This window comes from Achroia grisella, unplaced genomic scaffold, assembly GCF_030625045.1.
Source record: "Achroia grisella isolate CSIRO2021 unplaced genomic scaffold, CSIRO_AGI_Agris_v1 utg729, whole genome shotgun sequence".
In the NCBI taxonomy this organism is placed as follows: domain Eukaryota; kingdom Metazoa; phylum Arthropoda; class Insecta; order Lepidoptera; family Pyralidae; genus Achroia; species Achroia grisella.
The window spans coordinates 550,419-694,597 of record NW_026713004.1 but is presented as its reverse complement, the minus strand read 5'-3'; the positions used below and the strand labels follow the sequence as shown (position 1 = coordinate 694,597).

Sequence of the window (144,179 nt, the reverse complement as noted above, 5' to 3'; positions counted from 1 at the left end):
AGCATACATAGGGACGGACATACAGCGACAGAAATGATGATTATTTAGTCTGATTAGTGTTCTCACAGTAGTATGACTTTTACCGTTGATATATTATAAATGTATAACGTTTGAACTAATAAAGTATGTTTTACATTACGTATACTCAATATTCGCTTAAAAATGTACAATTATTATTATAAATAATATATACAACATTAAACGTATGTAAGATATCGTAAAATGTTGTCTCGAAATTATGCTTATTTGTCAGTTATAAAATTATATTACAATTAAACATAAAAACTGATTAGTATAAAGCAAATTTCATAAATAGGTCATCTTTTAAAACATGGTGGTATAAAAAAAACGTTTTTTGCAGAAATATTTATTCAATCGAATAGTTCATAAATGTATAAATTCTGTTATATAGTAAAATTTGTCTATCAGTGTTTTTTGTTAACTTTTCAATCGCAGCGTAACAGTACACAATTGTGAAATGTCCCTTACATAATTCATCGTTATTTATGGAGAAGAATTGATTACACATTCTTTATAAGTACACATGTGCGTGGCCGTAGTGAAAAGTTCAGCCATTCTAATATTATAAATGTGAAAATGCGACCATCTGTGTGATTGGTACCTTTTTGAACTGCAGCGTAATAGTGCAGAATTGTAAAATATCTGTAATTGATTGTACTTTAAGGAGAAGAATAAATCATACATTCTTTATTAGAATATACGTGCCTAGTTGGACGAAAATTTCATCCAATATAATATTATGAATATGAAAACACGTCTGGTGTCACAGGCGTCCATAGGCTATGATAACCATTGTGAATTGAACACACATTTTTTTATTAGTAAGTACATACGTATGTAGCCAGGCCGAAAGGTTTCTCCATTCTAATATTATAAATACCAAACGATACATACGAAAATATACATAAAAAACGTCTATTAGTGTATTTAGTACCTTTTCAGCTGCATAACACAATAACACAATTGTGAAATGTCTTTTACATAATTGTATTTTATGAAGAAGAATTGATCACACATTCTTTCTTAGTACAGACGTACGTAGCCGGACCGAAAAGTCCATCCATTCTAATATTATAAATACGAAAATGCTACTATTAGTATGTTTAGTACGTTTTCAATCGCAGCGTAGCAGTGCACAATTGTGAAATGCCTCTTACCACTTTATACCAACGCCCTTCCCTCGCCTTTGAAATTCAGTACTTAGTAGAGATGTTTAGAATTGCGTTGGGGGATTGAATTTCACGTGTTAGGTTTTGTTACGTCGTGTTGTAGATTCTCAACCGCATAATGTGAAGTCACATTAATGGCTTTGCCTACGGTTTCGCTTTATGGAATATAAAGATTTAATCTCTTAGATAAATTTATTGTATTTATGTAATTAGAATATTAAACCAGTTGACAGCCTTACGTATGTATTTACAAAAATATATTAATATATTTGAGTATTTCTGTCAGTGCTCTAACAGAAATGTGCTCTACTTATCTTGGACCTAGATGACGCTATATAAATTATACTAGGTTATTATTATCAGAGTGTAATTGGATGATTTCTTCTCTCTTTCCTTATTAATAAACACCAACGAACCCGGACTGAACAGCTTGTTATAAATGTCATAGAGTATTTGCCTATTAAACTATTTGTTAACTTTTACGACTAAATGGCTGAACAGATTTAAATAAAGATAGATGTATAATGTAGCACTAGGAAGACGTATGGTATCTTTTATTTAAAAAAAGCAAACGTAATCGCTGATAATAGCTGATATTTAATAAGAACATCAAATATTAAAATAACATCATATATATAACTTCGTCGTTACCTTTACAATATTTATAATAAATCATATGCATATATATATATATATATATTAATTTCGTGCACAGAATTTTAATATAAAATATTGAATACTTTGCATAAAACTGGGCAATCAATCTCGTAGTTCAGAGTAAGTGCATTTAAACGAAAGCAGATGCATCGAACTGTGATAAATGATACGTAGCTATATATGTAATGCAGTTTGACACTCTCTACAGACTATAGACGACCCTATTAATATTAAATATAAGTTATAATCTATACATATAAATAAAATTGTTCGCAATATTGAAATAACCGTTTTTTACTACATGCATATGAATATAAATACGGTACTTACACCAAAATAACATTTTTTTACAATATTAGCTGTTTGTCTGTCTGTAATCTCTAAAATGGCTGAACTTAGGAGTAACTTAAGCTACTTTTATTTTAGAAGAAGAAAAAATTTTAGAAAAATAAAGTTAAATTCCACGCTCGTACGCGTCGTGCGTGCTGTACACTGTAGTATTTTATATATATGTATATAATGTTTTTCTTACTTTTTTTTTCTGTGTATGTAATATAGAGTTTATTATTATTATTAATAATAATTATATATGCTTCGTCTAACATATATCTAAAAACAATAAATATATTTATTATTTTTAAATAAATATACTTTAAAGCTGATGAAATGGGTAAAATCTTCAGTACATATCACCATGCGCGTAACTTCCTTTTATTAGGCCCTGAATCCTACTAATATTTTAAACACAAAAGTTTATGAGTGTCGTCATGGATAGATGGATGGATGGATGTTTGTTACTCTTTCACGCAAAAACCACTGAACAGATTTGATAAAACTTTACAGTAATATAGCGTATATATCAGAGTAACATTTAGGCTATAATTTTCGTACGAGTGAAATAAATTTCTATGTAAATTTCTATGTATAATATCTTCTATTTCGTATACATAAAAAACCTCATCTTCAATATTTTATATCGTTATTTATTAAAATTACAAGTAGAATAAAGTTTCCAACAGTTAGATTGCGAATACGTACTAAGAAAAAAAAATTGTGAGTTTAAAAAAAAAATTTTTTTTAAGAAGGAGTAACACGATTTTGTCTTGGTAGAACGTCATCCAAACTTCGAATCCAAAAGTACAGACATATAATACTAAACTCACTCACCTTTGCTCAGGAACTTCCCAATGTCTAGTATATATGTAATTTTGGCCACTTAACTACTCTAGATTTATGAAAAACAATTATATTAATTAAATATGTTCTAGTTTAAAATAATGATTTGGAGCGTTCTTCTCGTAGGAGTTCGAATTTTAAATTGAATTCTTTTTTCAAGAATTTATTTTATTGGTGGCCAGTATTTCTAACCGCCCTTTTGTAGTAGCAAATATTATGTTATCTGTGGTTCTAGTAAGCGACCTGGTGATGCAACCGTTATAAAAAAGTGTCTGAAATGTAGCACACCTCTATAATAATATTATAATTGCAAATATTTCTCTGCCTGTCAGTCTGTTTGTTACCTATTCATTAATTAACTGCTTAACGGATCAGTTGAATGAAATTTGCCATAAAGGTATATTTATGCAATAAGAATACAGGCTATATTTTATCTCCATAAAATAATACAAAGTCATGGGTTACAGCTAATATTAAATAATTATGCTAATTAAAAAATATTGTGCTTGGATATAAAATTTATATTGTGTTTAAATATTATACTTTCTTAACAATCATTATAAGAAAATCAGTTACAGTATATAAATAAAAAAAAATCAATTTTTTGCTGTAGTAATTAGCAAAACAATAAAAAACATAAATAAACGCCTCGTGTTTTTAGCAAGAAGTGAATTCAGACCACGATCATTGAATTCCAAAACGGGAAACAATTTGCAATCAGACGTTCCTTTCGCGAATAAATTAAAAGTTGCCAGTACTAAATTAGAGGTTTGGAATAATTGAGATTGTTACTAGCAAGGTGGAAGGACCGGCGGTAAATCGTGCTCGGAAAATAAATTGACGTTTAGTATTGTTCTTGTTTCTCGTTTTTTTTTTAAGAAACAATAAATTTATTGTCCAGAAAAAGTTTTTTTTTTAATTTGCAAGTGAATGTGAGATGAAGGTTTAGCAATAAGAAAGAGAAAAGGTAGAAGTTATGCTGAACTATAAAATTTAGAAAGTCGAGAAATAAAAAATACGATACTAAGTAAGAAATAATAATTAAGTTTATTCTGAAAAACAGAATAATATGAGTAATTATTTCTTATAGACGATATTATTTGACGAATATGATATTTTTCTTGTATTATTTTCAATCTTTAGTGAATGTAGTGACCAAAAAGATATGTATAGTTTTTTCATTTCATTGTGAATAAAATTTAACGTATAAATATTACAGTTATGATAAATTAAGTTGTAACTTATAAATACTATTTTAATAAGTATATGATTGATTGATGGATTGATTAAAGAAAAAAAAAGAGAAAATCAAATAAATCATGACGGCCTTGATGCTCTACCACTTTACTTCAGATGTTCGTGGGTTCGATTCCTCGCATAGTGCAAACATTTGGACCATGAGTATGGTTGTTTGTATCGGTGTAGATGTTTTCTATGTATATTATGTATCTATTCACAAAAAAAATATCTTTGTATTGATATCAGTTGTTTAGTACCCATAACACAAGTTATATATACTATTTATAATTTTAACTTAAAAACACCATCTTGTGTATTTCTTCATTATTAAGTCCTGTCAATGAATGTTTCAATAGGCTATATCGTACCTTGCGCAGAGAGGGCGCTAAATATTATTTAGTAGAATGTGGTACAGCGCCCTCTATTGCGGGGTAGAATACATGTTAACAAATATTACAACTTGGAGTAAAGGCTCCAAGTTGAATTTCAAGCTGAAGAGTTTTGTTTATGTTGAAATCCAATAGATGGCGTTGATCACTATTTTATATATAAAAATTCTTATTGTTTTAATCGGCATCAGAAATAATTCCGATAATTGTGTTATACAAATTACCTTCATGGTACGTTCTGAATATAAATGTATTTTATATTCAGAACGTACCATGAAGGTAATTTGTATAAATATAAAAGTATTCAATTTTTTATTTGTATCTAATTTCTATGTAGGTAGAGGTATAATATGTTTTTGGGTATTTTGATTAATACATAATTGTTATAGTGCTCGTTAATCAAAATAAAGTAAAAATATTAGGGGAAAAACACTGAGTTAAAACTAATTTAAATAAAATGATCAAGTTACTTGAAACACCATCCTGATCATCTGGATGAATGGCGGTCTTCCACCGTGCGGTTTTCTAGAAACTTTTTCCCTCGCACAACCACATTATGGAATCACCTTCCAGCAATGGTATTTCCGAACCGATACGATATTGAAACCTTCAAGAAAAGAGCTTATTCCTTTTTAAAAGGCCGACAACGTACTTGCAATTCCCCTGGTGTTGCGGGTGCTCATGGGCGGCGGTAATCACTTACCATCAGGTGAGCCGCACGCTCGTTTGTCCCCTGTGTTATAAAAAAAAAAAAACAAATTGACATATTTTATTTTAATAACAAGCTTTTCAATTTATATTGTACATTAGCCGAACCCACAAACATTATTTTGTCTTATAAATGGATATTGTAAATTTCTGGTTGTATATACTTTTTAATGCTGAATAATACAAAAAATTGACAAAACATTTTTTTAGCATAGACTACGCTTGTCATTAAAGTTATTGAAAATATTTTCCGTTCTATTCTCAGCTAATGTTCACACAAAATTTTATAACAATCGATCAAGCCATTTCATAGGAGTATTATTAGTTTCACAATTATTAGTTGTGACAAGTGAATTTTATATATTAGATTTATATTGAATTTAAATATGCACAGTGTGCGTACCTGTTTTTCGTTGTTGATTTATTCTGATATTCGGTCCAATGAATTTTTTTATGCCCTAGTTAGTTCAACTAGCTCTACTGTACCATGGATGACATAGTTTCCTACCCATGATTGATTCTTTTGTACCTAATACCTGTATTTAGAGAACTGGAAACTAAAGCGTTGCTATATTTTGGTACATTCAGTTTCATAAAATGACTAAACTGTTAACAATATATTGGCGAAAAATTGAAATTATTTAATAATATTTAAATTTATTATATATAATTTAAAAAGATAATATTAACATGTTGGTGTCTAACTTAAGTTCTACATTGACATTTAAGTTTATGAAATTATTGTAAACAGCTAATACATCTTCAAAAGTTAATAATAAAATAAATACTTAAGATAAATTAACAAAGTATATTTCTTATCAGAATACGAAAATATATTTTTTATCTAATTACAATGACAAACGAGCTGATATCCCCACTGATGGTAAACAGTTCACACGTATGTACATCAACAGCAATACGAACTATTCATATTGCTGTTACATACTCGTAATACCAGTCGTACGTTGCCATTCTGAAGTATCAGGCAGGAGTTGGCTTTCAGCCGTTCCATAAATCCTTTCGCGGGTTTTGAGTGTCACCTGCACTCATCCTCCGATCGTCAGCTGAAGCGACCAACAGTATTAGAGTAGTCCAAAAAAACATTCCGGACTAATAAGATGTTATGCCTCTATCCTGTAATTTTAATACCTAATCTGTACCGACAACTAATACATCTTACAAAACAACCTGCTTTGGTTATGTAATATGCTGAATGTAAGATAATGATGTCTTAATTGTTTTATACGATTAAGTGTAATATAAATGTTAGAATAATTATATTTCTAATTTACTCTTACAGCTGTGTTTCTTCCCATAAAATTATTGCAACGTCATATAACTTTTTTTGTTTAACAATATAGGTACTTACCTTCTTAGTAAGTAGAAGAGTTACCGTTAACTTATTATGTCCCTATTAAAAAGTAAACCATTAATTTTAATATAATTACAGCAATTAATTATGTTAGGAATTTGGCAAAGTTTCATTAATTTAAATACCTAAAGTCCGACATAGATTAAAATAGCGGGCGAATTCAACAACTTAGTGGAAAACTTCGGTTAAGACAGGCTTTGATGGCGCAGCTAACAATTAACAACGACTTACAATAAAATATATAACAGAAACTGTATCATAAACGAAAAACCATTAAACCACAGCATAGCATTCCCGAATAAACTTCTAGTGGTTATAATATGGCTCAAGTGACGAGTTAAATGCGTTTTGCTTTCACCTATTTAGGAATAGAGGGTGTGATCCGAATCTATTACTAACTTGACGAGTTTTTACTATGTTTATGGGAATAGTCCCATAGTGCTCATCATGCTAGTCTACGTTATGTATCTAACATGACGGCCTCGATTGACTAGCGGTTTAGCACACCGCTTCACTTCCGATGATCGCGGGTTCGATTCCTCGCACGGTACAAATATTTCTATTCATTAGTGTGATGATCTAGGTATTTTCTATATATGTAGGTACATATTTACAAAAAATATATCTAGATGGAGTGTGTGAATTGTGGACATTATTATTAGTATTGTTTAATACTGACTTGGTAACTTTTAGTCAAATAGTGCAAGTTAACGCTAGCCTAGTTCTGCTCTATTACTATTAAACCTCAATAGAGAACAGTCAAATTTGGGTGCTTAAATATATCCTATAGAACAGTACATATATCTTAACACAAGCTCTGCTTATATTGGGACTAGATGTATGGATTATTATTCAAAAGAGGGCTCTTCCTATGTCTCACTTTGTTATCAGATATATGAATTTTGGAACTGTGAGCGAAGGATTTTATACATATGTGTCTTCTAAATTCATAACACTGACAAAGTTATAATAAGCACGTGGGTACTTATAAATTGGATTAGTCCAAGCTCGGGCTGTTTCCTGCAAAGTCGGTAATCGATACCTGAAATTCCTCTAACCTTGCAAGTGATGGGCAGCTGTAATCTCTTATCTGGGTATAAAAATATAAGAATATATATATTTATTGGGTTGTTTTGGCTATAGTTAGGTGCGTGGATCTGTAGCACAGTGACCTACATAGATCTATTGTGCTTCATAGGAGCGATGTCGTTTATGCACGAGTGGGCTACAACCAGATAGGATGTGTAGTGGCGTTTCCTCTTCAGTTTGACAAAATCTGCAGATTTTTGTTTTGCATAGGCCTAGGTTTGCCATATGTTTGTTCAATTTGCAGTGTCCTGTGAGGGCTCTAGTCATGATGCATGTTGTTTTTACTCAATAGCAATAGTCTATTGGAGTATTTGTTCGAGTAGCCCGATATTAGGGCTTTTGAATATACTAATCCTCGCATTCCTGGCTGTGGGTAGTGTATATAACTTGAAAATGTCTTGGGAATTGTAGATAATATAAAAATAAATCCTGTCGTCGTCTGTCACTTAACCTCCTTATATTCACACTTGCACAACACAGCTAAACCGGATTCCTCGGTCTAAGCTGGCCCAAATCGGCCCAACTATTTGAAAGCCACCCCTTTGATCGAGTTTTCGATTGCAGCATTCCATGGTTAATAATATATACAACTGTTAGTATTATAGTTTACGACGAATAGTTTGATTTCGTAGTTTGTTTTATTAATTAATATTAAATTTATGATATATCAGATGTATGGGAAATCAAGTATCGTTGTCTCGCAGACGCATATGTTGATTCAAGATAACCCCGCAGGTAGGTGGAGCGACGACATACGTAGTGTTGCGGGTAAGAACTGGGAGAGAAGGACTGAAGATCGTGCTTGTGATCGTGGGGTGCCTTCCGAGAGGGCTATGTCCAGTAGTGGACTCCAGTGGGCTGATGATGCTGATAATGTTGATGATTCAAGACAAACCATTTTCTTAAAATGAACATTAGCATATCTATTCTTTTCGAGACAAATTTCCAGCCTCTACTCTTACTTCCTTACTTCCGGAAACCAATGTAATTATTCTGAAGAATTGGTTACAATTACTTGATTCATTCATTCTTCATTAACCAGCTAGGTATACCATTAATGTAACTAACTTCTTCATCATCCTTAAACATACTATAACATACGTATTATATTTATCAAATAAACAATATTAATAAAAAACACACATGAAATTGTTTCTAAAATTACCAAGTATAAAAACTACAAAATTTTATATACCCCATATTGGGGCAAATGAACTAAAACTGTAACATTATTATTATAAATATTTCCTTTTGTAAATATCATAAGTTATTACGATGTGTTGAATGAAACCATCAAGAAGGCAAAGGCCATTTCGATAATTGGTTAAGGAGTTCACTGAATTAGATCCCTCTTTGATGGTCACGCGATCGTATAGCGGCCTACGTACTAGGTATGGGCAATATTGCATATAGACAGTATCGACTCGTAGTACTGTTTTTTATTTTAATATGAATATGGAATGCACCTGCCTGTTCTAACGGTATACGCTGGCGGGGCACCAGTAGATGATTAGATGAATATAAAGTCAGGTCACATTCACCAGGAATTTATCGTCATGGTTTTCAGGGGAAACAGCGTGGAGGTCAATCTGACATGGTACATTTCTAACAATGTGGTCAATAGTCCACATTACTAACAATCACATTCCCCTCTCGCAGTACTGGTTGGTTGATCTATTATTGAATCGCATCTATATGTATTACTTTTGAATCGCAGATATTGAAAGTGTATTTTCAGTACGTATTGGCATTGGCAATATTGAAATTTACGATGCTGCTAAACAATACAGATACGAAATATGCGTTTCTGATATTAAGCTGTATTAGATATTGTTGATAGGCTGTTGCTGATATCCATATATGCGGGTCACTTACAAATATTAATACGACAGCCTGCCAGCGACGTCAAATATGTGGTCTATGTACCGCTCAATATCCAGATATTGGGTAATAGCGAAATATACAGATTTTTTATTGATTGTTATATTATAAAATTTACATAGCCCATCACTAGTCAGTATGGCTATTTTTTCTTTTATCGTTTCTAGGAAAGCATTAATAGCGTACAATTTCGTCTGCAAATAATCGATAATTTGTAAATCGAATTGTCAATCAAACAATCGATTTTATATACCCAAGTTTCTTTCTTTGACAGTTATAGTAATTTATCACTCGTTTACTTATAAAATAGTGATATATACTAAAAAGGTCCGACCAAATTGATAAATAGTTACGGAATAGAAACGAAAGAATAAAGAAATAAACACAAGGGCTTTTCGTTTCTTATATTTTTTTTTATTAAGTTATTTCATAGAATGTCTTCATGTATTGGATATTAAGCTAGTTCGAATTTTAATTACTAGCCTTGATACAGAATATACACCGGACGAGTTTATTACTCATAGGAAAGCTGACAGTGTACTCGACGCAAACTATATTTTTGTGAACATGTCAAATTAAGTTTTTATCATTTTTAGTCATTATTATTTCACTCAATTATCTGTCAATCATTAAATAATTTAATAAAAATTAAATCTAACATAGTCTCTTAAAATTATTTTTTATTAGCATCATTAATCTACGTTAAAACATAAATTTAAACTTTATCTTTAAACACAATATGCAATTAGGTGAATAACTGCAGATATAGATGAAATAAAGGTATTCATGCACTATATTTGCCTTAGATATCGTGACTTCTGTTATTTAAAGGTAAAGTAAGTTATTTGATATATTTGAACAAACACATCCGTTAAATATTGCGTGACATTATGTCATAACAAATTAGATCAAGGTTTTTAAAATATATTTGAGTTTTTACCGTACTTTGGTTATGGACGTCTCATAAGGAAGAAGTTTAGTTTTGTTCAGTTAAGTCAATTATCTTTTATACCGTAAGGCATAGGAGAGCACACATCCACAAACAGATATACCTACTGACACACTGAACAAACTTATATATATATCTATGTATACATATATGTTATTTTCTAAATATTATTACTATTATTATTCTGCCTATATTATTACCTCTAATATATTATTCTATGCTATTCATGCGCCACCTACCACTTTTGTTGTTTTGTCTCTACCTAAAGGTTGTCTGCAAGAGAGTGCTTGTTTGCGATAAGACCACCTCTTGTACATCAATATCTCTTATCTGAATATCTCTTGTTTACTATGCTTGGTGCAATGAAGAGTTTATAAATAAATAAACACACATAAGCAAGCTACAGTGCCGTATAGTTTTAAACTAACATGATTCATAAGGCATGAGTAGATCATTTAGAAAAATAAAAAACTGTTACTTTATATATCTCTTTTCAGATACTATTTATTATTTTGTATCTTCTTATATAGTGACAGGAAGAAAATGTTCAAGTTAATATGCTGTTACAAAAATGGATGATGGTAATTTTTTATTTATTGGATGTTAATGGAATGGTCCATCTGCCTGCGCTAATGGTTTACGCTGGCGGATTACCAATACAAGATGCTAGGATGAGCATAAGGTCAGATCAGTTAGCACATCGTGATAAATTCACCAGCAATTTATTATAATGGTTTCCAGGGGAACCGTGGGGGGCTCAATCTGACATGGTCCATGGCTAACAGAGGAGTCATCAGTTCCCATTACTGGCAATCCTCTTTCTAACTAGATGGCAATATTATAAGTGATGTTTTCGTCGAGTTCCTTAATAATAACTGATATTTTTTTTTAAGGTTGGTATAAGAAATTATCCTATTCATGTACAAGAAAATTCTTAAAAGTATTATCCATTCTCATACCATATCCGGCTTAATAACTCAGTTAGCTCCACTTTAACTAATCACAATAATCTACTTAAGACAGACCACACGCCTAATGGCGGACCGGGGCCTTTTAATGAAATAAATTTTCAAGGTTTATTTTTACAAAATGATTGAATGGTTTGAGTAACAAAATATTTTATAAATATGATTCTACTTTTTATCACCGTGCTATAGAACGAACATTAGGTCTACATCGTCGTCGTTGAAGTACCACAGATTGGCGTTAAGCGATTCGCGTTATTTTTAGTACGCACTGCCAAAGAGTAGACCTTATTTCCGGCTTTCGTGTTCCCGGAGAAATACAATCGTGGACTCCTCAACTCTACAGTAAATAAATTTCGCAGATCTCGCCATAATTTTCCACCACATGATGTAAGATCAAGCGCAAATAATTTTATAATAATTAAATTATATAAGTATTATTTTATAATTACTATCAAGTCAATCATAAAGGAAAAAAGAACAGAATCGTTTTGTATTCAAATGAGTCAGTATCTCACAAAAGTGACAGATATCTCTCATTACGATTGAAACAAGTAAAAATTAAGTTATTTAAAGAAAGAAAAAAGTATATATTTACTTAATTTTTACTATAAGTACTATAGTAAATTTAGGTTTATTAAAATTAAAAAAAAAAATACATTTATACTTTTTTATACATATAAGTATATAGAAACAAATGCAACATTTGTATTTAATATCTTTGTTCAATATATATCAACCCAGATGAGTGAGTATTAACTGAAAAAAATACAAAATGTTACTGAAATCCAAATTGAAACCCATTATTGGTACGGTGGTATAAATTAACGGCACGCAATAAATTCTTACTAAGTACTTAATTAAAACGAAGTGAGAAGGCAACGAAATACAATTTATTTGGTACTCAACGTAGGCTGATTCACAATATGTAAATTATTATGGCAAGAATATAATTTATTATTATATAATCGTTGAGCCTAAAAAAGGTGTGGTTGCGTGATGCTCGGGTTGTTTCAGGTCAGGCTTGTGTGATAGGCGGTAGCGAGAAGTTATAAAACCTTTTTCTTGGTTGTATATAATTATACACGTCATAGATGATGGCCTCGGTGGTTTAGTGGTTTAGCACACCGCTTTACTTGCGATGGTCGCGGGTTCGATTCCTCGCAGGGTACAAAATTTGTTTTTATGAGTACGATTGGTTGTGTTGGTCTGGGCATTTACTAAGTATATTATGTATGTGTTAACAAAAAAAATGTATATAAGCATTTGTATCAGTTGTCTAGTATATGGGTACAAGACAACTGATACAATACGTCGATATGCTTAGCATCGCAGTAGATGGCGCTGTGAATTGTCCAGGAATAATATTATTTTAAATCATATAACAAGTTAGTTACCTACTAAAGTCAACCTCTAACCAGGATGCTTCGACTCACTAACGTCGTTGAAATAGTTTAAATTTACAAAAATACACATACCTACACGGTAGATATCATGTTATATATTTATTCTGAAATATTACTAATTAATTCTTATTATTCAACATTTTAACCACTTTATAGAACCAACGTCAATAACATTTCTTCCAGCTGGATAGATCACGCTTTTTTTAATAGATTTAAGTGTATTGTTTTAATAAGAATTTCCCTATTTAATTATTTCTTTAACCTCACCCTACACTCTTGTAAATTACGCTTCTTATGATATATGTAGGTATAATAAATCTTTATATGTATATTGGTATTCTGTCCTGTAATTCATCATCATCATTTCAGCCCGGAAGACGTCCACTGCTGAATAAAGACTTCTCCCAGAAATCTCCACGACCTGTAATTAAGTGGATTTTTTTTCAGTTAATTTAAAACTATCTTTTTTTATACTTTGGATAAGTTTATAATATGAAAAGATTTCTTGTAAGCCATAAAATCAATACAAGTATTTCATACAATTTACTAGTATATTTTTGGATTTATTATTGTTATAGTTTCTACACTGAATTTAGTTATTGCAATAGAGTTAAATAATAAAATTAACGTAAATTTATAAAGAAATCTGCTCTGTTTCTAAGTTCTCAACCTAAAATCGTAGGACACGTTTCACCTCCAAGGCACTCACGCCTACTTCCGTACCCACACGCTACACGCTCGTGACTTACGCTTCAGAATACATACCGTTTTAAATATGATCGATAAGATAAACTGTAATTAACGGGCAATTGCTATCGTAGATAACAATATTTTAATGGAGTATTTAAAATACATAAAAGTATCGTTTAAGATCATGTTGTGCCTACAATAAAACATCTTTAATTCAGGTTTTCGATCCCCGTTCTATTCAAACAGGGATTCAAACAGGGAAATTACGACCGCCGGAGCTTAGGTTCGAACCCCAAGCGGTACCATCAGACTATAGTCTCTAAGTATCCGTCAGGCGGGAATTTACCTTCAGCCACTCCATAAGTCCTTCACGGGTTTGGAGTGCCATCTGCACCCGCCCCTTATCGTCCGGCGTAGCTATAAAGGCCAGCTACAGCTAACAGAATTAGAGTAGTCCGATTTTTTTTTATGTTGTTTTCTTCTGTTTTTTATCCTGTTTGCAACTGGCCTTTACAGCTTCACCGGACGATGGTTAAATCAGGTATCTTTTCTTAACGTGAAATAATTTCTATACAGATCCCAGCACACAAAAGAATGTAGATTATTATTAAAACCGTTCATCGATTTTGCACAAAGTCATGTGCGTAAGCCTTTATCTTATCTATTTATATCAATACTAATAAAATATCTCAGAACAATTCACAAGACGCCATCTAGTTCTAGTTAACCAGAGCCTGTATTTTGAGTATTAGACAACTGATATAAATAAATAGATAAGTTCATAATATATATATGTATAATCCAACATGCTTACGAATACAAATGGTTGTACTATGGAATCCAATACGCGACCAATCGAAGTAAAGCGGTATGTTAAACTGCTAGACCACTGAGGCAGTCAAATATTATATAGCTGTTGATGGTAATGAAATAAATAAATAAAAATGTCTTTATAGTGGATATTATAGGTTGTTACAAAAAATATGTAGCAAAGTGTAAGTCTTACTACAAGAGGTCAGATTGTTAAAATTAAAGTTAAATAAATTAGTCATTAAAAACAAGCACAACGGTACTCAATATGTCTAATAATTATATTTATCATTAAAATAGTTATTAATATAAAAAGAGAATTTCATGAAGACTTTTAAAAACACAAGTCAGTGAAAATGACAGGATGATGATGTAAATGACACTTATGTATGATGAGTTAAAGAAATTAATCTAAAAAATATCAACTTTTAATGCAAATTGGTAGAGAAAATGAAAAAAATTACACGACGTGCTCGTCGACTTGCGAAAGTCATTATTAAACTCGCTTTCATTTCATAGTTTATTAATATCAACGCTAACGGGGCAGTGACATTAAAATTTTCTGATATTTCTTAATGAGAGTAGGCAATTCTGTATTCAATTTGTAGTCTGTAATGCCTATGTTGTTTAATTAATTATTGTATAATGAAATCGTAATGGAATCCTATAATAATAATAATAAATAGGACAATTCTCACAGAGCCATCTAGTCCCAAGCTAAGCTGAGCTTGTGTTATGAGTACTAGACGACTGATACAAATATTTAAATACATTTGTTTTGTATATGCATACGTAATATGTATAGGAAACAGCCAGACCAGACTAAAATGTAGCACACCTCTATAATAATATTATAATTGCAAATATTTCTCTGTCTGTCAGTCTGTTTGTTACCTCTTCATCAATTAACTGCATAACGGATCAGTCTAATGAAATTTGCCATAAAGGTATATTTATGCAATAAGAATACAGGCTATATTTTATCTCCATAAAATAATACAAAGTCATGGGTTACAGCTAATATTAAATAATTATGCTAATTAAAAAATATTGTGCTTGGATATAAAATTTATATTGTGTTTAAATATTATACTTTCTTAACAATCATTATAAGAAAATCAGTTACAGTATATAAATAAAAAAAAATCCATTTTTTGCTGTAGTAATTAGCAAAACAATAAAAAACATAAATAAACGCCTCGTGTTTTTAGCAAGAAGTGAATTCAGACCACGATCATTGAATTCCAAAACGGGAAACAATTTGCAATCAGACGTTCCTTTCGCGAATAAATTAAAAGTTGCCAGTACTAAATTAGAGGTTTGGAATAATTGAGATTGTTACTAGCAAGGTGGAAGGACCGGCGGTAAATCGTGCTCGGAAAATAAATTGACGTTTAGTATTGTTCTTGTTTCTCGTTTTTTTTTTAAGAAACAATAAATTTATTGTCCAGAAAAAGTTTTTTTTTTAATTTGCAAGTGAATGTGAGATGAAGGTTTAGCAATAAGAAAGAGAAAAGGTAGAAGTTATGCTGAACTATAAAATTTAGAAAGCCGAGAAATAAATAATACGATACGAAGTAAGAAATAATAATTAATATTATTCTGAAAAACAGAATAATATGAGTAATTATTTCTTATAGACGATATTATTTGACGAATATGATATTTTTCTTGTTTTATTTTCAATCTTTAGTGAATGTAGTGACTAAAAAGAAATGTATAGTTTTTTCATTTCATTGTGAATAAAATTTAACGTATAAATATTACAGTTACGATAAATTAAGTTGTAACTTATAAATACTATTTTAATAAGTATATGATTGATTGCTGGATTGATTAAAGGAAAAAAAGAGAAAATCAAATAAATCATGACGGCCTTGGTGCTCTACCACTTTACTTCAGATGTTTGTGGGTTCGATTCCTCGCATAGTGCAAACATTCGTATTCATGAGTATGATTGCTTATATCGGTTTTTCTATGTATATTATGTGTTTATATACAAATATCGGTCTTTCTATGTATATTATGTATCTATTTACACAAAAAATTATTTGTATTGATATCAGTTGATTGATACCCATAACACAAGTTATGCTATGTGGAACTAGATAGCTCTGTGTGAATTGTCCAGGGATATTTATTATTTATAATTTTAACTTAAAAACACCATCTTGTGCATTTCTTCATTATTAAGTCCTGTAAGAATGTTTCAATAGGCTATATCGTACCTTGCGCAGAGATGGCGCTAAATATTATTTAGTAAAATGTGGTACAGCGCCCTCTATTGCGGGGTAGAATAACTACATGTCAACAAATAATACAACTTGGAGTAAAGGCTACAAGTTGAATTTCAAGCTGAAGAGTTTTGTTTAAGTTGAAATCCAATAGATGGCGTTGATCACTATTTTAGTTAATAAAAAAATTCTTATTTTAATCGGCATCTGAAATAATTCCGATAATGTATTTTATATACAGTACATACCATGAAGGTAATTTGTATAAATATAATAGTATTCAATTTTTTATTTGTATCTAATTTCTATGTAGGTAGAGGTATAATATGTTATTGGGTATTTTGATTAATACATAATTGTTATAGTGCTCGTTAAGCAAAATAAAGTAAAAATATTAGGTGAAAAACACTGAGTTGAAACTAATTTAAATAAAATGATCAAGTTACTTGAAACACCATCCTGATCATCTGGATGAATGGCGGACTTCCACCGTGCGGTTTTCTAGAAACTTTTTCCCTCGCACAACCACATTATGGAATCACCTTCCAGCAATGGTATTTCCGAACCGATACGATATTGAAACCTTCAAGAAAAGAGCTTATTCCTTTTTAAAAGGCCGACAACGTACTTGCAATTCCCTTGGTGTTGCGGGTGCGCCCATGGGCGACGATAATCTTACCACTTACCATCAGGTGAGCCGAACGCTCGTTTGTCCCTTGTGTTATAAAAAAAAAAAAAAAACAAATTGACATATTTTATTTTAATAACAAGCTTTTCAATTTATATTGTACATTAGCCGAACCCACAAACATTATTTTGTCTTATAAATGGATATTGTAAATTTCTGGTTGTATATACTTTTTAATGCTGAATAATACAAAAAATTGACAAAACATTTTTTTAGCATAGACTACGCTTGTCATTAAGGTTATTGAAAATAATTTCCGTTCTATTCTCAAAGCTAATGTTCACACAAAATTTTATAACAATCGATCAAGCCATTTCATAGGAGTATTATTAGTTTCACAATTATTAGTTGTGACAAGTGAATTTTATATCTTAGATTTATATTGAATTTAAACATGCACAGTGTGCGTACCTGTTTTTTGTTGTTGATTTATTCTGATATTCGGTCCAATGAATTTTTTTATGCCCTAGTTAGTTCAACTAGCTCTACTGTACCATGGATGACATAGTTTCCTACCCATGATTGATTCTTTTGTACCTAATACCTGTATTTAGAGAACTGGAAACTAAAACGCTGCTATATTTTGGTACATTCAGTTTCATATGATGACTAAACTGTTAACAATATATTGGCGAAAAATTGAAATTATTTAATAATATTTAAATTTATTATATAATTTAAAAAGCTAATAATAACATGTTGGTGTCTAACTTAAGTTCTACATTGACATTTAAGTTTATGAAATTATTGTAAACAGCTAATACGTCTTCAAAAGTTAATAATAAAATAAATACTTAAGATAAATTAACAAAGTATATTTCTTATCAAAATACGAAAATATATTTTTTATCTAATTACAATGACAAACGAGCTGACATCCCCACTGATGGTAAACAGTTCACACGTATGTACATCAACAGCAATACGAACTTATCATATTGCTGTTATATACTCGTAATACCACTCGTACCCGTACCCGCCTGATACTTCGGAATGGCAACCATTCCGAAGTATCAGGCGGGAGTTGGCTTTCAGCCGTTCCATAAATCCTTTCGCGGGTTTTGAGTGTCATCTGCACTCATCCTCCGATCGTCAGCTGAAGCGACCAACAGTATTAGAGTAGTCCAAAAAAACATTCCGGACTAATAAGATGTTATGCCTCTATCCTGTAATTTTAATACCTAATCTGTACCGACAACTAATACATCTTACAAAACAACCTGCTTTGGTTATGTAATATGCTGAATGTAAGATAATGATGTCTTAATTGTTTTATACGATTAAGTGTAATATAAATGTTAGGATAATTATATTTCTAATTTACTCTTACAACTGTGTTTCTTCCCATAAAATTATTGCAACGTGATGTAACTTTTTTTGTTTAACAATATAGGTACTTACCTTCTTAGTAAGTAGAAGAGTTACCGTTAACTTATTATGTCCCTATTAAAAAGTAAACCATTAATTTTAATATAATTACAGCAATTAATTATGTTAGGAATTTGGCAAAGTTTCATTAATTTAAATACCTAAAGTCCGACATAGATTAAAATAGCGGGCGAATTCAACAACTTAGTGGAAAACTTCGGTTAAGACAGGCTTTGATGGCGCAGCTAACAATTAACAACGACTTACAATAAAATATATAACAGAAACTGTATCATAAACGAAAAACCATTAAACCACAGCATAGCATTCCCGAATAAACTTCTAGTGGTTATAATATGGCTCAAGTTACGAGTTAAATGCGTTTTGCCTTCACCTATTTAGGAATAGAGGGTGTGATCCAAATCTATTACTAACTTGACGAGTTTTTACTATGTTTATGGGAATAGTCCCATAGTGCTCATCATGCTAGTCTACGTTATGTATCTAACATGACGGCCTCGATTGACTAGCGGTTTAGCACACCGCTTCACTTCCGATGATCGCGGGTTCGATTCCTCGCACGGTACAAATATTTCTATTCATTAGTGTGATGATCTAGGTATTTTCTATATATGTATTTACAAAAAATATATCTAGATGGAGTGTGTGAATTGTGCAGGGACATTATTATTAGTATTGTTTAATACTGACTTGGTAACTTTTAGTCAAATAGTGCAAGTTAACGTCAATAGAAAACAGTCAAATTTGGGTGCTTAAATATATCCTATAAAACAGTACATATATCTTAACACAAGCTCTGCTTAGATTGGGACTAGATGTATGGATTATTATTCAAAAGAGGGCTCTTCGTATGTCTCACTTTGTTATCAGATATATGAATTTTGGAACTGTGAGCGAAGGATTTTATACATGTGTCTGTCTTCATATATGTCTTCTAAATTCATAACACTGACAAAGTTATAATAAGCACGTGGGTACTTATAAATTGGATTAGTCCAAGCTCGGGCTGTTTCCTGCAAAGTCGGTAATCGATACCTGAAATTCCTCTAACCTTGCAAGTGATGGGCAGCTGTAATCTCTTATCTGGGTATAAAAATATAAGAATATATATATTTATTGGGTTGATTTGGCTATAGTTAGGTGCGTGGGTCTGTAGCACAGTGACCTACATAGATCTATTGTGCTTCTTAGGAGCGATGTCGTTTATGCACGAGTGGGCTACAACCAGATAGGATGTGTAGTGGCGTTTCCTCTTCAGTTTGACAAAATCTGCAGATTTTTGTTTTGCATAGGCCTAGGTTTGCCATATGTTTGTTCAATTTGCAATGTCCTGTGAGGACCTAGTCATCATGCATATGTTGTTTTTACTCAATAGCAATTGTCTATTGGAGTATTAGTTCGAGTAGCCCGATATTAGGGCTTTTGAATATACTAATCCTCGCATTCCTGGCTGTGGGTAGTGTATATAACTTGAAAATGTCTTGGGAATTGTAGATAATATAAAAATAAATCCTGTCGTCGTCTGTCACTTAACCTCCTTATATTCACACTTGCACAACACAGCTAAACCGAATTCCTCGGTCTAAGCTGGCCCAAATCGGCCCAACTATTTGAAAGCCACCCCTTTGATCGAGTTTTCGATTGCAGCATTCCATGGTTAATAATATATACAACTGTTAGTATTATAGTTTACGACGAATAGTTTGATTTCGTAGTTTGTTTTATTAATTAATATTAAATTTATGATATATCAGATGTATGGGAAATCAAGTATCGTTGTCTCGCAGACGCATATGTTGATTCAAGATAACCCCGCAGGTAGGTGGAGCGACGACATACGTAGTGTTGCGGGTAAGAACTGGGAGAGAAGGACTGAAGATCGTGCTTGTGATCGTGGGGTGCCTTCCGAGAGGGCTATGTCCAGTAGTGGACTCCAGTGAGCTGATGATGCTGATAATGTTGATGATTCAAGACAAACCATTTTCTTAAAATGAACATTAGCATATCTATTCTTTTCGAGACAAATTTCCAGCCTCTACTCTTACTTCCTTACTTCCGGAAACCAATGTAATTATTCTGAAGAATTGGTTACAATTACTTGATTCATTCATTCTTCATTAACCAGCTAGGTATACCATTAATGTAACTAACTTCTTCATCATCCTTAAACATTACTTGTGTATTATATTTATCAAATAAATAATATTAATAAAAACACACTTGAATTTGTTTCTAAAATTACCAAGTATAAAAACTACAAAATTTTATATACCCCATATTGGGGCAAATGAACTAAAACTGTAACATTATTATTATAAATATTTCCTTTTGTAAATATCATAAGTTATTACGATGTGTTGAATGAAACCATCAAGAAGGCAAAGGCCATTTCGATAATTGGTTAAGGAGTTCACTGAATTAGATCCCTCTTTGATGGTCACGCGATCGTATAGCGGCCTACGTACTAGGTATGGGCAATATTGCATATAGACAGTATCGACTCGTAGTACTGTTTTTTTCTTAATATGAATATGGAATGCACCCGCCTGTTCTAACGGTATACGCTGGCGGGGCACCAGTAGATGATTAGATGAATATAAAGTCAGGTCACATTCACCAGGAATTTATCGTCATGGTTTTCAGGGGAAACAGCGTGGAGGTCAATCTGACATGGTACATTTCTAACAATGTGGTCAATAGTCCACATTACTAACAATCACATTCCCCTCTCGCAGTACTGGTTGGTTGATCTATTATTGAATCGCATCTATATGTATTACTTTTGAATCGCAGATATTGAAAGTGTATTTTCAGTACGTATTGGCATTGGCAATATTGAAATTTACGATGCTGCTAAACAATACAGTTACGAAATATGCGTTTCTGATATTAAGCGGTATTAGATATTGTTGATAAGCTATTGCTGATATCCATATATGCGGGTCACTTACAAATATTAATACGACAGCCTGCCAGCGACGTCAAATATGTGGTCTATGTACCGCTCAATATCCAGATATTGGGTAATAGCGAAATATACAGATTTTTTATTGATTGTTATATTATAAAATTTACATAGCCCATCACTAGTCAGTATGGCTATTTTTTCTTTTATCGTTTCTAGGAAAGCATTAATAGCGTACAATTTCGTCTGCAAATAATCGATAATTTGTAAATCGAATTGTCAATCAAACAATCGATTTTATATACCCAAGTTTCTTTCTTTGACAGTTATAGTAATTTATCACTCGTTTACTTATAAAATAGTGATATAAACTAAAAAGGTCCGACCAAATTGATAAATAGTTACGGAATAGAAACGAAAGAATAAAGAAATAAACACAAGGGCTTTTCGTTTCTTATATTTTTTTTTATTAAGTTATTTCATAGAATGTCTTCATGTATTGGATATTAAGCTAGTTCGAATTTTAATTACTAGCCTTGATACAGAATATACACCGGACGAGTTTATTACTCATAGGAAAGCTGACAGTGTACTCGACGCAAACTATATTTTTGTGAACATGTCAAATTAAGTTTTTATCATTTTTAGTCATTATTATTTCACTCAATTATCTGTCAATCATTAAATAATTTAATAAAAATTAAATCTAACATAGTCTCTTAAAATTATTTTTTATTAGCATCATTAATCTACGTTAAAACATAAATTTAAACTTTATCTTTAAACACAATATGCAATTAGGTGAATAACTGCAGATATAGATGAAATAAAGGTATTCATGCACTATATTTGCCTTAGATATCGTGACTTCTGTTATTTAAAGGTAAAGTAAGTTATTTGATATATTTGAACAAACACATCCGTTAAATATTGCGTGACATTATGTCATAACAAATTAGATCAAGGTTTTTAAAATATATTTGAGTTTTTACCGTACTTTGGTTATGGACGTCTCATAAGGAAGAAGTTTAATTTTGTTCAGTTAAGTCAATTATCTTTTATACCGTAAGGCATAGGAGAGCACACATCCACAAACAGATATACCTACTGACACACTGAACAAACTTATATATATATCTATGTATACATATATGTTATTTTCTAAATATTATTACTATTATTATTCTGCCTATATTATTACCTCTAATATATTATTCTATGCTATTCATGCGCCACCTACCACTTTTGTTGTTTTGTCTCTACCTAAAGGTTGTCTGCAAGAGAGTGCTTGTTTGCGATAAGACCACCTCTTGTACATCAATATCTCTTATCTGAATATCTCTTGTTTACTATGCTTGGTGCAATGAAGAGTTTATAAATAAATAAACACACATAAGCAAGCTACAGTGCCGTATAGTTTTAAACTAACATGATTCATAAGGCATGAGTAGATCATTTAGAAAAATAAAAAACTGTTACTTTATATATCTCTTTTCAGATACTATTTATTATTTTGTATCTTCTTATATAGTGACAGGAAGAAAATGTTCAAGTTAATATGCTGTTACAAAAATGGATGATGGTAATTTTTTATTTATTGGATGTTAATGGAATGGTCCATCTGCCTGCGCTAATGGTTTACGCTGGCGGATTACCAATACAAGATGATAGGATGAGCATAAGGTCAGATCAGTTAGCACATCGTGAAAAATTCACCAGCAATTTATTATAATGGTTTCCAGGGGAACCGTGGGGGCTCAATCTGACATGGTCCATGGCTAACAGAGGAGTCATCAGTTCCCATTACTGGCAATCCTCTTTCTAACTAGATGGCAATATTATAAGTGATGTTTTCGTCGAGTTCCTTAATAATAACTGATATTTTTTTTTAAGGTTGGTATAAGAAATTATCCTATTCATGTACAAGAAAATTCTTAAAAGTATTATCCATTCTCATACCATATCCGGCTTAATAACTCAGTTAGCTCCACTTTAACTAATCACAATAATCTACTTAAGACAGACCACACGCCTAATGGCGGACCGGGGCCTTTTAATGAAATAAATTTTCAAGGTTTATTTTTACAAAATGATTGAATGGTTTGAGTAACAAATTATTTTATAAATATGATTCTACTTTTTATCACCGTACTATAGAACGAACATTAGGTCTACATCGTCGTCGTTGAAGTACCACAGATTGGCGTTAAGCGATTCGCGTTATTTTTAGTACGCACTGCCAAAGAGTAGACCTTATTTCCGGCTTTCGTGTTCCCGGAGAAATACAATCGTGGACTCCTCAACTCTACAGTAAATAAATTTCGCAGATCTCGCCATAATTTTCCACCACATGATGTAAGATCAAGCGCAAATAATTTTATAATAATTAAATTATATAAGTATTATTTTATAATTACTATCAAGTCAATCATAAAGGAAAAAAGAACAGAATCGTTTTGTATTCAAATGAGTCAGTATCTCACAAAAGTGACAGATATCTCTCATTACGATTGAAACAAGTAAAAATTAAGTTATTTAAAGAAAGAAAAAAGTATATATTTACTTAATTTTTACTATAAGTACTATAGTAAATTTAGGTTTGTTAAAATTAAAAAAAAATACATTTATACATATAAGTATATAGAAACAAATGCAACATTTGTATTTAATATCTTTGTTCAATATATATCAACCCAGATGAGTGAGTATTAACTGAAAAAAATACAAAATGTTACTGAAATCCAAATTGAAACCCATTATTGGTACGGTGGTATAAATTAACGGCACGCAATAAATTCTTACTAAGTACTTAATTAAAACGAAGTGAGAAATACAATTTATTTGGTACTCAACGTAGGCTGATTCACAATATGTAAATTATTATGGCAAGAATATAATTTATTATTATATAATCGTTGAGCCTAAAAAAGGTGTGGTTGCGTGATGCTCGGGTTGTTTCAGGTCAGGCTTGTGTGATAGGCGGTAGCGAGAAGTTATAAAACCTTTTTCTTGGTTGTATATAATTATACACGTCATAGATGATGGCCTCGGTGGTTTAGTAGTTTAGCACACCGCTTTACTTGCGATGGTCGCGGGTTCGATTCCTCGCAGGGTACAAAATTTGTTTTTATGAGTACGATTGGTTGTGTTGGTCTGGGCATTTACTATGTATGTGTTTACAAAAAAATGTATATAAGCATTTGTATCAGTTGTCTAGTATATACAATGTCTAGTATATATAATATAGGTACAAGACAACTGATACAATACGTCGATATGCTTAGCATCGCAGTAGATGGCGCTGTGAATTGTCCAGGAATAATATTATTTTAAATCATATAACAAGTTAGTTACCTACTAAAGTCAACCTCTAACCAGGATGCTTCGACTCACTAACGTCGTCGAAATAGTTAAAATTTACAAAAATACACATACCTACACGGTAGATATCGTGTTATATATTTATTCCGAAATATTACTAATTAATTCTTATTATTCAACATTTTAACCACTTTATAGAACCAAAGTCAATAACATTTCTTCCAGCTGGATAGATCGCGCTTTTTTTAACAGATTTAAGTGTATTGTTTTAATAAGAATTTCCCTATTGAACTATTTCTTTAACCTCACCCTACACTCTTGTAAATTACGCTTCTTATGATATAGGTATAATAAATATTTATATGTATATTGGTATTTTGACCTGCAATTCATCATCATCATTTCAGCCCGGAAGAGGTCCACTGCTGAACAAAGACTTCCCCCAGAAATCTCCACGACCTGCAATTAAGAGGTAAATTTTTTGCAGTTAATTTAAAACTCTCTTTTTTTATACTTCGGATACGTTTATTATATGAAAAGATGTCTTGTAAGCCATAAAATCAGTACAAGTATTTCATACAATTTACTAGTATATTTTTGGATTTATTATTGTTATAGTTTCTACACTGAATTTAGTTATTGCAATAGAGTTAAATAATAAAATTAACGTAAATTTATAAAAGAATCTGCTCTGTTTCTAAGTTCTCAACCTAAAATCGTAAGACACGTTTCACCTACAAGGCACTCATGCCTACTTCCGTACCCACACGCTACACGCTCGTGACTTACGCTTCAGAATACATACCGTTTTAAATATGATCGATAAGATAAACTGTAATTAACGGGCAATTGCTATCGTAGATAACAATATTTTAATGGAGTATTTAAAATACATAAAAGTATCGTTTAAGATCATGTTGTGCCTACAATAAAACATCTTTAATTCAGGTTTTCGATCCCCGTTCTATTCAAACAGGGAAATTACGACCGCCGGAGCTTAGGTTCGAACCCCAAGCGGTACCATCAGACTATAGTCTCTAAGTATCCGTCAGGCGGGAATTTACCTTCAGCCACTCCATAAGTCCTTCACGGGTTTGGAGTGCCATCTGCACCCGCCCCCTATCGTCCGATGTAGCTATAAAGGCCAGCTACAGCTAACAGAATTAGAGTAGTCCGATTTTTTTTTATGTTGTTTTCTTCTGTTTTTTATCCTGTTTGCAACTGGCCTTTACAGCTTCACCGGACGATGGTTAAATCAGGTATCTTTTCTTAACGTGAAATAATTTCTATACAGATCCCAGCACACAAAAGAATGTAGATTATTATTAAAACCGTTCATCGATTTTGCACAAAGTCATGTGCGTAAGCCTTTATCTTATCTATTTATATCAATACTAATAAAATATCTCAGAACTATTCACAAGACGCCATCTAGTTCTAGTTAACCAGAGCCTGTATTTTGAGTATTAGACAACTGATATAAATAAATAGATACGTTCATAATATATATATATATATATGTAATCAAACATGCTTACGAATACAAATGTTTGTACTATGGAATCCAATACGCGACCAATGGAAGTAAAGCGGTATGTTAAACTGCTAGACCACTGAGGCAGTCAAATATTGTATAGCTGTTGATGGTAATGAAATAAATCAATAAAAATATCTTTATAATGGATATTATAGATTGTTACAAAAAATATGTAGCAAATTGTATGACTTACTGCAGGTCAGATTATTAAAATTAAAGTTAAGTAAATTAGTCATTAAAAACAAGCACAACAGTACTCGATATGTCTAATAATTATATTTATCGTTAAAATAGTTGTTAATATAAAAAGAGAATTTCATGAAGACTTTTAAAAACACAAGTCAGTGAAAATGACAGGATGATGATGTAGATGACACTTATGTACGATGAGTTAAAGAAATTAATTTAAAAAATATCAACTTTTAATGCAAATTGCTAGAGAAAATGAAAAAAATTAAACGACGTGCTCGTCGACTTGCGAAAGTCATTATTAAACTCGCTTTCATTTCATAGTTTATTAATATCAACGCTAACGGGGCAGTGACATTAAAATTTTCTGATATTCCTTAATGAGAGTAGACAATTCTGTATTCAATTTGTAGTCTGTAGTGCCTATGTTGTTTAATTAATCATTGTATAATGAAATCGTAATGAAATCCTATAATAATAATAATAAATAGGACAATTCTCACAGAGCCATCTAGTCCCAAGCTAAGCTGAGCTTGTGTTATGAGTACTAGACGACTGATACAAATATTTAAATACATTTTTTTTGTATATGCATACGTAGTACGTCTGACTGTTTCGTATCCAAGGAAACAGTCAGACCGATACAATCAATCATACTCATGTATTATATATAAATGTATGTGCCATGCGTGGAATCGAACCCGCGACCATCGGAAGTAAGAAATTGTGCTAAACCGCACCGCGGCCGGCATATATGAACAGCATCACAGAATTCACGTTATAATATGACGCCAGTGATATCACTAATACATATATATACTATATATAATATTACTGAGTTCAATAACTACTTTATTTTTTGGAATATATACCATTTCATCTGTATATTTGTGCACAGGTACGAGTACCTATACCTATTTGGTTTGACTGTAGTTTTTACTGATGTATTTGAGCAAGCTTATAAATGATTTTAGCAAAAATTTTTTAATCCACATACCAAAAAATTACAAACGCTGCAATATCTTCTGCCCACATTACAATGTACACCAAAATCAAGAATAACATTAAGATCGTATATGAAATAACTAGCATACTTTTATTTCTTTTTTAATATTCAATTGAGTTTCTTGCCAGTTCCTCTCAATTGGATCTATATACCGAACGGGACGGTAGGGAAAAAAAATAAAATTAGAATGTAAAAATTTGACGTTCATAAGCGGCTAAAATGTCCTACATGAATAAATGATTTTTGAATTTGAATTTGAATTTGAATATGTGGGATATATAACTTTATACATAGTCGCAAATTTTATTGAATTTATTATTGATCTTAATTTAAACACCTTAACAGAAACCAAGGTAATAATATCGACACGTTTTCATTAGGAGTTCGTTGCAAAAATTTTGTTTAATCATCCTTGTCATTACTACGCTCATGACCGGTACCGTTACACTGCTATCCACAATGGGTATCATTTATTAAATATGCCCAAAAATGTCAGGTTTCATTTAAATATTTATTTAAGCTTTATTGATGATTTATGATGTATACCATTAGCACAAGCAACAGCACTATTTCATTTTTATCCATAAAAAGTAACAAATTAGTCCTTGACAATGGTAAGCTATAAAGGACACAACATACTTATATTGTCTTATGTTCGTGGTGCTATTCAAGTTGTAGAATAGAATAGAAGAAGATTTATAGTAGTAATAGTAATCTCAGGACAATTTACATAGCGCCATCTAGACCCAAGTTAAGCTAGCTAAAGCTTGTGTTATGGGTACTAGACAACTGATACATATACATAGATATTTTTTTTCGTAAATACATACATATTATATATAGAAAACACCCAGACCGATACAAACAATCATACTCATGAATACAAATGTTTGTGCCGTGCGAGGAATCGAACCCGCGACCATCGGTCGTAAAGCGGTGTGCTAGACCACTAGACCACCGAGGTCGTCATTTATTATTTATTCAAATAAACTTAATTTAAGCACTTTTGAATAGTCATAATATTTTATTTTAATCTACCACTCATTCGGAAAGCTGTTCATCACAAGAAGAGCGAGAAGAAACTTATGTCTTGCTCTTTTAAAGAATCCTTGTAAGTTCACATTTACAAGTCGAAACGTTTGAATGCAAACTACCAACCAGCTTTAATTATAAAAAGTCTTTAGTTAAGTTTTCTTTATTTTCTTAATTCTTTATATCCGGTGGATTTAGATTTTTGCTAAAAATGTTACCATTTCAATTAGCTAATTATTAGCTGTTAAAATATTGTCCCACAAAAAACAATAATTTTAATTCTTTTATTTATTTTGTATACTTTGCAATATTATATCGGTAAATAATTTATAGAGAACAATAAAAAAAGGGAAAGTATGTGTGCAAGCTTAAGCTGGGGATATGAGAGTACGTGCGTGCGTGTGTGTGTTTGTGTGATTGATAGCGAACGATTGATATGACATTAGTTATGACAACATAATGTATTAATGTTAGTCAACAAGAAAGTAAACACTTTAAATCAATATATGCGTGTAAAATAACAAAAAAATCATTCCAATTTATACAACTAGTCCAAATAAAGTTATAAAGTATAGACCGTGTAAATAATTATAGTTATTAGCAGAATCCGCGAGTGTTTCGATTAAATATACGATAAATTAGTCATGTTCCATTTACACTTGTTAATGAGTTTATAACACGAAACTTGCCAAAATTCTCAAATCACTCAATTATATAAAATTTAAATAGCATTAATAAAATATTGGTGAAATTAACTATAATGAGTCAATATATAATAACTCAAACGCCTGAACAAATCTTCATAAATTATTGCTAAGAACCATTTCGATCACGTCAGCTTTTAAACTAAAAACGCATTAAAATATATTCGTTTGGGAATTATTGTGGTACAGAAAAACACACAGGTATACAAATAGACATATTAAACTTACAGCAGTCCTGTAAGATTGTATTTACTGGGTAAAAGTGACAATAATATTTCAGGACAATTTATACAGTGCCATCTAGCTCTAAGCAAAGCTTGTGTTATGGGTACTAGACGACTGATATAAATACATACTTACGTTTTTATTTGTAATTGTTTGTCCAGTATTTGTGAACCCACCACCATCGGAGGTAAGAGACACTTTCCTAGGTGATGAAAACCTATGTATTCTGCTTCAAGAGAAAAAATGTACTACAAAACCATTATAAAATCAATCTCTATCGAAATGGGAACGAAACGTCAAAGTAGAAATACAATAAAAATATATAAAACTTCTATTAAAAAGGTTGCCTTTGACAATAACCCCTCTTTTATCACCGCGGTTTAATATGCAGTGATATCGTAGGCAGTATACACGTCCTTTAATAATGAGAGAGTGGACAGTGGTCATTCCAATGGAGGGTCGCTCCAAATTGAAGGAGCACACCCATTGTGTTCCACACACACATTTTTATTATTACTCGGCCGTCATTTAATTTTCTCCGCCCGTGGCCGGATATTTTAACTCTGTCCTACAATGTTTTTGGCCGTTTTTTTAGCAGACATCAGAAAGCTATTGGGGATATTCTTGTTTGTGTGATGTATGTTTTAGTTGTATTGCATTGTATTTTGTAATTTGTTAATGCAGACAGATAAATATTAAAAATGTATTGTAATAATATTTTTTGATATTGGTTATTCTACTGTGTAATTATATCAAATTTAAATGTTTTTTCTTAATACTATAATATTAAAATATAATATTATGTTACACAGTTAGTGTTGAATAATTTTCTCTAAAATTGTAACGTATCATAAAATAAGATTAAGTATAACACTTATATTATTTCACTGTACATCTAAAATATTTTCTATTTATCTACTGAGTTACATTTAAATCCGTCTAGCCATTTAAGCATATGTGCTACATTAAAAATATTAATAGGATTATTGTTGTTGGTTAAAATACAATTATTGAACAAATATTACAATATGATATGAGAAGAATTTGTATTCAAAAATACAAAAGTTTTCAGTAATTTTATACAAAAGTTAATAAATGTGTAATTTGAATGTCATAATAAGAAATCAAGACAACATATACCTATTTACATCTTGCAACAATTTAGATAACAGTGGATTATTTATTTCATTTTCCAGTGACGTATCAAATATCTTGTTAAAATAAATTGTGTACTCTAAACAATAGCGAGTAAGGCCGTAATTAGTGAATTCTAAGCCTGCGCGTAATTATGTGGGTTCTTGTTCCTGCTAAGAACTTCTGTTGCAGGTTTATTAAAGGAATATTCAAATATATTGCTCATTTAGACGTTATATTGCTCTCAAACGTAGTCATAAACTGATTGTTATTACTACGTACGTGTACTATAATTAGTACAAATTTGTCACTGGCTTTCAAATAACAGTATAAAAGCACTTAAATTTATTGTAGAATTAAATTATAAGATACACTTTTAAATAGTTATAGATATATATAGTTAATTATAGATTCAGTCAAGAGTAATATATTAAAAAAAACTTATTATATATAATGTAAAGGTAAAGGATAATAGTTAATATCTGAGTTTTAAATAGAATATAAACTTTCTTAACCAATTATTTTAATGCTTATAATTTTTTATATTTATAAGCATATAAAATAATTGAAATATTTCATCAAAAGCGTATAAGAGATATTCCATAATATTATAATTATTATTGGAAATATAAATTGTAGTAGAATAAATATAGTTGTTATATATATATAACAACTATATTTATTTATATTATTATAGTTGTTTGTTTTGCGACATACCTTTTTTAATACATATTACATATTTTAGTGACTGCATTTTGTTATGTATAGTGTTAATGTGCAAAAAATATACCAAGAGCACAAACATTGCTTTAATTTATACTAATATTCCGGTAAATTCACGCTGACGTCATCTAGACCTAAAGCAAGCAGTCTTAAATACATTTTTCTTTTTGTAAATGTATAAATAAAATATATAGAACACATCTAGAACAATACAAACAATCATACTCATGAATATAAATATGTGTACCGTGCGAGGAAGTTCCCGCTACCAACGGAAGAAATGCGTCTATATATGTATACTAGACCACCAAGATCGTTAATATACCGATCAACATTATAATATTAGACGAAAAAACCTGAACATCTATTCCTGGAAAATAAATACATCCCAACTATAAATAGTTGGTCGTTCTTTCGTGAAATCAATCAAACTTGTCCCCTCAGTAGGTCGCCGGTGCCTCGAGGGGCGTCAAGTTTGTCGAGGAGTTATGTATGTAAGTGGCCATGTCGGTCCCATGCGGTCAGGACCGGGCTGTCTATTACACAGATAATATGCAATAATATTGGTACTGCATTCCATTTATACTTACAGCGTGAATCAAAACAAAATGTCGCTGCTATATCGGGGAGGAAATATTGGTTGTGAAAAGTGGAACAACCCCGCTTCCCTAGTTCCATGTACCTATATTAAATATTGTAAAGAGGAAACGTTTTAGTACGTTCGTTTGTAATGAATAAATAAAAATTAGTTAAGCTATAGAAATAGTTTTAAGCGACATATGGTGTATACAACTGGATGCAGTTTATAAAAACAAAATTAGCAAATTTAAAAATCAAGTGCCATAGTGCACAATGACCTTGCGTTGTAACTATTGGTGTGTTCAAAATATTAACAATCTCTACAATAATTGCACTTGTACGAAGGCAAGGTGGGTCTATATAGTAGTAAGTAGGTACAATATTAGTGGACTTTCACTAATATAGTAATATAAAGACAAAATAAAATATTGTCTATTTTTAATTGTTCTAGTTTCAATATTTTAAGGTGCATTATTCCATAGCACCGTAGGCTGTATATGACGTGACAAATAATAAAGTACATTACGATAAAATATAATATGATTTAGAAAAATCAACTTAAAATTTAAAGCATTAAAGTCTAATTCTCAAAACAATCTTTTATATGTAGTTAAGCGTTATATATTTTAATGTGATGTACATACACATAATGCTCACAATACATGACCATCTATACAAAGCAAACCTGATTATGTAAAAAAACAGTCTTAACGAAGTCAAAGCGACGATTACGTTCAAACAGCTCCCTTACTAGAGCAAATGGGAAGCAATTAATCAAAATATATTCTAAATACAACTATACAGTGAAACCGATACGGAAACCTTACGTGGCGGGCTGTGTGAATCAATAGGATTATCCCTTACTAATGACGCCACCCTGCCAACGTTCACACGTACTTGTAACCGGATTATACCAGTTTCGGCCCACTTAATTTTATATTAGTTTTATTTTGTACGACACCTGCGTTTTTTAGATATATTTTTACATATTTCTATGACCGATGGGAGTATTGTCAACTGGCGGTAGGGAAGAATAAATACTTAAACACATGACGTTTATACGCGCCTAAAATATCCTATATGTTTTATGACTTGATGTTGTGGAAATTGCACCGGATTTTTTATTGAAATCCAACATTGAGTTCAACGGTCATGACGACGATGATGCAAAAAAATAGTATCCTAAAGTAGTAATTATTTGTATCGATCTGAGTGTTTTCTATGTGTATTATGCATTTATTTAAAAATATATATGTGCCCATTTATGTGTTTGTATCTGTTGTCTCGTACCCATAAATTAAGCTGTGCTTAGCTTGGGATCAGATGGGGCTATGTGCAGCTCACTACTGCGTTAATATTATTAATACCAAAATTGGGTTAAAGTTGGTTAGTTCTTGGTAATTTAATTTAAATTGACTCAATGTTTTTGCGGTCAGTGAGGTCGAAATTCGCCTTGGACTAAATAAAAATGAAGTTTTTATTAACTGTTCACAAATAAAACTTTCAAATATAAAATCTTTAAAACTATTATTATTATTACTTTTATTTGATCTAGAATATAAAATTCAATACCTATTTCACTTGTTAAGTCATAATTCAGGAATGACTTAACCGATTTCATTCATTTTCAGTTTTACTATTTTCTTATACTTTGTAGAAGGTCTAGTAATAGTAATACTACTATTCGAACGAATGGAAATATTGGAAAGAACACAAAGAAGAAAATATCAGTTATGAACACCGAACAAAGCCGGGCAAGGCCAAGTCATTAAAAATATTATTATTAATATTTCTTATAATAATCTCAAGCTAAGCTAGCTAAAGCTTGTGTTATAGGTACTAGATGACTGAAATAAATACATAGATTTTTTTTCGTAAATACATATATATTATACATAGAAAACACCCAGACCAATACAATCATACTCATGAATACAAATGTTTGTACCGTGCGAGGAATCGAACCCGCGACCATCGGAAGTAAGACGGTGTGCTAAATCGCTAGATCACCGAGGCCGTCAATGCTATTCACCAATGATATAAAAAAAAAACAGAGTAAGCGTTCACGACTGTCCGATATATCCTTGGTCAACTGTTTGTACTATTTCATAATGTATTAACAAAATTGCTTTCTTTCCTTTATACGTGTATACACCTGAAAATTCGGGAATCTACACATTTCTTTTCTCCCTTTTTAATAGTATCATAGAGTATTGGTCGTTTAATTTTACCAAGTTGGACTTTGTACAGTTTCGTCTGTATGGATACTTTTTCCCATCAATGTGTCATACCCGTTTTTTGTATGTAATTGTAATAATAAACAAGCTATCGAATGTCAGGGTCTATGTCACTGACCATATAATAATAATTGGCAACTATCACCTATTGGGGGGATTGTTAGTAATGTGGACTGATGATCCCATTGCTAACAATGTACCATGTCAGATTGACCTCCACGCGGATCCCCTGGAAATCTGGGCTAACTGACCTGACTTCATGCTCATCCTATCATTATCCACTGGTGCCCCGCCAGCGTCAACCGTTAGCGCAGGCGGGTGCATCATTCCATTATCATCCGCTAAAAAAAAACTATCGCCTATATACGTAAACAGCACTACGGTAAAGTGTGACGTCACGGAATTTGCAGATATGATCAAATTTCACTGCTTTATCTTGACCGATCTCGAAAGTTTACATGGCAAGATGGTTAGTTAACGAATAATAATGATATATCAGGACAATTCACACAGCGCCATCTAGTCCTAAGCTATGTAGAGATTGTGTGGGTACTAGACAACCGATATAAATGCGTAGATACATTTTTTTGTAAACACATAAATAATATATATGGCAGACACCAAGACTGATGTAAACAATCATTCTCATGAGTACTTTCAGGCCATCTGGCTGTAATAATAATAAAAATAAAAAAAATCTCAGGACAATTCCAGACCCAAGTTAAGCTAGCTAATGCTTGTGTTATGGGTACTAGATAACTGATACAAATACATAGATAATTTTTTTTTTCGTAAATGCATACATATTACACCCAGACCGATACAAACAATCATACTCATGAATACAAATGTTTGTGCCGTGCGAGGAATCGAACCCGCGACCATCGGATGTAAAGCAGTGTGATAATAAATGTATGTAATAATAAATGATAACGATATTCAGTGTTTTTTTTTTCGGACAACTCTCATGACGGATACGACTTTAGTCTAAGGGCACAGCTAGGGGTTCGAACCTCGGCTCAGGCTGTCGTAATTTCGATCCCCGTTTGAATTGGATGGGGGATCGATCGTAGAGGGTAATATTCTTTGCTGTTACCGTTACTAATGTGGCTAACGCGAATTTTGAAACTGTCACCTGTCTAAAGACCAGTACTCCACAACTGCACTATACTGGTTACACCCCAAATACATTTTCTATTATAGAATTGGTCAGTTTCCCCCTCAATATAGTAAATCTAGTGATAAAATATAATGTTTATAGTTCTGTTTTCTTATTCAAGACCATTACCTATCCGGTATCCCCCTTTATTGGCAGATTCAATTAATACAGCTATAAGTTATTACTGGGTTACTTGACATCACTCCCTTTGTTTTTCTTCAGTTCTCCAAACAATAATGGATCAAGATGAATCGTTGTCTTTATTTGTTGTATTGTTGACTTTGTTGTAGTTTATATTCATATTATTTCAAATCATATGTATTTCATTACTAGTACTAGTCGCCCAGTGGTCGAAATTGGACTATAATTAATTTAATATTCAGTAAGACTATAGACAAATAATATTAAAGAGAAACAATAGTCTATTCTCAATTTAACCACAGATTTCAACAATACACAAAAGAGTATATGCGTGTATCAACCACAGAAAACATAATAGTGTCTACTATATAGTAGCATGTGTAACCTTCTTTATTGACTAAATATATTATGCATAATTAAAAAAAATACATTGACATTCTGATAATATTATTTATATAAACTCTAAGTGTGCGAAATTTTATACTCCTCCGTACACACAGCTTCCGTAAAAAGGGATACAAAGTTTTTGCTTCACGTATTAGTATTATTGCTGATGGCAACCTTATTGTTAGTTTTTATGTTTTTTATATATATTTGATTTTTATATTTTGACGTTCTGTTTTTATATACCGTTTGTTTTCTTATGCCATATTCATTGTCTTTATATTTTTGCTAGCGAGCTGATAACACATATTTTACCTGACCTAGGAACGTGTCTCATTTTAAACCAGCCTTCCGTAACAAGTATATACATATAGATAATAAAATCTATACATTTTTTTAAAAGTTATCTTTTCACGACCAAGCAGTCAACTGGAGTACATGTCAATTTCAGTAGGTGTCATCAGTATTTTCAACTATTGTCGCTACATTGTCTAACGAACGATCGTGACTCACAGTATCCGTACAATTATTGACCGAAGCTTGTATAAACTTATTTCTAAGTCAGCGTATGACCAAGACTAGCTCAACCTAGTTGAAACGTCGAAAGAGATAGATACGTATATTTCCAGTAACATACACGAAAGTTTAAAAAAAATTCTTTGTACAGGTCAATAAATAAAAAAACATTTCATACAAAATGTAATAAAATTTATTGTATTAAAAACATTTGTTTAGAAGTTATTGGTAAAACTCTATTTCTAATATGGATCTGTTTATTTATATTAATAAATTGTACGAAACAATTGTATATTTATTCAATATGTTTGTATTATATTTAAAGATTCATTTAAAAATAAAAGCTATTTATAGTCCGTTCATGTCGAAAATAGCTTAGCTTCACAAATAAACAAATATAAACCTATTTATTAATAAATATTTAGATATTGTAATGCACTGTCATCGTGAGGGCCATAAAGTTAGCGATTGTTGTGAACAAAGAAATGTTGAGTTTCAGTGGTAAATGGAGGGTTGTACTAGTGTAGCGAATGGGTATTATAATTCCCTGTAGTGAGATCAGCTTATGATTTATGATCTTACTGTTATATAAATAAAGTTCAATAATATCGCAGTTTATATAACGGCAGTTAAATATCTTTTAAGTAGAATTAGTGTATTCCTCCGTCACGAGCATCGCTCTTAAATTGTGAATGAAAAATGAATATTGGCCCATTTCATATATACCTTAAGGACTAACATAGGTATATAGATAAATAATAAAATTAAAAATAAAATATTAATATAGATATTGTGTATCACTATGGTAATATGCCACAGTAACGACGGTACACAACTCCCTTCAGCTAGCAGTCTTCTATTTTCTATTGTATTAAATCTCTACCTTTTTCTTTAAACCTTTGTAATACTTCTTCATTTCTTACATATTATATATGTCATTCCATTATCCTACTAATATTATAAACGAAAAAGTTTGTGAGTATGGATGTATATTACTCTTTCACGGCAAAACTACTGAATGGGTTTTGAAGACACTTCACAGTAATATAGATTATATATCAAAATAAGATATAGGCTGTGCGCAGATCAGCTATAATTATCTAAAATGAGCGAAATATAATAAGTGTAATACAGACGGAGTTACGCGGTCGTCTATAAAGGTACTCTCGTTTAATAGCTCAACATACAAAATAACAAATGATCAGCGACCATCCAAACATTATGCAATGTCACGCGCGGGTCAGGCCCTATAATGAATGCGTACACATTTACGTGCTAACATCCGTTTGTAAAAATCGACTTCGCAAACGTTAAAATACGCATTTTATTTCCATTTTACATATTAAAATCAAATACTACATAATTATAAGCTGTTATTAAATTATGTGGCCCTGGTCTAGCGGTTTAGCACACCGCTCTACTTCCGATGGTCGCGGGTTCGATTCCTCGCACAGTACAGACATTTGTATTGAGTACGATTGTTTGTATCAGTCTGAGTATTTTCTATGTACGTATTTAGAAAATAGAAAAAAAAGTATTTAATGAGTATATTATATAGGTATATATAATATTATTATAATACCTACTTAGTTGTCACTGCCCTTATGATTTTACCTATTTTTTACGTAATACCAATGAAATGTTAAGCTATTACCCAATGATGGTAATACGGCTGGCAACGGCAGTGAATGTAGGGTAAAATAAAAAAAAAACTTACCAATATTGTAGTAAAATATGTAAATATAAGTATGTCAAAAATTGTAAATAAAAAAATATATGGTTTAAAATAAGAAACAGCTATAAAAAGAGGTCTGCCACCAACAGATGGTAAGCCATAACCATCACCTATATACATGAAAAGTACTACGGACATCACGTGACACTCGTGATACCACTCATGTGATGTCGTCCCAGAGGACTAAGATATCATGCCTCTTATCCTGTACCTCAATTAATTTATTTATTTTATTTATTTAACTTTAATGCACACCATATAATATATAGTATAGTACATTTGGCGGATTTAACACCATGCGGCATTTTCTACCAGTCAACCATAGGTGGTGCAGAGAATAATTGTTGGCGGTGCAAAATTATAAACATAAACAAAATGCAACAAAATATAAACAGAACAGATTAATCTCTTAAAAAATAAAAAATCCTTTTTTGATTCCTTTTTTATAAGATTTGTTTAACAAGTCTTATAAATATAAAATAAATAAAATTCAATATAACAAAAAAAAAATAACAACAATAATAATAAATGACTCTTGAATTAATAAAGTTGATGTTCAGAACACAGACCTAATTCATCAAAAGTCAGGAATCTCTTAGGCAACAGGTGGCTTGTTGCTTTTCTATAAATTAATCTATGAGATGAAATTACTACGATTAAATTCTTTTTTTATATTAGTATGTATATTACTGAGACTCGCAACGACTTCATTTATTGTATTTTTTTAAATACATACAAACTATTATCAATATTTTTAAATTTATCAATTACTATCTACCCGCTCCGAGTTTGCACTAATGCACGTATGTATTATACATATAAATCTACCTTTTGAATCACTCTATCTACTGCTAAAAACTGCATTAAAATCTGTCACGTAGTTTAAAATATCCAAGTGAACAGACAGCTTCCGCGTAGTAAGTAAAGATTTAAAGCACAAGCAAGTAAGCAAAGTACTTTAATTGTCTACAGAGAGATATGGTTGAACTGTAGAAAAATTCAACAAGAATAATCTTAAGATGTCATAATGTAGATTTCTTTTTATATTCTTATTATAAATCATTTTAATTTAGAATATTCTTTTGAGTATATTTGTTGCAACACGAAATTCTTTCCCAAATTACGTAAATATTTTACATAAATAAGAACAAAATTACTTGAGCTCAACAGGAGACTAATTTTCAATAGAAAGTTTATCAAAACCGAGTGAGAAATATTGCATAATATATTCATAACTTTTTTTTATATATGGAATATGAAACGTATAAAAATTCATTCAAAGTTAGAACAGAAGTGTTCTTAATTCAAAATTCCTTTTTGAAGTACGTTCAAAAGCAATTTCAAAATAGGAAATTGAAAATCATGTACCAACGCACTCGAACAGTAATCTCAGTGTAATGAACAACAGCTTTGAAGGATGTCATTGACATATTCAGTAAATGTATTTGATTGCTTTGAAAATATTGACTAATACACCAGAGAGAGATTTCATGCAAAGACGTCTATATCAGCACTTCTATCTCACCAAATTTTGCCTCAAAGCAGATTGCTTTGCTGTATTCCTTTGCGGCACGAAATTACTGTGAATAGAAGTATAACAAATGCAATGTATTATCAGAAACTAGTTGTATTTATTGCCTTCCATGTTTGTGAAATAAATAAAAAAAAAACAACATCCGCATATTATAAATATCACGATTTATCATTACAGTGAATTCTAGGATCGCCAATCCAAAATAAAAAAAACACAATTTGAAGTTGGTAAATCCAGGACAACTGAGTTTAAAAACAAGACACAGGAATAGTGGAATGTGGAGTAGTGGAGTGGTAATGGAAATGAAATGCAAGTAATTAAAATAATCAAGTAATTTTTAATGAAAATATTCGAATATATACTTTTTTTATTTAGAAGATAATATCGAATTTTGAACATGTATAAACTCGGGATCTTACTTAAAAACTAATTAGAACATCCCAGGATACTACAAAAACTAGGACAAGTCCCGGGAAAACAGGATGATTGGCAATTCTAATGTACATTCTCCTTCCCATGACGCTGCTCATATATACAAAACGAGGATTACCACTTTCCAACAATTTCAGACCACAAGTTCACCAATGCAATTTCTTAAAAAAATACAAAGTATTAAATACTAAACTTCAAAACTGGATTAAAAAAATATTGTTTATCCATTGGTGAGTTGGCGGACTGCCAGTTCCGTGCCACCGTTTGACTGCCAACACCTGAGCACGTAATATGGTCCTGTTATTCCATATAGGTACGCACAGTCATGCATGAAAATCACTATCTGAACATAAAATAAAATATCTAATAGAATAGACATACATACATATATATTGTAATGTGTATACAATAGACAAAACATGTTTTGCGTATCTACCCATATTACAAAACGGAAAAAATTTTAATTTTGTTTGTTTGCGAGGAAATATCTCGGAAAGTACTGGAATGAATTAAAAATATTGCTTTATTAGAATGCTAATAATGCTAATTTATCACTTAGTAACTTAGGCACATTTAGAAAAAATTTGAGTTCTTTATACTGCTAGAAAGAGCTATTACTTTAAAAATTAAATATTATTTTTTATTCTAATTTATATATTATTCTAAATGAATACCAAAAACAAAGTTTTATAGATAGGTATATAAAGTTGTTTATATATAAATTATGATAATATTTTTTTTATGTTTTTAATCATAAGTTTCAGTTTACAGTTTTCTTTTTTTTGACCAAAAAAAGAATTTAAGTCAGTTCACATATTCTAAATGCACCAAATTCTCAAAAATATATTTATTTTACAAAATAAGAACACAGAATGAATGAAAAAGAAAACTCAATTTATTAGCTAACATTGGTTTACTTTTATATTTTATATTGTTTATTAATTTGTTTACTTGAGTTGAGCTATAATTGTAACAAACCACATTCTTTATCTTGTGTATTGCAATTATTATGTTATCATATACTATGTATTATAATTGTTAATGAAATTACAAAAGCTATGTATATTTAACGACTAAATCCTTTAACTAATTTCCCTTTGACGTTATAATCTTCAACACAGTTCTTAATGGTTTGCGTAGTGTCATGAATTTGTAAACATACGTACGAGTATACGCAGCAGTTATTACTATTTCTAGGTTTTTATTAATTATACTTATACATTATAGGAAGTCGTACCCGTGGGATCCCCTATCAGTTGCCACGTATATGTCTTATGGTACGTTTACATTCAGCCGCTTCCCCTGCCACTCGCGCTGCCGGAAATATTGCCAACAACTGAGCGAAAGGGCTGAATATAAACATACGCTGCCACTCGCGCTGCCAGTCCAGATAGTTGTTATACTAAAAGCTTGAACTTTGTAATTTAATTGTATTACCAAAATACTGTATATATATGTATATTTACTGTATATGTATCTATAATAACTTTATTGAAATTTAATTATTTATAAATGGATGTGTTATCTATTTATTTACATTATACATTTGATAAAATATATACGGAATATGAATGGCAGAAAGTGGCCTATGAATTGTGCAAATATGCATAGATAGAGATAAAATACTGAATGAGGTGGTACCACTACCTTTATTTAGAGTAATTGAACCATCATAAAAAAAATGTCGACTTGAGTAACTTTTTTTGGACGTATAAAGATATGACCGAGAAAGGAGACTAGTTAGTTAATAGATACTTTTATCACTGAAGTAAACAAAAAGGTTAAGAAAATATACAAAATTCATAAAAATGCACGAATACTCGACTTCTTATCACTGAATTTAAGGCTTGAAAGTTCATGCATTTAATTTATTTTGAGCATTATTGACTTTTACATTATAGTATAAATCAATGTTCCTTAATTCCCTCGGAGGTACAGGATGATGGAGGTCGTATAACTATGTATATGTAAATGTATTATATATTATATTATACATAAACCGTTCTGAAGAATTTTTTTTAATGTTAATAAATAATGTGTCAAAATTGATTGAGTTTTTTGGGAAATAAATAAAAACAGCGACTATATTTTATACTATCAGATAAGAAGAGAAGCGGTCCCGTGCGCATAAATGAACTGTATGTTTCGCTATTAAGGTGCAAATGTCTGGCATGATGCCAACTGTGCACTGATTCTCGTGGCTCGAGCACGATTCCCTGAGGTTATTGCAATTTAAATGGTTGGTACAGCGTATCTGGCGTGTCGTCAGCTCTTTACGGAGAAGGCCAATTCTATTCTCTCTTCTGCAGGTACGTACGTACCATTTTGTACTATGTGTGTAAGATTTCCATATTTACTTCATTTTATTCTTACTTACTTTTTAGACAATGGCAATCCAATCACATAAGAGTATCATAAAATTTAAACAGAAAAGACAATTCAGAGTCATCGGGTTTGGTACTTTTGTGTCACCTAATTCTACTGTTATTTTCTCTAAGCAAGCTACTGACAGTTTATATTGTGTTCCTATTTGTAGAGTGAGAAACCGCTATTATGATTAATATTCTAACGATGTAAAGGAAGGTGGTGTTCATGTATTTAGGCAATGAACTGGTGCGGTTTTGAAACCTTCAATTAAATAGATTTTTTTATAAATGCTGCTATTCCCCTGTTATTACTTACAAGTTTATTCAAATTATCGTGAAAGTTACTTTATATATATCTTTATAAATTTATTAGTATACTGGTAAGTACTTTTTTTTGTTTAATGTAGACACTTAGTATGAAAGGTACAGTCTGCTCAAAAAGAGGGCAAAATGTTGAGTTAATTATTTCTATTTGTGTAGAATTTGAACAAAAAACCTACTGGATTTATGAAATTATTACTTACAAGTTTATTCAAATTATCGTGAAAGTTACTTTATATATATCTTTAAAAATTTATTAGTGTACTGGTAAGTACTTTTTTTTTGTTTAATGTAGACACTTAGTATGAAAGGTACAGTCTGCTCAAAAAGAGGGCATAATGTTCAGCTAATTATTTCTATTTGTGTAGAATTTGAACAAATTATCTACTAGATTCATGAAAGAAAAATATACTATAAAATATTCTATTAACGTACGCATAGGCAATAAAATAAATTTCTTGGAGGCAGAAGATTCAAAATTTGACTAATAAAAGTTACGAAAAATTACGATAAATTTATGACTATTAGACTAAAATTGTGGACTAATAGATCCATGTCAGGTCGACCTCCACGCGGCTCCGCCTGGAAAACTCCAGTATAAATTATATTATATAGTATAAATTAAAACAAAAGTGTACAGTATAATTCATGGTGAGTTTGTCACGATGGGCTACTGACCTGACCTCATGTTGATCTTATTACTCTCCACTGGTGCCCCGCCAGTTAAAATCGTTAACGCAGGCTGCACCATTACCTTATCACTCATTAAAAAAAGATACTAACAGTAAAACAGTGCCCTATACCGCTAGACCACATAAATTGTAAAGAACAGATCAATAACACATACATCGACTTTTCACAACATATTTCAATCCTTAATGTAAATAACACCAATGTCCCGGCCATTTATAACGGCAATTCTTAATGTTCACCCGGGATCGTGTGATGTTGGCACCACCTACAACGACAAACTAATTGGCCATAACCGAGAAAATATTGGTAATAGAACTTGCTACAGGCAAAAAGCCAACAAAAACTTTATTTAGGTGCAATGCGGCAACTACGAAAAAAGTGATAAGTTGTTATTGTCCATTCCATTACAAAGTCTAACGTTAATGATTGTATTGAAATATCAGTTTCCTCCCTTACGATTCATTCCACCTCCAGTATTTGTAACCTCATTCACGTTGGCTTGTTATATTTGGCAAGGACTTCTAGTACTTGTTCAATATACAACGACACGTTTATTATCCATACAAGATGGAAATTATAATTAATAGGTTCTATGTGATTTGATTCGGAGTTACTCTGCGTGATCGAATCAGAAATGAGGAGATCCGCAGTAGAACCAGAGTGACCGATATAGCCCGAAGAATTGCGACTTTGAAGTGGCAATGGGCAGGGCACATAGCTCGTAGGACAGATGGCCGTTGGGGCAGTAAAGTCCTCGAGTGGCGACCACGGACCGGAAGACGCAGCGTGGGAAGGCCTCCAGCAAGGTGGACCGACGATCTGGTCAAGATCGCTGGAAGGCATTGGATGCGAGCAGCGCAGGACCGATCGTCGTGGAGATCTTTGGGGGAGGCCTATGTCCAGCAGTGGACGTCTTCCGGGCTGCGATGATGATGATGATGATGTGATTTGATTACGTATGTGGTGAAATTATGATTATTAATTAATTTATCAAAACTTTTATTATATATTGTCATATGAATAATGTCTGTCGGGACAACTAGAACCCGACAGACGTTATTCATGTTGAATGTACATGAATAACGTCTGTAGATTAACGAATGCGCGAACTATTAAGCGAGCAAATTAAAATTATCGTTAATTTATGTGAAACTCTATAATTTACTGATCAATTCTGTAAATTTTTCGATCCATAAGAACCTACTACAATATATTTGAAAATAATAAATGAAAAGATAAATGAAATCGGTTAATTCGTTCTCAAATTATGGCGAGACTAAAGGAAATAGTGATTTCTTTCTTTATAAATACATGTTTGATAGATTTGGAATGCCTCACTAGCTAAGGGTAAATATCAACTGTCGCCTATCTGTATAAAATGTACCATTTTGGCATGCTTCCTGTCAGTCCTTCGATGTTGATGTGACCTTCGTGGTGTTGCCATTGCAACGGTTGCTACTTACCATTACGTGAACCGTCATCGACACCCGATGGTAAGTGTAGAGTAGTCGTTTACCATTACAAAAAAAAAAAATTAATGTGTAAGCGGAGGTATCTCGGAATTGATACGATATTGAAACCTTCAAGAAAAGATCTTATTCCTTCTTAAAAGGCCGGCAAAGCACTTGCCATTCCTCTGGTATAAGAAAAAATCTGATATACCTACTGAGTGATAGTTATCTACGGTATTGTGAGTAAAATTACAAAGATAATTGAAAATGCAACTAGCAGTGGTAACAATCTGACTAGAGTAACAGCAACCTAGTCTAAACGTCGAGAGGGGTAAATACCATAAAATAATAAAAATTGTATAAAAATCCATCAAGGAGTACGCTACAAATGAAATGGTAAAGCCGAATTGTCAAATTATAACAAAAGTAGCGATATAATTCAGAACTTACTAAAGTAGTCAATAAAATTTATGGGTAACGAACTCGAAACCGTAGTTTCTTGGCAATAATACTGCAACCATTGATCTCATGGCGCCGAAGCGTTTACTTCTAAGTGAAGCCATTTTCTTCACTTGCGATAGAAACGTAGTTTATTGCAAATCGAATAAAAAAAATACAATTGTAACATTGGCAGACCATACTGGAATGAAGCCAATAACGAATGGATTACTCTACACTATTTGTACATTACAAGTCTAAATAACAAAATACATACTTTTCTATTGCGGACATAACATTGTTAGAATAATTTTGAAATATCATAATACAATAATAATATCCAAATAACAAAATATATACCCTTCAATTGCGGGTATAACATTATGACATTACATATTTTTAAAATACCACAATTTAATAATAATATCTAAATAACAAAATGCATACTTTTCTTTTAGCAATTTAAGATTGTTAAAATATTTTTAAAATACCACAATACAATGAAAATATCTAAATAACAAAATACAATTACGACCGGACCAGCCGGCCGTAATAAGAAATGATAACGTCAATAACGTAAATGTAAAATGTAAACCGCTAAATAATTAAACTAAATAAACTAAACAGCTAAACCGTGGTCCAGCCACTGGCCGATATGGTTGCGGGTTCTATTCCTCGCACGATACAAATATTTGTATTGATGAGTATGATTGTCTATCTCAATCTGGGTATTTTCTATGTATATTTGATATGTATAATATTTACAAAAAATGTATCCGTATATAAATATCAGTTGTCATAGCATATGCTCAACTTGGGACTAGATGGCACCGTGTGAATTGTTTTGAAATATCTTATATATAAAATTCTCGTGTCACAGTTTTCGTTCCCATACTCCTCCGAAACGGCTTGACCGATTCTCATGAAATTTTATGAGCGTATTGAGTAGGTCTGAGAATCGGCCAACATCTATTTTTAATCCTCCTAAATGTTAGGGGTAGTCCACCCCTAAATTTAATTTTTTATTTTTTAGACAAAATTTTTAGCTTCTATTTTTTTATGATCAACATACAAAATTACATACAATCCTTAATTTTCACCCTTCTAGCATCAACCCCAATTTTTTAATAGCGATTTTATATTTTATATGCCAAAACAACGTTTGCCGGGACAGCTAGTAAATATATAATTATTACGATATTAATATAGAAATTTTTTTATTAGATAAAGAATTGGTAATAAATATTGGTCTGATAGTAACAGCTCTTAAGTAAATAAGAATTAACGATAAATTTGCAACTAATAACGTTAGTTACATAGTTACGCAGTTTGACTGCAAGGGAAGTCATATTGGCAGAACTCCATACGGGTGAGCTTAAGATCAATAAAGTGCATATATCTGTTACAGATACATATCTCGAAATAACTATTCACTATTAATAAAAACAGGTATAATAGCCAGAAACCGTATCATTTCAACTAATGATAATGATAGAATGAATCAAGAAGGACGTTTATATGTATAATACATGCGTGTTATAGTACAATGGGACTGACATGTACTTAGATGGTACAAAAGTCCCTAAATTTAAAAAGAAATAAAAAATAAATAAATAAAAAAGCTGAGAATTTCAAAGATTTGTAATGCATCGACCGTACAAAGGTGGTCGCTAGTAATATATAAAGCAACCTGCTTGCCTGCTAAAATAAGTAAGACCCAACGAGACAACTTTCTAGCGTGCCTCTGGTTTGGATTTTGTCTATTTTAACGTTAACTTTGGCTAAATAAAAATTAAGGACAGAAACTTTTTAAACTTCTGTAGTACATTCAAAGTTTCACTAAGTACCAATAAATTAAAAATACGAGTTAAAAAATGTGAACTTGATACAGTAAAAACATATATAAACAAGAAACAAACAAAGTTAACGATATAAAACGAACGTTATTGTTTAGAACTAGTGGTAAATGATAGGCAATCAGATTTAAAGTAGGAAATTGTCTGCCACTTATTGTATTACCACTATTTGTCGCGTATCCTTGCCCGCATATCCTACGAATACCTATCATTCAGAAGAGCCTAGAGCAATCTGACGATTGTCAAGACGGATTTTTATAGTAATAATGAAAAAAGTTGAGTATTATTTGTGTGAATCTCAACGAGGTACGTGGATGTATTCGTTGTAAATAATTATAAATCACCAAATTGTAAATTAAATCGTAATTATATATCTTTATTACATTAAAAACAAATGACAATCGTAATTATTAGAACACAGCGTTCTATATTTAAATATTATGAAGTAAATAATTAAGAAGGTTTTAATACCTATTTTTGTTGGAGTTTCCAACATTATTGAAACTGAATATGTAAAAACTACAATCATTCGAATGAAATTATTTAAGGTAGTTCTGTAATAAAAAGTTCTATAAAAGACGCTCATGACAGGTATAATGTATAGGAATATTTTTAAAGTTTTTAAGAAGAACTAACAAAAAACTCTTCATCATCTTCTTGCCCTTATCACCTAGAATTAGGATTCCACTAGGCCACTTAGATTACAGCTGATACTCCCTAGAGTATCAGCTGTAATCTAAGTGGCCTAGGATAGTGCGATTTCTTGCACATAAATTTTCTATCTGCTGAGATTTTCTTCACAGCCTACAGTGTAGGTTTTTTCAAGAAGGATATATTAAGATTTCTTAAGGCTCGACAACGAGAACGTAACACCCCTGATAACTATCAGACAGGTCGTATGCTTCTTTGCCACCGTCGTAAGATAAGGAAAACTATTCTTTGGGATAACAAATATTGGAATAATAACAATAACAATTGATGTTTTCTCTTCCATTAATATATTTTTGCAGTCACCTTGGTAATAATAATAATTTATTTTTAAGCATACTTTGAACATAGTCCAGTCTTTTTATTCATTCTTTTTAGCACTGTCTTTACCCCCGTAAGCGAAACAACAGTATTAACCTAATTTAAACAATACTAGCATTAATTTTAAGTAATTAATCAAACGTAATATAAAAACAAAATAATTAGATTTAATCTTAAGAAGCAATTATTGATTCAATTGAAATGTATCGAGGATATTTTACTTAGTTAACTAATTAATAATTGATTCCACCACATTGAACTTAAAATAACTTTGTGTAATGATTAATAACGCGCAATCAAACTTTTACATCAAAGAATAAAAATCAAATTTGTGCTAATTGTGTACCTACCTTAAAATTGAGAATGTAAGTTTACAACAATTATTTAAAAGAGCAACACGCAAGTTACTTGTTCTTTTTGTGATGGGGCAACTTTTCGAATAAGCAGTAAATAAAATAAACATATGACTATTAAAAAGTGATTAAATTTAAGATTATTTGAATAAAGCTATTTCTATTCTATTCTATTAAATTCTGGCAGTATTATTAATAATGATAACAATACTCTCAGGATAATTCACACAGCGCCATCTAGGCCCAAGTTAAGCTACCTAAAACTTGTGTTATGGGTAACTAGATAATTGATAAATACATAGATTTCTTTTCTATATAAATTGTATGTATTTATATAGAAAAAAATATATAGAAATTAAAAAATATTATATATAGAAAACACCCAGACCGATACAAACAATGACACTCATGAATACAAATGTTTATGCCGTGCAAGGAATCGAACCCGCGACCATGGAAAGTAAGGCGTTGTGCTAAACCGCTAGACCACCGAGGCGTCATTTATTAAATACTGCATTTTTGTATAACTTCCAACGACTGGCCAATTTGATGGTAAGTGCCGATCGTGGCTTTTATACATGAAGACTAGAGTACCTATGTGTTATTGAGAAGGACTATGTTACGTAGTTGGTGCTTTCATTGCACTATATATGTATATATAAAAAATTGCTCACAAAGCAAACATCTTGCGGTGCTGAATTGTACTTTTTTTAAGTAATAATAAATTTATTTGCTGTATTTTATGTTGCTGCACCAGATTACCCTTACATACTCTATCTGTAACGCTTGTATGACGTCTACGCTGACGCCTACGCTATTGTTTAAGTATAATTTATTATTTATATAACTGGATAATATCGCTTACTTTATTGTTTCTGTAGTAATTCTATTTTGGTATGAACACTGTTTTCATATACTTAATGGATTCGTATTATTTTGTTTAATTCCGCTACAATTTTAATTGTATATATAAATATATGCTCCGATTTCCGGTATCTAGGTTCTCTCCTCCAAAGCAATGGTGAATTAGACAGGACCATAAAGCATAGAATTAACGCAGGATGGATGAAGTGGCGGCAGGTTACGGCAACGACGTGTGACTAGCGTGTTCCCCTTAAGCTTAAGGGGAAAATTTACAAGACCATGATCCGGCCTGCTGTCTTGTATGGATCAGAGTGCTGGCCCGTAAAGGCGACGGATGAAAGACGACTGCATGCAACTGAAATGAGAAAGTTGAGGTGGATGTGTGGTGTGACAAGAATCGATAAGATAAAGAATGAATACATTAGAGGAAGTATGATAGTGGCACCGGTGTTAGAGAGGTTGAAGAGTAATCGTCTATCATGGTATGGACATGTAATGCGTAGGAACGAGGATAATATTTTAAGAAAGGTGCAACATATGAAGTGGATGGTTATAAGGGCAGAGGAAGGCCGAAAAAGAGATGGATGGACTGTGTGAAAGATGATATGGTAAGAAAGGAAGTAAATAACGCGATGACTGCGAACAGGGATGAATGGAAGCGAAAAACATATTACGCCGACCCCAAATAAATGGGATAAGGAAGAAGCAGATGATGATATAAATATATACTGGTTTCATATATTTATCTGTTTATCGCTATCAAAATATTGTTCTATTTAGATTAGAGTATTAGTAATTGGTTGAAATTTATATTAAATTTTAGATTGATAGAATGCAGGCATTAAAACGCAGAGAATTATATTTTAAAAAAGTTTTACACACTATAAATTAAACTAAAATGTATGTAAAATATTTATATAAGATGTAACATGAAGAGACATTTAATTGTAATTTTTATTACAAACTACTTTTACCTTTTTTTTTACATAAAAGATGTGCGTCCTAATAATAGTTATAGTCTATTTTTATATCACATTAATATCCGATCAATGATTGAGATGTAAAAAACTAACAACCAAACAAACATACACGCTTTCAATTTTATATTATTAGTGTCGATAACACTTAAATTTCAGTAATACACACAGCACACATAACAGCTCAATAGAAGTATAATTTTTAAAAGTCTTCACAATATGCGGTTAATGTTTATGGCTCAAAACAGTTTATGGAACTATAGCACTTCTGCGAACATTAAATCATTAATCTATATCAGCGATGTGGAAATACATATATTGCTCGGCTCATTAAAACTTTAATTAAGTTTTAGTCCAACCGAGATTCGAATATTACGGAATATAATTCCAAGATATAGCTACATACTGAGTGCCAAATATTACTTCCCATTACCGGCTATTATTTTTATAGTAATAGCAAATGTGCTATCCCATTGCTATTACTTTATATTAGGCTATTAACTGTATTGCTTTTTGTTGTTTCTTTTTTTTAATCCAAAATTAAATGCAGTTGGTATTGCATCTATTATTAGATTATTACTAAACAGTTGCAATGAAATTGTTAGAGAATCCGAAATACTCCGAGGAACTCTGTCTCCAAGGAGGACAATGAAGAAATACCATCATTAAAGCCACGACTACTCTGTCAAGAGTGTACTAATTAAGAAGAAAGAAGAAGATTAACATTGGCTTATCATTTCATATAGAAGGGAACATTTCTAACTCTTCGGTGATAGAAAATACCGACAACAAAAGTATATTACATATATTTACATATAATATTAACTCGTATTGAAATTACAATCAAAGGTGGATTAAAAATTATAAAATAATTTGTATGTATATTTTATTATAAAATAAATAAGGTACGTACGACAAATGACTAACTTTATTATAACGAATTTTTTTTATACCACGTAGGTGGTAAACAAGCATACGGTCCACCTGATGGTAAACGGTTACCGTAGCCTCTGGACGCCTGAAACACCAGGGGTGTCACATGCGCGTTGCCGATCCTTAAGAAACCTTAATATACCCTCCTTGAAAAACCCCATGTAGTCTCGAATATCAAAATATATTATTTTTCTATTACATATGACATCAATAAAGCTTATCTGATATCATCGAAAAATGGTAAATATAGTAACCATCTTTACTAATTAAATTATTAAAGGTTTAAAATTCAATACGCTAAAATATATATGAGACGTTACATATACAACGGGAACAAGTTTACGTGTTTACATATATTTCAAAATTCCTTTAAGGAGCGATATTGATAAACAAATTAAGTAAATAGCTTTAACGTCTGTAATTATTAATGAACGTTACATGATTATTAATTTAAATATATTAAATTTCTAATGAAATGTAACAGGAATTTAGCAATTTGTATATTAAACTGAAATGAATTTTCCTTTACTTTCTAATTCTTCAATCGAAAACACTCAATATAGTAATTAGACGCGGTTCGAAGGTTTATAAATTAAAATTCATGGAACTTCTTAAAGCATTTTACTACACATTTTCAAATTTCATTACAATCTTCTCCTGATATCTATAGGTTTTTTTTTAATTTTCCAGTTTAGCAAGTACATTCTTATGGAAACAGCTTAATACTGTTTTAGTGGGGGAAAGGAGATTGTTAATAATGTGGACAAATGACTCTCTTGCTGGCAATGTACCATGTTAGGCTGACCTCCACGCGTTTCACCCTGGAAACCAACGTGACAAATTCCTGGTGAATTAGTCAGGATGGGGTTTTTTTATGGATGATAATGGAATGGTTCAACCGCCTGCGCTAACGGTTTACGCTGGCGGGGCACCAGTGGAGGATGATAAGATGAGGTCAGGTCAGTTTGCCTTTCGTGTTCAATTCACTAGAAATTTCACATGATGATTTCTAGGGGGAACCAGGTGGAGGTCAACCTGACATGGTACATTGCTAGCAATAGGGTTATCAATCCACATTACTAACAATCCCTTTTCCCCCAGTCAGGATGGGGTAACTGGCCTGACCTTATGCTATATATATCATCTTATCAACCTCCACTGGTACTCCGCCAGTTTAAATCGTTAGCGCAGACAGGGGAACCATTCCATTATCATTCACTAGCTACCCATCCCGGCTTCGCGCGGGTGTACATGTATTATACACATAAACTTTCCTGTATTAAAAAAAACCATTTCAAAACACGTTGCGTAGTTTTAAATATTTAAGCGACGGGATATTATAGGGACGGACAGATAGCGACAGCGACTTTGTTTTATACTATGTAATGATTAAAAAAAAATTATGGATTTACATTATTTTCTTTTATTTGGCTACCACTAGTATGTGTTTAGAAGCATTACGATCTTCCTTATTAATGATTAATTTCCGACTGTTGTTGAATCTACTCGTATACTCATATTGCGCCTCGTGTTTTGCCTGGAAACAAGGCATAATCAGACAATAATGAAGCTCGAATATAAATTAGAAGAAGGAAATTTAGTATTCACTGTCTCACATAGTAGAATTAAGATAATGAAATTAATTTATTAATTATTCTTAACTTTGTAATAAGGGATGTTTAATTCGATGTTCTAGACAGCACTATATCTAGCACACATACTCACTATCATAGTTGCTGATTTAATATTTGTACAATGCTAACATTTGTATTCATGTATAGTGATGAATATATTTGCCTGAGTATTATCAATATATGTTACATATATATTTACAGAATAAGTAATAGAAAAAAACTGGGGACTAGACAGTGTAATTTAATATATTTTTATATATATAATAATATAGAATATATCAATACTGTTCTTTGTTTAATAGAATATTATTTTACCAATCTATTTTCTAACACTGTATTACCTTTTGTATTGTATGTTCTAAAGCTAAGTAAATAAACAAGAAAAACAACATAAAAATTGCCTATCTTGATTTTCTCTAGAGACTACAGCATGGGAATTTTTAAGAGATGTATACTAAGGAGACTTAAGGTAACGCGGGAAACCCCTAGTGTTTCAGGCGTCCATAGGTTACGGTAATCATTTATCAGCAAATAGGCCTTATGCTTGATTACCACCTTTGTGGTATAAAAAGAAAGTGTGAACAAGACAATGATATCTGATTTGATTCCATCTTAAAATGTACTAGAAAATTGGGATCACAATCTGTATGAAAATACGTAAATATCACGCCTTCTCGCGCTATGCTTACTTTTATGCAACATATAAATTGCTTATGCGCTAAGTAAAATTACTTTCATACTTTTACTGTATAAGTAATGTGTTTTGCGAACAAAAGTAGCCTAATAGGACCTGCTTGGTTCAAAGCCAAGAAATTTTTCGTCGCCTAGGTATAGAAAGTATTTCAAATAGTTTCATTAAGTTTTTTACGATGTATTCTGTAGCGTATGATAGATTATGCCTCCTCGTATATGCTTTAGAAATACTGTTGAGTTAGAAATATTAATTGACACACAAAGGTTACTTTTAGCAATGAGGCCGCCTTATTTTTTTTTATAATTGGGTATAGACAAGCTAACAGCTCACCTGATCATAAGTGGTAACCATTGTCTATATACATAAACAGTATCACGATCATCACGTTATTATGTAACGTCTGTGATACCACTTAATTTTCTATTCTGTAGTGCTAAGATGTCATGTCGCTCATCCCGTAATTTACTTTCTAATCTCACCCTACCCTCACCGCAGCACAATGATTTTTTACAATGTCCACCTCTTAAAAGATATCATGAAGATATCATATATCTTTCAAGAGGTGATATTATGTGAATGTAAAATGATTTCTAATCGGTAAATTATATTTTTAGTTACCATTATACACATTTGTGCATTCATCATTGTAAAATTAATTAAATTAAGCTAAAAATAATATTTATTTCACTTTTTTCCCCAGATACAGTAAAATACAATAACAAGTACAAAAGGCAGTCTCGCTCGCTATCGCTAACCAAGAAGAAGCAGCACACGCAATACGTACGTGACACTCATGTTTCAGGCACAGGCTACTGCAACCGTTTACCATCAGAAGTGCCGTATGCTTGATTGTCACTATAGATCTATATAAAAAAAACAAAAAACAAAAGGTACAAGGTAACAAAAGATATGAGAAAAAGAGTTGGTGGTGATCATAAAGACACAATTTATGTATATATAGGATTTGAAGAGAAGAAAGAGACTGTAAGAATATGAAAAGTAGAACTAAAGGGAAAGGAAATGGGATTTTTACTTATACTTTAAAGCTACTAACAGATTGAGCTTACTGAATAGGAGCTGCAAGTGAGGTCCACAACCAGACAGACAGCCGAACGGGAGATATAACAATATTATATTTTTTAAATTTATTTTGTCTTGAATTTAAAAAGCGACACCAACTGTATATTATTTTAGGGTACCGCAATAAATAAGACCGACGGCAATTTGCTCTGTTTGTTTGTTTGTCCGGTCCCTAATTCAAAGTTACACAGTTTGCACAACAGTGGCCGTTGTATTTGTGTTTGTATTTGTAATTTACTGAACAACACGTAGCTTCAGACATACTTATCTCTTCACAGGTGTTCTTTAAGATTAAATTGTTTTTCTTTGTAAGAACCGTTCAATTTTCAGGCTTTATTTTTATAAGACTTCTCAGCGCGAATTCCATATCAAGTTTTGTCTTCATTCAATACAATTGAGGGCAAATTAAAAATACATGTCAATAGAGCAAAATTTCTATATCTGCCTAATATATTTCATTACATTACTTACCTAATGAGTAAGTATTGATTTGTTAGTTGTTGTACTCACGCCTTGCATTCTCGAAATTCCTTCAAAATTACAATTTACGTAGGAATAAATATACTATTTTCAAACACAATTCAAATCACTCTAATGAAAAGTATATTAACAGGAGTGACATACTTTTTTAATTAAGGATTTTAGCTATTACTCGGTGTTTTAGACCTGTAGCACTGCAATGATCTATTATGCTCGCTATTTTTCAGATTTCGCTACATACGCCCGTCGGGTACAATAATTAAAGGACAATCTTAGGTGCGATGGTTTTTACCTCCCCAAGATAAAGTGTGTACTTTCTAAAGGATATTCTTTAGAAATATATATTTCAATTATGCATGAGTGGGCTACAAGCACATAGGCCTTTCCTCTTCCAATCGGCATTACAACTTGCAGAAATCCACTGTGCTCGCCCTTGTTTCAGAGTTCGCTCCCTAGGCCCGTCAGGTACAAGAATTGAAGGATATTCTTAGGATCAATGATTTTTATCTCCCCAAGTTAGAGAATATACTTTCTAAAGGATATATTTCGATTATACATGAGTGGGCTACAAGTACATAGGCCCTTCCTCTTCCAATCGGCATTACGACTTGCAGAAATCCATTGTGCTCGCCCTTTTTTCAGAGTTCGCTCCCTAGGCCCGTCAGGTACAAGAATTGAAGGATATTCTTAGGATCGGAGGTTTTTATCTCCTCAAGATAGAGAGTATACTTACCATATATATATTTCGTTTATGCATGAGGCACATAGGCCTTTTCTACTCCACTCGGTTAAATGTGTAAATCTATGTTAAGCACATGCTTAAGTTTGCTAAGACATAACTTAGCTACGCGGACAGTGCTGTGGGACTTAGCTAGTCCTATAAACGTTAATGTTAACTTATAGGAGTACACTAAACAGTTCAAACCTGGTAATGATAAGAGATACATGTAAGCTAGATCAATAACTATCTAACTCATGTACTCCTAAATCTAGATTAAGCAAGTCTATATATATAACTACCTGTGCTTATTGGAACAGAATATCCTGCGTATGATAACGATAATAGTTCTCTGCAGTACATTGAAACTGTTGGTAGCATTTCCTGAATAAGACGAGCTAAACTCAATTGTAACTTAGCTACGGTTTGGAAACTACATTACAACTCGGATGTAATATCAAAATGCAGTTAAATCTTGTTATATCGTAAATGTGAAAATCTATATTTTGTTTGTATTTATTTCGTATTGTATACCGTTTACATCAGTAGCTTAGCTTGGACTAGACGGCGCTGTGTGAAGTTATTATTGTTATGAAATTTGTAATATATTTAATAAAATTTAATGGTTATATTTTTTAACTATAAGTGATTTTTATATCTATTACCTTTACCCTAGAATTATTATTTTTTCAGCCGAAATGTTCCGAGTTCCAGCTACTAATCAATTAAAAGTAGCCTTGAGCGTACGAAGTATAAGGTCGACAAAATAAGTTCTGTTGACTTCACCCTATTACCCTATTTCATCACCATCAATCAGCGTTGAAATATCAAAAAAACGGCATTGTTAGTTCAAACAAAATACATTCCTTGCGGCGCTGAGTTAAAAGCGGCATTATATCGTAGCATTTTATGCAAATGAACGTTGGCTCGGCTTTCAGCCTTTCTAGGCACTTTGCAGGGAAATGTACAATAAAATGGAGCCAGTGACGGCTTAGCCAGGATTATAACAGGGGCCTAGCTTGGCGTGTTTTTAACCGTTGGGCTCGCGGTTTAGGACGGCCGAAGACGTAGCAACTGGAAACATTATATCGTACAATACCAGATAGTGCCTTATATAGTATATAAATACTATATAATGTACATTTAAGACAATATATAAATATTGGGTCTTAAATGTACACTTGGCTTCTAATAAATCCCGGAATCGACACATCGAATTGGTCAAACAATTCGCTATGTATATTCCGGGATTATAATATATGTGATTTTACATCTATGATGCGTACATATATACCAAGTAATTAGTAAGATTTCATAAAAAAGTATTCATTCATTCGTAATTTCATAGTAACATAGAAAAATCTTTTTAACCGTTTTTATTTAATAAACGAGAGGTTTATTTGGAACATTTCACTTTTTAGTTCTTTTTTTAAGTAGCAAAAAATAAAAGTAAGGTATTAAGTTTTCGAATCTAATGGACTTTCAATTTTGTTATAAAAATAAATTTTTTTTTCTTATCATCAAGTAGAACGAAGTCGCCCATTGTACGTTTAGCCTTATATGCTCTGTCCGCGGCTCGTTAGTGGCTTAATGGATGCACAGGGAATTATAATGGTTATTAAAATATGGGAATTGAGTTTCGTGACTTCAAGTATCTAGCAAACAAAGTGTGTGTGAGTACATATGTTGTGTGAATGTACCCTAATTTTATTGTGCATTAGGAATTAGGAATAAAATGGTTGGAACAAAATGATAGAAGTACTCTACTACACTCCTGTTCATATGTACATATTACAACTTAACATATATATATAAGTATAAATATAACTTTATATTTTATATATTACAATAATTATTGAATTCTAGCGATTTTAGTTTATCTATACAATTTTATTTTCTTCAATTTGTTTCACTGAACAATTCACACTACGTCGTCTAGTCCTAAGCGTAACTTCTATTATGGGTACTAGATAATTGATAGATATACTTAGATACATTTTTGTTGAAAATACACATGGAATACACTTAGAAATTACCGAGACCTATACAAACAATCACACTAGTGAATACAATACAAAATACCGCACGCGAGTCTTCAATAAGCAACATAATTAAAGTTTATCTATAATATTAGGGTGTACTTATTAAAAAAACAGATACGAACTACCTACATTATTATACAAATATTAGTATTAGTATAAATTTTGAGTTTTAAAGATTAGAAAAGTTGATTTATTGTGATTTTCCTATTCTTTAAAACTCAAAACACAAGCCTTAACATCAAATATTTTCAATTCCAATATAAAATATTTTAAACTAAGTTAGACATCCCGTTATAAAACTTTGAACCTACTATCCACATAACTTATTTTGCGGCCAGTCACTACTAATTTTGAAAGAGAAATTACTATGGACAGTGTCGGTCACGGGAATGTTTGAAACTCCGAGTTTGTCACCTCAAGTCGAAAGTTGGTTTAGCAACAATTCGCTATTAATTGTATAGACATTTTGAAAGTAATAAACTAGTTCTAATAGCCTTCACGCTTTTATTAAGACGTTAGAGATTGTGTAAAAAGTTTCTAATAAAACGACCGCCATACATCCGGGTTATTCGAATGGTGATGAATTTCGGCCTGTTTGTGCGGTGATGAAATTCAGTTGCTGGTATCGATCAGATCAAATCTTCAGACCCCGTCATAACAAAATTATATTATAAAGTAAAACACTATCTTTTTGTAATGTTTTGGTTGAATCCATTACTAAGACGTTTTTTAGCAATAAAATAACAAAAAAATGTTGACAAAACATAACAACAAATCCAGCCATAAAACAAAAGTCCAGATGTTTTCATTGTAGATTTTAGACATTTTTTCTATATTTCTTGATTTTTCTATATTTTAAACTATGTAAAAGAGTGCGCAATATCCACTTACCCTCACTGAGACCGGAGTGTGTGCTTGCCTAAAGGGAGGAAACACCTCAAGCGCTCACCTCCAGCACCATATTATGATACTGGAGGCGAGCGCATGTTCTTGCGCATGAACATGCTTTCACCATTGCGTAGGGATTACCCTACTTATAGGTCGCCCTTTTTTATCTTGTGGAAAAATCTTCAATAGACTATCCTCCTTTCAGAGTAATCGACAAGAGAGTGTGTGGGATTTTTACCAACTAAAAAATCAGATAGTGTACCTACGAGCATCAATGTCGTAGTCTCGGGGTCGCATTAGCCTTCTACCGCGACTCCCGCGGCGTTGGCACGCCCTATATATGGTGTATGGTAGGCCTTATCTAGTTAGGGCGACCTATTTAGCTCTACTGAATTGTTGATGCATGTGGGCAAACATGCACGGCTCCGGGCCCATATAGTTTGGTAGATGCCTCCCTAAAGGATCTCGCCTCTCCGGCCCCAATGATGATGGCTACGTATGGTATGGAGTTGGCTACGCCACTATCTCTTGGCTGGATTCTTCTTTTGCCGTCGAAGTCGTTGTAGAATACTAACTCTACCCCGTGATTCCAGCATCAGCTGCTCGTAGGTGCATCATCTGGTATTTAGTGGATAAGAATCTCACACACTCCCTTCGCCATCCCTCCGGCGGGCAATTGTCTCTGTGAAGATTTATCCACATGTTAACGAAAAATATACTTTTCGTTAAGTATCCCTGATAGAATACTTGATAAAAAGTAGGATTTTTTTTTTATTATTTTTTAATTTAATTGAATGTAATGATCTAAGAATAAAAAATAATTCCTTTTATTCAATTATAACAACTGTATCCGCTTTAAACTCTTTTGTACTTTTACCACAATTGAGAAAAGATAAAGCTCACGATTGAATCAGATACCCTACACCAAGCGTCCCTGAATACATTGACTGGATTTAGGCATTCCGTGCTTCCACATACGGACCCCAACTTTGCGGTCTGTAGTTTGACGTTCAGAAACCTGATGGATGAATACCGTTAATGCCTATTATCTAAACGTATTAGTGTGATAAAAGTTATACGCCACGTAAATAAACTTGTATATAAAAATTAATTGTAAAAAATATTTATACAATAAAATAAATGTATAAATAACCGTGGACAATTAACGGCGCTATCCCACGGTAAGCAGAGCTTATGTTATGGGTATAAGACAAGTGATATAATATATATAGATAGTATATAATGATACTGTGATGACATTATTACAGGACACTTGCAATATTAAACATTCATTGACATATCCTTCAACAGAAACACGATTACAAGGCAAGCTACTTGGTGACTTCGAATGAATTCGATTATTCTTGTGACGAGTCTGCGTTTCGAGTGAGTGGTAGAATAAAAAATTACGTCTATTAAAATGTATTTATATTAAGTTTATTCGAATAAAGGTTATTTCTATTTCTAACGAACAATATCGGTATTACAATAGGTATAAACATCATATGACTAAAACAAAAATCTTTGTCAGGGCATTAATTGGTTTGACCTATGTAATCGATACCTATAATAAAGTACATAAAAGCTTACCATCCAATTTCCAACTAGCAACAAAACCAATAGAAGGTCATGTATATGACTACTATACTACATGTACGGCGAAGGGGACTTCATCCTATTTCCAGGCCTTGTATCTTATCTAGTCGACTTCCACACGGTCGCACTTGGTCGTCTTGGTATATTCATAACTGGCCGACTTCGTGCCTGTACAACACTATAGAAGCTTCTACTAGAACGTCTTTATCGAGACGTTTCAGTGACCATTTGGGGAATGTCGAAGTGTGTCTCCCCCCGTCTGGAGCGACCGGAGCGACCGGAGCTCCGGATGGGGGAAGAATGTTGAACCTTATGTAGCGATGTTCCACCTCACCCATCACCTGTCAGCTCCGCACTCTGCTTGCGATTGTGTAAATTGAATGGAATAAAACAAATATTAAAGAAACTCCTATTTGTAAAAACCGCAGCCAAATTTGTGTCATCATTTCCGAAATTAGTACCCATAATCTCAGACTAATAGACAAAATTATCACACTCTTTGTTTTGAATTCCAATACGTTGACAAAGCCACCCAATATTATTTTTTGTCATATATATTTCATGTACAGATAGGAATCATTTTTTTAAGATATATTTAAACAAAATCAAATCAAATCATTTTTTTTTATATTAACATTTTTTTCCTTCCGTTCGTTAAATAAAAGAGTCCTAGCTAAATAATCTTATTACCGCGGTTTTTTCAAAAACTCTTTGCACACATTTGCACACGAGATTGCTCCTACCTTCATACTTCTAGATAATCTAATAATAATAAATAAAAATAATCTCATACCTTCTAGTAATCACTTACTAGAAGGTATTAGGAGCTATCTCGATGTGTGCAAAACTGAAGTGGGTCACTTCAGCATACTCTTACGCTTACGCTATAAAAATATTTCACTATTCCCTAGTAATCCGCTATATGTATATATATCCGATATGGGATAGCAATAAAAATAAATAAACAGAACTACTATGTATGTACTCGTTTCAAGTACAATCTAACTCACTGTTTCAACCTTCAAGTTCTCTCCGAAATATGGTGTCAAAGTTATGTTGGCATAGCGCCACGACCTGTGTTGCCATCTTAGTGGTTTTACCACTAGAACTGTGTAAGTAAATTATTATGTAGTTTTAAAAATAATATAAAAAGAAAATATACATTAATAATTTGACTCGATATTTACTAATTGGAAAATTATTACTTCTACAATTTTCTTAACAAAATTAGTTTTTAGAATGGTTATTAATTATATTTTCTCGTATTATTAATTTAAAAAATACTCACTAGAATATTTTAAGTTAGTAATTAGTTTCATTAAATTTTGGTAGCTTCCTGACGGTTTTAGTAATTTCACATGCGGATATTGTTGGCAACACTAAATACTGCTGATAATTAATAGTTTCACTCGACAATTCCACGGAAAAGCATATTTAATAAATTTGTGGTTTCCCTTTGTGAAGTAATTAAACTAAACACGATTCATTAATCCTCACAATTGAAAATAGCTTTCAATCTAAAATCATTTCGCGAACCAAACACAGGGCATTGTTGTGTCTGGTAGCTGTCTTTGTTGCAATATATCACGTAAATCCGATTCAACCTTTGCCCGTCGCTTGTCACAATTCGTCACATTTATGATAAAACCCTCAACTGTATATATGTCACGAAATAAAACATGAAAATTTGTCACATTTATGATAAAACCCTCAACTGTATATATGTCATGAAAGAAAGTATAAATTAAAATTTACCAATGGAAGTTCGTATATTTCGACTAGTTTTTTGTCTGTAGGAGGATCTCTTCTCTATAATACTGTTTCTACGCATGGCTCTCATTTGAGAATTTCTTCCGAAAGGATTATTTCTATAATATAATGCATAAGATCCTCTGTCATACACCCTCTACGCACGAGCAAAGCTAAGACTCAATAACGGTCGGAATTTGATCGCCACCGTCGTAGCGCTGGTCAGGTTTCCACACCGAATATTTGTAGTCTCACACATGTTAATTGTAGCGGAATTAAACAAAATAATAAAAGATGAGTCGGTAGTAGGTACTAATAAATAAAATAAAAGTATTATTTTTTATTTACAAATTAAAAATATACTTATTTATTCATGTAAGAAAATAACATTTGTAATACGTCATTTTAGTTCATACAACGGATTCATTATTCACTGGATATAATATATTTGAATTTAACATAATAGCGAATGAACCTACCGCCTACCTAACCTACTGTCTTATGCTCAGAATAAGTATTTTCATCACAGAGAGAAAATAAAAATTGCTAAAGTTCTCGATGTTATCCGGATTCGAACTTCGATATTTGATACTTACAACTTGGGTAGTTAACCGTTACGCTACTACACTCTCTAAATCGTACCAACAAAAACCTGTCACTCCCATACAGTAGCCTGAGGCAACATAATGTACATTATAACTTTAAACATTGACAAACTTGCTGCCCTGACAGGCCTTTAGTGAGTACATTACGCATAGCGTGTAAAATATATTCCACATACATTAAGTAAGTCAAGTCTTGCGTGCTATACACCTACATAATTTGCTAGATGACCAAGATAGTTTCACAAGGCGAAGTTTAAGCTCGCTATGCATGTGTTAAGCTCTTATACCTTGTAATATATATCCAGGGCGTTACAGTAGCTGTACTGTATCACTACACATCAAATATAACATCTCTTCTATATCGCATAATATAGCATCCATTGAAGAGTTCTAATTGTATTTTGTAGATAAATGCGGTAGTTGAACGTCAATGTATTTTGTGCACGGTTGGGTTGCGGTAAGGAAATATTAATGGGTAAACTCTTCAGCTGTCAAGTTTAAGCAGTGAATGGGGGACACTTCAACGTCCTTTTTGCAGAACAAGTTAATGGTTACGTAATAGTTTTAAACACTCAAGGGCTATATTTCTCTGTAGTAGAGTCTAGAACAATTTGTTTGTTACACTTTAAAATACGAAGGCGTCGTGGCCTACTGTTTTACTAACCAAAATTGTACTCCAAAGATTTAGAATAGGATCAAATAGAATAAATAATCCTGTATTCAAATAAACTTAATTTAAGCAATTTTGGGTAGTCATAATTTTTTTTATTCTACTGCTTATTCGAAATGCTGTCTCGTCACAAAGAGAACGAGCAAGAAACTTGTGTGTTGCTCTTTCAATAAGCCTTGTAAGTTCACATAATTTTTACAAGTCGAAACGTGTAATAAACTACCGTAAGTAGCACTAATTTATTAAGATCAAATATAAATATACAATAAAATTAAATCAGTCGTAGTGATAAGAGTAGACCAGTCCCTATAAGCAGCACTCGTTCACGAGTATGATTTATGAGCCAGTCATCACTGTGCTCGACCATATTCTAGTGAGGCCAATGTTTCAGTTCGAATCTGGCCGATAAGATATTGTGTTAATTTATAATTTTCACAGAGAGTCGGAACTTCTTAACATGCCATGATTTCACCGTTGCCATGATACTGTGGTCCCCGGGACTTGTGACCTGAGTGGTAGTTTTAGACAGACGTACGTCAGTATTCACCACTCGGTTCAGTTTCTCACCCAGCCTAACCAAAATTGGTAGATCTTGCTAATGTAGCGTTAGATACATATTCTATTATAAAATTCACTGCAATTCTAGACAGACTAAGATATTTTAGAAGATTGTAGAACAACAGTAGTGAACAAACGAAATTAATTGGAAAGAAAAACAGCTGACACCATCAAGTATTGAGTTTATTTCGTAAAAATAATGAAATTATAAAATCAGCATTCTTTTAAACACCTATTAAATCTTAAACGTATTTAACTTATATTATACTAGCTCATCCGTCTTCATGATACAATCTATCTTCATGCAAAGTTTCGTTAATATCTGTTCCGCCATTTATTCATCTAAATGTATGAAATAGACAGAAACAAATAACGATCCATATTTATGATATTAATATAGATAATTGGACCAAATAATAAAGTCACGATCACTCATGCAATTTGTCCATATGTAGGTTGTAAAATAATCTGCAACTTTTATGCGTTATGAATTTTCAAAGTAAAAATACCATCGTATACAACTGATAGAATATCCACAATGTCACATGAAAAACAGAAGAAAATAAGCGACTTTACGTCTCCGAAAAAGACAGTACTCCCCCGGGATAACCTATCCCACATTTTACTGGAGCAAAGCCGCCGACTAAAGGAAGTAAAAAGATTTTTATGTGACTATAGAATTTACAACGTATAAAGGATTATAGAACTGGATGGAATTCTAGGCAAAGGGTAGATCTATAAATAAGAACACAAAACCCTTATTATGCTTTCGGAGCCATTATAAATTTTATTCGGATTATTTTCCCGGTAACGAAATTTACTAAACAATATATAACTGTGTAATAATTAAATTTAAGTAATTATCATCATTTCAATCTTTATTATATTAATACACTAGCTATTCGCCCCGGCTTCGCACGTGTGTACATGTAATATATAAACCTTCCTCCAGAATCGCTCTCTCTATTAAAAAAACCGCTTCAAAATCCGCTGCGTAGTTTTAAAGATATAAGCATATAGAGAAACGGACAGACAGCAACAGCGACTTTGTTTTATACTATGTAGTGATGATAAAGCAAAAACTATGCACGTTATTTTACAAAAAGGAAGAATATTATGAAGATACTTCTACATGAAAACAATGGTTGAATTTTATGAATTCTACAACTAGATACGCTTTGAAGTATAAGAAATTCTTGTAAAGTTGTTACATAAAATACTTATCCTTATCAAAGGCTAGAAAAAGAGAATAAATATAGAATAGTTGATTAAATAAATATATAATAGTTTTAGATATATCACTGAGCATATATATTATAGTCTAATAGTTCTCTAATATAATAGCTTCAATTGTAACTAGAGAAATTGTAGAAATACTTATTTTTTATTGAAAAAGATATGCCTTCATTTCGCTAGGTGTATTTGAATCTAAAGTGACAGAGTTGGGCTATTCACCGACTTTCGAAATAATGTTTGGTTATGTTATCGGTATTTCCTTGACCGGAAAATTAGTCAAAAATATAAAAAAAAAATACACAACTTTTTTTTTTTGACATCTAGCTTTTATGTTGTAACCTGTGTGAGTATAATGTGTGCCCTAACTTATAACCATAAGTTAGGGCACACATTTTTTCAAGAAGGGTATATTAAGGGTCGACAACGCACACGTGACACCCCTGGTGTTTCAGACGTCCATAAGCTACGGTAACAATTTACCATGAGATGGCCCGTATGCTTGCCACCATAGTAGTATAAAAAAAATATATACTCATATAGAACACTTATACGAATACAAGTAGTTGTATTGTTCGGGAACCAAACTTGATACCACTGAATGAGTAGGCAACATGTTAAACCGTTAAGCCACCAAGGTCGTCAGAAATCAGAATAACTACCAATCTACATATTAACGTATTCCGTTGGTTTTAAATAAAATTGTACTTGTATTTTTTGGCCTACATAACGTAAATATATTCTGAACGGAAAATGTAAGAGATTCTAATCTGTGGCCATGCAAAATGTGTTTTAAATTCTTAAATTTTCATTTAACATGTAAGCGCTTTCTGCGGTTTTGCCTGCCTGAGCTGGTAACTATTTATTTTTGGAGTTTAATATTAAAATTTGAAGTATGTATGTTTTTACTTTATTCTACGGCCTCATAGTCTAGCAGTTTAACGTACCGCTTTACTTCCGATGGTCGCACGTTCGATTCCATGCACGGTGCAAATATTTGTAGTCATGATTATCATTGTTTGTATCGGTTTGGGTGTTATGTATTTACAGAAAAAAAAGTATCTAAGTTTTTATATCAGTTGTCTAGTATTAATAACACAAGCTCTGCTTACCGTGAGATTAGATGGCGCTATGTTAATTGCCCAGGGTTATTTATTTATATGACTGATATTTACATATTACAAAATATATTAAAAATGATATAAACTCGACAATCTTTCTTTTATATAATAGTTTGATTTCTATCCCACAGCTTCAAAAGCCTAACGTCTCCAAACTCTATTTTGAACTATGTTAGGAATGTCTTACTATCAAATAGGTCTAACTAATCAACCCACCTTCACTTTAAGTGGCTCTTTAAACCTACACAGGAGCCACAAGTTCCAAGACTTGCTCGGAGTCCCTCTCTACCACACGATGGACTCGGCTCCCGCACGGTGGATTAATGAAATACTAAAAAGGTCTCTTTCTTTAGCCGATTTTGTTTTAAATTGCAAATAGAAGAAACAATACTGTTTCACAAAAGAATACCTGCCTTGAATTTTAGAATCTGATAATTAAGCATTAACCTGATCGTACCTCATTTATAAATTGTATGGAACGTATATTGCATTGAATATTGGATATAGGCTTACTTTAACTTTTATATATATAAAAGAAATTCACTTTTTAGTAATTATAATATAAGAGCAACATCCATAATTATTGAAGTCTTTTTTACTTGTCCATACATTTTCAGGTTTTAATAAAATAGTTTTTAATTAAATACAATTAAACTGTGACGAAGTTTAGTCGTTTTTAATGAAAGTATACAACTTATATATATATATCCTATTATTGAACTAACTAACTAGTCATACAACACTAGAAGTTAAATTTCTTCATAAAAAAATACATACAGGCCAGACTCTATACCATTTAATTTCTCGATGTCCTTCTCTTTATTACTGTTTACCTTTAATCTCAACGATTCGCTCAGTTGGCATAATGAATACAGAAAAAACACGCTCAAATCGAGACTGTTCTGCCATAGGAAATCACTTAAAAACGTTTCAAATAATGCCCCATCCAAAATTGTCCACCGACAAAATATATTATCTAATTTCACCGTATGCCAAGTCACGCCCGGTCGTTGTACGATAGATACAATAAAATTTATTCAAACAGCCTTAGCTGAAGTAGCTGTTTCTAATCGAATTTCAATGTTTTTAAAATCGCTCTCAGTATTTTCTTTCAATTGAGAATTCGTTAGCTATTATTAAAATTTGCTTACGCTTCAATAAACTTCTGATTGATATTTTATTATGAAATATATTGGCGTTTAAGACCTTTTGAACGGAATTAAGAGTTAGTATTTGATTATAAACAGTTAATTTATTGAATTTCTTGCCAGTTATTTGATACAGAAATAGAAATAACCTTTATTCAAATGAACTCAATACAAGTACATTTGAATAGTCATATTTTTGATTTTACTACATATTCGGAAGGTCGATTCATCACAAGAAGAATGAGCAAGAAACTTGTGTGTAGCTCTTTTGAATAGATGTTTTTTTTTATACATAAATAATAACACAATAACAAGTAGCTAGCCAAACTGTATGGTAGGGTAAGTGACAAAATTGACATGCATAAGTGCTCAAATGTATTCTATAGCAATAAATTTTGAGTTTTGAGAGAGACTCCATTAGATATCTTGAGTTCAAATCTGGCTGATATAGTAATTAATTATATAATTAATACAGATATTTTGAGAACGCAATTTAAAGAGTATTTCTATTTCTATCTGTACTAAATATAAATAAAATTGCATAATAATTCAATATTATTAATTACAACTCTATACTAATAAAAATAGAGTTGAAAGTAGTGAACACACAAAAGAAGATACAGTCATTATATGTAGATATATAAGCTGTCATAATTGAGTTCAAACATTCTATTGGGGTCAAGACAATATATTGAATCACACGGAAGCTTAACCGTATCATAAAAAGGATGGACACATTACTATCTGCCGGCCATTTGTAACTATGTGATGTGAACGTTAAAGTGATATTGCTTGGAAATTCTGAACGTGAGAAATGAAATTGTATTATTGTTGCAGTAAGAAAATTTAATATTATCAGCAAGTAAGCTTCTAGATACATACAAATTTGTTTGTGTTATATATTAGGTGTTGTCTGTGTGTCAATGATGGACATAATAGTATAAGTAATTATATATAATTATAAATCGTGTCACTTTTCCGAGAAACGGCTTCAAAATAAAATTTGTTTTGCAAGCCAGTAGTTCGAACCCAATAAGTCCTGTACACAGATTTATGGATGTTTATGGAATTTTGCACCCTCTTGTGTTATGCTGCGGTTTACGCTGGTGGGGTACCAGTAGAGCATGACTAGATGAGGATAATCTTAGCCAGATCACTTAGTTCATAGTGATTCACCAAGAATTTATCACGATGGTTTCCAGGGGGAGCCGCTTGGAGGTTAACCTGACATGGTACATTGCTAGCAATAAGATCATCAATCCACATTACTAACACTCACCTTTGTAGGGGGGCCTACACACATTAATTCGATACATAATGTAGTAAACCCTTTGTGTAACTTCTTACGTAACAAGCTTCGGTCTTGGAAAGTGTCCGCACGAACTTATTTGGTTAGAAGGATCAAGTGGAATTGGATGCTGAGTGTTTTTCATCTAAAGCTGGCGTGAACATCTTACTTAAAATGCGAGCGATTTCTCCGACGCTTATTTGATTATATTGATACAGATTTCAATAAATTAGGTATAAATGTAAATAATTAACTAAATTGGAGAACGTCTTTGTATTGTGTTTTTTTACCGCAAGTTCAACAGAACAATATAAATTAAAATCTGGACGGTACCCAAAAAAAATTGTAAGTGTCAATTTATATTTTTGACTGACTCTCCAATGATAACAAAGAAAATTTAATCCTGGAGATGATAGATTCATATTCTATTACGTTCAATTCAAATATATCCAGCGCATTTTAAAGAAAAACCCAAATACTACTAGATACTAGATCTAAGTTAAGTTATATTGTAATATCCCTACTCTACTTTCGTTTAATTTATAGTTCAACACTACTTGCCCTCAAGAGGCCGAAAATCGTTGTACCCCAGGAGCTGTTACCCCAGAAGTGATACCGACGCAAAGAGGCTCGCCATAAGGTCCCGACTTGCACCATCCTAGGGGTGTGCAGAATACCTGTGTCTGTCTATATCCATTACAATAACCTAACTCATAAATCACTAAGGGCAATTGAACTCTCAAATTATAAAGTTGAAGATAACTCGTTACACAAGCACGGGTCATATCAATTCTTTTGCAATCAAAAACTCTATTAAACTGCTGCGTCACCGGCAAAAGTTATTGCGGTTACATTACGCGGAAACATTTTATTGCCCTATTACCTAATAGGGTCGCCCATATTTTAGACAAATACATGGACGTCACATATATCTCGGGTGGACTCTGTGAACCACTAATGTAAACGAAGCTAAACTAGATCGGACTCAATTTGTGAAGTTTTTGCTTACAGAACTTCTCCTCGGGACCGGATTAGTGGATGATATTTGCTAAATTTGACCGTAAACTTTCCTGTAATGAAATTGGATTTTTGTGTTTGCTATGTGTCTACTATGACTACATAGTAAAAACATATACTATATCCAGATTTATATATATATAGTTTTATATATTTTTTATTAAGATAACCATTCCAGTAATACATAAGTTAAGATAAAAATGTAAAATAATTTAAGTTGATTTTCAATTTGAAATTAAATTTGATTTACTGACATATCGATTTTAATATTGTTTATATTTTAGAATGGGTAATTAATCTTTTTCTATTTAGTGACGGGGTAAGGATCTATAATATAATATAATATAAATGGCATAAAATAATTCTAGTAATTCCAAAAGTAATTATAGAAGCCTATGAATATTATTATATACATTAGGATGGTGAAAAACTAAATGACTACCTGATGGTTAGCGTTAAGCACCACCTATATATATCTATAAACAGCGCATATATCTATAAAATATCACGTTATCATGTGAAACTCCATGTTACCACTCATACATTCTATAGGATGACTCCAGAGACTAAAAAGTCACGCATGAAGAATGATATGAATCCTGTAATTTAATTTAAATACAGTAAGAACATATTACAGTAAAATCTATTTTTTTTACATTTCAAATCATTAGTATAAAATCCCATACAATACCAAATTGTTTGTAAAAATTAAAATGTGCATTTAGAACATATGTAGCTTACGTAAATAAGTAAGTAGTATTTCAATTTCAAAAAGATATTAAACTATTTCCTTTTCACTTAAGCCTATTTATTTATTCTAAAGAAAGAAAGAGATATAATAGTTAAAATGGTTTTCGAGCAGCTTTTAGTTTGTTTTATATGTATGTAGATATAAGATGTAAGCTTGTAATAAATTGTTCTTGATACGTTATTCAAATAGGAATGTTATCACAATTGTTGCTAGCGGTGTAAATTACAGAGCACTTGCATTTAATTGGTTAACTGTATGGAAAATTAAATGTATTTCAGTAGTAATGCTTGCCAATATTGCGCTAGTATGTTCACAATGTTGTACGTTGCGGTAAATATTTGGCAAGTACAATGCACACTCGAAAACTATACAGTTTCATAAATAGACTTTTAAGTCTCATTTCTGTAATTATTATTTATGAGAAATTAAAGTATTTGTATTTGATTCTCTTCATAATTAATTAAATAAAAATATATTTTATAAGAAATATGCGTAAGTTTGATGATAGGAAGAGAAAAAGAAATGTATATTAAGAATTATATAAATTTATTTGTATATTAAAATCTATGAACTAAAAAGAATCAGTTAAAAAAATATAAAAAGTTAGCAAAATATAAAAAAATCAATAATCGATTGATAGTTGGACAGATATAGTATTTGGATATTTAATAATATAATAATAATAATCTCAGGACAATTCACACAGCGTCATCTAGTCCCAAGTTAAGCTACCTAAAACTTGTGTTATGGGTACTAGATAACTGATAAATACATATACCTATATATTTTTGTAAATACATACATATTATAACTATATATAGAAAACACTCGGACCGATACAAATAATCATACTCACGACTACAAATATTTGTGTCGTGCGAAGAATCGAACCCGCGACCACCGGAAGTAGGGCGGTGTGTTAAACCGCTAGACCACCGAGGCAAAATCATATATGAATATGTAATTAATATAGATTTATCGTATTCGATAAGACATAAAAACGTGAAATTTATAGCTATGTAAAATACGAAACAACAGTAAGTTGCAACTGATGAAAATCGCTCCACTTTTATATACTGATAAAACTTTACAAGTCATGCAGTAAACCCTCATAGTTCTATTCGGGTTACCACAAGGCTTTCAGCTGAAACTCTCGATATCAAGACGGCCTAGCATCTCACCGACAAAAGTTAGCCCATTGCCGACAACTTTAATACGAGTTTCGCGATATTCAGAGACGTTATCGTTATAAAATCGACGCAATGTTTTCTTTCCTTTTCCTCCATATTCGTGCGTGAATGAAAATAAAAAAAAACTGTGTCGTATTGTAAGAGCCATCAAATTAAATTCAAATTCAAATTCAAAATATCTTTATTCATGTAGGTCTATTACAGACTCTTATGATATGTCAAATCTACCGTCAGTTCGGAGTGATATCGAGATGAGAAGAACTGACAAGAAACTCAGCTCATATTTTTTTTTAATGTTTTACATATTTACAGTAATACTATTTCATTTAAATTCAAATTTGGGAGAATAGAGGGACCACTAGCATATGCTATATAAAAAAAAAAACAAAAAATCTAATCAGTGTTCGCAACTTGAACAGACCAGTCCCCACAAGCAGCGCCCGTTCACGAGTATGACGGATGAGCCAGCCATCATTGCACTCAACCATATTAGAGGGAGCACATCGACTCGGCCCACCACGTCGTAAAATATCTTTAGTCATATAACTATGGGGGTAAGGGTTTGTTAGTAATGTATACCTCATTAATACCAATTTACCATGTCGGGTAGATCTCCGCGCTGTTCCTCCTAGAAACCATAATGATAAATTCGTGGTGAATCTGTCACGATGAACTAACTAGGTCAGTTAGCCCATTGTGAACCATAACCTTATATTCATCTTATTATCTTCCACTGATGCCCCGCCAGCGTAAACCGTATAACCCGACGAGTGCAACATTACATTATCATCCATAAAAAAATAGACATTTCATCGACACTTATGATAACGTCAAATCTACCGTAAGTTCGAAATGCCCGAGAAGAATCGACAAGGAACTTGACTGTATGAGATCGTAGATTGTTATAAGAATACAAATTAATACTTAATCTTAGGGGAATTTAGTAAACATGACTTTAAATAATTAAATGAAATAATTTATTCAGTAGCCATATCTTAGAATATACCATTATTAGATGTTTCCAAATCATTTAAGGATCATACAATGAAAGGTATTTTATTTATTAAAAAAATACAGAAAGTACCGGATTCTGATGAATGCGAAGTCAAATTAAAAATGGTTTACGGCACTTCAATTATACGTATATTAACAGAAGCAGGCAATCAACAGGGTACTACTGTAGCTTCTAATGATGTTTCGTTTAACGACAACAATAAAAATACAAATAGCCCTAGCGGCCATTCAGTCGAAAATTGACTAAACACGGCACGTGGTCCCCACTCTAGAGGGAAATCGCTATGTGAGGACACAAAACAGTTGATACCCCTCCCGTCGCAACCCCCAAAAGCCTTTACCCTCGTGCAGTGGAGTTCAGTTGTACGAGACGCTCCGTCGCGATTAGACGTCTCTTAATACGCAAATGAGGGAACTTTCTGTTACGTCACTCGATAATAGCCTAAGGGTGAAATTCTGTAGATCGCTGATAATAAGTGTCCTCTGAGGGGTGGTATATAAATTGGTTTAGTGGGATGTTGTTTCGATGATCCCGGTGAGATGGTGCGGCGGCGGGACCTTGAGCGTGTGGCTATCACGCACCTATGCACCACGTTACTGTGGCTGTTCAGCTGTTTTAACGGTAAGTTTTAATGTTTTAAGGGTTAAATTGTACGTAAGGGCCGAGGGACCTTTCGATACGGTTCGATTGACACGACCGTTCTGTTCCATCGTTTTGACCTTTTTCGGTTAACTTTCGAATAGTGTTTGTAGGACGTAATAGAGTTGTACGAGTAGTTTCTTTTACTTATTATAAGTGTTTCGATTGTTTTAAGAACACTAGAATACTGTTCTATTTTATGTTAACGATTTGTTATTATTTGTTTTTAGTTCTTATAAAAATTAAGTTAAAATACAATCAATTTGAAAATTACAACAGTTTGAGATTATTATCAGTTTTGTTTATTAGTTTGCAATTTTTATGCCACTATAATGGCGAACAAGCATACGACCCATCTGATGGTAAATGATTACACTAACCTATGGAGGTCTGTTTTTTAGAGACAATAATATATTTTTTTTATTTGGTAGGTATATTGTACAAGTTAGAGTAAAATTAACAGAATAAGAAGTGTTTTATTTTAATGGAAATATAAATTGGATTTGTAAAGCAGGAATTAAAAATTAAAAGTATATCGTTGAGATGATCTAAATTCTTTGCGCAAGAAATGAAAAGAAAAAAAGAAATTGAGAAACTATTCTATGGTAAAACATTAACAGTTAAAAGTAATTATTTCATATATATATAATTTAGAAGGGTATCGTAAGCTTTGTAACTATCTCTGTAGGTATATGCGTACAGTATTTCCTAAATATATAAATTGATTACAATAGATTTTTCCTGATAGAAATGGTAATGTAAAAAAATAAAATTTAGACTATTCTCAAGGACTGATATCGTATATAATTTGGTTTAGTGTTATAAGAGATAAAATATATGAAGTGAAAAATTGTTTGAAGTTCAGTTAGTACTTATGTAAAAGTTTAAAATGTTCGTTTGTCATTTTGAATATTAAAATGAGATATTTAATTTCGAGATGTACTATTTGCAGTGAAAACAAAACTATCATGATATTACAATTGTTTCATTGTTTAAATGTAAATAGTCTTCAGAAATTTTCAATTAATTTGTTCCCAGAAAAGAAACTTTGTAATAAAAATAATTTATTCATAAGAACAAAGCAAATCAGAGTAGCTACCTAAGAAATTATTCCTAACCAGTGTCTAAACGAAATAAATTATTACCAACCCATCTGTTTTCTTTTTGTTTCGTTTCACTCTAATTGAATTCGGTTTTGTTTCACAAAAAATACCTGATGATTATTTTCCAATTACAATTATGTACACTTAAATTCTTTGAAGATTGGTTATTTATCTTTACATACTTTATTTATACTAATCTATATCACATTCAAAGTAAAGGAAATTCACTCATTTACCAATTTATTCCTTTTTATCTTTTGTACCATACGAATATTATAAATGTAAAGCTGTGTCTGTTTGTCTTTTTAGTACAGAAAGGTAGAAGAAATTTCACATAAATATAGTTTATATAAAGAAAACAGATATAAGCTGTCGTTTCTTTAAACACTAGACTATGTTACTGATAACAGCTAGTGCTCTATGACTTAGTATGTTGATTTAATTTACAATTTTTTTCGAAGTAGATTATTAGAAGTGTTTTTATGGATAACTAATACAATATAAAGTTAGATGTTGAGGGGAGAGGAGTATTCATAGCTAATGTGTAATAATAAATAAAGTCATATGAAAACAATACAATTATGAGAGTATATTTTCAACAAATATAATAATTACCGATATTGTATACATAAAATATAATTCTTTAAAATATTTGTGTGAAAACTCCATTGAACCCGTATCAAGCGGATTGCAGAGGTTATTTGCATAAAAATATCAAACGTATCATCAACATTAATTCTGTTTAATTTCGGATAAACTTTGTCCAATAAATGTAAATAGGTATACAAAAGGAAGATAATGCTATTTTCAAAATATACACACGATAATGTTTATTTTATAACAAATTTGTATGATGATGTCGCGATCATAATATTTATTTTTCTGCATAATCATAATTGTAAAATTATTTTTTTCGGTTGAAAAATGTAATCAATAAGGATTTCAAAATTTCGACCGAGTTCATAATATTTATTTTTCTGCATAATCAATACAGAAATTATTACATTTTTGAAAAATTTACATTATGAATTCGAAATTTCGGTTGAGTTCATAATATTTATTTTAACAGCCTAATCTACACTCTATTCTGCAAAATTACTGTTTTGAAAAATTTACATTTATGAATTCGAAATTTCGATCGCGTTCATAATATTTATTTTTCTGCTACTTCTCTAATCCATACTAAAAATTACTTTTTTGAAAATTTTACATTACGAAATTCGAAGTAAATTTCGCTCGACTTGATAATATTAATAAACCTGAAACGCAAATAAATGAGAAGCGAGCATCACGAACTCCCCATAATTTCCAATTGGTTGAAGCATGGGACTCTGTATCAATATTTACTCATGTGTATTCAGTGAACTGTTTATAAGTTATGATTGTATTAAAAGCTTCCAGCTGCCAAACTTTATTTTGCTAAAGTTGAATTTGAATTGGTAATTAACCGCGGCAATATGTGGAGATGCAAGGTTTCTGTTTCTATTTTTCTTTGATAATTTATTCATGTAAAACTGGAGGGGTTTAGAATAGATTTGGACATATCACTCGCACTGGTGAATAACTGATAAGCAAATATATAGATATGAGTGTTTAAAACTTTTTAAACGTTTATTTACAATTGAGTAATATAGAAATAAAGCGTCGAAATATCTCGAGGACTCTTGAATAATAAATTACTGCAAATATTTCCTTTATGTAATGTGTATTATTGAGAATATAGATATTATTGAGAATAGGCGAGGAAAAATGTTGGGGCACTTGATACGACACGACGAACTAATTAACAACATTATAGAAGGAAAAATAGATGGAAAGAGAGGAAGGGGAAGACCAAGACACAGCTATATCAAGCAAGTTAAAGAAAAAGTTGGTGTCGTGTCGTATCAACAGCTAAAGGGACTGATAGAAGATCGTGGAAGGTGGCGGGAGCTCCACCGACAAGAGCACAGCTCTTAAATTATGAATGAATGAATGTAATGTGTATAAAGGTATGAGAGTTTATTCCTTTCAAAATGACTATGAACCGTGTAGATTTGAAATTGGTGATATTACAAAACTGAAAATTTCTTATTGTCATTTCATAAAAACCAACCTATCAAAGATGAATGGGTTATTCAATCATATATTAATATATATACATTGAAAGCAGAGTTTAAAGAACATATAAAGTCGTTGTTTAGAACAGCTTGTTACTCTTTACAAATTCAGGAACATGCAAATTTTGATGCGCTAGTGTATTTATAAAAAATAGATGAAAAATAGTTATTTCTAAGATAATAACGACTGTAGAACTCAAAATTGAGTTAATGGAGTATATAAATAACACATATTTAGATTTATTTTTAACTCCATAATACTGTATTTAACGTGAGGAACTTAGCAAGAAGATGGATTGCGTACTCAGTGTATGTGTAATTTATCTCATAAACTTTTATTACATTACGCATATATGGACAGTACTCGTAAATCTACATCTAAGTGCAAATCTGAAGAAGATAAATTGCCTCTTAAATTCTTCGAGTACGTACATTTCAACTTAGGTCTGGCTGTTTTTGAAGTATATATTTTCGTTAAATCTCATAAGAAAAATACTCCTTCATTTATAAGTTTAAACAATATTTGGTACATCAATCGTTAGATGAAAATGAAAATAATGTTCATCTGACTAAACTCGTACGTTCCTTTGATGTTTATTCGGATATCCAGGAAAATCAGTGAACGATCGGTAATTTATACTTAAAATCTAAAAGTCTACAATACAACTTCGTGTTTTTCATTATTTATGATTGCTCATGCTTTGAAATATTGCGTTCAAAATGTTTGAAATTTTTAAGCACAATTTTCATATTTTAATGCACAAGTCTGTATGAATCTGTATGTACGAAATGTAAACATATTAAACAAGAGGCCCGTGCACTGGCTTCGCATTTTTTTCCTAAAATTTATAAATATAAATTTTAATATACATACATACGTGTATATTAAAATTTATGTGTGTGTAATACGGATGTCCCCTATAAAACTGTAATACATCACTTTATTTTGTTGTCAATAATTTCCGATGTACTGGATATAAGGAATTTTTAGTACACGTTGAGTTACGTTATCGAACATTTTACAGAAATCCTTAACGTTTTTGAAAATATTCATCACGGATAGTATAGGATACTAATAGTAAAAGATTATTTCAATCGATCAAACAGGTTCGGAGTCTGTTTAAGCAAATAAAAAATCAAATCTTTGAATTCTTCTTCAAATGTATTTAAAATTTTCTACAATCACTTTTAGTTTCAGTATCATTTACACTTAGTATAATTTTTCTATTCCTCCTTCATTAGAATCTTGTCCTGATGTTTTATGTTTTACTTTTGTATTAAAAGATTTATTGAATTATGAAATTTACAACTTCTATATACATTCATAGCAAAGTGAAAATTAGTATAGTTAAGACATAGATGAATTTCTGGATGACGAAGAATAGTTATTTTTATAATACTACAATAATATATATTGTTATATATAATGTTATATATTGTTTTCAATCATATTTGTACGCGTAATTGCAGAAGACAGTGAAACTTCTATCTATTTCTTAAGACCTTTGTAATCTGTACTTCACAAATAAAGAATTTGATTTTGAGTCATATTATTAAACTGAAATTCTGACAGTCTGTCATCTGCTTAATATTTTTTCACGACTAAACAGTTGAATAGATAATAATGAAATTTTAGTGAATATTGATTGTGTGACGAGGTCTGACGTAGGTTTAATTTTATCTCAAAAGAAAGCTGATGTTGTCACTACTGAGAGATATTTAACTATATATGCTGTATACAGTATTTGTCCCCGAACAAGTCCTGAACTGATCTTATGTAACTTAGTGAAACAGTTGTATTGTTTTATAAGCTTCGTTGTTTTTATAGTACCAATATTTATTACAGTTATAACTTTCTTAGTATTTTTATCAAGTTTCAAAGTAGCAGTAACCTTTTATTTAATTCTAAAGTCTTTTATATTATTCCTTATTGAAGTGAAAGAATAGAAGTAATTGTTATTGAATGCTTAGTCTATATTTATGTAAAAGTTTGGTTTCAAATTTAAATAAATACAGGCTGGGACGAAGAAGAAGAATAAGATAAAATATTATAATACTCGTTGCTAGACCCGGCGTTTTATATATGTACTAATAAAGAATAGAGGCAAACCAAGCTTACGCATTTTTTATACATTTTTGTACATAACAATCTTTATATTTTTTTAAATAATGGTAAACAAGCTAACGGTCCACTCGATGGTAAGGGTAACCGTCGCCTATACATATACATGAACAGCACCACGGACATCACATTATCATGTGATACCCGCGATATCACCTATAAGTTGCCATTGTGGAAGTGTAAGTGAACATGCCGCTTATCCTTTAAGTAAAATTTAATGAAATAATTAGCGAAAATGTGCAGCTGTTCATAAGTGACAGGTTTAAATATATTTGGATATTTTTCTTATATGTATAAAATTAACGTGTCACAATGTTAATTACCATACTCCTCCGAAACGGCTTGACCGATTTTTATGAAATTTTAGGAATTTTATATACGTATTGAGTAGGTCTGAGAATCGGCTATTATATATTTTTCAAACACTAAGTGATAAGAGTCGTCCATCTCTAACATTTTTTTTATTTTTTGGACCAACTTTTAATGTCGCATTAAAATACATAACTTTTCACCCTTCTTCCATCAACCCCTATTTTTTTAATTCCGATTTTAATTTATTTTATATTCAAAATAGCATTTGCGGGGCAGTTAGTATTTATATATAACCTGTTAGTCAAATAAGTCATGGCATGTCTACATGTACACAGTAAATACAATAAATAAAATCGATTAAGTAGTCAAACTGTAATCATACCTTAATTATTCATTCATTACAACCCTAATCCAACAATAGAATACAAAACCCTACTCTGTAATTTCCTCTGGTAACGTGGTTATCTGAGATCGTAAATCACTTTAGTTAGCTAATAAAAAAAAGTATTCACTTAAAGCGAAGTGATGAAAACGAGTATTCGAAATTCAAATTTAGATGATATGATTTATCTCATACGTTATTCAAACGCAAACTAAAGAATTGGCTGTCACTTGGTAATTTTTACAGTGTCCAAGAATATTTGAGTGGCACAAGCGCCTTCACGTAATTTGCATGCCTGTATGGTAAATATTGCTGATCAATGGATTTCATGTGGCATCGTATTAATTATAGTACTGTACCAATATTTCGCAAATAAATTATTTCATTTCATTATCTAGATTTTTTTTATTCATATAATCTCAGAACAGTATACCGGAAAATTATTTATAATAACAATTCGATGATGGTATCTGGTGATGGTCTCTCTAGACCTGTAGGTGTAGTATACCGCCGTAGTGTACTTCCGATGTTCGCAGGTTCGATTACTAGATATGTACAAACATGAGTAGAATTGTATCTGCCTGGTCTTGGTTTAAAACAATGCAGATTTTATATTTGTAAAAAAAGAGTTTTAAGTATTTCTCTCAGTTGTCTAATACATGCCTATGCATAAGCAGAATGTTTCATAACATTCTGCTTACTTGGGCCTAGATGGCACCGTGTGAATTTTATTGAGTTATTATAATTATTAATATAGAATTTAAACTTTTAGAATTAAGAATTTATTAGTAAGTTGAACGCATATATAAATAACTAATAATATTTTATAATATTTTATTTTCACGACTGTTATCCTAGATAGGGTACTCAGAAATAGGTGAACGAAATACTTAACATGTCCCTAGGTCTCTGAGTATTCTTCATCTTTCGTAGATTGATTTAGTTTGTCAACGATCTTTCTATCACTGGCGAGTCAGCTAGAAATGTATTTTGGTACAAAAAGTTTTTATCGGCCAGATTAGAACTCACGACATTTTGCTTTATGAAGAAACATAAACCCCCTTAACACAACGATATAACAACATATAAAACAAATGATATACTAGTACATATATATAATTCTTTAAAAGTAATTTCGATACTAAACCTGCTTTTCAATTTAAGTTTTTTTTTTAAATTTATTTTGGTACAAATAGTCATTACAGTTATAATTACAAGTATATATACATATACATAGTTGATAGACAACGAGTACCGAAAAGTATTTTAGTAGTATTATATTAATAAGTAGTGTTGACATAATGAGCCTAGATATTAGGTTTAGGTTTTTTTTTTTATATTTTACTATAAACAGACAGTAATATGAAATATAAGAAAACAATTATAACATAGACAGTGAAGAAAACATAACTGTTAATTATTATTATTTAGTTTATTAGGATGGTCACCATCACATTTTGGGTACAAAATTCCCAAAAATATAGAACGCTTTCGGTTGTTAATCTTGGACGCCACAATATTACAAAATAAACATGCCACTTTATAAACTGTGCGTCACATATTTTAGGCATTTACTCCTGATTGGTTACTACCCACTACATAAATAAATCTCTCTTCTACCGTTGAATATACTCTGTTAAGTATATTATCCAATTTGCTTGTTGTCCCGTCGAAATAAACAAGCGTCCAAACTCCTTAAAATACATATATACTTGTATACATATATTAGTAACAAACTTTCGCATACTTTCTCACAAACTTTCGCATTTATAATATAAGTATAATTGAAGAATATATAATATATTATAAATGCGAAAGTTTGTGAGTATGGTTGGATGTTTGTTACTCTTTTACGAAAAACTACGGAATTTGATTAAACTTTACAGTAATATAGCTTATATGTACATCAGAATAACATTTAGGCTATAAATTTCAAGCTGGTGAAACAGCTACAGTACATATATATTTTGACGGCTTTGGTGGTCTAGTGAATTAGAACGACTATATATATAGGTATATGTGTTGCTGGCTGTCTGTCTACCATTCTTTTTATATATTTGGTTTTATTTTTGATATCTGTTTTTATAAGTCACTTTTGACTTCTTCACTGTGAGCCCTTTTGGGAAATATACACATTCATTAAAGATATTCTGATTTTTAATAAAATAGTCATTGTATTTGTGTACATATAAGTGTTAATCTATACATATAAATAAAATTGGAGTGTCTGTTTGTAGTATTGAAATAACCGTTTTTTACTACATGCATATGAATATAAATACTTTACATATACCGGAATAACATTTTTTACAATTTTTGTCTGTCTGTCTGTTTGTTCCGGCTAATCTCTGAAATGGCTGGACCGATTTTAACGGGACTTTTTTTTTGGTACTAACTTAGCCTACTTTTATTTTAGACAAATAAAGTAAATTTCCACGCGAAGTCGTGAGTACAGCTAGTATTAAATATAAATAATTAAAAAAATCTATATTGAAATAAGAATTATGACTCACAATATACATATTAAAAAAGTAACCATCAAATATCTTAATTAATTTTCTCAATTATATATGCTCGGTTAAAGAAAATGTACAAAACACGTTTCAATAATAAATATACCGTCATTTACATAAATATACCAAGGCTCTATTTCAATCTAATTTTGCATATAATACACTAATATCGTTATATTTAAAATATTTTATGGATTCAATTTAATTAAATCATCTTGAGGCACTGAATTTATAATCTATCTCAGATACCTATCTACTCTAAGTGCTAGGAAAATATTTGAATCAAGAAATTCAAGCGGGATAAGTAATAAATCTTCCCTTGTAATAAACAGAAATAAATTTGCCGGAGATCGTTTAAAACAAAGTGGTTTATGTTTTATTATTAACTAGCTCATATCCGCGACTTCGTCTGCATACAATTAAAATAAATCATCATCATCATCAGCCCATTGCAGTCCACTAAATAAAAGGCACGCCACTGGGCATCTTCAGCCCTTCTCTTCCATTTTTTAAACCCTACGTATGTCGTCTTGTAACATTAGATAGAACACGCCTACTCCAGCGAGCATCGGTTCTACGACAGATATGACCAGCCCACTGCCACTTCAACTTGCAAATACGAAAATGTCGGTCCAGTTCTCTGCGTTTTCGTTAGGAGATCCCTGGAATGATACGAACAGATAGACATATTTTTTTCGGCATTTGTCATAACGTGCCATATTATAAACTTTTTAAGTATTTGTAGCGACGACGAGAAGACTTGACGAAGTTTCCCAAAAGCCGCCCAGCCTGCATTCGCGTTTCAAAGTTGTTTTACCTAGAAGATAAATATACTCCTGAACAACTTACATAATGTGAAAGGTCACAAAATTCATCCGAAGAATGTGTTGAAGATTTACATATAATATTTTGATATTTTGAGAGATAACATGTTTTTTCCATAAAAACATATCCTCCAAAAATTAAAATAAATAAAATTTCTTAAATAAAAGTCTCCTAAATTACGTCTTAGATATCTGCGAGTGAAAGTCCCGTCAAAATGGGTCCAGGCGTTTCAGAGATTGGTATGAACGAACAGATAGACATATTTTTTTATTATCTATCTCAAAATCTATCTATCTTTTGATCTTACTAAATAAAACAAAATTTCAGAATAAAATTTACTATAATATTTTGTATGTTATGGACACTCAGGTAAAGTCTAAATAAATCACATTCGTAAAATAAAATTATATTATATATCTCAAAATCTATCTATCTATCTCTAAATAAAACTTAGTTCCTGTTTGTAATTTCTATTCACCGCACCTCCATCTGGTCCTAAGCTAAGCAGAGTTTGTGGTATATAAACTAAATAATTCATAGAAATACTTAAATACATTTTTATTATAATTGTATACATAAAAAAGACCCAGACTAATATAATGAATACAAAATGTTTACTCTGTTAAAGAATCGAACCCGCGACTCTAGACCACTCTAGACCACAAGAGCCATCAATTAATATTTTATATATATTACAAGGTAATTCCAGAATATCTTATCTTATATTTCAACCTAGACAAAGCATTATTTCAAAACATGAAGAGGATTTTATACGTCGTTTAGATCAGATTCTTTGAAAAGTAACATAAATATTCCGCTTCTCGTATGGATAGCGAATTTTCTGTTAAATTCTGATAATATATGAGGAACTTGCTGTTTTCCGCAGCTTGTTTTAGTTAAAATATATCCTATGTCGTTCTCGTGAAATAGAAATATGTTTATTTATCTTTTTATATATTTATTTTCTTCTTAAAAGGCTAGCAATGCACTTGCAATTCGTCTGATGTTACGGGTGCTCATGGATGGCGGTAATCACTTACCGTCATATGAACCGCAAGCTAGCATATCCCCTGTGCTAAAAAAATCGATTAAAAAAAATACTATGACAATTCGAAAGTGCTTAAATTTAAGTTTATTTGAATAAAAAAATTCTATTTTCTATTCAAATAATATAAGCACTATGAATAGTCATATAGTATTTTTAAGATTCTTTCTCGTTCTTCTTATATATTTTATACATGAATCTACAAGAAGAACGAGAAAGAATCTTGCGTGTTGGTTTTAAATAAATGTTCTTAACCATTACTTATTTACACTCTTTTTGTTTTCCGTTGTCATTACGTAAATAAAATTTTTAAAAAGATGTTACAAATACGATGATACTAACGAAATCGCATACATTTTTGTAAACCGACAATAAAACAATACATCAAATATATACACAGTTTCTAAAAAGCTCGATAACAATAAATAAATATATCACGCTATTACATGCTATTACAAATTAAGTCTTGTTAGTATGATAATATTGTCGAAATCATATAAAATTTTGTAAACCTACAATAAAAACACATCTCATACTATAGGCAGTTTCTGAAACGCTCGATAACAATAAATAAATGTATCACGCTATTACATTTATTTCGTGATATCCATAGATACATTTATTTCGTGATACATTTAGTGCGGCTACTTGTAAATAAAACATAAATCGGTCATTGTCTAAATGGGGCACGCACATCGGGCGCATCGATCAACCGAATCACATCTCATCTATAAGTGTAGTGTGGTATATATGGCTGACATACTGGCATTATTTATTTTATGGTATCTGTGATATAACGATACTGTGACTATTCGACCGAAATCATACATATATTGACCTACCTTTTAATGACCTCGGTGGTCTAGCAGTCTAGCGACTAGCACGCCGTTTTACGACCGATGGTCGCGAGTTCGATTCCTCGCACGGCACAAACAAAATCATAACCGAGCTTGTGTTTGTACACACATGTTGTGAGTTCGTCGAGGCCTAGTGGTTTACTATCTCGAATTTAATTTAAAAGTCCTGTTTTTGAATTTGGCTGACACAAAACTTTGTGTTATTTTTTAATATTTATGACAGATAGTACCGGTGATGGAAACAGCGTTAGCGGACCAAATTCATCTATTGACAGGGTATCAATGGAGAATGAAGTTGAGTCAGTTAGTCAGCTCATTCTTGCAATTTCATCAGCATGAACATCTTATAAAGAATAAATAAAAATCCAAACTAAATAAAATAAACTGCAAAACAGTAATTTATATTGTAATATCATAGATCAAATCCGCTACCATCAGACAGGAAACCATTGTATCAAACCGCTATACGACGACGCTAACGATGAATATGTACTTTAAGTTATGGCTAATTTGTATTCAAAGTATTAATCGCAAGAATTTGAAAGCAATTTGTTTTACCTTCCATCACGAGATTAAACTTCAATAAGGACATTACCCGAAAGACTGAGACTTGAAAAGAACTTAAGCATCATGAAACTTTGAAGCTACGATAAACATATGATTTTAGTAGAAATGAACGTAATAGAAAGCTAACAAAATATATTAAGAACTCCGTAAATGACTTCAAAAACAAAGGCGAACGTACATATATATATATTTATTAATTCAAAATATACTTATTATATTACTGTAAAAGAATATTCATAATAAATAAAAATACAAAACCTACATAAACTATGAATTCAATTATTCAAATTTAAATTCAAAAATCATTTATTCATGTAGGACATTTAAACCGCTTATGAACGTCAATTTTTTATATTAAAATTTTCCTACCGTCTAGTTCAGTAAATAGATCCAATTGAGATGAACTGGCAAGAAACTCAATTGAATTACTTATTTTTATTACAGACTGTTGTCGATATTAAATAACAGCGAGATCTTGTCCGATAATAATGATATATTATCTAATTTCGTCTCAATCGTCCGTCAAATTTGTCGTATCCGTTTTTTTTTCTACCCTAGATATTATACAACAACGAAGAACATCTAGAAAAAAAATTAGAATGTCCATTATTAGGGTTTTCTTCACCAGGAATCTCAGATATAATTGCTACATCAAACCTGCAAATATCAGATAAACCTTTCTACGCGCATAACTATTTTTACAATATTCTGTAAAATCAGACTATATACAAAAATAGACACCACCCAGTACAGATATAATAACGTTGTGTATTTGGGGGAAAGAGGATTGTTAGTAATGTGGACTGTTGACTCTATACCTAGCAATGTAGGCTAGTAGTAGAGTATGTTGACCTTCATGCTGAAAACATCCTGGAATCCATCGTGATAAATTCCTGGTGAATTTGTCACAATGACCTCATGTTCATTTTTCATCCTCCACTGATGCCCTGTCAGCGTAAACCGTTAGCGCAGGCGGGTGTACCATTCCATATTCATATAAAAATAACGGTATATGATATCTTGCTACCACTCATGTATTGACATTCCAGAGGACTATCGAATTTAACCACAAATTCTGACCTTTTAAATCAAAATAGACTTTATATTGTAAGCAGTTTAGGGACAAAAATAGATTGTACAGAAAGACCCCTGCAGAAAACTTTGTGTAAAGTCTACTTCGGTACATCTTATTGAATTGTACACATAAAATATTCAGGTATCTTCCAAAGCCAATTTAACAACAACAACAGGAAATGTGCTTAAAAAGTTTTTAGTCCAATCGGGACATTTCTTATATCATTACTAACGGCCTCCATTTGATGGGCTCGGTGCTCTAGTGGTTTAGCACACCGCCTTACTTCCGATAGTCGTGGGTTTGGTTCTTCACACAGTACAAACATTTTTATTCATGAATATTGTTTGTATTGATATATGTATGTATTATCATAAAAAATGCATTTATGTATTTCCATCATTTGTCTAGTATCTATAACACAAGCTCTGCTTAACTTCGGGCTATGGCACTGTGTGAATTGTCTAGAGTCATTATTATTCTACTGACAATTTTGCAATAGGAAATATGTTTAAGAAGTTTTTATTCCAATCGGGCACATTTATTATACCATTACTAGCAAATCTCTGAGCTTAGAGATTAGAAACTAGAAAAGATTTAGCGATATAAATTACTGGCACTGATTCTTTTTTTGAAAACCCCCATATTTCACCGCAACGGTCATTAACGTCAAGAACAAGATGGCGATCCATAAAATTTATGCTGTTATAATACTACGCTATGGCCAGTTCGGAGGGCCACTTTACATATTTATGCGATATAAGGTCTTCTCGGTGGAATCGCAAGCACTAAAGGTTAATGCATTCGTGGTAGATTAGTTTAAAAATAGAATGTGTATAACCTAGTCACGTGGACACTACCGTAGATATATATTTTCTAGCCGACTTAGTAGATGACAAGCCAATCGCCGTCTAAGTTAAACATGCAATTGTTAGATAATTATAAATTCTATTATTGTTATTCTATTTATATCGTAAAATAAGATCGACAAATATAATCTTTGGATAGAAGGATTTTTATATTCAAAAGCTCTAATAACGGGCTATTTAATATCAATACCCTAAAAGACAAATGCTTTGAATAAAAACAATATTTCCTTCGTCAGTCGTTAGTCACTGCAAATGAAATAAAAACATGGCAACAAACATAGCCCTGTGATTAACGAAGATTTGCAGATTTTACTAAATGGAAGAAGAAACGCTAGTAGTCATGCGGTTGTAGCCCACTCATGCATAAACGAAATATCTCCTTTGGAAAGTACACACTCTATCCTGAGGATATAAAAAGCACCGCTCTCGTCAAGGACATGAATATTCAACAATTTCTGTCCTTGATGGGCCTAGACGATTCTAAAAAAGGTCGAGCGCAATAGATCTATGTAGATCGTAGAGCTACAGGTCTCTTTAGCACCGAGTAAAAACCAAACCAATCCCAAAAGCCAAGCTCAAACTCCCTTTAATAAAAAAAATACTACTAATAATATCATAATTTACGTTTCTTTCACGCTGTATCTTGAAAAATTTAAGGCCAAGTTATTACTATCAAGAACGCTTATTATAGAGGAACTTTCTCAACCTTACTTTAATATTCTGTTTGCGTAAGTCAGAAACGATAGGGTCGAGGACCGAGAGCGTAACAAAAAATCGAGGGTCAGTCATTTGTTTTAACGTATTTTACCTCGTGAAAAAAGCTTATGTTTAATTTTTTGGAGTACTTATATCATAGGCAATTTAGTTACATTAAATACTTTTTATCATCTTCATTATTGTACTTTAAATACATTATTGTACTATATATCTTTAATACATTATTTAGGTAATAATTATCTATATCAACGATTTGACGTCATAAATATGTCTTCAAAATTTTGTATTATTACAGAACAAAAGCGCCATCTAGTCTTTAACTAGAAGCTAGAACGAAACTACTATGACATATAGATATAAATACAAAGAAGAAATTTTTAAACCATACCGCATGTACCGCTTGGATAATACGCATCGGTTTATTACCGAAGTTATAAACTTTTTGAATATTATAAGATAAATATAATTAAGTGATCAAGTTCCTTTACTAAATTACTCGTTTGCGAGAAATTAGGTAAATTTTATTTTGAACAAGTTCCGCGTGAACTAGAAAAATAACTAGGAGAAAATATTCAGCTCGATATTAAATTGTAAAACCACTAAACTGCTTTGTCATTTATTCTAACCGTTACATACCCCTGACCGTACATAGTTAACCAAGGTGAGAATGTAAAACGTGCACGTTTTCCAGTGTCAGCTAACAGACATCTAAAATAAGGCACATACACAATCCATTATTTAAATGTCAGTAGAGAAATTTCAAATATATAAAAATAGCTGAAAAGTTATGGAAACCCGAAACAAGCAAAAGATAATGAGACTTTTTTTTACTTTTTATATAAAAATGTAAGAATTTAAACCCAGGCCTATGGAAGTCAAGTTTAGCAACAAGAAAGTAAGCCGATGAAGGTAAAATTTAGATGGAAGATTTCATAACAAAATAAAATACTTTCCATTCTAGTCAAATAGATAGTTTATAAGATTAAGTGTATTGATTTCAGAAATAATAATAAAAACCACATACCTAGTATTGACAAAAGTATTACGTATACACATAAAACCTTTACAACAATCACTTTCATTTGAAACTAGCTACCCACCCCATCTTTGCACAGATGTACATGTATTATATATATAACCGTCCTCTTGAGTCACTCTACCAATTGCTAGAAATTGCATTAAAATTCGTTGCGTAGTTTAAAATATCTAAGCGAACACACAGAGGAAGTGACTTCATTTTATATTTATGTAAAGATAATGTTTTTTTCTTCATGAAAAAAAAACAAATACAGAAATTATAAGGGTACTAGCTTCTGCCCGTAGCTTCGCTCGCGTTAATTTATCCTCTTTGGGGTGGAATTCTTCAAAGGGGATGCCTACGTCATGCATGCAAAGTCTCAGTCCGATCGGTTTGAAATTGACAAAGTTTCATTCAAACTTTCATCCCCTATTTTATCCCCTTGGGGGTATAATTAATCAAAATCCTTTCTTAGCGGATGCCAACATTATAACATCTACCTGCATGCCAAATTTCACCTCGTCCATTGGTTTGGGCTATGCGTTGATAGATCACTATGTCAGTCAGTCACCTCTGAGTTATATATATTTATCTATATATAAAAATGTTCATACTATTCCGGTATTAAAGTTTCTGTATTACATAGTATAAAACAAAGTTACTGTCGCTGTCTGTCCGTCCCTATGTATGCTTAAATCTTTAAAACTACGCAAACGATTATGAAGCGATTTTTTTTATGAAGGAAAAAGCGATTTGTTTTTTCATGAATAAAAAAACATTATCTTTACATAAATATAAAATGAAGTCACTTCCTCTGTGTGTTCGCTTAGATATTTTAAACAACACAACGAATTTTAATGCAATTTCTAGCAAGAGGCAGAGTGATTCAAGAGGAAGGTTTATAGGTATAATATATGTACACCCGGGCGAAGCCGGGGCGAGTAGCTAGTGATTTATAATTTGGTGTCTAGTTGATAAATAGCTAAAGTTTGTATCATGCATATTCAAAACATCTATACATCATTTTAATACCTATCATATAACATATTTAGAAGCTAAACACGTATTTTAGTAAACATATAAACTGCTAATTGAGTTTATGTTAGATGTTATTAGAATTTAATGAGTCGGAATGATATATAATTAGGTAAAGAGATTGAGTAGTTGGTATGTTATATATGTATATTACTGAATATATATGTAGTAATTAATAGCCCTAACCACATTAATTATTGTAAACCCTTTCCTAATTAAGCGCTATATACATATAACGTTAATTCAATTGAAACCAGTATATAAGGGTTAGAATAAATAAATCTAACCCTAAACAACTTACACAATACCATCTAGTTCTAAACTAATTAGAACATATTATACGCATATTAAACACTAATTGTGCCCTCTGTTTCACCTGGAAATTCATAGCCTATGTGTTATTCTGATGTATAAGCTATAATATTGTAGAGTTTCAGCAAAATGCGTTCAGTAGTTTTGCGTGAAAGAGTAACAGACATCTGTCTATACTCACAAACTTTAGCGTTTATAAGGCGCTATATATATATATAATATCAATTTAATTGAAACCAATATATAAGGGTTAGAATAAGTAAATAACCCAAAACAACTCACACATCACCATCTAGTCCCAAACTAATGAGAACATATGTTACAGGTACTCCACAATTAATAGGGATACTTATTTTATTGTAAGCGCATATATAATACTAGCTATGTCCGAGGTTTCACCTGCATCAAATTTATTGCCTATGTGTTATTCTCATGTATAAACTATTTTTCTGCAAAGTTTCATCAATATCCGTTCGGCAGTTTTTGCGTGAAAGAGTAACAGAGATCTATCCATATTCACAAACTTTAGCGTTTATAACATTAGTAAGATATGTAGAAAAATATATATAGTCACTCGGAATACATATGTTCATATTATGAAGGAATGGAACAAGTGACAATCAAATGCATGGTGATATGCTACTCCACTAGACCACCGGTGCCGTCTAGAAACATATAAAAATATTGCATTAAGTTACGATTACGAAATGTTTGCTGTTCTTTTATTTCTTACTCATACTGTTATAGAATATTATTATAATTACGAAAGTGCGTCAGTCTGTCTACTTGTTACATTTTCTCGGCTAAACTGAATGAAATGTAGGAAACAAGGTTACTTTTTTCTTCAAGAACGCAGACGAAGTTGTGTAAGCAAGCAACAGCTACAAATATATATACGAGCTTATAAAAATATGGAAGCAAGAGTAATCATTTATACATACTATATACATAGGTTACAATGAATACAAATATTGTAGCGTAGTGTGTGGTAACCCTAACCGGACTGACGTTCGACATAAGAATTTCATCTACGTCGTAACCATCTGCGACGTTTCTACTCTCTCTCAACACTTTAATCTTATTGCCTTCAGTCACAAACCCTTTCTCAGCGATAACACTTATTTCTTAGTCCACTGACATGAGAATATTTATAGTCGTAAATTGCCACTTATATTTCAATATAGGTGAAATAAAAACAATTACGTATATTTCTGTTAAAAAAGCAGTCGGATTTGGAAAGGAAATTACTTGGCACAAAGCCTTATTTTGGATTTGGAAATTTGGAAGTTGAAAACAATACAAACAATTATACTTATAAAATTATTGTTTATAGCTATTCCCGCGAATTCGTTCGCGTAGAATTAATTTTATTTTTCTAAAATAAAAGTAGCCTAAATTACTCCTTATTACATCAGCTACCTGCCAAAAAAAGTCCCGCCAAAATCGGTCCAACCATTTCAGAGGTGAGCCGGAATAAACAGACAGACAGACAAACACAAATTGTAAAAAATGTTATTTTGGTGTATGTACCGTATTTATATACATATACATGTAGTAAAAAATGGTTATTACAAACAGACACTTCAATTTTATTTATATGTATAGATATGGGCCTGGGTGTTTTCTATTATATCGTAATGAGATAACATTAGGATTGTAAACGACTATTCTAGACCACTGTAAATGAATTACTAATAGTGTGGTATGTACATACTCGTGCATACTGTAGTATTATATCCGGTATATAATACAGGCCCGCTACTGAACGTGGTATATAATACCACACAAGTTACGCCTACGCTAGTTCAAAAAGTGCTTAAATTAAGTTTATTTGAATAAATGATTTTCTATTCTATTCTATTCTATTCTTTTCTATTAAAATATACCACAGTTAGAAAACTCATGTGTAACAAATTATTTAACGATACATAGCTGTGTTTATCTATAATAATATAATGTTAATAAATTATTACTTATAGGTAATATATTTGCTTATATATGTAGCTATAACACAGTTAAGTAAATATATTACATCGAATATATTAGGATCATGAGCAAAATTTATTTAGTAATACAATTTGTGAATTATTATTATCTGGCACGGGTCAATTCAATAAGTATAGTAATGTTTAAAAACTACTTTGTTAATCTTCCTAAAATAAATAAAATATGAGATTAGAACCTCACATTCTTCTGAAAAGGGTATTATTTTGTTATTGAAAAATCATATTTAAGTCATAAATTTATTTATAATGAAATTTACTTAATTTAACTAACTAAATTAGTAATTAAAATTATAAATTTTATTGTATTATTGGCTTTTATCAATTAAGAATAAAAAAAGATCTTAATTGTCTGCTAAATGGACAATAAAGTTTTATGTCTTTGCCCTTTATCGTACGGAACCATAAAAATAAACGGTGGGTGAGCATAACTCACAAAATATCCACCTATATCATAAAGAGAAACAGCCAAAAGAATTAAAACATGGAAGCCGACGAAAAAACCGTATCAAACGGTGCGTTAAACTGTTAATGCGACGCACAAAGTAAGGATCCGATGCAAATAAAGCAAAGAGCACACGACAGTTGGGGCCAAAAAAACCGGAACACCGGATCGGGAGCACCGGGCCGGAATGCTCACATACCGGACATGTCCATTTGCACCCGACATTAAAACCGGCCAACGTTATCTTTACCGCTTTTGCGGTCCCGCAGATATTAAGTAACCCTTTGTGACGTTTTTCAGAGAGAGATTTGCATTTTTTTTCAGGGAGATTATCAGAAAAATGCCTGCCTTAAAATTATTTGTCATGAAATACTCGTTTTGGTTTGTTGGTGTTGCGTTGCATAAATGTGGATACTTTTATATATCAACTAACGATAGTTTGTATGTATTTTATAACTACATATGAATGTATTGTATAATTACAAGTATTCACGATACCATACGATTACAGCGACTGTATATAGTTGTTGTGTAACAAATTGTTTATAAAACAACTATCTATGTACAGTTGCATACTAATTGCATAGAACTAAACTATACAATTATATTTATTGGATGTTTTCAAATATGATGCACTTAAATATTTGTAGCATATTAGTATAGTATTAGTATTATAAAATTCTTACAAATTAGTTTTTAGTAGTGTTTTTACCTTACTTATATATTTTGTATGAAAGGGTTAATTCATATTAAAGATTACCCTTTTATAAAACATTACCAGATATATGCAGCTATATTTAAAATATATACCTATGGTAAAAGTATACACATCACAATGTCGTTGTTATAGACTAATAACTATACGAGGTTCCAGTCGGCCCATGATGAATTTCACAAATTACATAAATGAACGATTTATCGATCGTCGATTAATATGACATATTAGCGTTCAGAAATTTATTGTACTGTTAGAAACCATTAAATTATGATGTACACAATTCTATGGACGTTATATAATGACTTTATCATACATTTGTAGAGATTCAAATTAAAAAGATAAACCGAAATCCATATGGTGCCATTTTTCCTATATGACTGCCATAGCATCGTTCTTCACAAACTACTGATTCTAACAAAATTTTCATAATAGTAATAATGGTAATAATAAGAAAAGAAAATTGAAAACCCCTATGTTATAAGGGTTATGGAAATATTCTTCCCTATAATCGAATATGGCTTGAAGTAAAACTACTCAATGCAAAAGTAGAAATTCAAATCAGCATAAAAACCAAAACAATTTCATCAAACACTTTCAGAGATTATAGGAGAAATATTGATTTATTTAAAAAAAAGGGAATTTATTATCAGTTCCTCTGAACGGATGTAGGTACTCGAACAGAGAGTAAATCATAAAATAATTTGTATATACAAAAATATCCTTGATGTATATGTATATAAATAAATGGTTACGTTTTTACTTAAAAAACATCAGTTCTACTATCATATACTATTAACTTAATTATTATTAATTTTTACGAAGTAACAGCTCGCTGCACCCACACCAGCTAATAATTTCTGGCGAGAATAAGCACCTGTACATAATTTGCTTAAAACCACCGAGGCGCGCGCCTAAATGGATTCGTTGGCAATTCTGTGAAATCGAATTACTTCTGTATTAATCTACAAGCCGCGGCGTAAATGATTTTCATTACATTACTTATTTACAAACCCGGTTCTTGCGTACGCCATTCAAGAATGGCGTGCGAAATAAAATGGGTTCACCATGATGTCATTGGATTTTGGGACGAAAATTAATGTACATACTTAAAACTCTTTTAGATTTTCATAAGAAACTGACTGATATAAACAACTTTTTACTTAACTAGTAACAAATAGTTGACAGAAGCTTAAGTTCTTTTTTAAATTCAACTTTTATTGTTATTTCTACGCGTTATCCTCATTGCCTGTTTTAGTATGTTTTAGTAATTTTATTGGTGAATGTGGAATTGTACAGTGGAGGAATTATGCACGCTTGCGCTAACTGACGAGTGAAAGATGAAAGGACGGAATCAGGTCAGTTAGTCCCCTGTAGCAAATTCGTCAGGAATTAATCACGATGATTTCCGCATGGAGTTCAACCTGACAAGATACGTCGTTGGCAATAGAATCAATAGAGCCCATTACTGACTATTTCCTCTTACGACACATATTTTAAGCTCTCTTTGTAGTTATACAATCCTTATAAAGACTGTTTCCTTTTCATTTCTGCGTTAGTCGTAAAAATCGACTAGGATATTATTATATTTGAATGAAGAAACTCCAAAAATATTTTAATCAAAGCAAAGCCCCGCCCACTTTATAATGCTGACACAGACATGCTGAGACATGTTCAGTCGTAGTAGTTATAATGATGATAATCACTATATACTTGTTAAAACAAGTTCTAAGGATAATCTACACAGTAATAGCGTCTGGCATTAATATGATGTGATGGAAATATACGCTAATATGACGCAAGTTAAAGTAGAGCTGAATGTCTAGATGGCCTTATAGCATGATATAATATGGATGCCATTTAAATTCAAATTGAGCCCTATTTCCATATATTTTGTTTAACCTATGTAGCTTTTGTAATCAGCCGGAGTCGTGGTAAAATTAACATTGCAGAGTCGAAAGGTCAACCTCGCTACTCTGGCATTAGTTTTTTTTTATAACATAGGGGACAAACGAGCATGCGGCTCACCTGATGGTAAGTGAATACCACCGCCCGTGAGCACCCGCAACACCAGAGGAATTGCAAGTTCGTTGTCGGCCTTTTAAAAAGGTATAAGCTCTTTTCTTGAAGGTTTCAATATCGTATCGGTTCGGAAATACCATTGCTGGAAGGTGATTCCACAATGTGGTTATGCGTGGCAAAAAGTTTCTAGAAAACCGCACTGTGGAGGACCGCCATTCATCCAGATGATCAGGATGGTATTTTAGTTTCTGGCGGGTGGTACGGTGGTGAAACTCAGCAGCTGGTATTAATCCGAACAATTCCTCAGAACACTCCCCGTGATATATGTGGTAGAAAATGCACAGAGATGCAATATCTCGCCGCAAAGCCAAGTGCTCGTAAGGAGGGGGAGTAGAGTTGGTTAACAATGTGGATTGATGACCCCATTGCTAGCAATATACATGTTAGGTTGACCTCCATGCGCTTCCCTCTGGTAACCATCTTGATAAATTCCTGGTGAATTTGTCATGATGGGCTAACTGGCCTAACCTTGTGCTCACCTTATCATCCTCCACTGGTGCCTGGCCAGCGTAAACTGTTAGTGTAGGCGGGTGCACCATTCCATTATCAACAATAAACAAAATAACGCTCGCAAATATACTCCTCAACACCCCTCTTATGGGGGACGGTCTTTTGATTTTTCTACAGGATAAAAAAAAGAAACATTACCTAGTACTAAATCGTCTTCATTGAATATTTTTATATCACCTACTTCTAATCTCAATATTGTTTATAAGATGTGTGTGACAATGAAATTAAAGGATATGAGTTGATAAGGGTTGCCGTCATTGTACTTCAGAATGGCAACACTTAACTTTACTTAAGAGTACAGGCATATTCCTATAGACAATGGTTGCCACTTTCTGTTTGTTTGCAGATTTTTAGTTTCAATTACAGAAGAGAGAGAGAGAATGAAGAGCCAGTGACACAACTGATCTATGTACAATTTCTATGTAATTATTATAAATATATTATTTTGAAATGAAATGGAATGTACACATATAGCACAAGCTTTATTTGAGATGCCATTTAGATGGGTTTATGTGATATTTCTAGGTTATATTATACTGAAACTCTCAGCCTACCTCTAAAGCGTGAAAATATTATTATACTCATACTAAGTATATTAATTTACAGTACCCAATAAAGTAACAACATAACATATTTTATTCGAGCTTTAGATAAATGTTAAGTTACGTTTGAAATACGTTTAAGTGTCACATAAAATTTTATTGAACACTTAAATAGTTTACAAACTTATTTTGTCGTGATGGGATCGTGACAAGGCAAGAATAGCAGTAATAAAACAGTTGTATAGAGTTGGTTAGCTACAGTAAAAGTAAAGGTAGATAAAAACAATATAAGCGCCATGGTTAGGGCCCTCACTGGATACTGCAAACTGAATAAAGACATGGCTAAATTAGGCCTTAACATCAAACTGCAGATTTTGCCAAACTGAAGAGGAAACGCCACTATACATCCTATTTGGTTGTAGCCCGTTCATGCATAAATGAAATATCTCCTTTAGAAAATATACACTCTATCCTGAGGAGATAAAAACCATCGCTTCTAAGAATATCGTCCAATTCTTGTCACTCACTCCTCTTGTTACTCACGTAGTGAACTTTGAATAAGGCCGAGCACAAACTCCCCAATATAAAAATGATCGATAATAGAAACTTTTTTTGCATATCAGTTCATAAAAGTAAAATAATGTTAATGTATTTTTTTTATATTGCATAATGAAAATAAAACTTAATATTTATAAATAGGCTCAACCATAAAGTGTATATACTAAGTTAAAAGCCAGATCGATACTTATAAAACCAAAACGCTTTCACAAACTAATAAAGTGGAAATGTAAAAATGAATTTTAATCTTATCTTACTAAATCGCGCAGTTGTATAAAGTTTTATGTGGATAGAAATTGGTGATACTAGTATTATATTTTCTTGAATAAGTTAATGTTATATAATATAATTATATTTTGTACAATTATTATATAAAATTAATAGCAAATCGCTGATAAGTAAATGCTACTACAACTTGAAATATGATTAAGTAAAAATTATATTTATGTAGGTATATTCCTTTCGACTGTTTAGTTTATAAATGTATAGTTTTTTAGTTTACCGTAGTTTTCCGGTAAACTAAATATTATACATTTATATTATTAATTTATATACATTTATAATCCGTATTTTTAATATTACAATCATCTAAATAATCAATCCAATCAACAGTTTTGCATTCTCAACTATCTGTGTGACACATGACAGCATGGTCACACTACAAAACGTAGTGTTCTCGAGTATGACGTGTATGTAATTACTTAGCGACTCGCCAAGTCATGCCTTGTCATTTCGCTAACGCCACGCGTTAAGGGTTAGTGAGTACTTGTTACGGGGCGTGATTGTGATGGGTGAGAAGGCTGTTATAGCCGTGCGACTGCTTCGGAGGATAATTGAAGCGGGTGATTTTGACATTTATATGGTACCCACTGTAGGGGTGTCAGCCGATCAAAAAATTAAGTAAATTAAGATTAAATAATCAATATTGAATAGTAATATTAATCCTATAACCCTGAATAATTAACACAGCACTATCTAGTCCAACAGTAAACAGAGCTTGTGTATGAGTAGATAACTGATATAAATACTTAGATATATTTTTTTGAAAACACAAACATAATATGAATTGAATACACCCAAATCGATTTGAAGCGTGTGATTTTGAAATTTATATGGTACACTGTAGGGGTGTCAGCTGATCAAAAAATTAAGTAAATTAATATAAAATAATTAATATTGAATAGTAATATTAATCCTATAACCCAGAATAACGAACACAGTGCCATCGAGTCTAACGGTAAGTAGAGCTTGTGTTATGGGTACTAGACAACTTGTGTATATGTATAAATACTTAGATATATATTACATACATAGAATACACCCGGACCGATTCAAACATACTCAAGAATACAAATGTTTGCACCGTGCGAGGAATCGAACCCGCAACCATCAGAAGTAATGCGGTGTGCTATAGCGCTATACCACAGAGGTCCACGATATTGAATGCGAATGATCAGGTGGTCTGCTAGAGTTACACTTGTAAACAATGTGCTGAATCCTTACTTGTGTGGATGTAAAGTTGGATAGATCTGAGTCCAGATTACATTGGTACGGTCACGAGAAACCAGAACATATATAGAATAGTACTTAACAATAGAAGCGTGGAAGAACTCGACTTACATCGATATCAAAAAGGATCTTGACACGATGAAACAGACAACAAGCCTCTGGAGATGAATGATTAGGAAAGCCAATACCAACCAGTGAATAAACGCGGAAGAATAGTAATAGTTATATTTATTATTATTGTCTAGTTCATGTTCTTTTTTTTATTAATCGGTTAGACTTTTACTTAATAGTTTAGAAATATCGCACAGTAACCAGCATTGATCTATTGTACTCTCCTTTCTTTTTTAGAGTTCACTGGCTACAAAAAAAATTAAAGAATATTTTTAGGCGCCATGGTTTTTATCACCTCAGGAGAGAGTGTACACGCTCTCTTATGTAAGTGGTTGCACCAAATAGGATGTATAGTGGTGTTCCCTCTTTTATTTGACCAAATCTGCTGTATTGTTAATCATATGCCTATTTGGTACACTGAAAATAATTTTTAAATTTTTATTTACATTTTATATTAATAATTACAGTTAGGTCTCCGTCAGCATATGTCGTGACGTGTACCAACTTTTTCAGCTGATACCTTCATATATAATAAATAAATTTAACTTTGTTAAATAAACTTAACGGAAAAGGCTAGGGTAGTTTCATATAAACAATTAAAGAGATTGATGGAAAATCATAGGAAATAATAGCTATAAAATTAATTATTAAAAACTTACTATAATTTAATAAAATGAAGGAAATAATTGTAATTTATTAACTGTTACCTGTGTATAAAATGAATAAGAATATTTTATTGATATATCCTCTTGAGACGTACTTTTCCAAGATTTCTTTATTATATTGCTAACATTTACGACCATATTCTGTGAAATAATCACCCTAATTCATTCAGCCGATTTTACAAGAAAGCTTAGCATACAAACCAATTTTGCGCCTCGTCACGATTATTCGGAATTATTTTATGTAACGATAAAGATGCTGTTAAAGAAACAGACAATATTATCTTTTTTATATATGATATCATTGGAACTGGTAATGTAAATCTGTTTTATAGTAAAACGACATGGCCATTTATTATGTACCATAAAATACCAGTCACGTGCTTTCATCAAATATTGCAGAGTAATTTACACAGTAATATATTCATGTTAAAGCGATGTTAGAAAATAATATCTCAGGACAATTCGCACAGCGCCATCTAGTCCCGAGTTCAGCAGAGCTTATTTTATGGGACTAGACAACTGATAAAATACGTATATATAGTTTTGTAAATACTTACAATATATATATAGAAACATCCAGACCAATACAAACAATTATATTAATGATATAAATATTTGTGCCGTGAAAGGAATCGAACCCATCGGAAGTAAGGTGGTGTGCTAAACTGATAGACTACCGAGGCCGTCATACATATAATCATATCTCATATTAAAATAACGTATGTTCATATTTATAATATTAGTATAATAATATTATAATAGTATAATACAATCACTTTTGTTTAAATTAGTAATTTCATGTTTTTTTTTAGATAAAAATACAGTTGTTTCATTCACGCTCGAATACATTTATAGGTCGCATGAGAAACCTATCAACCGCACAAGTCGGCAGCATCCGTCGACGTAAGAAAAAAAATATATGTATCTTACAAAACTGGCCCTTAACAGCTTATTTCATATCCCGCTAAACTGCGGCGATATTCAAGATATTATGCTGGTGCGTGACTTTTATATATTCCACTTTATATTGCGGCGTAAACATTAAGCGATTAGCGGTTATTTACATATATAAATATCACTGCCACTTAACAGCTTAATGTGGTACAATGCGGAATTGCTGCGTTGTGGGTAAATGTATTTATGAGTTTCGTAATAAACACATAGTAACAATATACCGTTTAGTTTTTGTTTTTTTTTTTTTATTAATTGTACTAAGTTTAAGTTTTCGCTAACTCATTATAATAATTTCTTTTACGTATGTATATGTGAATATTATTTACAGCATTGTACTGTCGCATAAAGTTAGTATATTAAATTGTTAATATTGTTCTATACCTAAACAAAGAGACCATTTTTCAAATTTTATTATATTTTTTTTTATAATATTTAATCGATTTGAATGAGTAAAGAATTTCTATCAATTTGGTAACCTTGATTAACACAAGAATAATTTTAAGCCAGTATTTATTAGCAGTGTAGGTTTTATATAAATAATTTAAAACAATATTAAGAGTATTTTAGGTTTTATAGCGACTTTATTCCACTTTAAGTCCGCTGACTCAAGATCGAAAAATAATTACCATAAACCATCTCAGCTTCAATACACAACTGATGTCTTTGAATATATTAATTCTCGACTTTTTCAGTCAGCTGCTTAGATAAATGGAATAAATTAATATCTCGAATAAACAAAACGCTTTACTCTCATTGATCATACTGGACAACAACGATACACCGTTTTTGCCCACTATCTAAGCGACAATCTGTTACAGAAAGGGAATTTTTAGTGTCAAGCCAATGTCGACGGCAACCTTTTTGTTTACTACGTGAAAAGAGACCAGTTTTATAACAAACTATACTGGTGTACTATAATATATATATAATATAATAAATACATACATAACTAAATAGACCTCTAGATTTATCCCATAACTATGACCATTTCTTTTTTGAGATGAAAGACTGTCTATCCAAATTACTAGTCTATGTCCGTTCAGTTGACATCTCTATATTCATGTTTTTTATTATGATCCGTTTGGACGTTTAGTGGTGTAAAGAAATTATACATAGCAACAGACAAACACACTTTATCACATGTAATATTGGTATGAATATTATATATGATAAGCGTTTGTCAAAAAAGCGGTCATAGTTATGGGATCATCATCTCAGCCCGGAAGACGTCCACTGCTGAACAAAGGACTCCTCAAAGATATCATGACGATCAGTCCTACGCTGCTCGCATCCAATGCCTTCCAGCTATCTTGACCAGATCGTCGGTCCACCTTGCTGGAGGCCTTCCCACGCTACGTCTTCTGGTCCGCGGTCGCCACTCGAGAACTTTACTGCCCCAACGGCCATCTGTCCTACGTGCATACATACATAGCTATATGCCTTACAATGATGGGATAAATCTAGTTAATATGAATTTCAGTATTTGGGTTATCTGATTCGTCTACGTTTATACAGTATAATAAGTTTTGTTCAGTTTGTGATGCAACTTTACATTCATATAGCTTATAATAATATATCAGACTAACATATCGACTATAAATTTCACGCAAGTGAAGCCGCGGCCACAGCTGATACTAAATAAGATAAATAGTAAATTTCATTATATCTCTAAAATTCTACCAACACAATAGAATAGAATAGAATAGAAAATCATTTATTCAAGTAAACTTAATTTAAGCACTTTTGAATAGTCAACAATTTTTTTTAAATCTACCATTTATTCGGAAAGCTGTCTCATCACAAGAAAAAATAGCAAGAAACTTGTGTGTTGCTCTTTTAAACAATCCTTGTAAGTTCACATTTTACAAGCCGAAACTTATTGTATACAGACTACCAATCAGCACTAATTCATTTAGGCTCAAATATAAAAACACAATAAGATTAAATCAGTGAATAGAGTAGACCAGTACAATCGTAGTGATAAGAGCAGACCAGTACAACAACAAGCAATTTAACAACTACAGTAATGTTAATTCATGCAAACACTTCCAAGAATTTTATTATATCTATACATGGTATAATAGAGGACGATTCTCAGAGTTTGAGTCAAGAATGGAAGACGTAAATGAACACGAAAAAGTAATTACTCGATATCGCGGAAGAATCGAGATATGCTTTAGCTACTGCGTCACGGAACCCATTAAAACTTTGCAATAGAGTCGTGAAAAATGAGAGTACGTACCTTCCCATTTCCTCGGTCCACGATTTTGACTCATAATGCACATGACTTGCTTGAAATGCCCTAAGAACTTGTTTTAAAACTGATCGTTTATTTTGTGATCGAATACATAAAATTAATTATAAAAAAAGCATACTAAGTTATGATTTTGTTTAGTTCATTCATTGTTCTTATGATGAGTCTGAATTCCAAATGTGTGGCAGAATATAAATATATGCAAAAGTGCTAGTTTGTTTGAATAAAAATTATTTCTATTTCATTAGGGCAGCCGTATGACTCGAAAATTACGATTTTTTCTGGGTTTTGGGCTATTGTCGGGTGCTAAGACCTCTAACGCTCTATGACCTGCATAGATCTATTATTGTGCACGCCCTTTTTCAAAGATCGCTACGTAGGCCCGTCAGGGACAAAAATTGACGGATATCCTTAGGAGCGATGCTTTGTCTCCTCGCGATACAGTGTATACTTTCCAAAGTTATTTCGTTTATACAAGAATGAGCTACATAGGATGTGAAGTGGTGGCTCTTCAATTTGGCAAAAATATATCAGATACAAATCATCGTAAAACAATAAGAGTAAGTATAAATTGATTTCCAATATTGGAAATATCAATAACAAACCACAAATAAACCGGAAGACGGAGAAAATACTCCACCAGCCACAATGGATTCAAATATAACTAGCAAAATATGGAGATATTAATATTGTTCATATTAAAATCGACAGTTGCCAATTTCTCTGACTGACTATCTCACCTGAAAAAGATATATATGTTAACAACAGTTTACACTAGTGGAACACCAGTAGAGGATGATATGATGAGCATGAGGTCAGGTCAGTGAGCAAATTCACCAGGAATTTATCAAGATGATATCTATGGAGAACTGCGTGGACCTCAACCCGATATGGTACATTGCTCAACATTACCCAAACAACCCCGTTTCCCTCCAGAAGATATATTTATTTAATGTGAGTAAACATTGAGCGGCTAGAATTAATTTTCATGAATTGTTGTGAACAGGAACTTCCACAAGTACCTGTGGACAATAGCGATTCTATTATGAAACATAATACCACAGATATACTCGTAGAATAGAAATTTCTATTCTGTGTACACACGCATGAAAAACGAGACAGAACATCCGGCGTAACATTATCTATATACGTGGACAGTGAGATGTTTTGTTTAAAAAAGAAAAATATATATTTTATTACCATGGAAATGATTTTATAGGTATAGATAGATGGGATTAGGACGTAATATTATATTATAGTATTATAGGATCTATAGGATCATTATAATATCTTAGGATATAGTCGCTGTGGCTGTCTGTCCCTATGTATGCTTAAATCTTTGAAACTACGCAACGGAAATCCGTTGCGTAGTTTTAAAGAAAACCGCTTCAAAATTGAAGCGGTTTTTTTTAACAGATAGAGTGATTCAAGAGGATAGTTTATACATATAACACATGTACCCCGGTGCAAAGTCGGGGCGAGTAGCTAGTTTTATTATAATTTAAATAATGGAACATAAGTAAAGTTTAAAAACTGTCTCACCGCGGACGGATAGTATTGTCATCCTTGTGCCTTCACCTGTAATTACATTATAATAATTCTTTTGTACAAACTTCTAATAAAGCAATTAATGTTACCCTACAAATTATACACTATTCATAACTAATTCGATACTATCGTCATGTCCCTTAAAATATTGATTTTACAGTTGTAATAACTCAATAACATATGTATGTTGCGTTATATAATATTAGTAGTATTTATCTTTATGAAATGAAGTATTCTTTTAAACCGATTTCTTTGAACTTATTCGGTAGTTTTAGATTCTGTTTTGAGTTCCAGCCAATACTGATTTAGTTGATACAGAAAACGTTCAGTTTATCATTTAGATTTATTTATTTATTATACTTTAATTTAAATAAATAAATTGACTTTAAGATCGTTTTAAAATTTCTTTTCATATTTGTACTAATATTGTTATGTATTTATAAAGGAATTCAGTGTACTTATATATATCATATTGTATCATATAGCGTCTTTTGCATTGTTTTGTTTTCATCCGGAAATGGTCTTCAGAGTATGTAGAGTAATTCGTAACAGCATCTCAGAATAACTCCATATAGAAAACGATTCTTATGTATTCTAGAATTAAGATTAAATTAAAAACATTATTATTAAATAATACTATATGCTAGTTTGTACGTTAATATATTTACATAGTTATCAATATATTACTATATTGTATACTCTTGATTTAACTTAATTTATCTGTAGTCTAGTTATTAACATTATTTTGTTACAGTAGATACTTTGTGAGAATTTCAAGTTGGTTATCATTGAGACGCGTTGTCGTTTTATACTTTTACGGCCATGACGGAGAGTCAATGGTAAAATATATGTTCGTATGTACGTAAAATATATGTAAGTATGTTCCAATAAAAAAGTAATATAGCGAAGTTCTCATATAACGTGTATAAATTATGTATAAGTGACGTTAGATAACCCGGGGAAGAGGGTTGACAAGAAACTATTTGAGATAAAATTCTACTATTCGTGGTTATGTTACTCGACTTCGCACGTGTATAGTATATTGTGACCTCACGTGTCTGTATAAATAAATAATATCACAATGACTGTTGCAAACTCTTTGCAAACTTTATATACTTATTTATGTGTCAAATCAAAACAGTCACGTTGGTCTTGTGGTTTAACACCTCGCCTTATTTCCGAGGATCGCGGATTTGGTTCTTCGGACGGTGCAAATATTTGTATTCATAAGTATGATTTTAGCCAGAACACTACACTGTGTTTTCTATGTATGTAGTTAGAGTACTCTGATCATAGTTTCTCTCACATATTTTCTATATACAGACAGATTTTTCACAGAGAATGCCTCAGAAATCCTATCGGTACAAACATTTGTATTACTGAGTATGGTTGTTTGTATTGGTACGTCTGTTTTCTATGTATTTTATATACGTTTTAAAGTATTTCATTATTTGTTTAGTACCTATAATAAAATCTCTGTTTAACTTGGGACTAACTTTGTGAATTGAACTAGATATTATTATTATTTATTCTTCATCTTCGCGATTCCTCAAGGCTGAGGATCATAACCACCAGGAATGCTTCTTCTAACCAATATTCTCCAGACATCTCTATGCCAAATGGATCGCCGACTGTATATTTTGCTTGAGAGCATCTCGAACTGAATCCAACAGTCCAACGTGCAGGTGCCCTGCCTCTGCTCCTTTTTCCTATGATTATACATTTTTCCAAATTATCTGGTTCCCGATGGGTCACATAACCGAACAAAGTTAACAGACGCTGGAAGAACACAATAAATAGACGGGTTCTGATACCTAGTTGGTCCAATACAGATACATTAGTGCGGCGCTCGGTCCATGAAATGCCTGACATCTCGCGCCAACATCACATCTCGAAATCATCTATAATATTATTGAATAGTGCCAAATTGTCGTCGGTCTGTCTATCTATGAATACTATAGCCAAATATACCCGACCCAGTTGCTATAACTATTCAGCAATTCTCGGGTAGAGTTTGCCGGTACTTTGTATACAAGTTGTATTTCGATAGTAAGCCACTCGTGACTTAATGGCAACTTAGTAGTTCTATAAACTATTTACTTAATAATGTTCATTATTTTCCTAATATATTTTTAAATAAGCACGTCAACATAATTATCCCAATTCATAATAACCTCTATAGTATAGCGGTTTAACTTACTACTTTACATATGATGGTCGTTGTTTCATTTCTCGCATGATACCTAGAATATACTTATTTTTTTTACAAAAAATGTATTTAAGTATTTATATAAAAAGTTGATGTTTCATAGCACAACTTCTGGTTAGTTTGGGACTACATGATTGTTCAGGTTTATTAAATTTATTAATAGGTACTTATAATCATTATTATTTATTGTCCTAGTGCTGGGCATGTGTTTCTCCTCATGACAGTAGGGTTTAGTGTAGAATAAATAATTTGTGGTAGTAGTCCGATCTCTACGCGGCGCTGGAAACAACCTTGGTTAATTCATGGTGATTGATACAATGGACTAGCACAACTTTATGCTCATCCTTTCGTCTTCCACTAATGCCCCCCATCGTTTATAGTCAGCCCAGTAAAGAGCACCATAGGTTACCTTAAAAATGCAGCTGGAGTCGCGGTAGAATACTAACGCGACCTCATAATATGTATAATGATTTTTTCAAATAAAAAAACAAAGGAGAGATCACCATATCATCTTTATGTAATAAAAATTAAGTAAATATTATAATTAAAAACCATTAAACATTATTTTTATTAAAATTGGAAATTATACAAAGCAATTATTGGAAATAACAACCTTTGACCTTAAACGTGAATGGAGATAGCGAATAATATTTCCGAATTGCTAATATCGTATTCACAATGAATAAATTATTACTTGCTACTGATAATACCTATAAGTTAGGTATACCGAACGGTATTATCAGCTCGATTAATATCAAAGACGTGATGCAAAGTGCCTGCTTAATTATTCATAGAAATCAATATGCTTTACTTGGCTATTTGGGATGGTTATTATAATAGTGAACTGTAAATGTAATTGATACAATGTTGTCATTATAAAAATAATGATATATTCATTTCAGATTTATAGGTATTATCAACTCGATTAATATCCAAAACGTGATGCAAAGTGCTTGCTTAATTATTCATAGAAATCAATATGCTTTACTTGGTTATTATAGTAGTGAATTGTAAATGTAATTGCTACAATGTTGTCATTATAAAAAAATATTGATATCTTAAATTTATAGTAGTCATAAATATTTATTATCACGAATTATCATTATAATAACCTGTTAGATATACTCTCAAATATGTCATCTTAAGTTTATTAATATACCTTGATTTATATAGTACACATAGTTTAGAGGAAAGTTGTTGTTAATCAATATGAGTTTGTATGCTGTTAATTTGAAATTAAAAAAAAGAATAATTTATTATTTTATTTTACATATATTTAATAAAATTAATGAAATAAGTGAATAATAAAATATTACTATTTTTTTTTAACAACGGTGAGCTTAAGCCAAAGATATAATTGTTGATACTATTCCGACTTACATCTTGGTACCATATTAAAACAGCGCCATCTAGTACCACGGTAAGCAGAGCTTGTGTTATGAGTATCAGACAACTGATATAAATACTTTGTTCTTTTTGTCAATTCATACATAATATACATAGAAAACATCCAGACTGATACAAACAATCATACTCATAAATACAAATATTGCAGCGTGTGAGGAATAGAACTCGCGCCCATCGGACGTAAAGCGGTGTGTAAACCGATAGACCACCGAGGCCGTCATAAGCGAAAAAATAATGATTTAAATATAAAAATTTGAATTCTTATTTTAAAAAAAATAATGTTGAGTTAGCTAAATAATGTGAAACATTCTATGGTGTCAAGTTTGAGGTAAACTTTAGTAGAACGCTGTAATATATTAATCCTTCAATATAATTTATATCATAACTTTATATTAATAAAGTTCTACGATAGTTTTTATTCCCCTAGCGGAATATATATCATTTGCCAAGTAGTTTCATGGACGTTGTTTTTAATTTACGAGGTCGGCTTTTTTCATGTCAAAGTTTTTTCGTTTTTAATTTTAGATACCTCCTCTACTAACTGTGCCTTTGTTCTGTGAATGTATTTTTAGAATTGTAGTACTCTTATATATATTTTTTATTTATATAACTAGCTGACACAAAAAATGTTGTTTTGTCATATAAATTAAAATTGCTATTAATAAATAAGGGTTGATGGTAGAAGGGTGAAAAGGTGAAATTTTGGGTTGTATGTATTTTTTAAGGCCACATTATAAAAAATAAAATGTCAGGTCAACTTATGTAGTGGACCATCACTTAGGAGTATGAAAAATAAACAGTATCCGATTCTTAGACCTATTAAATATACATATTATTATATGCATATAAAATTTCATAAAAATCAAAAAGGTTAAGTTGTTTCGGAGAAGTATGGTAACTAACATTGTGACACGGAAATTTTATATATAAGATATAAATCAAATTTTTGTAGCATTAGGTTGATTTCGTTACTATTCAAGTATGTATGTATGTAATATATTTTTTGTAACATAAATTCTTGGAAAAATCGCAAAATTGATTTCTAATTCCACACTTTCAAAGTATAGACTTCCACGGAAAAGCAGCGTCAAAGAGATGTGAAGACCGATTGTTATTATTTCAGAGTTTTTTTTTCAAAATCACGAATGTATGAAAATTTCATATTACTTATCACATGAATAGATTTATTTAGTTGTGAATATAATGAGTACTATATATTTCTGTACCAGTACATTACATGAAGTTAGAATAATAAGAATAAGTATAATGTTGCCAATGAAAATAAATAGAAAATATATTTAAAGGGTACTTATTTAAAGGGGGCAAAAGGATGTGGTTATCTCAATAGAATGCGATCTGTGCGGCGCTGGTTTTTAACCGAACCCTTTTCTCTCTTGTTTGTATAAATATAACAAAATAGGGTAGCACAACAAAACAAATAATCTAGAGTTATTTCTAAGTAAGTATTCTTAGAGATTTTTCAGTAAATATTAGGTGACATGACATTATGTATCCAATATTGTAAACCTCACCATTCACTACTTATGGGAACAAATTCAACTACGCCTGTTCCTGGTCGACGTGAAGATCATAAAATTATTTTTATGTTTATAGCTACGGTGCTTTCGAGACGTCGAAGATAAATCTAAACTGTCAATGATGTAGCAAATCATTTACCTACTTATTTTAATTTTTATATAATTTCATCTAGCTAGCTATATTTTTGCAAAGATATACATACGTATGGGTACTGTTTTGCTTTGTTCCTCTTATGGTTGCTTTGTAAGTTATGTTGTAGTATAAAATCCACTCTTAATGTATGCCTCCTTTTTTTCGTACACATGGCTGATCTAGTTAACTTAATATCGTATTACATTTCCTAGGTTTGTTTGAAGAAATTTATTTCTTTTTAGAGATAAGCTCGCTCTTATACTTTACATTTATCGACTCACTGTTCGTCTTAATTACATAGTATAAAACAAAGTCGCTGGCGTTATCTGTCCCTATGTATGCTTAAATCTATAAAACTACGCAACAGTTTTTGAAGCGGTTTTTTTAATAAATAGAGTGATTTACGAGGAAGGTTTATATATATAATACATGTACATTCGTGCAAATCCTGGGCTAGTAGCTAGTTACAATATAAGTACAGTAAAGAATAAAGAAAGAGTATGTTGGTGACAGCGATCGATTACCATCAGGTAATCAGGTTGATTGCCAGTTTAGTTCCATAAAATATCTATCTAAGCTAATGAATAACACGATATTAGCCTTAATCTAATGAATTAGGGTAATATAGCTGAATTTCCGAATTCATATGCATCACAGAGTATGCAAACAACAGAGAGCCAACAGCAATCATGCAGATTTGCGCGTTTACATTGCAAATCGTTTGAAATAGACAGCCTGACAAAGGGACTGTCATGTAGGTTACACTGATTGGTTGCAATGTTGTATGCAGATTTTGGATGATTACAGAAGCTTTCTAGTTTAGCTGACGTTTGTTTTAAGTGAATAAAGTATCATATCTAACTTAACGTTAGATACACATTAATATGTGAGGCGAAACTTTCTACTCCATTTTACGAAAATATTTCCATTTATAGTTTACTAGCTACTCGCCCCGGCTTCGCTCGGGTATACATGTATTATATATATAAACACCTTCTTCTAAATTAACTCTATCTATTAAAAAAAACCGCTTCAAAAACCGTTGCGTAATTTTGAAGATTTAAGCATACATAGAGTCGGAAAGACAGCGACAGCGACAGCAACTTTATTTTATGCTACATAATGATACAGAGAAGCAGTGTTATTGCTAATATTTTTTTAAATAATGCATAAAAATATGTACATTAAATCAGTAAAAAAAAAAACATTACACACACTCACTCACTTTTTTGTTTATTGTTAGTCTGTGGTCAAATTGTTACACAAATTGTGGTCTAAGTTATTACTAAAATACCGCTCGCTCAATATACAAATATAAAATCTCAATATAAAAAGAAAGTTGTGCTGTAATTCATTAATGCTTAATATAGATGGATTAATAATATTATACAATACATTACGTACATATATGTACAAAAAATAGCAGTTTTGTCATTATGTAACCTTTAAACGACTAAATAACGGCGGAACAGATCTTAAGGCTAGACGTGAAGATATTACAAATTGTTTTTTAAAAGATTGCAAGTTTGTGTAGAGCATCAATAATTTCACAAGTAAAGAACATAAACTACAGATAATATTATATAATGAAACTGATCATAAAAAATAAAAAAATACTAATTCTAAGCTTCAACTAAAGCAGGGATGAGCAGCATGCAGCGCACGGGCCGCTTGCGGCCCGTTAAATATGTTTATGCGGCCCGCCTAGCCTTTCAATTGAATTTATTTTTTCTTCCATGAATATATTGTTGTAAAATTAGTTACAATAAAATGGTAGTACATTCTAAACGGAAATATTTTTTTGTGACGAGTTACTCATATGTCTGTGTCTTGTTCAGACATTTCAATATGAACGTTTGTATTAAAATTTGTACAGGAAATCTTTACTTTTTTTTTTAATTCTATACTTTTTTTATTTTCATGTTTATTATAATTAAAGATTTGTACATTATTAATAGCTGTAACTCTATGTGCGGCCCGTTAAAATTTAAATTTAAATTGGCCCTTTGACTAAAAAGTTTGCTCCTAAATTAGAGCATGTAACAGATATTAATTAATCAAATCTTACGAGTTTTTACAGTAGTTTATATAGTCATGCTCATCATTACTTCTTCATCCCGCTCGCGCAGGTAAACCAATACAATATTTTGGGAGTCTCGTCCGCCGACAATTTAATTCATCAAAAATAGGTTTTAACAAAGACGGACCCAAACGGAGCGAGGACGCATTCGGCTTCACAAGAAATTACTCGGCTCGGAGATTTTTGTGGTACAATTCAGATGTGACTATCTTAACCAAATTGAGATATATAATAATAATAATAACCCCCATGGACAACTTAACACAGCGCCATCTACTCCCAAGTTAAGTAAAGATTGGGTTATTGGTACTAAACAACTGTTAGAAATTAAAGAACAGAGAGATTTAGAAATAAGTATAAAATATGCATAGAAAACACCCAGACCAGTACAAACAAAAATACTCATAGATACAAAAGTTTTTAATCAAGCGAGAAAGTAAGTCGGTACACTAATCCGCTAGACCGATGCCGACATATGAATAATTAAACTTATACAATATTGATCTAGGAAAGTATCGTAATATACTATTGACTTTTGTAATGGAAAATACAAAAAAATACAACAAAAATAAAATGTTAATCGCGTAATTAAGAAGAAACAGCATGAACATATATAACACGTTTTTCCGATGTACTTTTATGTTTTACAGCTCCAAACCAGACAGATCTGACCAGAAAGAGATCAGTACACTTCAAAACACGGAATTTTAATAGGTTGTACGCGACGACGAATTTCGAGTTTTGTAATGTTAGGAAACGGAGTGTACTCAGGAAAACTCTACGACATTCTGTGATAACAATTTTAATTAGCGGACGAAATCGGGTGCTATGAATATATAAAGTGAGTAGTAGGCTGTAGCAACTAGCGTAATTCTACTAGTATACTATACTTAGGAAGAACAAAAACATATGCACTCTAATAAAAGAAGACTTTATTTAATGAAAACACACAGTTTCTGATAACTGGTATGCTGGTCGAAGATGATATTTAAATGGTAGAATACGCTATATAACTACACGTGATTGTGCATTATGAAAAGGGTTTGTTCAATCCAGGAAATGCCACACCTCTTCAGATTACAGTAGTTATCATGTTTCCCATGATACGTCAAGGTTCCGGACATCCACCATCCTTCCTGTTATCTTTTTCTAATTCCTTCCTCTACACGCCCTTTCTCATAAAGCCAACAAGTCACCTGTATTCCCCTTGTGCTCATAGGCTGGTTTGCCCTCTAAGCTATAGAAAAAAAATATTTTGCGAATCATCTTTAATTTTATAATGAGTAAGGAAAGGAAAATAGTAATGCAAATTTTAAAGGTCTATGACCTGCCTAAAATAATCTTCTATACCCTCTTATTTCATTATGAAGTTCGTTTTTATTTGCATTATAATTAATTTGTAATACAACTCGGGTTTTATAGAAAATATAAATAAATTGCGTGAAATCTAATAATACCCAATCTTTGTGAAATATTAATTTACTTTTCTGCCGTATATGTTGCTTATTATGAAGCTTTATAAAAGACTTTTGGAGATAGAAAAATATATATTTAATGCACAGATCGCTTACATGTGCACACACGATAAATAAAAAATGAAAAACATGTTTTTAGATATTTAAATAATATATACAGCTTAATTAATATTTAAATTAATATATACTACAGATTAGCCAGTACAGTATACAACAATAATAGTCCTTAATATCATATTTTTAGGAGATCTGTAAGCTAGTCCTTGTAAAGCCAAGTCAGTTTACTGATTTTAGCAAATTTACCGTGAATTTACCGCGATCGTTTTCCGCGTGGATCTCACAGACATGGTACATTGATATTTATTTTTATATTATATTTATTATATATTTATTTTTATATTTTTATATTATAGATTGATAGCAATCGGCTCACGATTCCAAATTACTAACAATCCCTTCTCCCTTTAAATGTCGGTTAAAAAATCCATTACGCTATCTGTCGCGCACGTCCATCACTTGAAATGTACGTTTACTTCTTTGTAACTCACTTCACGATGGTTTGACCTACATTCTGCGTTTCTTTTCATCTTACAGTAACAAAGATATTTTCGGCTGCAATCCGCTGTGTTATTCCCTGTCCAATTCTGGTTTTAATTCATTAGGAACTTCTTAATTTAATATTACGTTATTAAGAATTTCAATGTGTATACTTTTTGTTTTGGCTGTTAATCTCTATTAAGTATTATTAATTATTTTTGTTAGGTATATGTCATTAAAATATATTGTAATACTTTATAATAACACAAAACATAAAATTAAGTTATATACTCGTAAAATTATACAAAGTGTTTTTCTAATATGATTTGATTGCGAAAGTGTATCTATGTATTTATTATTTTTTACGACTATACGAAATTTGTCTTGTTTTGATATAGATCGTAGCACGAGAATGGATATAGCTTATGTTTTAACTCAAAGGATAGCTAACTAAGTAAATGGTAACAACTAGTAACTAAATAATATATGTTTAGTGTTTATGTAGTAATGGAATAAAATGGTATTTATCGAGGTAAGCTTTGTAAAAATCGTCTGTGTGGGAACCTAGGTCTCACTTATTTCAGACGCTTAGCAGCTTTCTTTAACAGAAGTTTCAAATGGCAGCGAAGTTACAGCATATGAGAGCATGATATCTTTGTCCTCTGGAAGATGTCCCTTGTGCTATTCTCGAATATGAAGGCAATAATTATCCTTTAACATTAGGTGAACCGTTAGATAGTTTGTTTTTTTAATATCATGAAAAATATCTACATAATGCTGTTTATGTAAATAGGCGACGGTTACTATTTACCATGAGGTGCGTTAGCTTGGTTTGCCATTCTAATTACATACAAAAATAATAATAATGATTGCTTTGCCTTTATCTTATTATTTGGAGTCGGCGAAGTATGTCCTGAAGTCTGATTCCTATCAGTCGTCATATCTAAGCTTACTCTTCTTTTATACATATCATCTTTTACACAGTCCATCTATCGTTTTTTGGTTGACCTTTCCCTTTCAATCCATGCACGTCTCTGTTAAATACTTTCTTTAACATATAATCTTCGGTCCTTCGCATAAAATGGCCATACTAAGTGAATCAGTTACCTCGCAACTTGGCTATATATATAAAAATGCAACGAAAGACACTATAGATATCGTCAATAACCCATTTTTTTCTAAACACAAATATCTATTCTGTTTCTTTATCAATTAATGTCAATATTACTTGTATAATATTCCCTGAAGGTATAAACCATTTTCAGTCACGAAAAGTGATAATTGGCTTCCCGCAAAAGTGTATCAGATGAGTTAACTATCTCTTTCCCTCTTGAGAATTGGCGGCGGATGAGAGCGCAACGTTAACATAATTAAGATTCCAATTAGTGCCGTTGGTAATATCCCTAATAACAGTATTACCTATATTAATGATCTGGCTATGCTTATGAAATAATATTAAATTCTTAGGTGATCTGCATTAATAAAGTACAAACATACAGAATGCAAATGTAATCTGGTTATAAATAATTTGTGATTGTTTTTTTTACCTACAAGGAGATGTTCATCATATCGTTTGCTTATTCTTCGTGCTTATCGTTCTTGCTCATTAGTTATTTTTAACACAGAATGAGCAGTTTCATTCACTAAACTACAATTGGTAGCAGTTGTAAACCAAATGTTCAATTAAAATGCCACAAACTTAGCCGGCAAAACATTGGTACCGACCATATTGTCGAAACTTTGTAGATAGCCACTAAAAGCGAATGCTTCTGATTTCGATATTGTAACTTATCTTCAATTGAAGTGTAGTTCGAGTTACAAGCACCACTCGAATTAACTTTAATCATTGGGAGCGCCGCGGGAACTCTACAAGGAATGTTATGCTATGATTACGACCGGAGTTCGAAATTCGTACAAGTTCTCGTTCGAGAATCGGCCGGAATCGAATTCGAGAATGTTCGAAATTATATTTTACAGACGTATGAAACATTTTTAAATATTTCATATTTTACCTAAGTTGATTGATTAGTAGTATTTGATTTTTAGGCAATTAAGTCACGGGCACAAATCATTTTGTTTTTTATTACGTTAAAATGGAATATATATGTAGTAGTATGATTGCATGTCATATTGATATATAAAGTCAACGAAAAAAAAAAACATTACACACTAGTGTGTGACACCCATATGATATACCTACATATACGCATTAATTGTTCTTGCTGGTTCAAAAATATCTTTATATTTTTTATTAACGTCCAATTTGGACCATTACTTATTTTTATTATATGAATTAAAAATTTAAAACAGAAATAGGGCGTATTATGATTCGTGTAAAACACCTATCTAAACCTCTAAGTAGTTCTTAAGGAATTCCAATGAGAACGGGAACAATAGATGCCGCGGAAGCAAATCCGCTGGGATTATAAACGATTGTTACTGTCAAATGCACAAGTAACGAAATCCCGTTATTAATAGATGGGACCGACCCGGACTGAATGATGAAGTAATATTACGGACCTTTCCTTATAGATCTACGAAAAATAACTATAAATACATATTGATAACTTGGACATGCAGACGAGAGTGTCCTATATGAATAAATGAATATATATAAAATGTAACTGCAGATGATGCATGTAAAAACCTTACATGTTTTTGTAAATAGATACTCAAATCCGCGAGGATTATAAACCATTGTGCCATATAGATCCACGAAAAACAACTCTAAATACATATTGATAACTTGGACATGCAGACGAGAGAGTCCTATATGAATAAACAAATATATATGAAATGTAACTGCACATTGATGGCTTTTACATATTTTTGTAAATAGATACTCAAATCCGCGGGGATTATAAACCATTGTTCCGTATAGATCAAAGAAAAACAACTATAAATACATATTGATAACTTGGACATGCATAAGGTGTCCTATATGAATAAACAAATATATATAATAATAATAATAATTAACAAGGACAATTCACACAGCGCCATCTAAACCATTGTTAAGATAAAAAAAAACAACTATAAACGAGCATAAAGCTTGTGTTATGGGAGAGAGTCTAGATAACTATATATGACACATATACATACGATTTTTTTTTAGTAAATACGTACATATTATATATAGAAAACACCAGACAGACCGATACAAATATATATGATACTCATGAACAGAAATGTTTGTGCCGTGCGAGGAATAAACGAATCCACGACCATCGGTCGTAAATACATATTGATAACTTGCTAGACAATTGAGGAGTCGTCGTATATATGTAATATATTGATGACTTTTACATGTTTCTGTAAATAGATACTCAAATCACGGGGATTATAACCGACTGTTACTGTTAAATGCACAAGTAATGAAATCCCATTATTAATACATAGAACTGAACCCGCGACCATCGAAAGTAAATTAGTTTACTAAACCGATAGACCACCAAAGCTATCGTATAATATGTATATGAAGAAGTCATTTTTTTGTTATATTAATGATTTGCTATTTTATAAATTAAAACAAATATTTTAACATACAATTCGTCAATTCAATTAAAATAAAAAATATATATAATATTAATGTAGGTGTTCAGGCGCGGTTGTACTATATTTGGCCTAATTATTTTAATATAGCGACCCTACAACGTCAATTTTCAGAACACAAATGTTTGGCCAGAGACAACACACACACACGTTATTTCATATATTAAAATTTGTCAACGATCACATACGCATTATCATACGCAACCATTGTAAACCACTATTAAATAAATTAAAACACTAGCCATCGAATAAATTAGTTTACTCCGAGGTTAATTACAATATCAAAAGTCTTATCTCACTAAAATGAACAGTAAGACATATTAGTCGCTTATGAACGTCAAGTTCTTAGTATTAATATTATTTTCTTTGCCGTCCAGTTTTGTATACAGATTCAATTAAAAAGAACTGGTAAGATATCAAGCTTTCAGCTATAAATCCGCCTCGTTGTGTTTATAAACATATGTTTAGTTTACTCACTAATTGAACCTATATTCTGGTTTTGTATAATGCAAATTCGAATATTCGATCTGTCTATCTAAGAAAATCAACTAATACTATTTTTTTTTTTAATTTAGTATATTTACATTGCTATCTTGTATAGTATAACATTAAATAATTCAATTTAACACACTAACAAAATATTTCATAGCTACGTTTCGCACTTAACCACTTCCCTAAACTCTGTACAAACAACTTTTTCAGTCAATTTAATTCCAATCCATCTACAACGGCTTCAATACAAGGTTTATATGGATAGCCCCCGGTGGTTGCAGGCGGAATTAAATATAAATAATATCGAAGGATCCGCTAGGGTTAGGGAATCGAATTAAAAAATAATAATGCCCCGGGCTCTCGATATTACAGAGGGATTGATAGTATTGGAAAACGTTCGGTCTTATGAATAGTGAATGTTGTTCGAAAAGTTTTGTTTTCACTTTCCAACTGAGACCGATTCGAATATAAGATTACACTAGCAAATACTCGTTTCATCGTGTGATTAGAATGTAGGATTATACTAATACTAGCTGTCCCGGCAAACGTTATTTTGCCTAAAAAATTAGGGGTGGACTACCCCTAACATTTAGGGGGATGAAAAATAGATGTTGGCCGATTCTCAGACATACTCAATACGCTCACAAAATTTCATGAGAATCGGTCAAGCCGTTTCGGAGGAGTATAGGAACGAAAACTGTGACACGAGAATTTTATATATAAGATTATAAACGCGAAAGTTTACGAGATGTTTGTTACTCTTTTACGTAAAAACTTACTGAACGGATAATGATGAAACTTTATAGTAATATAGCTTATACATCAGAATAATACATAGGCTGTAATTTAAAAAGATATTACATTAATTTGCCGAAATATATTGATAAATGTCAAGTAAGTGTAATGCAGATGATGTTGAGCGGGTCAGCTTGTACCTAATATTAATAAGTTTTGAATATAAAATCACACTCGACACGTGTCTTCGTGTGTATGTTAGAATAATATTATTAGTTACTGTCTGGTTGGGGGAACGAGATTATTAGTAATTTGCACTAATGAAGGCATTGCTAGCGACCATGTTAGGTTGACCTCCACGCGGTTCCCTCCGCGATAGCTCACTGTGCTCCGAAAAGAGCTAACTGACTTGAACTGATGCTCATTGTGCCATCCTACACTTAACGCAAGCCGGTGTGCAATTCCATTATCATCTATTAAAAATATAGTGGTTAATTCACACGCCGCCGCGCCATTTAGCCCCAAACTAAACAGAAATTGTATTATGGGTACTAGACAACTAGTAGAAATAAGTAAATATATTTTATTTACATATACATATAATCATACAATCATGAATACAAATGTTGGCGGCACATTATAAGTTAAGGACTGTATTTCTTTTGACGGTCGAGGATTCGATTCTACGCACGATCCAAACACTGTTCTTTATGTATATTATGAGTATATATCGTATATATGGTAAAAAAATATTCATGTATTTCTATCAGTTGACTAGTATACATAACACAAGATCTGCTTAGTTTGGGATTAGATGGCGGTGTGTGAATTATCCTGGGTTATTAATGAATTTATCTAAAAATTGTTAAATACTGTTAATTGTATTTTACTACATGCATATGAATATAAATATGGTACATATACTAAAATAACATTTTTTTAAATTGTTGTCTGTCTGTCTGTTTGTTCCCGCTAATCTTTGAAATGGCTCGGCCGATTATGACGGGATTTTTTTTGGCAGGTAGCTAATATAATAAGTAGTAACTTAGGCTACTTATATTTTAGAAACATTATTTTATTTTAGAAAAATAAAGTTTATAATAGGACGAAGTCGCGGGTACAGCTAGTGTTAAATAAAGTCGTGGGTGAACGTATGCTATACATCTGTTTTGTATGACTGACGTTTGGATGGTTGTAATTTACCCGGCGGAATGCAATTCACGTCCCAACTGGCGCAGACAGACGACGGTCACCTCCCTCTAAAGTGGGTTTATACTCGTTATCTCCGACAGGGCACCTGGTATTCAGTCGTAATACTTGTGTTGCATTGTAGCGACCGCAAATGTCAACTAAAGTACCCTTCCCTTTTACACTGTCGGAAAGAAATAATGTTAATTTTTAAGTACATTTGTCACAGGTAACTATAGTCCGATTTTTAATTCCCGTAGACTTAACTGGTGTAATTAAAAGAGCAACACACGAGTTTCTTGCTCGGTCTTCTTGTGATGAGACAGCTTTCCGAATGAGCGGTAGATTAAAAAAATAATTTTGTAAATGATTTTCTATTCTATTGTATCAAATTTTCAAATAAAGTTACCTACCATCTATAGCGGGGTAGTGTACCTGCGATACCGACTTATTTAATCGGAAACTTTTATTCTAATATATTACTTTTAAAGCTTTAAATAACGTTTATACAACAGTCTTAGTTTTAAAGATTTAAGCATACATAGGGACGGACAGCCAGCGACAGCGACTTTGTTTTATACTATGTAATGATACATGTAAACCCGTGCGAAGCCCAGACGAGTAGCTAGTATGATATAATTAGATAAATACATTCGCAAGATAGAAATTCGATAAAGAGATTGGTTGCAGAGTTCCTTTAATATTAAATATCATCTATTAAAAATACCCTGTTGCTAATGACCATTATAATTCAGAGGAAAAAATTCAGTAAACGCCGAAATAATTTATAATGGAATCCAATACTGGGTTATGAATAATTTAGCAATCTATACTTGGAGAGAAATGCAATATTCCGTTAAATTTTTATTTGTACCCAAATATCGCCTTTTTTATTTCATTGGATAAAATTGTTATGATATATGTTTTAATTTTTTTAATTCATGTAGTTAATGATATTTATAGGTCATTATTATTACTGATTATTTTTTTTTATTTATACTTTTGCAAACAAAATTGTATACAAGGCGAATTTAATGCCTAATGCATTCAACCCAAATCGAACTCGCGACCATAGGACGGAAGGTGGCGGACTAAACAACCAAGGCCGTGATACAACTGTTAATAAAGTTTTATGAAACAAATTAATCTGAGGAATTGTTCGAATTAATATCGGCTACTGAATTTCACCATCACACTACGCCAGAAACTAAAATACCATCCTGATCATCTACATGAATGGCGATCCTCCACCGTCAGTTTTTCTAGAAACATCGTGCCACGCCTGACCACATTGTGGTACCTTCCAGCAATGATATTTCCGTTACAATATTGAAACATTCATGAAAAGAGGTTCCTTCTTAAAAGGCAGGGAGGAAATGCACTTGCAATTCCCCTGGTGTTGCAGATGCTCATGGGCGATGGTAGTCACTTACAATCAGGTGAACCGTAAGTTAATTTGCCACCTATGCTAATAAAACAAATGTACTTAAAACTTATTTACAACTAGCTACGCGCCCGGCTACGCACGGGTGTACAAGTATTATATATATAAACCTTCCTCTTGAATCACTCTATCTATTAAATAAAAAAAACTTCAAAATCTGTTGCATAGTTTTAAAGATTTAAGCATACATAGTGACGGACAGACAGCGATAGCGACAGCGACTTTGTTTTATACTATGTAATCCTTCCTAATATTATAAATGCGAAAGTAACTCTGTCTGTCTGGCTTTCACGCTAAAACTACTGAACCGATTTAAATGAAATTTGGTACACAGATAGTCTGGAGCCTAAAAAGGGACATAGGCTATTTTTGAATGCGAGAGAAGAGAGAATCGTCATTTTTGAAGCTAAAAGCTTGAAACTTATTTTTGAGGCTCTTGATTAAATATGGCATTCAAAGTTTGTAAAAATTTTACCCTTAAGGAGCTAAATATCATATATGCTATAATTTAAAAATATATTATATAAATTGGGCGATATATAATGATAAGTGTGATACAGACGATGTCGCGCGGGGCAGCTAGTGATTACATAAATATTAAAAACAACGACGACCATAATGCTGTTATACTGTTGAGCCTTACAGTACATAATATTATAGATATTTTTGAAATGATATACTCAGAGAACACGGCTTAATGCTATGACAGCATTGATCCTACTCTGTCTGAATCGTGAATCATGCTGTAGACTCGAAACGTACCAACGGATAAAGTCCTTTGACAAATGGCTTACAGCTGACAAATAAAATTGAAGCGTTATTCCACGGACACAGATAAAACAATTGTTATGATATTATACTGAAATAAGAGTATTTGTAATTTTTCACGGCCTCGGTTTAACACACCGCTTTACTTCCGATGGTCGCAGGTTCGATTCCTCGCATGGCACAAACATTTGTATTCGTGAGTATGATTGTTTGTATCGATCTGGGTGTTTTCTATGTATAATATGTATTTATTTACGAAAGTAAATATATGTATGTATTTGTATCAGTTATCTAGTAACCATAATTCGCAGAAGGTAACATGACAAAATGATAAATCGACATCGACAAATAACTATAATCCTAAATTTATCACATAAACTTATGATAGTGTTTATTGGTATAATAAATATCTGCTACAATTTATCATGCATTACTTATGTATTTTTCTTCTTCAGTATCTTCTCACCTTTGACTTTTCACAATAAATTTAAATAAAGTATGTACAAAGATACGCAACAACAAAAGGTACAATCTAAATATATAATTTCTTATTGCTACGACAATATTATATATATATATAGGGGAAACTCTTTTCTAATGAATATTTATCTTTTTCTGTCGAGAAAATTACACCTGGTTAGTAACAAAAATGTGACAATATGAGTAAACAACCGTAATTAAATATAAATATACGTCACGTACATAAGCGTTTAAGAACATAACGAAGAATAAACGAAACGGCTCCGCGAATTCATTATCTAACGTTCTATTTACTTTACTTAAAACGTCCACTGATAAAATTTTAAGTGCGAGCGAATCAAATTTTTAGGTCGTGTCTGCCTCGCTTTTAAGTAGGAGCATGGATGAATTTAAATAAGCTTTCAACAACGTTGACTTGGGAATTGCATAAATATTAATGGTTACCCGGACTACAAGACTGATGGATATGGATTAACTGTAGGGAATTTTCTTTAAGCGTAAACTTGAGGGCGTAAGTGTCCCCAGCAAATTGTTTGTTGTTGCCAGTTGAATATTAATTGTTTACATTACCATCGAAATATTCTGGTGCTCTCTCCACATCAATATTATTCCGCGATTTATTATTATTGACGCCTCTGGTAATGCGTTGTCAGTTTGGGTCGTGACTTTGAAATAATAAACTTTGCAACCTTCAAGATTTTCCTCGGGGTTATTTTAGTGGAATGGCCCCGATTTTGTACGGTTGGTGTTAATGATTTCGATCATGCTATCTCAAGAAATGTAAGATTAATGTTTGTACATGCTATTTATAAATTTTCGCTGAGGCTTTTGACGATATTAAATAGAAATAATATAATAGTAAAGTAAGAATATGAATGCTATAATTTAGATGATAATAAAGTATTTGTATAATGGATTGTAATAATTATTTTTATTTAGACTATCATATTGTATCTCTCAGACTAATAGTGTAATTTAAAATATTATTGCAATTTTTTTAATACCGGTAACGGCAAGCAAATATTTGGAATAATTATATATTTAAGACGTTATGTACATAATATTCCAGTAAACAAATTGTATTTATATTTGTATATATATCTCATTTTTATGAGTTACTAGATATATCTCTAGATTTTTTAAAGAAGTTTCTGTTTTCAAATAATGCAATGTCAACATATAACCTGAAACATACAGGGAACATTCCCGTCTTGTCTGGCTGTATTAAATTGCTGTATCACATTTTAAAGTTGTCACTTTTAGTAACTATTTTATTTTCCATGCTGAACTTTAGACTATATTTGACTTTTCTTATATATTATAGTCATCTATAATGAGCTATCTAATGAGAAAACAATCTATTTTAATTTTAGCTATATTAGGTTTTATAGATAGTTGATCTAATGGAACTGCAAATTAAAATAGTTATTATATCATATATTAATGAAATGTATAACAGATTCTGTCTTATAAGACACTAGTCTTAATAAATCACTGACTGGCATCTAGGTTTATACAATACATAAAAATAAATGTAATGACACTTTTATTTCTTTTGTTGCAGGTTTTGAAGCCGTGAAAATAGTAAAATTAGTAGTTCCAGAAATTATCCAGTACGGTGTTCAAGATTCTGTAATTCTAGACTGTGATTATACGTATGGTAATAATACATCGGGTTTAGTAGTGAAATGGTTCTTCGAAAACAAGAACCAACCAGTATATCAGTGGATTGCGACAAAGAAACCGCAGGAAATGGGCATTTTGAGGGGTCGAGTCGATTTAACTTATAGAGCATCGAGCGACCCCCTGAAAATGCATCGGGCAATACGTATAATTAAGCCCGATACGGAAATTTCGGGTGACTACACGTGTGTAGTTTCGACGTTTCTAGAAGAAGACTCTAGAACTAAGCAGATGATTGTGTTTGGTAAGTTATCAGATTTTTATTTCTATACATATTAAGAGTACGTTGGCGTCAATGAGATAAATTAATTATTAAAAATAAAAGTCATACATTTTTACATTGCAAATAACGATTGGTTGAGCCGTTCAAGTTCCAAGAGGCAACAGAAAAACGAATAAACAGTCTTACTTTACACATCTAATGTTAGTGATATATTAAATTGTATACTAACTTCGAATAAGATACCAGTACCATACCGAATTATGGAAATTGACTTTTTTTAAGTCAATAAATTATTACTTATTGACTTATAAAAAGTCAATTATTAAATCGTTGTTTACTGAGTGCATTAAAATTCAAATTTTAAATAAATTAAAAGATAAATCCAAAATAAACAATTTCATTTTCTATGGTTTCCTAAACAAGTATGATCCATTCTAATAGTTGTATTACAAATCAAGAATCCAATAAATTTTATTAATTCAGCATTATTAACCATTATTAGTCCTAAGAAGTTATTGCAACTTTTTCGAATTCCTTGATTTAACAAAATTTTCGAAATTTCGTTGAATTGCTCATGAGTCAATGTTAAATATACCTTTTTTGCGAACAGAGGTATCTGTTGGAAACTATTTTATATACCTTTTTATTGTCTATATTTCTTATAATATTATATTGTTTTTATATGACATAAGTCAATTTAATATAAAAAAATATTCTACATACTACAACGGTGCCGTTTTACTTTTTGCGCGTCATCTTGATCTCAATCCTTCACAACCTCTTTATAACAAATTTGCAACTATAAAAAGTGTATATACCTCTGATATTCGTTTCAGTGCCTACTTGCGCAGTGTATCATTAAATATCGCTAACCATAAAATAAGGAAATACAGTAGATTCTGAAACTGTTCTCTAGTTGAAACAAAAGAAGCTCGGGCATTGATAGACGTACATCAACGCACAGAGTTTCCTTGAGTCAATAATACGCGTTACGCATTGCCATACGAATATACAATATTTACAATTTCTAACATATTAATCTATATTTTCTGGATATATTTATTTATTTATTTAACTTAAATGCATAACAATAAAGTGTACATATAGCGGACTTAACACCTAGCGACGTTATCTACCAGTCACCCATGAGTGGTGCAGAGAAAGATTGTTGGCGGGTGCACTAATATAAATGTCATAAAAATATATTAGGCAAAATATACAGGTTGCCTGGTTAAGTTGACCTATTCCCATTAAGGGCGTATAATTTACATGATCTCTGACAGATTTCACTATCCTAAATCTAACCGTTTTCAAGATATAAGAATTTTTTGTTTTTTAAAAAAAATCCCGATATTCGGCTGTTAGCTTAGATATTTTTAAATGCGTAAGTCTTATTATTACTATTATTTGATTTTTACATGTAAAATAAGATGCTCTATCACCTTATTTGATTTGACATATCATAAGAGTCTACGATATATATACGAATTAAGATATTTTAATTAGTTTTGATTTGAAATAAGACTGTAAAATCATTTATTTCAACTTTATCTTGTTGAAATAAATGATTTTACAGACTTATTTCACTGTTAAGTTGACTGGTAGAGATTTCTTTTAGAGATAAGATCCACCTTTGCTCACTTTGTATACAATTAACTTTACTAGTACTAGCTGTTCCCGCGACTTCGACCGCGTGGAATTTAACTTTATTTTTCTAAAATAAAAGTAACCGAGTTACTCCTTATTACATCAGTTATCTGCCAAACAAGTCCCGTCATAATCGGTCCAGCCATTTCAGAGATTAGCCAGAACAAACAGACTGACAGACAGACGGACAAAAATTGTAAACAATATTATTTTGGTGTATGTCCATATTTATATTCATATGCATGTAATAAAAAACGATTATTTAAATATTACAAACAGACATTCCAATTTTATTTATATGTATAGATTTCAAAGTGCAGTTAAGAACATATATTACTGATTTATCATATACATATAAGATATATAGAAAATATTGGTTACTATTGAGGAAAATTAAATTATAAACAATAAAAAAGAAATAATATTGAACTTTCCATTTCCTGATTATGGTATAACACAATAAACAAAGTGATGGAACAAAATCATTTCGATTCGCAGAAGCCTTCTGAAATTGTCATTACTTTGTGCGGTTGTGTGAAATTAATTCCTATCAAAATGTAATAAAATCGTTTTTCTTTTAGCTATATTAGAATACTATCTACTCGTCCCGGCTTCGTCCGGGTGTACATGTAATATACATATAAACCTTCCTCTAGAATCACTCTATCAAATAAAAAAAAACCGCTTCAAAATTCATTGTGTACTTTTAAAGATTTAAGCATACATAGGGACGGACAGATAGCGACCGCAACTTTGTTTTACACTATACATAGTGTAAAACAAAGTTGTGATTTATAAATCTCTCCAGTAAATCTTTCGTACTAAATAATATTATACTAGCTTCTACTCGTGACTTCATTTACATGATGAATAACAGAAATAAAAAGTTGTCCCAACGAACATCCGTCCTAACAAACTTTCCCGTTTATTATTACGATTGTGAAAAATAAAATATTTTAAATAAAAATGTAAATTTATTTGCTTGTTTGTCAAGATTATAAGCCACTTTTTGGTTGAATGGTTGGGTGGATATATCCTCAAAATCTAAACCTGATACATCGGCAATATGTTACACAACTGAATAATTATATTAATTATGCCACCAAATTATTTTTTTTGTTAAGTACATTCAGTACAGTCTTACATCTGTCATCCGTATCTCATTACTTTTTATACCAATAGCACTTTTAAGGCTTCTAAGAAAATAAAAGACCGTAACTCGCCGTATATTATAATAGGCTTATTGGATAATGTGTAGGTAATTAGATTTTTAATCTTTTAATGTTTATGTACAGATTAATATAGGTTTAGTTTTGCTAGTATCTTGTTTCTGTCTTTTATAATACTGAGCCTTTTCAAAAATACAGCATTGGCCACAATCTTTAGCTCATCTCTTTCAGTTTTCACTTGCAACTCTATGAAATGAAAGTGACATTGAGAATAATGAGGCAACACAAATGGTTAACCAATATTTTTGTATCCAGAGCCGTAAAACATATTAATAAAAAAAACATATTTTAATGCATATTGCATTAAAAAAATATTGTAATTTTGTCATTGCCAATTTTGAATTTAGAGTATTAAATTATTCGAAATTCAAAATATTATTTCGACTATAAAATGGCTTCCGATTAAAATTTATTTTACCATAACATTCTTCTTATATTTATGTCGCAGTCTTTATATAGTGAATTACATCAAAAAACAGCAGATATTGACGAATAATTACAAAATATAATGACTGAATTCAAAGTTTAATATGATGCCTTTGTCGATCGTATGTTGAATTATTGGGAATCGGAAACCATGACGAGACAACATGTCAAACGTTTTTTTTCATCGCGCTGCAAACAAAAGAGTTTCTCGCATACATCCATATTTTTAGGTCACTTGTACCTTGTAGTCAACGTTATATCGTTTTGTGTGATAAAAGAAAAAATATTTCTCTGATAAAATATAGTACTTTTTGTTAATATAATGTTTTACTAGTAAAATATTTTTGTTATAATACTATTATTGCATTTAATAATAGATATTGTAGAATATAGCCGTGGACATTGTACTTGTCTGTACAGAGACATCATTGGAAAACTTGTATAGTGGGGTCATTGACATTTTTGTCTGTATATAACCTGCACATTACTTATTTTATATAACTCAAAATGTATGTTTGTAAATTTGTCTTCTATGCGATCCTAAACTATTCAGCTAAATCGCCTGTAAAGATATTTGATTTTAAGTTAACGGCTCAACTAACCGTCAAGATACAATTATAACATAAATACTAGTTATTACTTCTGTCTTCATACAAATACAATACTTTTGCATGTCATTTTATTCCGTTCACCATTTAAGTCATGAACCGCACAAAGTGCCGCCGAGACATATTTTTTTATTAATAATTAACTGTGCTCGTGGTTTCACCCGCGGGAAATTTATAGCCTATATGTTATTCTGATGTATAAGCTATATTACTGTAAAGTTTCATCAAAATCCATTCAGTAGTTTTTGCGTGAAACAGTAACAAACATTCATACTCACAAACTTTCGAGTTTATAATATTACTGGTATTAAATTTCAGTATAAAATATAACCTATGTGTTATTCTCATGCTTAAGCTATATTACTGTAAAGTTTAATCAAAATCCGTTCAGTAGTTGTGAAAGAGTGACAAACACCCATACTTACAAACTTTTATAATATTAATAAGATATAAATATGGATGTACACATCTTTATATATAACAGAAGTGTAATGTTACAGTACCGGAGACGAATTTCCGGTTGATTCAGAACAAGACGGATGACGACACGGTGAATGTCATCTGCGCAGCGGACGGGGCGTATCCGGCGCCGAACCTCACACTCGCCACGCCGGAGAGGTATATTTTTTTTAAACACATGTCATACCTATATCAATTGATAGCTTGACGATTGACACCAAAATCTATATTTATATTGTTAACACGAATAATTTTATGGTACCTGTCTCGATGTTTCGTATTAAATGGCGTTGCCATTTTGTATATCAGTGCACTGCATCTGAAAATAGGATGTGATTTTTTTAGCTCAGGACAATTCACACAGCGCATTTTGTCCTAAGTTAAGCAGATAACTGATATTAACACATTTTTTATATAATGTATAGAAAACACCCAGACAGATAATACTCATAAATGTTTGTATCATGCGAGAAATCTAACCCGTGACTATCGGAAGTATGGCAATGTGCTAAACTGCTAGACCACTCAGGCCGTTTTAGCGAATTCATTTTTTCATATAGAGAGTACATTATTATTTTCTAGTTATTTGTTTTTATATTGGATTTAGAATTTATAAGAACACTTCTTTAAAACTTAACTAATTACAATTAACGAATTAATGTATTCTCTCTGTATAAAGTTTTAGTTTAGATTTTAATAAGTACATTAAGAAAATGGGTCTATATCTGATCTACATACAATTTGAATTAGCTACTTAAATATACTCTCTAATATAATAAAACACTAGAATTATTTATTTAATAATAAATTACTGAAATCAATATATAACTATGAGGTATTGTTGGAAATCAAATTTTCAATAACATAACACACAATGAAAATTGAAAACTTATGAATTAATCAATTACAATAAACAATATTCACAATCCTGTATGAAGTTCAAACATTAGCCAACCCATTTCATTTCACGGATGATAACAAATATCTGTACGACCAAACTTATATAGAGGCAACATTTGATTATTTTGTTTGTGCTTCGTGGATAAATAAAAAAAAAACTTTATATTAAAATTCAATTTGCAATTTTTTTTTATCTTCAATGAATATAGATACTTATTATAATTGTCTAGTATTATCTCACCTATCGTCCTAACAAACAAGTAGGGGACTGTCCTACATCATCTATAGGACAGGCTAACGTCGTTGTAGGTAACTAATTTTTTTTTAATGCAACCCCATGACTTAGGTAACAGCGACTCATACACAGATACACAAATTCGTGTAGAGCAATTGTCTTTGTGAAATATTTTTCAGGCGTTAAAAAAAAGGTATTCTTAAGTAATTTTTTAAGCAATCAAGCATCAATTAACAGATTTTAAGAAATCTTCCATATGATGTAGTAAAATTACACTTGATTTAAACACGGCTTATATATTTTTGTTACAAAATTAGAGATACCCTACCATCATATGCCTGCTGTAAAAATATGTAATTAAACTATTTATAACTGGAAAAATATTATTTAGAATTTGTATTATATGTTTTTGATTAAAAAATACAAAAAATATACTTAGAATATATTATCAAAAGAGTTTCTCAACGCTACCATCCTTACCGCATATAGGTACACTGAGTGAAGCCGGGGCGGCTTGCTAGTCAATAATAATTTTCATTTGCGTTCCCCCAAAGTCCGCTCCAAATGCCAAACATGGAAGTTTCTCTTTCCTGTGATTTCCGTCTAATTTCCAGTGGATCGGTTAACAAGTTTGCCAAGTCCAAAATAACTTGGTCTTTTCAACATTCTCTTTCTTGTAAATTTGAGTTGCATAAGAATATTGGATATGTTTCAATAGAGATCAGGTTAGAATGGCTCCGTCATGATGTATGGGGTTACCAGCGCATATAATAACCGCATTGCGGGAAGCGATAGCTGATAAGCGTTGTGTGCAATTATATGTATATAAAATTATATGTAGTTACTCAGAAGTTATAGTTGAAATATAGTTATAATTTACTTTAATTTTTGTAACCATGTGTATTGCAAAACATCGAGTTCAGTTTACTTGTTAAGGTGGGGTTTAAAAGAACTTGTATCCAGAGCCGTAAAACATAATATATAAAAAAAAAATTGACAGAATAAACATCATAATGGACGTCTCGTACAGCTTATTACATAAAAAATATTCATTAAAATCAACTTACTACAAGAATTTTTGAATAGTCAATTTTTTATCGTCGTAGTAATTTATTTTTAATAAGTTTTTCCTCATTCTTCTTGTCATGAATATGCATTCTGAATGAGTGGTACAATAAAACATATGGCTATTTAAAAGTGCTTGCACTGAGTTTATTTAAATAAAGATTATTTATATTTCTATTTATTCAATCACTCGTTTAAAACTTATTGTGCCAATTATTGAAAGCTAATGTTTTACAATTTGTTTTATTTTAAATTATTCACTATTATCATATATTAGTACTATATGTAGCGGGGTGTTACAAATTTGTTCTCTAATTCCTTTCAATCTTCGACTATCGTTAGAATGGAACTTTCCTTCAACTTGGATTTCCCCGGGGCTTCCCTCAATTTCATTGTTGTATGTAATTGTATTGTTAGCCTCGATGTTCTATGCACAATGTTGTATTTATGTACATCTAAAATGTCTACGTATGTACATCTAAAAATTCGTAATTTTTCAATGCAAAAATTTTATATTTGGACGACTCCATGACTTGTACATAAATCATAATTTCAAGTAAAAGTAACGGAGGTATTAAATAACGTAATTGTTAGCGAAGGGACTGTGTTATAATGTTAGTAAATATATATATATATATATATATATATATATATATACTAATTTTGTTATTTAAATAAAAAATAGACAACCAAAGATATCTGTCATGTAAAATATTTTTCTGTAAAAAATAATAGAAAAAAAAATATATAAACAATATCTTAAAAGGTGTATCAGGTACAGTAACATGCAACAATGCCTTGATATAAAATAGATGTGTTTTTATATCAATTTATTCGTGACTTTGTCCAGATGGAATTTTAATAAATATAATTTCTGAAATAAATTACTCCTTATAACATTTGTTATCTGCGAGTGAAAAGCCTGTCAAAATCGGTACAGCAGTTTCAGAGATTAGTAAAAGCAAGACAGACAGAGAGACAAAATACTTTATAATACTTTTTTGATATAAATACTGTATACTTTCATATACATTTAGTGGCAAGCTATTAATTTGAAATTGCAAACAAACACTTCAATTTTATTATTAGTATAGATATGAGTGGCTAATATTTCGTATTTGATTTTAGTATAATAGCGATATATTTTCTATCTAAAAGAAAATATTCGCAATATTATATAGAGACACTTAAAACTTCTGAAAACTAAAGTTTGCTAGTGACGTGACATTTGAATGTTATCTTGCTAGTTGTTTCGACATCAAGATTATAATACAAGTAACACTTTTACGAACAATAGATGAATAGAGCATTATAAAGATTACAAAAAAAATTTCTATTCAAATTAAAAGAAATTGAATTTATTAGTATAGTGTCAGAGTAAGAATGCAATATGTCAGTGCTTCTGTTCATCCCCAGGATATTGTAACAGGCGAGTAGTGCAATGAAGCTCAAATGTGAAAATAGAGCCACGTAATATAGTAACATAATAGTATACAATAGCATGTAACATAATATTATAGGTCACATAACATTATTAGTAATAGGTTTAATCTTTGAAAAAGTCATACAGTACAGTGAGACGATATATTTAGTTTTTTTTTAATATTATAATAAATATATGATGTCAAATTACAGTAAAAAACACTTTGAAACAAATAGGTCATTTTATACGTCATGTGTATTGCAATATTATCATTAATGGATCGCTCATGGACTTCTAATGTTATGTTTAATTAAAATAATGAATAGTTTTATAAGTATTTTATTTAAAATATGTTACATTTAAAAGATATCAGCAAAAATTATAATTGTTATTTTAAAATGCGTTTATCGCACTGTTCATATATGTAAATAGTGACTATACTTAAGTATTAAAAAGTCTGCAAATTTGTGATTAAATCTTTCTTTTTCTAGGCGACTAGAAGGTGTTTCACATACACTTAATTATAATTCAAAAGGGAGGTACTCGGCATTTTCGTCAGTCACGCTGCGTGATGCGGACCTGCCGTCGCCGGCAGAATTTATCTGCACGTTAAGGATACCACAAGCTAAATATGCTGTTAGAAAAGAAGCTATTTATTATCCAGGTAAATATCTACAACTTAAAATTATTTAGATGTTATATACAAGTGTTTTTAACACTTGTTAAGTCCCATTGTTTTTTTTTTTAGATAAGTGTGTTAATATAATTTTAAAGTGTTCTTTATTGTGTATTTTATGATGTAATTCCTTTTCTTTGTGACTCTATTCTGCTTTTATAAAACATTGTCAATTCTTTTCACTGTCAAGTGCGTTTACCCTTTATCACAAAATTCACAAAGTAACTAGTCTCAGCATTCTTGACATAAACTCAAAGCTTGACTTTTAAACGAAACATCAAAAAGAATATTCCAAAGGCATATTACTCGCCCTTCATCACTTGTCTGTCTTTGTATGACAACTTCGCGACAGACAACGCAAATGAACTTAAGTTTTGCTCTTTTTTTAATAATTTCTATAGAAAGCCGTGATACTGATTCTGAATGGCGACGCTTTATATAAAAAAAAGGCAGACAAAGACGGTATGGATGGTTACCGAGAGGATAAAATGCGACGACGCAAACAGAAACCTGTTTATTTATTTAAAACAAGCAATTTAACCGCTTTATAAGTCGACGAACGTCATTAATGCCGACGAAGAAAAGAATAAGGAATGGAAATATTTTTAACGGAGGCATGAAAATAACAATTTCAAGGAATAATTTGCGAGAGGGCTATTTAAGCTTTTTATCAGGGAAAAGTTTGTATACACAGCTATCTAAATTGTAGGAAAGAGAGATGGAACATTTCCTGCAACGAGTCTCGTGAATAATTTTATGGTTCGTTAACTCCATTGTGGGTGGGAAAAATGCTCTTAATAGAATATCGGCGGGTGGGAGAATCAACACAAACAAACTAGGTGCTATCACTGATTTGTTAATGAAAAATCAACAAAACTTATACACACTGTAAAAAGTCCAAACAAGATACCTAACACCTGAAAAACAGCTGAGCATGAGACAAACAAGGATAAATATGTTGAATCGGTGCGTGATATAATAAAGGTAATATAATATCCCTGAACAATTCACACAGCGTCATTTAGAATTTATTCAAGAATGAGAGATCAAGAATTTACTTATGTACCTTCTACATTATGAAGATTTCTTTTTTAATGAAAACGATTGTCTTTTTTCTATTATGAAATCTGATCCGCTGACCGCAATCTCACCTGATGTTCAAGTATTGTTGTTGAAGTATTGAATTCAAGTGGTGGTTGTTAAAAAATATTCTGGAATGAAGTTATATTATGTATACACTAAATAGCTATATAAATCGTTATATTACTTAGCTTGTAGTTTAATTATGTCTAGTGTGGCAAAGTGTGATATAGATATCTCTATGTTTCCTACTAGCTATTCCCGTGACTTCGTCCGCGTGAAATTTAACTTTATTTTTATAAAATAAAAGACTTTTTCTAAAATAAAACTAGCCTAAGTTACTCCTCATTACATTAGCTACCTGCCATTAAAAGTCCCGTCAAAATCGGTCCAGCCATTTCATAGATTAGCCGGAACAAACAGATAGACAGACAGATAAAGATTGTAAAAAATGTTATTTTGGCGTATGTACCGTATTTATATTCATATGCATGTAGTCAAAATGGTTATTTTAATATTACAAACAGATACTCCAATTTTATTTATATGCATAGATGTATAGATTTCTGCCGTCAAACTAGTTGCTTGCTTGACGGCAGGAATAAGAATGCTGCTTCGCAAGGTGTATTCTGTTTTGAAAAATGAGATATGGCAGTAAAATTACAGGCTACAAGCGCATAAGTTATTATATTATAGACAGAGACAGCCCTATAGTCTCGACATAAAATGTGATTTTTTTTTTTATTGTGTAGATGCACATGCATTGCATAAAATAATATCTGTAATATTATTATTATTTACCATTTTTATTTCATTATGTTGTGGAATCTAGCACGTCATTAAGGCCTGCGTACAAACTGAAAACCAGCGCTCCACGCGGCAATAGCTGAGTTTGTACCATGTTAAATATGTATAAATGTGTAGCTGTGTAACTGTGCTGATGTTGGCAATAAATGGATTTATTATTATTATTATTATTAAGTTATTATTAGTAATATGGACACCGTAAAAGTAAAGTAACAGTAACACTATTGCTAGGAATGTTGTCCGGTTACCTCCACGCGGTGCCCCCTGGAAACTATCATTATACTGAATTTGTCACGATGGGCTAACTGACTTTACGTTATGCTCATCTTATCATCCTCCACTGGTACCTCACCAGCATGTATTGTTAGTGTAGACGAGACTTTCATTGTGATCCATTAAAAAAACACAATAGTTTTTAGGAATGGCAATACATAAGGGGATAAAATGGCTATCATACATATGAACATATGTCCTTTAATACTAGTTACAACTTCTTATCAGTTGCCAGTTCAGTTATACAAAACCCACTCTTATTACGATTAAGACATTGAAAGATGTATTACTATGATGGATTGAGTTTTTTAGTTATACCGAAGGTTGTCCCTAAGGGCTTGAGGTAATTTACTATTGGCCGATGGATATGATCTCCACTGCTTTTTTCCGAGGAATATTTTTTCCACAGATAAATAATGGTCCATATTAATGTCTTTATATTTATGAAATTATGTATTCGTTATAAAGGAAAGTTCCTATATCAGTTTCTTACCTTTTAGGGATTTAAGATATTAAAAGATAAAGGAATGAGATAAGGAATGTCTCGTTATTTCATTCTGATTACTTGACCACAGATTATACTAACCATTGTAGAATATAATGTATTGAATCATAATCTATATTCGTCATCTCAGCCTGTTCTATCCACTGTTGGATATAGCCGTTTCCCAATGTCTTCTACTATATGCGATCTTCCGCCTTCCGCATCCATCCACTCCCGGCCCACCTTCGTATCTATATTGTAAATTCGAAATTACATTTGACAATCTGTTACCTTTTCATGACTAAACGGATTGATCTTACTGAAAATGAATGAAAGCATCCTAATGAAATTTGACGTATAAATATACAGTAAAATCAGACGAAGTCGCGGGTAAAACTTGTATTAAATACTTAACATATAGATATATACGTAATTTTAATGTAATAAATGAAACCGTAAAAAATGTTTCAATAGTCCGTTTGTACTTTTGTTTTGTTATATTATATTTTACGTACAACCACATTGTAGAGTTACCTTCCAGCAATGATATTTCCGAACCGATACGATGTTGAACCTTCAAGAAAAGAGCTTATTCCTTCTTAAAAGGCCGGCAACCCGCTTGCAATTCCCCTGGTGTTGCGGGTGCTCATGGGCGGCGGTAATCACTTACCGTCAGGTGAGCCGCAATCTCGTTTGTCCCCTGTGCTATAAAAAATATTTATTATAGATATAGAGACGGACAAATTCTTTACTTCACCAATTACATGTACATAGTAATATAGTAATCTAATGAAACTAAATAAAAACATATAGAATAAAAAAACACAATGGTTATGTTACTTTATTATATGTATAATTTTCTATGCAGGTCCTATAAGTACGACGCCTGAAATGCCGACGGCGGCTGATATGCAACTGGCGGCTGCAGTTGGCGTTTCGAAGGGTAATTTACAATATATTAAAGTTTCCATAACGTCATAGTCTAGTAGTTAACAACTCCGTATTATAGATAAATAAGTTCGTGAGTTCGAATCTCGCCGATTTAAAAAGAATCTTGTATCAATTTTCTGTCTAAGGCTGTGGTAATAGTAACTCTGATAACAATCTAAATGTGTCCTAGACACTAGATTCGCCTTTTTGTTCAAATACTCAAAAAGGATATAGAAAAAACATAACATCAATAAAATATTTAATTTGTACACATCATATATATATTAAAATATTATTTAAGAGTTCGCCATATTTCAATGGCATTATCATCCTAGTCACGGGTGGACTGTAGACAGATGTAATATATACTATATTATATGTATATATTACATTAATATATGTTAAGAGGGGAAACAGATATGATATAATCACGACAAATCATATTATCACGGCATGTTTAACATATATATCACCCTTATACATTTACAAATAGATAAATAAATGTTTGTATTATACGGGAATCGAACACCTAGAACTTTAATTAATCCAAGCCGCCAGGCCACCGACGTTAAAATAATTTGTCCATACTCTGGAATGGGAAGTTACTTTGTAGTTTTAAGAAGATAAGCACATCAAAAGGAAATTGATACTCCAGATCCCCCGAATCCAATACCTGTCGCTTTTGCGAGCAGCTTCGATTTTACTCTTCCAATTACTGCAGTAATTAAGCGATAGACAATGCCCCTAGATTAAATTTCGCTGTTGACAGTATTCTTGTTAATTTTAAAGGAAATTTGTGAGACCTGTCATTTAATCGAGGAGCCTCTTTTTAGCCTAATCTCATTGTGTTCAAGATATTTTAATAAAGGTTACTTTAGAGTATAACATTTCAAGATAGGAGGCATAAAAATAATACTTGATGCTATTCGCACCTTAAAATATTCTCGCTATTAATAGAAATATTGCAAACATCGAATTTACTACTTATTTATTAAGACATGTATATTTACTAGCTGAAGACATTTGTAGTTATTATGTGGTGGATAATACTATATGTTTATTTATATATTATATCTATATATATGTTCGGTTCTATATGTGCAGACAGCTATTGTATTCGATAACTATATAAAATAAATCGATGCAAAAAGGATAAAATAAAATGGTATATTTTTTTATGTCATAAAATTACAATTCAATATATATATATAAATAAATATATATATATGTATATCCTATTTAAAGTAAAGAAAGTGGCTTTTAAGTAGTCAGCGAGAAGCTGTGAAGTTCACGATAGTTTAGAAGGAACTTCTTTGAATACGATGCGAATTATTAGTAATGGAACCTGTAGGTCCCGTTTACTGTAGTATCCAGTCTGGTTCTATTTAGTTTGTTCGGGAAACCATCGTAATTTAAGATAAATTGCCACGTTAACTTACCTGATTTATCTACACCCTTTCATCTATTATTGTTTCCTCTCCTCAGCATATTAGCACTGAAGAGAAAATGATCATCATGACTATTCCATCATCATCAATTAAAATAAATGTATTCAAAAGTGATAGAGAAATTCTTAAGATATATAAATTAATGCTAAACTAAGAATTCTATTGTTCTATCAAAGTATCTGCATTACTAATTAGCTACCGTCAAATTTCATCATCATCATCATCACACAGTCACTAGTATTTAATTATCATCAGTTGGAGCAACACGCAAGCTTCTTGCTCGTTTTTCTTGTGATGAGACAGCAGACAATGAGCGATAGATTAAAATAATAATTATGACTATTCAGAAGTGTTTAAAATATTATTTGAATAAAAGATTATCTATTCTATTCTATTTAACTGAAGTATACATTTATGCAAATATCCAATTTCGATAGGATACTATACATATATACCGGGTAGATAAACAGAAAGGCAATTTAAAAAGAAAACAAATATATGAAAATTTTGATACTCAAATTGGTTCTATGTACATAGTTAATAATTTAAAACACAATACAACACAACAACACAATACAACAGATCAATACTTTCGTTAGAACGCCACATATATACTTCTATTTGCCTATGCCAGTAGCAGAAAATAAATTAAATATAGTATTCATTCTCCATTAAGTGATTGGTATGAGTGTATTATTTTGATTACTTATTCTATATTTACAAAACAAAACCGCCGCTGACGTCTGTTCGCTTATATCTTCTAAACTACACAACGGATTTTAATGCAGTTTTAGCAATAGATAGAGTGATTCAAGAGGAAGGTTTGTATGTATAATACATGTACACTACTACGAGGCGGTAGTTAAATAAATTGCAAATCCGGGGCGAGAAGCTATTGTAGTATTGAATAAATGAAATTTTAAAACGCAACGTGTTACTTTGTCTATAATAACTTTAAAGAAACGGTACCTAGTAGAGATATAAAAGAAAATTAATATTTCGATAGCGTCATGGCCAAGTCATTTATTAACCCGAATTCCCAAAGATCAGAAATTCTAATTTAGCCGGCATTAAAAAATGTTGTGTCATCCTGTGTATGTGTATGAGGATGAAAATGAAGATTCGAGGTCCTAGTAGGTATTCTGCTATCCCGAAACCATCCTCTCTAATCTCCATTCCCAGAACCATCCTCTTTAATCTCCTCTAAAGTCTCCATTCCCGACATCATCCATTCATCCGATCAATCACAGTATATGTACTTATTTCATATTCAAATTCGAAATAAGAATGCATTAATTTGTTTCAGGTACAAGACTCTGTACGGTACTGACTATAATTCTCACAAATGTGTTAGCTCAAATTATTGTATCATAATGGGAAGATAAAAAAGGTGAGAATGTAAATTATTTATATATAATTTCTCAGCACGAATTATATATTTATTTAAATTGAAAACCTTATAAACGGCTATACTTTTGTTTTATGCTTTTAATTTAAACTCAATTTGAACAGAGTCAATTTGAATAAACTTAAATATCTCATATTTTTATATTATTATTTAAATAATATTATTATATAGTATATTTATTTAATCTTATACTAATTTAAAATTATACAATTAATATTTAATACAAAAAATATTTTTGTTACAGATAAAGGACTGTGTTAAACAAGTGTTAATATGAACTGAAAGTGTATAAAAACAAGTTCTCTAGTCTTTTCCCAAAGTGTAATTACCAAAAAAAACCAAAACTTTTATTGGGATTATATCTATATATTATTATTAGATACACAATTTCACAATAAAATTGTCAAGCAAATCCAAATAGCTTATATGTGTGTTAAGTGCGAAATTAACTGAATTGTAGCTATTCAATTGTACAGATATGTTTAATGAATTTTCATATTAAAAAAAATATTTTTCTTAATATAAAACCCAATAGGTGTAAATAATGTTTTCTTGCAAAGAAAATGTATATATTATATAATATATGTAAATGGGCCTAAATGAATAGAGACATTTTTTAATTTTAATTACAAACCTCTGTAAATTTTCAAGTGCTCTTCCTTCTCACAAAATAGCCGAAATTGTATAAGCTTAGTAATTGCTTTAAATAGTTGGAAATCTCGATTTCGAATCTCGTTTGAGTCAATATACAAAATCCAATTGTAAATTCGACATACTTCCTGATTTGTCCACTTATCTTTTTATATATTTGATTAAAGTCATAATGGAATTAAAAATGTTAGGATTATTTTAATTATATATATAGTTATACTAGAAAATATATGGAGGATTTAATTACGGATCGCTTATAATTTTAATTCTAAAAAAACTGTATAAATTATATTAAATTTATGCATAGATTGTTATGTCGTCGATAAATATAAAAATCCCAAATTAAAAAATGTCTAATATTAATACGTTGATGGTTAGTTTTATTTTGTGTAAATTTTATTATGTAAATTCTATCAGAGATACCGGTACATTATCGTTTTATATAAAACTACATTAAATAATATAACTTATATAACTCACTACATGCGTAAAATAGCTAAACTTGCATTAACAAAATTATTTATGTTGTAACAACTTTAAACTAAACACAATATACGTATAACCTGTACAAATTCTATGAAATTGTTTATAATTGTTTAAAAGGGGTCGATCCTCAAATAAACAGGGTATCGCGTTTAGTTACACCTAAGTTGAAATTTTAGTAACGGTTCGATATGAATTTTGGACAATATAATAATTATAAATTTAAATGTTCACGCCCTTATTCGTAAACCTATTTAAAATTCTATTATTTTTTATTGAAAATCATTCGCTTTGCATTGATAAATCGTGAATATATTATATCTGTCGTTAAACATAATATTGTGTAGTTATATAAATTCGTTCATGAATAAGGGCCAATGTAAATATTTGTATGGAATTTGTATGTAAGCGATAAGTAATGTAAGTTTATAATTTTATTTGTGAAAAAAATATTATATTCGCTGTGCATATTGCCGTTTATGGATAAGATCCAGTCAAGACTTTATTGTGAGATTTCTTATAATTAAAAAGGAATGTTGTGTAATTTTGTGTTTTATTAACACTTTATTGTATACGTGGATTTTGCCCCTTCCGCTCGATCCCTGTCCAATTCAAGTAATGATCGAAATTACACCGGCCTGAGCAGATATTCGAACCCCTAACAGTACCCTCAGACTAAAGTCGTATCCGTTAGTATTTGGTCTTCAGCCGCTCCAAAAGTACTCCGCGGGTTTGTGAAGCTGTTAAGGGTAGCTGCATTAGAATAGCTTGAAAAAAATGGAATTTACTTATAGAATCATTCTACACAGTTGGTAGCAATATATTATATGTATATATATATATATATATATATATATATATATATATATATATATATATATATATATATATATATATATATATATATATATATATATTCTAAGATCATTTATTTAAGAGTATTGTTGCCGACTACATTCTGACGATCATAATTTCAAATCTGGGCGACACAAAAATTTCTGACTGACACTGAGATGAAAGAAACTCTGATTACAAAACTAAAAATTAATTCAAACGACGACGGTAGGGTTGCTCCCTACCAGATTAGATTATATTATACCCCGTGTTATGTAGGCATACCAAGTGGTACTTTAACTATGACGTCACCACTGCCTCTGATTATTCCATGTGAAATAGTAGTCGTGAGGGGTATGCTAGTGTTTGTTAAAAGTAAAACTGCCTACGCTAAACGTGTACGCTGACGAGGTATTAGGTATTAGGTATTAGGTATTAGGTATTAGGTATCAGGTATTAGGTATTAGGTATTAGGTATTAACTAGGATGATAGGATGAGCTTCAGACTCATCCTATCATCAAGAGGTCAGTGGTGAATTTACGAGGAAATAACCACGATGGCTTCCGGGGAGAAAATGAAAACTTCAACATTCATAATTTCATAATAAAATTGGTTTTACCCGTACATATTTATTTTTATAAAAATAAATATTTTTTTAAAAATAAGTAAAGTTATTTTTTAAATTATTAATGATTAGCGAGTTAAAAGTTCTGTCAAAGTCGTTTCAGTCGTTTTAGAGATAAAGTAGAATAAACAGACAGACATTTTTTTAACCATTCATTTATTTATGTACGCTATAAGTACGTTCACATGTATTTATTTAAAAAACTGTTAATTTGAACGTGCAAACTGACAATTTAATTTTATTTATTTGTACATATAGGTAATCAACGACGTAAATCAACTCCGTTATTGGTTGTATAAAATGAAATTAGTTCATTAACCGTACAGAATGCGAAAGAATCCTACTCCGTCTGTTTGCGTAAACAAAGTCGTTAACTGAAATTATTGTTACCTACCTATTCATAAATTTGTATGCTATTAAATATAAATATCATGCGAACTAGCTTTTGCCCGTGGCTTCGCTCGCGTTAATTTATCCCCTTAGAGGTGGAATTTATTAAAATCCTTAGAGGGTGCCTACGTCAGTAGATTTATGCATGCAAAGTCTCAGCCCGCTCGGTTTAAAATTGACAAAGTTTCATACAAACTTTCATCCCCTATTTTATCCCCTTGGGGGTAGAATTAATCAAAATCCTTTCTTAGCGGATGCCTACGTCATAACATCTACCTGCATGCCAAATTTCAGCCCGATCCGTCCAGTGCTTTGGGCTGTGCGTTGATAGATCACTATGTCTGTCACCATTGAGTTATATACACATATATATACATATAAAGCTTGTTTTTATAGTTCATTTGTGTGCAATTAAGCATATTATTCAACTGTGGGACGCATGTATGTAGGTAGCTCTAATATGCATCTATCACAACATCATAGGTCTCCCTTCCGATCGATCCCTCGTCCAATTCAAACAGGGGTCGAAATTACGACAGCCTGAGTCGAGATTCGAACCCCTAGCGATGACCTCAGACTAATGTAATCCGTTAAGCGGGAGTTAGCCTTCAGCCGCTCCATAAGTCCTTCCGCGGGTTTGGACTGCCATTTGCACTCGCCCCTTATCGTCTGGTGAAGCTGTAAAGCTGCGGCCAATAGAATTAGAGTAGTCCGAAAAAACATCATAGGCATCTTGTATATGGTACTTAAGTAACATCATAGCATATGTAATCAAAACATCTGTTAAATCATATTTACTGAGCAAAGCCTATTACTCACTAAACGATTACTTGAATGACGAGTGCATGGTAATAGTTGTTCATGCACTGAATTTTCATTTAATGTTAGACATAGACACCTATATAAATATACATTGTAAATAAACTGGCTTAAAAAAAAAAAGTAATTCAATTGCGTTTCTTGCCAGTTCTTGTCAATTGTATATGGTAAAATTAAGTAAAAATTTGATCATATCATAAATAAATGTTTTTGATATTTTAGATATATAAACTCGGAAGGGCATACATATTCGCAAAACTGTTTTATGCCTCTATGAATATCGCCGTTTTTTTCATAGTTTTGTACACACGTTTATGTTTCAAATAAATTATTATTATTTATTTATATTTACATATATTATACATCTCCCTTTATTATTATTACATTTTAACACAAACTTTATATAATAGATTCTTCTGCCTGCCTCATATATATATAAGTATTAAAAGGCATGTGGCAGTCAGAAGGTTATAGTATATATATATTACAAAACTCATATAAACTAAATTAGATGGGATCTTATCGGATCGTTTGAGTGTTTCATGGTCACTTAAAACAACAGAACCCGCATTAGGTCTAAAGAAACTCTATACTGAGGTTATATTTAAATAATATACTAAATTTATTTAGTTAGAAATAAAAATGAAATTAGTAATAGAATAATTTTTAATACTCGGATATATTGAAATGACCCGAACCATTTCTTAACCTCTTAAATCCCTATAAATATAGGTACTGCCGGATTCCTACTACCTAAATATCTGATGGTAGATCGCTCAGCTCAAGGAGGGCGAGATCGCGGCAACACCAATTTTCCGCTTCACTATCGTATACCTACCATTATCGTAGGCTGCCATTTTTAAATCGT

At 31.5% G+C, this 144,179-nt stretch overlaps 1 protein-coding gene across 1 annotated transcript; it reads left to right on the top strand.

Annotated features, from left to right (window-relative positions):
* Positions 1-73,456: 73,456 nt before the first annotated feature.
* On the top strand, positions 73,457-140,553 carry LOC131850311 (uncharacterized). The gene is made up of 7 exons (XM_059200510.1): positions 73,457-73,704; positions 124,069-124,431; positions 128,821-128,938; positions 132,894-133,066; positions 136,591-136,665; positions 139,407-139,490; positions 139,753-140,553. The coding sequence occupies exons 1-6, from the start codon at positions 73,623-73,625 to the stop codon at positions 139,472-139,474; spliced, it is 879 nt and encodes a 292-aa protein (XP_059056493.1). The 5' UTR covers positions 73,457-73,622; the 3' UTR covers positions 139,475-139,490; positions 139,753-140,553.
* The last annotated feature ends 3,626 nt before the right edge of the window (positions 140,554-144,179 follow it).

Excerpts from the sequence above, each read along its gene's own strand:
- LOC131850311 (XM_059200510.1), top strand. The coding sequence starts at position 73,623 with ATGGTGCGGCGGCGGGACCTTGAGCGTGTGGCTATCACGCACCTATGC. Across the intron at positions 73,705-124,068 it reads GCTGTTCAGCTGTTTTAACG|GTTTTGAAGCCGTGAAAATA; the intron begins GTAAGTTTTAAT and ends CTTTTGTTGCAG. Across the intron at positions 136,666-139,406 it reads TGCAGTTGGCGTTTCGAAGG|GTACAAGACTCTGTACGGTA; the intron begins GTAATTTACAAT and ends AATTTGTTTCAG.